Genomic DNA, 144,179 nt, shown 5'->3' on the forward strand with positions numbered 1-144,179 from the left:
GAGTCATCGGCATACAGGAGGATGGGTATCGGGCGGCGTGCTATCTGTGGAAGGTCCTGGCTCCCTTCCAGCATGGCCTGTTCAATCCCGTTGGTATATAGATTGAACAGGAAGGGAGCCAGTACACACCCTTGCCTTACTCCTCGTGATATTTTGAAGGGGCGTGATAGTTCGCCGCCGGTGCCATAGCGAACTCGGCCTTCCGCGTTGGTATATAGTTCCCTAAGGAAGGCTAGTAACGATGGATCCACTCCAAGGCTAGTCAGGGTCTGCCACAGCTTTGCATGCTGAACGCAGTCGAAAGCCGCGCTCAGGTCTACGTAGACCAAGTAGATGTTACCTCCTTTCGCGCGTGTGTATTTTCCGGCCAGGAGGATCAGGTTTAGGGCCTGTTCCACCGTCCCGAGCCCCTTCTGGAAACCATATTGCAGGTCTGTGATGGTGTTGTTTTCCTGGGCCCAAGATTGTAAACGGTCCAGGAGTAGTCGACCTGCAATCTTGCCCGTGGAGTCCAGAAGGGAGATTGGACGGTAGCACGGGTCATTACGGTCCCCTTTCTTAAATATTGGCAGAAGGGTAGATGTTGACCATGATGGAAGAAGTCCGATTTCGGTGACTGCAGACATTACCCGGGTGATTAATTCGGGGGATGCCTCTGCGGACAGACAATTCGTTAACCATGGCTGCGTTTTTGCGAGTATCTTTTGCGTTGTCTCTTCTGGATCGATCTTTGACCATTTGATAGTGTAGCCATTTTTCTTCTTTATGGCCAGTGATTGTTGGTCAAGAGAGCTGACTTTTGTTGGAAATGAACCCACTTTTCCCGTAAGGAGTTCCATACTCAGGGGGTAATGGTCGCTAATTGGACTGGATCCTACTTTGTAGTTTTTTAGTAAGCCTTTACAGGTGTTTGATGCTAGGATAAAGTCAATGGTTGTCATGCAGCCTCGTCCGTGGAAGGTGGGTAAAAATTCCTGCGCCGGGTTAACTAGTTCGTTGGCAAAGTCTAGGTCCAAGGTGAAGAGGATTTCGTTAAGCTTATTTCCGCCCGGAGTATGTACAAAATGAGGGATGGGATTTCCTGATTCGTTCTGTAGTCCACAGATCCCACTTTTGTGGTTTGGACATAAGGTTTGATTAAAATCGCCTCCCCATATATAGTTGAGTGTTATATTGAGGTTTGCGCTTTGTAGTGAAGAAATAAATGTCAGCATTTCGTCTAGATGGGAACAGCATTCTAGGGTGCCTGCATTGTTGTAATAGTTTATAAGTATGAATACATTTTTCGTTGCTGCTGTCTGATGAGTAAATTGAATGATTTGAAATATAGATGTTTCCTTTAATAATTTCACTGTGAGTGGGACGGTGTTAGAGAAGTAGGTCGGGAGTCCACCTTTTGGCCTTCCCATAGCGCTAGGCATTGCTTTGGTAAAGAAGGTCTTATAGCCCACTAGATGGAGAGGGGTTGTACGCCAGGTCTCTTGTAGGCACAGGATTTGGTAGCTCCTTGCAGTATTCAGCCATAAGGGGCATGTTATTTTTGCGGTTAGGCCTGCGATGTTCCAATAGGCTATACCTACTCTTGTGGCCTCTTTATCTTTCGCGTTTGTGGATATTGTCAAGTTGTTGGTATTGACTTCGCTAGCTGTGTCTAGCTCGATGTTTAATCCTTGGCTGGTATCTGCTTCTGCTGAGGGGGTACTAATCCGGAGGTTGTTTAGGTGGGACGATGGTGTCTCAAGTGTAAGGGGCAACTCTGGCCGTGCTGTATGTTGATTATCAGACACAAAGTGTTGTGTGGTGTCAGCTTTGTGGTGGTGAGGTTTGTCCAGAAAGGGTCAGTCGACCATTTCGAGGCAATCGAAACGATTTTGGGTTGGGAAGCCCTGCCATCCTTCATATGCTTGATAGGGTCTATCCTGCCAGTAAGGAATTTGGCGTTCTATGTACCTTTCTCTTGGTCCACCTCCAGCTACGTAGTCATACGGGTATTCCTTCTGGTTCCATGGTACTTGGTGCCATGGGTCCTGATTTCGTGGATCTTTGGGATGATGGTGCCATACCCAGGGTGGAGGGTTGCGATGTTTCGCTGGGGGGTAGAAGAATCAAAGGTGACGGGCATCTATTCCCCCTTTCTTATCGAGTTGAGGCCAAGCGCAGATGTGGTCTACAGTTGCGGGGTCTCTACAGGTTACGATGATACAGTCACCGCGTATTGTTTTTTTCGTTTTGCCTATCCAGGCTACCCTTCGGGCTGCGGTGATCCCTCCCGAGAGATGGGATTCGAGGGGTCTGTTGATACTAAGCCACTGCATGGCCTTATTTTTAAGTGACCATGCAGTTTCTGGTGTATCATCTGTTAACTCAGGTACTCCTGTTAGAACTATTGTATAGGGAGTAGCTTCCGGGGGCATATGGGCAGGGCGTCTAACTATAGAAGGTTTTTTTGGTGTGTTTTTGGGTGTATTTTTAAATGTTTTTTGAGGTGGCAGGGGATTCGATGTGTGGAGTTCGGACTTTTCTGGACAGGTTCTGCTGGAATCTATATTTGCTGCTAGGCATGAAGTGCCTACCGTAGTTATATCTGTGGGTACTGTTTGCTGTGCTACTTTAGGAGGGGGTTTCTCCTTCTGAGGGTGAGGAGTGTTGACATTAGGTTTGGGTATTGTAGTGGTTTGTTTTGGATTCTTCTGCGCTATTGATGTTGGGTTTGAGTGATTGACTATTTTCTGCGTGTGTGGTTGGTTTGGCTTTTTAGGTGGGTGCGAGATATTGCGCTGCCCCTTTATGTCTATCCGGGTATTTGAATCTAGGAGGGTGGCCGAGATTATCGTTAGTTGGGCTTCGAGGTTTCTGATACTTAGCTGAATTGGCTTTAAGTATTGATATAGTAGGTCTTTGGTTGTTGTAAGGACTTGCGAGGTGATTCTGCAGGTCTTACATTGGTTAGAGGTGTTATCATCTGAGATTGCCTTGTGTGGAAGGGTTGTTTCGGAGATATGTGGTATGCTATTAGACGTTGAGGAGTTTGAATGAGTCGTTGTGTGTTCCTGACACACTGGACTGCGTGTTTCCCCACTGTTTGTTAGTCGGGTTTTCGGTATTGCTCCTTCTCTCTCACCTTGCTGGGGCAGATTGTCAGTGGGTTGGATATCTCCCTGAGTTTGGCAACCAGCTAGGTCAGGAGTAGCTTCCAGGTCGTCCGATGTTATGGAGAGATCCGACTCAGAATGCGTGACCGACAGGTCGACTACCGATGGTACAGTGTTTAGGTCTGGAGCTGTTAGAATCACAGGAAGGGAGCTATTTTGGGTATTGAGGTTGATTGGAGAGGCGGCGTTTGCTATAGCGCCTAATGAAGATCGCTTTGCGTTTGCGCTCATGAGATCTAATGATACTCTTTTCTCCATTAGAGCTATGCTTTGATTTATAGTCTCGTTGACCCGTGATATAAATAGGTCAATGGGGCCTGTTACTTGTGCTACCTCCTGCGCATGTTTGGATTTGGGTTTGGATTTGGAGGCACTTCTTGTTTTGGGCGGCATGTTTATTTGTTGCTGGGTCGTTGTTGAAAGGGGGATGGCCCGGTCCGGTCTCTATCGGGCAACAACGGGCCCGCCCTTGGCCCGGGCTTCGCAACAGAACTCCATCACCGCTGCATGGGGGTTACCACCACTGATCGGACATTACAGATGTCAATCCTGTGTTGTTTGTGACCTCACAACCAATACCAGAGAATATTAGGGCAAACAACAAAACCTACACACTCAAAACACTCACCAACTGCCGGTCCAAAAACGTGATCTACGTAATCAGATGCCAGTGTGATCTTGTTTACATTGGCCAGACTACCCAAATGGTCCAACAGAGAATAATACAACACAAAGGCAGGATTCACAGCAAAGTCTTGACTGTCCCCTTGGTGACACAGTTCCTTGGAAAAAAAACCATAGTGAATTCGATATAACCTGGCAAGTGATCGATCAACCATCACTACCCATCGGGGGGGGGCAACCTCTAAACCTTACTAAATAGAAGTGAATGTAAATGGATTACACTCTGCAATTCAGTGAACCATGGTTTGAACACCAATAATGAATGGAATAGTACAGTACAAATATGATATCCCGCTCCGGTCTTCTAACACCACCCACACCTCTGCTTGTGGGGTAGAAAAACTGCCTGTTGTCCCTGCTACACCTATACACCCTGTCCCTGATACCCCAGAGACTTTTGACCCCTTTTTTAACGTGTCAACTTCATTATGGCTTTGTACATAATACACTATTCCTAAACCATTTTATTCTTTCTTCTGAACCTTAGTTTTAATTTGTTAAATTGTGTGTGTTCTATAGGTCTCTACTGTATGTCCCACATACTCTTCTACACTGAACTCCATACCAGTGAATTGCCTTCACTGCACTATATCCCGATGCTTTGATTCCCCTTTGTTCCAGCCTAATTTTGTCTAAATCAGGTCTACATTTTATTTATTTATTGTGTGTCCAATATGACCTCTGACACTGAAATCTATGCCAGTGGTTATAAACCGTTTATTGTCTTTAATTCATATCAACTACTTGATATTTCTTCACTGTACTAATTCATCTGTTCACTTCTGATAGTATCCATTACTCAGTCTGAGCCTATCATTCCTTGTCATGCCCACCTTTAAATCAACAAGATCTGTCTCTAAACCCTCCTAGAGTCAGCTTATTTTTCTTCTCATTGTCCGAATTACCCTACACACCTCTCCCTTGTGCACTTCACTACGCCCAGGCGCCCCTAACACCCCTCACCCTAGGGACATCACGCGGAAACACAACATTTACTTTACCCGCATACAGCCGGCTTCATTCTGAGAAACTGGCTGACACCGCACATGCCCGTGGCGGTCCGGATTCAAACGGCACCCTTCCAGCCTTTCGATTTACTCGAACTAAAAACTGATTTTAAAAAAACACGGTAAGCCTGTGCCTCCCACATCGGTTAAGACACCCTTCGCTCCATTTACCAGTAATTCCTCCAGTGGCCGCCAAACATTTCCACATGACCCCTCCCTCCGCTTTCGACCTAGGTACCCCTGATTGGACCCTTGCGGTGGATTCGGGATCCAACCCTGCTTATGAGGCTATCAAGGACCACTCCGATAGCCAATTGACTAATTCCAGTTTCAATTAGGCAGACGCCTCTCACGCTGCACCGTACGCAGGTTTCCTTTCATCCATGGTTATACCTGGTTCTACCGTAGGGGAGTCTGCCTTCTCACGTGTGCTCCCCCTGCTGGTACAGATTGCTCATGCCTTCATCCAGATCCTTAACAGTCTCATCAACCCCATGGCTTGCAGCCCCGCTGAAGAACCCACTCAGCTCTTTTGCGATGAAATCTCCAATCACTTCTCCCATAAAAATCGATGAAATATATAAGAAAATATCTATTTCGCATGCAAATCTCGACCTGAACATAGTTACTGACCCTACTCTCAATCTACCCAGCCTTAACATCCTGGACAAATTCCCCTCTCTGACTATCAAGGAAACTGAATCCCTACTCATCACAGCCAAATCAGGCTCTCCTAACGATCTTCTCCCAGCCAAAACGGCAAAAAAAATTGCTGCCGATCTGGCTGCTCCCCTTTGTGCTGTCTTGAACAGTTCCATCAGCGAAGGCAAGTTACCGGCTGAATGGAAAGCGGTTCAAATAATGCCCATCAGGAAAAACAACAAATTGCCCCCTGACATCACCAATTATCGGCCAATCTCTCTGCTCCCCCTCTACAGCAAATTAGTAGATCAACGCACACCTCACCAATTTTCTAGAATCCTCCAACTGTCTTGATCCCACACAATCGGGATTCTGCCCCAAGTATAGAACCAAAGCCGCCCTGGTCAAAGCGATCAATGACATTCGCATGCAGACGGACGCAGGTCGAGCGGTCATTCTTGTACTGCTCGACCTCTCCGCCGCATTCGACACCATCTCACACCAAATCCTGCTGGACAGACTGGTAACAGCTGGGATCCAGGGCACTGCACTTGACTGATTAAGGGACTTCCTTAATGGAAGAACACAAACTGTTCAACTTGGCCCCTTTAGCTCTCAAACCACCCCAGTGACTAAGGGAGTACCGCAGGGCTCATGTCTCAGCCCGTCACTATTTAACCTTTATGTCGCCCCACTCGCTGCCCTTCTCAGAGTTGGTACAAATGGGGGTGGGCTAAAGAACGGTGATGGATTAAACCCAGATCTTTTGACTGGGTGTGAGTGTTTGATTTTTTTCAGATGCTCCGTCCATCACCACCCCTTTTTGTACCGCTTTCGGCCACCATAAGTGTGGCAGGATATGCTCAGACGTGAGTCCCTTGCTCACTTTGCCACTGGATTCAAGCAAGCCGGGCTGAAGACGGCTGGAATGCCAGAAACCGGTCCTCTGAAGCTTGTTTCCGGTCCAGGGAAGACATGGCTTGGCAGTTCGGGCTGGACTGTTCCCATGAGGCACAGGGTCAGACGGATTTGCATATGGCCATGTCTGAACTGGGGGGGGGGGCAGAGTGGGCTAAAGAACGGTGATGGATTAAACCCAGATCTTTCGACTGGGTGTGAGGGTTTGATTTTTTCAGATGCTCCGTCCATCACCACCCCCTTTTGTACCGCTTCTCAGAGACAGCGGATTCTCCCCCCTCACTTACGCTGATGACTCACAGCTCCTCCTCACCTTCGACAAAGATACCCCGAATACTAAAAACATCTTCTTAGAAGGTATGAGGACGATAACAACATGGATGAGAAGGAATTTTCTCCAGCTTAATGCTGGTAAAACGGAGATAATGCTCTTCAGAGATGCAGTATTCACCTGGTCCCTAGCTGGTGGCCGGAAGAATTTGGCCAGGCACCTCCCCCCCAGACCAACGGTCAAAAATCTAGGAGTCCTAATCAATAATAAACTCAACATCAGTGAACACATAGCCACCACAAAACGTGCCTGCTTTAACACACGGAGTCTCCTCCGTAGAGTCTTTCACTTCCTTCCCTTGTCCACCTGGAAAACTCTAGTTCATGCCCTGGTTCTCAGTCGCTTGGACTTTAGCAATGCTCTGTTGATCGCGGCCAAGGAATCTGACCTGGATGGCCTTCAGGTGGTACAGAATACAGCATCCCGCCTGGTAACCAGCTCCCCCTACTGCACCCCCTCTCTGCCTTTATTGCACAAACTCCACTGGTTGCCAATCCGCTCGAGGATCAAATTTAAAATCTGCTGCCTGGTGTTCAAAAATCTTAACCAATTAGGCCCCGAGTACCTTTCAAATAAACTGACCAGACACTCTCCCATGCGGACTCTCTGCTCTAGGAGGAAGGTCTACTCGTCGTCCCACGAATCAAACAAACCTGATTGGGAGGTAAATCATTCTCCCATCTAGCACCCCAATACTGGAACCAGCTCCCACTGGATATCCCCCTCTGCACCAACTACCTTAGCTTCCGGAAAAAACTAAAGACCGCACTCTTCTGCTAATAACTGCCCAGATTCCTTACTGGCTGCATCTATTGCGCGGAGATACCCCATGTGGGGTGATTCAGGCGCTTTATAAATTATACAAATAAATATGTTCTCTAGGTATCATCCCTTACCTTGCATAGATGGTATCCACAATACGCCATACCCTTGTCTCATCTTCCACACACCGGCACTAGTTGATTCACCTTTAATTGGCTCGTTTGCTCCCTTGATCTACAGGTAGGCCATACTCCTACCACCCTTCCCTTATTTAACCTCAGCCTCTGGGCCCCCATACCCCTGGTTCTCTCCCTGAACGTCTTTTTCCTCCCCTTTACAGCACTCCCGATGATGGTCCTGAATAAATAGGACCGAAACGCTATCGACCTACCTCTCAGCCCAACTCACAGCACACATTTCACTCTGGTTCTTCAAAATCAAAAACCTTGCAGTCATTGTATATAATTATCCATGCTGAACCATTGATCACTCTATATAACTTTTTGCCAGTCATTTTGCGCCTTCCGTGGTTTTTTGCACTAGTCACTTGCACCGTCACCCCCCTTGTCACAGGCACAACATGCACCAAGCTCCTTTGGGTTGCCATCACAATTTATGCTCGCAGTGCTGTTATAACTGTTCTGTATAAACTGTGTTTCTACATATATGATGTCAGGAGCACTTTTGAACTAACAACCAGGAGTCTCCCTCTCTTCTTATAATGTCGTGTACATACCAATGTATTTGCCTTCCTCATTGAATCCAATTGAGACATTGTTGCTAGTCTTTACTTACTCACCCAGATCTCAACCTGGTCTATGGGTTATTCTCCTGTTGGTATTTACCCTCTTGATCTGTGACACATCACAACTTATCTCTCTGACGACCTCTGTGGCTCACTAGGGTCCCACTGCTTACACAGGTCTCTCAATCGTCCAGCGGTGAAGCAGAAGATATGGGAGTGATGTGCTCTCCCGGCCTGCCTAACCCTCTGCCAATTCTTCTTGCTCACTGAAGGAGTTAGAGGCCTGGCCTGCGTCTTCTCTCGGACACTAAATCACTTTCCTACTTTAAACAACAGAAAAAGGCACCATAAACATTGGTTTTTACTTGTTGCCTCTGCAGGTTTGTTTATTAAGTTGATTTGTAGCGCCCTGTCTTGAACTCGCCAGCAAGCCAAAAAAAAAGGTGCATATAACCAAATGTGGTGGTTTTTCCCAGGGCCCCTTGAACAGTTCCACTGTAGTCTTTTAATATATAATAGATAATATATCCCCTGTCGTACATTATAAGGATGCTGCAAGTCACCGAAAGGTTCCAAAACCTTACAGAGGAACAAGGTAGAGTTCCTTTATAAGGTTATGGGACTCCAAGCTGACTTGCAATATCCTTATTATGTTGGTTAGGGGGTCCTTAACTCATAATATATGGTCACACCATCATTTTCCCTCAAACCATTTAAATCCTTGGTTTGTAACTCTTTCATACAAAAGAGCAAGCATATTTGCGAACATGAAGATTAAAACCTTTGGTGCAAAACTAAACACATCAAAAACCGGTTAGATACTTGTTGCAAACAGATATCACAAGCAGTTCAATACAAATCAGTTTTTAAAAATAAAAAGCTGCACTAGCTCAGAATGTGTAAAAACAAGCACAAAGATTCTCACTTTTCTCTGAGTGCAATAAATAAACATGTTCTCACTGCTTGTCATAATAAGCTATTAAGATGAAGAAGAGAAAAGCAATGTTGCGTTTTCCTTGCTTTATTAAAAAAAACTCCATTATGTTTCCTTACTTTCACCTCAGCCGCTGGCAGCAGGTATTGTGACCTCAGAACTCAACTGTATATTACCTTAGAAGTAAGGATCTCTGTTTTCCGTTTTTACTGATTTAAGGATACAGACAGAAAAACGTTTATTTTCCAGTCTGTATTTATTTTTAAATGTGGAAAAACCGGAAATTGGGTTGCTTTTTGAGTGATTCTAAATGCCATCAAGGAAGACTGTTGGGCCATGAAGACTCTGGCCTCCCTCTCCTTAACCCCTTGGCTGCGGGGCTCATTCCCCTGCCGTGCTGGAGGGAGGGGGGGGGGGGCACGCACAGCACCCCGGTGCACATGACGAGCCACGGTTCTCGTGTGCTCATGACGAGCTGAGCTCGTCATGACCACGCCCATTCCTTAGAACACTCAGCACAGGGGAATTAGCCCCGCGTGTGAGCGTTCTGTCATGATGAGCTCAAGTCATCATGAGCACACAAGAACCTTTGCTCATGACGAGCTGAGCTCGTCATGAGGGTGGGAGGGGTTAAGCACCCTAGCGTTCATTCCCAGGCATAAGTCACAAGATTTTCATTCCACAACCCCAGGCAACAGAGACAGCGGTCATGGGGTCCATGATCAACATCAGACCGTTGCAATTGCAACAGGGCTTACATTCAGATTTCTTTGGTGAGGACATGTCCCCAATAGCAATGCCTTAAAAAACAAGCATTTACAATGCAATGGTCTCGGCATCATTAAAGGTAGAGCTATTGGCATTGCTTATGACATTTTTTTTTTAAATCATAAATAAATAGCATTGTCATTTACATTGCCAATAGTTTCATCGTTAAATGGCAGTGCAATAGCTTAATCGCTCACATGTGCATGACCTATTGCATTTACACCCACACAGAGCCGCACTACTGAATGCTGTGTTGGGCAGCAGAAAAATCAGAATGACAATAACAGACCAATGGATGAAGAAGGCTGGCTGAAAGCCCCCTATAAGTATACTACACAATTTAGAAAAATTAAAAGGCCTTGACTAATACCAGACCTAAAAAGTCGATGCCATTTTACACTTCAGTTTGTGGGGGCACTGCTAATGGTAAAGGTATGAGACTGAATTTACAAATGTGAGATACAAGAAAGGTTGCATCCCATTCTTTTATTCCAGCGCACGGGTGATGAATCAGAAATACTGGATGTGGAAAAAGTGCAGTCACGGGGCACAAAAGAACCTAAATACAAGGAGCAAGTCAGTGAATAAACAGAATTGAACTAAATTACCTTGAACTATTTGTATCCACTCCACAGGCACATTTGGAGTTAATTAATGACTGAATCAGAAGGTGTAGTAGACAGTCAAGTTACCCCTCTAGAGTACGAGAAAATGTTGCGTTGTCAGTTTTAAAAACACAATTAAACTGACTGAACTATTCCTTTTCCCAAAAGCGGCGAAACTTTAACAGCGTTACGTCACAAAAACAGCCACAAATACCTCGAAGAAGTAGCACAAATGTCAAGTAGGATTCAATGAAAATACGACAGGGCAGACGAATATCTCTAAATCGAATTAAAAACGCTCAAGCTCCAGGTTCCCTGGGTTACGGAGGCTAACTCAAACAGGGGGGGTTCAGGGGGTCCTCGTAGGCTGCTGGCTAAGTTAGAGGCAACAAGATAGGGGCTGAAATAAGCCAACAATTCCGCCAGTGTGAATTTCTAGTCACAGCGTTCGGCAGTGCGGGGCTGGTTTGCTTTATTTTTAGCCGACCCTGGGCGCAGCAATAAGGTTGTAGCGGAGTTTGGCTGTGTAGTAAAGCACAATAAATACGTCATGCTGCTCAAGAAATATGGGTGTATTGACGAATGATTAAAAAGCGAGGTTTTTTTCCGGTGTCCAGCAGGTGCCTTTCTTTAAAGGCCACAAGCGCGAGCGAGCAAGTCGGATGAAATAGTGACTTTGAAAATGTAAATGTTTGCAGAACTGGAAACTCAGGGTTAGTTTTCTGCACACCTAAATTATGGCGTGAAACAGAAAAAAATAGTAACAACTCGGCACAAGAGGTGCAAATGAGTCTAAATCCGAATAGTTTCCCTTTACAAACGTAATGTTCGGTAAACGGTCATTTAGGAGTCCGAATCATAGACGTCAGAACCGGGAAATCCCGCTAATTATATATGTGTCCTGTTTTATTTCCACAGAGTTTTGAAACAGTATTCACTATAGTATAGTATATATATATAAGGCTTCTGCATCGATCCCTCTCGCAGATGGTGGCGGCATGGCTCTTTAAAAACAGTGTGACGGGTGCTGGGGTACACCAGAGAAACGCAGACCTCAAGTCTCACACATTAAGAGTGATACTCGAGTATTTGGAGTGTGGGTTCAGCTCTCAATTCCACCGGGTTCACCGCAACACACGCTCAGAATGGTTCGACCCTACATTTTAAACGCGCCTCTATTCGGGGTTCTGCAGTGCAGCTCCCGGGTGCTCTATGCCATGGAAACAATCCCACCCCAGGGGAGACGTCCAGCAGGGCTCTTTATTCATGCCCTCTGGATACTTCAATGTGCTGCTCCACTGCTTGTGGAAGCTATGCGTTTACTTTTTGGAAGTTTGTGTCGGTTTTTTCAAATGTGCTATCTTTTCTCTGATGTTTTTTCCATGTTGCCATTGGTGTCGCAGTCTGAAGTGATGCGCATTAGCTCGGACTAATACAAGTTTTCTAAACTTGAAGTCTCTCTGGCTCGTCCTATTGCGCAGGGTCGGTGGTGAGCATGCTGCACCCCCAAGCAGGCCATTTACCTTCCAGGGGTGATAATACATTATAAATGTGCATTTAATGCTCTTGTGTTATTTACCACACAAGCTCCCATGTTAGAACATTAGTCTCCTTCACCCGTTTCTGTTAACGAGTGGACTTCTGTGGACTGCGATCACTGCTTATGTCTAGTCCTACCTCTAGGATTATGGTCTGTCCCAGATTTCCATTTCGGGAATCTCTGCGCTGTTGGTCACGCCTGTGGAAGCCCGGGCACATCTAGTCAGGTGGGTACATACACGGAGGTGGAACCTGAAGATACAACTTCCAATTCAGCACAACAGGTATATAAAATACAACTTACCAAAAGTCTCTGGGGTTTTTTTCTTTTCCGAAACTGAATGTCCCTAGCTTTTACGTCTAGTGTTGCATGGTGCACCCAACATGCTTCAGTGATACGGAGAACAGAGCCGCTGCACCTTCATGGCTTCTTAGCCTGCGAAAGCTGTGCTGCTGTGTAATCACACCGTAGTTCCGGGCGCTTCAAGTGGAAGGCACCAACGGCTGCTATTTCCTCCTGTGGACGCTACTATTATCCAATGGCGCTGCGAATGGCAGAGGTTACGGATGTAAGACCTTGAGGGATTTTTCGAATGTGCCTCTCTCTGCGATTGGCTGCAGTGACATGGAGAGCCGAAGGAGGTTTCGGAGGTGGGGGTATGGATTGCTATATTGACTCTTACGGTAGAAACGCAGCAGCTTTGTAATCTCCTTCATAGAGAAGGGAGCTGTACTATACGGAAGCAATAATTCCGCACTCTGGCCCTTTCCTAATCGTGCGCCCCAGCGAGGATACGCTGATCCGGGTTCAATGCGAGCCAGGAGTGGGCTGGGAAACACCGCAGACACTGGTGGTGAAGGAGAAAAGAAACGTGAATTATAACAAGAAATACGGTACAATCAGAGAGCATCTTGCTCCGGTCCGTGCAACTGTGCCCTGCCTACCTCTGGAGAGCTTACCCGAGTCAGACTCCACACGACTTTTGGGCCGCAATGCTGTAGGGGGTCGTCCTCATTTGATCCTGCTTGAGCAGCAGAAAAAAAAAATGGCTGCCTAAGCTCCGAAAATTTTTTCTGATTCGGGGGCGTGTTTTGGCCATTCTGAATGACGGATGACGTCACAGGCGAAAGAAGGCAAAAAAACACGCCCCCGAATCCGAAAGAGACGGGGCTTTATTGGAATGACGCCTGTCTCCTCCAATGGCTGGCCTTCGTTTAGGAAGCCAGCCAATAGAGGAGAGAGGCGGGTTCAAGCCTCCTTACTGAAACTGACTCAAAATCATTAAATCTCCTCCCGGAGACTGCGCAAGCGCAGCCTTCGGTCCTCGACCTAAAAAAGTAGAACAATGGACAGAGAACTTCACCTTAAGAGGGTAAGAGAAGCTCCTGACCCATGTAGAAAGGGGTAGGAACATTTTTACTGAAGTTAGGGCGACAGGGTGGGCATTGTATGGCTCCAGTTATAATCCTCAACTCCGCTTCAGGAATCAGGACGGCGCCAGTGCCCCCTACCGGCAGCAAAGAGTTATGTCAGAAGTTTCTGGATGCAGTCTGGGGCTTACCATATTCAGGAGGTGAGGAACCTGCAGCTAGATGTATATATCAGAATGTGAAGCATCCGATGTGTGGAGTCATGATAGGAGATTAGGATGGGCAAACATGAAGGGTGGTGTTCTTGTTTCAAATGAATTTTATTTGCTTTGATTGAAAGAAAAAAACATCAATCACTGCAGCTGGGTGTTAGTGCAGCAAAGTTAGCCCAGCAAACACTGCATACCTGGGAATTGCTGCTTCCTGGTTTAGTAATAACAGTGGTTATGCCAGTCTTATTAAGTGGCATATGGAAAACTTTGAAGTTATGGGACATTAGCACCTGAACGAAGCCAACAAGCCCGACTTTCTCAGGTGATACTTCCCTTAAGAAAAGGAAATATGGACCCAAAATGGAGTACTTCACTGTTCAATTGCCACCACAACCTGATAAAAATATTTTGAAGGGACATTTATTTGTGTATCGCAATGTTACCCAAAGGTTTTTGGCGCAACAAAACAAAAATGTAGAAACCGGTTAACCAGACTATGCTTCGTTACCAACAGGAAACAACCAGGTTTCCAAGGCCTCCTATACTTTATAGGGAGATGCACTGCTCTTCAAGGCAACAGAAGGCTTTGCAGCAGCTACCAAAAGGGTCCGATACCACTGGTTGCTTGCTTAAGTTTGGGTACAATAACTTAAAAGGGGTTTGCAAAGCTGCCATTTGGGGTGATGCAATTGAAAGCGTTGGGTTAGAGAGATAGCTTGGGAGTCCAAAAGAGTCTTGTGGACAAACCAAATGGATTTAAAAAGATCACATTGGCTCACTGGTCAACAGAGGGAACGGCCAAAGATATTGAATCTGATTTCCTTAGTTTCACAATCAATCTGGCAGCCGCATTCTGGAAGTGTGATATAATGTGATGTGCTCTATTTTTTTCATGGTGTGGAAGGTTATTGCAACCCTCCCTATTGGGTTTGTTGAAAGGAACACTCTACAAGAAACATTTCTACTAACCCTCCCTGAGGAACAGCACAACATTTCTTTCTTGACTTCCTGCTAATGATGAGAACCTGAGGAAGCAGGCGAGAACCTTCCTGCTCACTCCCATGGTGTTACTTCCGTGAGCAGCACCAACCCCCTCTCACATTTTTTCCTCATTTTCACAGCTGCTTTTTGCATCTGTAGCATGATCACATCACATGAGGGGATGGGGATGACTGTGGGAGAGATTGGTCGAAACTAACGCACCAGATAAATTCTTTTAAAACCTCTTTTTTTTTTTAGAAAGATGGTGAACCATATCCTAATAGCATAGACGTATATGACTAACCCCTGGCCCAACAGATTGTCTGAGATACCACAATGGATTGGTTAGGACTTGAGCAGTAGATACAACCCATGAACAGGACCCGTGTTGTGAATGACTTAGGATATGGGATACTGTGCATAGTTGAGGGTAAATAGCTAGGCAGTCAAAAGGTCTCAGACAATACCTTCAACTGTGTTATTGCCCTGCCCTGGGAATCTCATGTATTAGCAGGGAGTCCTTGTTATTCTCTTTAGATTATGCGATACTGTGCTGCCATTTAAAGGATTATTTTCTACCTTTGGATTACTCGATTTAATTTCAACAGGTATCTTTGAAGAAATAGCTTTCTGGTTAGCACAAAGCCAGACATGGATCCAAAATGAGAGGTAAATTCAGAATATTGTCTAAGAAAAACATGGATATAGCACAAGGTCAGAAGACTTAGTCCAACATTTGAAAGTCACATAGGCATGTCCAATAGCGGCACGCATGAGAGAGCAAGGACCAAATAGTTACAAAACCAAGAAGCATAGGTTCTTTCAAACATGTACACCCCAATTACAAGTACATTGTTAGATTTTAATCACTTACATGAATCCCTTGCTAATGCGGAATAATGCTCACACAGCATTCTAAAATAGCATTTCTCTACTAGAGATTCAGGAACAATTTATTTTACCCATAGAGCCCAAAGATAATTTTGTTATTATGATTGCAGGGTTACTTCCCAAATAGAATCGATCTACTCGCTTTCAGTACAGATTTCCTACTATAATTTTGCCGAATAGCTACACTTGGGGGTGGTGATGGACGGAGCATCTGAATCAAACACTCACACCCAGTCAAAAGATCTGGGTTTAATCCATCACCGTTCTTTAGCCCACTCTGCCACCCCAGTTCAGACATGGCTATATGCAAATCAGTCTGGCCCTGTGCCTCTTGGGAACAGTCCAGCCCGAACTGCCAAGCCATGTCTTCCCTGGACCGGAAATAAGCTTCCGAGGACCGGTTTCTGGCATTCCAGCCGTCTTCAGCCCGGCTTGCTTGAATCCAGTGGCAAAGTGAGCAAGGGACTCACATCTGAGCATACCCTGCCACACTTATGGCGGGACACCCAATATGAGTTATACACAAACAAGCCACCCCCTTTTGTACCGAATAGCTACACTTGGCATTAAGGTATTACATTTATCTAAATAGTGTGCAAGCAATTTAGAAAATCTGTTTTCTGGTTTGGTAGTCTCCAATAGGAACACTGTAGCTAATTGATCACATTCATGATATTTTATACTAGGAAAAACACTATGACTGTACTTTTCACAATGAATCCCAAAATCAAAAAACTATTTACAACCATAATACTTGAAGTATACCCGATTGGAGATCTTTCTTTATAATCAAAATTACAAGGAAAACCGATCCCATCTAAGAGAATGATCCTATTGCCAGGAAGCATCACCAGTAGGAAAGGAATATATCCGTAAAAAAAAAATAATGCTTATTAAAGAGCAACAAGCCATCAGACAGATTTCAGCATTTCAACATCATAAAGATTAGCCCACAAATCCCATTTAATATGATGATAATTGCATCTTCAATTGCCTAGCCATGAGCAGATGGGACAAATGCAAGAATCCACTAGAAAGTCCAACATATTTTTGCTTCTTTTTCACCTGTAGAGAGAATTGTCAGTGGATTAATCCTCCGTCGCAATCATTATCCTCCCTTTACTTAAGGCAGATTCTTGTAAAACTCATCATTGGGCACAAAGCCGCTCATGGCCCATCTTCCCCATACTTCCTTATAGCTGGCTGTAGGTCTTTCCTTCAGATGTACTTCACGTCTATCATTTAAATTGACCAAAATGCTGTTTCCTTAATCTAATTTTTAATTTCATTATTATGAACCCTTATCGTAAAAGGAGAATATTTTACCTACTTCCAACATAAACCTCAAAATATGAATTATGTTATAATTAATTCTAACCTAATTGAATATATTTAATTAAAATAACTCAACCCCATACAGTAACCCTACAAATAATTTCAACTAAATGTGAAGCAAATTAAAATAACATTGCAGTAAATGATTTCTTATATGCTCTCCAAATTAAATTATAACCCTTATTCAGATCCTAATCTTAACATTATTAAGTACATTTTAAACATAATTCTTTCTATTAATACTCACCCAAATTGTAAACGTTGTTGAGTTAATAAAAAAAATAAACCTGAATAAATGGTCTTCCAAACCCACCCTTTAAATATTATATTTTAAAATCAATATTATACTTACATTAAAAGTAAATCTCGAGACACCCAATATGAGTTATACACAAACAAGCCTTTATTTCTTCCATTTCAGTGATCTACATGAAAGTACCAAGGGTGCGGGCCGCGCTTCTGAAGGTGGAGGTTGGGGGGGGGTCTGTAGAGCCTGACAAATAGGAGAATCGCTGTTTAATGTCGCCTTTGAGTCACGTGGTAAATAGGCTACTTGGACATCCCCACAGGGATTTTTGATGCACATATGATTCCTGTAGTTTTCCGGGGGCTGTAGTCCTACAGTGTGCCCATGTGGGATCTCTTTATCACGGTGGGCGACAATATCAGGGGGGCAGTGGGGGCGACTAAGTTACTTATTGAGGGTGGCCAGAAAATGCAAATTTGTTGGGGTGATGGGGTGGGGGAGGTGGGGGGAGATTCTGGTATTTCAACTAGTACAGTCAGAGTGTGCTTGCAGGTTACTTCTCCACGGTGACCTGCAAATCAGAGTTACTTTTCGTAGGAGTTAAAGGAGGGGGCAGCGTGGAGAGGAATTTTCAGTCTTGGTGTGTACCACCATTGGAGGGCTGCTGGGCACACAGAGAGGGTTTCTCAGAGGATCTGAGGTCTCAGCCTGGGTGGAGGGATAACTTCTCAAGGAGGTTACAAGGGATCTGCTGATTAATTCTCCAAATTTGGCTGCAGCCCCAAAGGCATGAAGTTACAGCTGCAGAGTAGGCTACAGTAGTGGAGCGGAGCTTGGGGATAAAGCGCTTCCACAGGTGCTAGGGGTTACTTCTGAAAAGTGAACTCCTCCATAGCACCTTGGATTTGGATTACTTCTCCAGGGGGGCGTAGTTCAGTAACTTCTCAATGAGGTCCACATGCGACAAGAGCATCCGACGGCAGCAATACCGCTTCAAGCCCAAAGCATCCAGGGCATCTCTGAGGAGAAAATAAAACAAGCATTAGAAATGCAATCGGGCTCGGATTTATTTGAGTTTGAGCTAAAGGCATTGTAAATGGTAATGTATTTTTGCTAAGTGTTATGGAGTGTGTTAATGTGGTGGTGGGGGTAGTGTTAGTACTGGTGGTGGTGGTACTAGTAGTACTGGCGGTGGTGGTAGTACTGTTGGTGATGGTATTGGTAGTACTGTTGGTGGTGGTAGTGGTAGTACTGGTGGCTGTAGTAGTGGTAGTAGACACCACCGCTGCAGTAGCATTGGTGGTGGTACTGCTGGCTGTAATACTGGTAGTGGTAGTACTGGTGGTGGTGGTAGTGGTACTGATTATGGTAGAACTGGTATTGGTAGTACTGTTGGTGGTGGTAGTGGTAGTACTGTTGGCTGTAGTAGTGGTAGTACTGGTGGCTGTAGTAGTGGTAGTACTGGTAGTGGTAGTACTGGTACTGGTAGTACTGGTGGTGGTACTGGTACTGATTATGGTAGAACTGGTATTGGTAGTACTGTTGGTGGTGGTGGTGGTAGTACTGGTGGCTGTAGTAGTGGTGGTACTGGTAGTGGTGGTACTGGTAGTGGTGGTACTGGTAGTGGTAGTGGTACTGATTATGGTAGAACTGGTATTGGTAGTACTGTTGGTGGTGGTGGTAGTGGTAGTACTGTTGGTGGTGGTAGTAGTGGTAGTACTGGTGGCTGTAGTAGTGGTAGTACTGATGGCTGTAGTAGTGGTACTGTTGGCTGTAGTGGTGGTACTGGTAGTACTGGTAGTACTGGTGGCTGTAGTGGTGGTACTGGTACTGGTGGTAGTACTGGTGGCTGTAGTAGTGGTACTGGTGGCTGTAGTGGTGGTACTGGTAGTACTGGTGGCTGTAGTGGTGGTACTGGTACTGGTAGTACTGGTGGGCCCATTTGCACTCTGCACTACTGTTCACGTATTAGGTGTTACTAATATGAAAAGACATTTAAATAAAAAGATACTCCGGTAGCATGGCGAGAGCAAGCATGAAAAACGGGGACAACACAGAGAGGCAAGTGAGCTCAAGCTACCAAGACAGCTGCAGCTCTAAGTAGATAATACATTTGAGTAAAGAGCATCAATACAAGAAAACAAAATTCAAAAGCCTAGCAATGGAAGTCTAAGCTGAATGAAAAAAATTGACCCGTTTAGGCTCCGGTATTTGGTGCAACCAAAAATGCCATATTTTCGATAAGGAGTGTTACGTGCACGGTTACTGCTGAAAGTGTCTCATTACCAAAGTCAAAAATGGGAGTGTTACAGATACGGCTAACTTTTAAACTATCCTTATTCGTTTTTGCTTTCTCTGACCAAGGCGTTATAATCGCGTAGACCAGGTCAGATTGAAAGTTGCTCTGCAAGCGTCTTATTTTAAACAAAAACAATGAGACACACAAAGTAATGGCTGCTCTGTAAGCGTGTTGTTTTAGCAAAAACGAGAACACCATAGGGCAGGACTGAGTTAAAAGCGAGCTTGATTACAGGCACAAATAAAAGCTAGATTCTATGGCACTTACTTGGAGTTAAATCTCCGGGAAAGGCAGAGCATTCCTGCAAAGCCGCCAAACGGCGGAAAAGTCCCGTTACTAATGACTCATACTCCAGTGCGTGTTTATTTAGGTTAAGTGACCCGGAAGTTTATCCGTGAGAGTATAGACACCAGACACGGCGATAAAGATTACATACGAAAAACAAACAGCACAGAAAGCGATCACTTTCGCGATCGCAATTGTTTAAAAAAAAAACAGATCTGATGCATGTGAGTCTCTACATTGCTGGCCGGCTGTTCATGCGCGCACACAGAACTGAAGGAAAAAAAAAACAGCAGTGCACAATGGTGAACGCGCCCACAGCATCTGGATTCCATTACAGCACCTCCCTGACAGCTCCTAATTAAGATTAAAGGACGGCCTTGCGCGTAACCACTGAGAAAATGCCACAAATCGCGAACGGAAATTACAGATAGCCTATCGCGTCAAGGATACTACAAACAGCACAGCAAAGACGAATCACTATGCAGATGCCATAAAACACTAAGGAATGTGTCTGGCCAGAGCCCTAAAGAAACTTTTTTTTTTTCTTTAACATTAGGAGCTCGAAGCTCCGCCCCCACTTCGTGGTGACGTAGGCCGAGCCCTAAAAATGTAATCAGCACCTCCTGCGGAAAAGCCTAATATTCAAGCAGTTAGGATATTTAATCTGCCAGGTGGTGCCAGTTTGCAGACAGGTGCCATTTAGCTTCAACATTACAGAATTCAGTTTCTAGTAACAAAAACAGTGTCCAAATTTTGCCTAAGTAAACAAAATATGACAATTCATGTTTTTACTGTCACAAATCACCAATGACTGCCTGAAAAATGTTAAAACAAGAGACCCTTACATCAAATGTCTGGACATAAAACTGAACAAGTTACCACATCACAGAAGCCGTTCTCATGCGCATCCTCTGGCAGCTCATGGGTGGGAGCAGACATTAGAACGTCCGTGTGTGCAAACTAGAACCATCTACTCACTAGCGTTGCTTACAATTGTTAAGTCTGCATGCATATTTAACTTGGAAAGCCTTCAGAAATCGGTGTTGTAATTTATTAGCAATATTGGGATTCAGTCCAGACCCTGTGAATTTGTAATAGGAGGTTAAAAGGTCAAAAATACCTTACACATAAAGGGACAGCCTCCACTTGCATTAGAAAGTCCAAACTGCTGCAAATATTAAGAGTTTTTGGAATGTGATATAGGTGATGCTTTTTACATGGCAGCTCCTTGAGCTGCCCATCACCCTTCAGATCTAAAGGTAGGTTCTCTGCCTGGTCACAATGCCTCTGCGCCGTGTCGTGGCCAATGTAGGTTGTAGGATTATTCATACACATTTTGCCATGTCTGTTCAGCATCACTATTCTCTATTTAGTCATAACAGCTCTGACATCCAAGATGGGCCATGCTGATGCTGTATAACTTACAGTCTGCATTAAAAAAGCAACAAATGACTCATCTATTACCATCCCAAGTTGTGGATTTATAAAAAGGTGCCTGGAATGCAGGGTTAGGGGGGGTCGTAAGGTGAGGAGACGCCTGGACTAGATGCCAGTGGCTGAATAGGATCCGGTTGCACCTTACTGCCTCTGAAGTCATAGGGGTAGAGCTTGTATTTTGAAAAGGAGATCTTTCTTCGAGATGGTGTTTGTGATGTGTATGAAGCAGCAACAACCTTATGGGTGAAAGCCATTTCATGCACATACATTTATTCAATCCCGGAGACCTCCTTAGAATGCAGGTTTTTCAAGGTAAAGTAATGGATTGCCCTTCCGAATCTATCTTCCGGGCCAGACTCAAAACCTGGCTCTTTTCTAGACTCTGATTTATTACGCCACTTCCCCTCTCTGTTCCTTCTCTCCCCTCTAAGACTCAGGTTCTAGCGCCGGGACACCCCTCCGGGGGTAGCTGTGCGCTTTATAAGCTACATAAAATAAATAAAAAATAAAATTGTGGAGGAAGTGATGACCCCCTGCATAGGCTCGCCATTGACTCTCACTCTTTTGAGGCCCTTGCCACCTTTCTGGCTCTCATAGGACTGAGCAGGGTCATTCCACACCCGGGCATTGGCAAAGTAATAGGTTCCGCCTACGCAAGATCTACTGGTTGTTAATGTGTATTTAATTATTTTTTTCCTTAGCTGCTAAGTTGAGGAAAAAAGAAAAAGCAATGACACAGCCAGCGTTGACCACACCATATCACTTTTTTTTTAAACCATGTTGTACAGCAGCTTGTGCCTTTGCCATGTAAAAAAAAGTATGAGGGGTCAAGCTACACAAGGGAGGTGCGAGGGAGGACAGTGGGGGGCAGCTTAAACAGACAGTGGGTGGTGGGAAATGTGTTACAAGCAACACAAAGGAGGTGCAGGGAGGGAATAACAACATGAGAGAGGAGTGGGGAAGGGAGACGGACTGCAGGCACATGCACTAAGAGTCCTTACATTAAAAAGTACCTACTGGTGTGTGCAACCAGTGGAGGGACTTTGGCTGCAGACTGAAAGCTGTACTAAGTCAGTGCTCCACGGCAGGGACACACTTGTAGCGCTTGGAGGAAGCAGAAGGTGCTGACTAATCAGAAGTAAGGAAACAAGAGCTACGTGGAAGCCACACAATGGTACGTAATTGGGGCGGGGGCTCAATACCGGTTATAAGCTTTTTTTGTTTTATCAATAGATTTTACCAACAGTGCACACATGCTGCTCAGAAAAACCTAAAACAGAAGGGTTGTTGTGATCAATGGGCATTATTTGGAACCGATTGAGGTCAGTTAAGTGAGGCCCCGTCAAGAGATGGGACTAATAGAAAAAGTCAGACTACTGGGGTATGGCCAGAGTCATTTTTGCTGTGACAATGTGGAACATTTTTAATTTTTTACTTGCATAAGCTGCAGCCATTTTGGCTGTGGTATCCATTTAGGTTTCCTCCATAATTCTTTTGTCCTTTCACTCTGCTTGTGCTATCTATGTTAGTTGTGCTATCTAAGTTAGTTGACTTACTGAGTCAGCTAAAAGCAATGTATGTTCTGAGAGTTATAGCTGCCAGGTCATCGGTTAACTGTCAATCATCTATTGCTGCCATCTGCATTTCTGTTCCCCCCTCCCACTTTGCTGACCATGTGGTTTTTATCTGCCCATGTTTGTTGGTAACTATTTCTAAAACTGTTCTTTCCATTTCTGTTCACATGCTTACAATGCACCAAACCTGTATTTAAAGGGCACTGGTTTGTGAAGCCAGTGTACTACTTCAGGCAGCACTTGAGAGTGCTGTGAGAATGTGGTCCCACTCATGAGTGATTAATAATCTTGTTATTTATTTCCTACTCCAGTGCTGATCGCTACTTTCTTGGTTTTTGAACCCTTGGACAAAATGGTGACCCTGTCCCAGTGTACCCCTAAAAAGGTACATTTCCACAATATCATGATGAAGGCTGTGCTTCCCTTCTAATCAATCTGGTCCTCAGATGTCCCAAGCAGCAAGGTGCCACCTCTCACCGCCCTCGGTGCAGTAGATTAGCCTGCATCCAGTGGGCAGCCCATGATAGTACTGTGCCATATTGTAATAAATCCAGGGGAAACCATGTTCTGACCCTTCAGCGCCATTAGCCGCTACCCAGTGCTGTGTAAAAGATTCAAATTCACTGTGCAATCCTTGACCTAGGTAAGGCGGTGCAAACAAGCACACTCCATTCTAGACTGTAGACAAAATCCACCCAGTCATCACTTGAGACAGACATGCAGTGTCCCATGCAATGACGTACTAACCCACACTACAGTCTGGGGTGCTCATTATGCCCCAGTAGTCAAAGCCAGAGCAAGCCGCTGTGGGACTCTGTGGGACTCTGACCCACATGAATGCATGGTCTTGCTAGCCACCAAGGGTCTTTCTGTGCATGGAGGGTGGGCTGTGTGTAGAGACAAACACATGTCAAGCTGTACTTACCCCTCAGTGTACTCTGCCTGCAGGAGGCCCAGGTAAGCTTCCCATTTGTTACCGACCACCTTTCCACAGGTGAAGCATCTCACAGGAATTATCATAGCGCTGCCACTGTGAAGAGAGGAGATATGAGCCACAGGAGAACAGGGTGTGGCTGAGCTAGTCAGCCGCACAGCGGACCACCAAAATGTCCATCCCAGAACAGATAAAACACTTTCAATAAAAATAATGATAATAGCAGACAAAGTAATATGATGTGCAGTGATATTTATACAACCAAAGGCATACCCTAAATCAGTGGTTCCTAACCTGAGATCCGGGGACCCCTGGGATGCGCAAAGCCTCCTCAGGGAGTTAGCAACTACTTAGAAAATCAGATATTAACAGATTGATAGAGCGTATATATTAATAAAGAAGCCAAATGTAAAATTTAAATTTTTTAAATGTACTGAATGTGTGCAGGAGTTTGAAATTGGAGACTAAAAAAATAAATAGAGTATCCTTAGATTGATTTGTGGGAGCACTAAACCAGTGCATCAAACAGATTATAGTATGGATGAAGAGTGGCCTGAATTGAATTTAGAAAAGCTCCAACCTTCCTATTAAAATGTTAATTTTTTTTATGTGTTTGTGAATAAAAAACAACATTTGTGCTTTTATTTGAATGTTTTTTTCTGTATTTTGTTGTGTATCGTTTTCGTAGTTCAATTAATCTACAGTACTTAAGCTGGGGCCCTTGGCTAGCAGTCATGACTAGGGAAGTGGGGGGATCCCCAGATTCAGATAATAAATCGGGGGGAGTTCAGTATTGATTAATTGGGGTCCCCAGAAGTCACAACGATAAGAACCACTGCCCTAAAGCTCAGCAGCTCAGACAAAGACACAGAATCAGGTTTATCAAGTCAGATGCAGCACCTCAAAATGCAATGCAGAACAGTTTCCCTTATAATCACAAGAGGGCCCACCTGAAAGCGCACAGAAAAGCAGAATAACCTTCTCTGCCACCACAGTGGGTACAGGTGAGTGCTGCGATGCCCTGGCACACTCCTTGGCTCAAAGGCTAATTTTACTCCTCAGGTAATACCCAATGAACAAGCCTGGAGGAGAGTTTACTTACCCGAGTATTACAGTCCTCTATTAGCTGGAGGGGGTGAGAAGGGCATGGCCTAGGCTTGGTTGCTAATGCCCCACGCTGTGGGTTCAGTCAAAGTAGTGTCATCTTGTACTTGCACAGCTGCGGGATCTCCAATCACACCACTCCTTCTGCAGAACCCTCATCAGGATCAAGACATGAAGTCCTTACCACCTTCAGAGGGAAAGGGGCCCTTTCTTCAGGGGATGAGCCCAGGAGCAGAGGGGAATAAGAAGGAAAGCTATTCCTCCCACATGCTCAAGGATTACCGTGACCACTCACATAGTCCATTTGTTTCAGGGTGGTAACATGATCTGGTGGACCTACACTCCACCAATGTCACAAAGCCATATACCAATGTCCTCATAAATTGTGTTCCTCCATCTAAAATGAACTCCTTACGGAAGCCCTCCCTCCTCCCCCAGCAAACAGCTGCATTACATCCAAGAATTGACTTATTTGTGGCTTTGCCTAAAACCACAGCTTCGGGGTCACTGCATGGTGTAAACCATGTCCATCAGTATGCACCGCTTGCCATTAAGGCCATAGGAATTTAGGTGATCATCAATGTGAATGGCTATTAACCAGTGATTAATTTGAGCCGGTGGGGCAACCAGCACTCATTTTGGGGACCGGAACTCGATTTCTGGAGTAGACAATATTGAGTGCAAGAGACAAGAATAAAACAAAGCGTAAAGACAGGAAGAGAAAGGGAAAACCCAATATAAAGGGAGAAAGCAGGAACCTGCTAGTGTGAAATAAAGATGCAGGAGTGTCCTGTATCCGATTAAAGGGGAATGAGACGAATTCGGAACTATAGAGCCTTTGTATTGGGTGCGCCGACATTTAACTGTACCGGCCGCGGGGTTCCAAGCAGAGCTTTGGACACCAGCACTCCTTTAAAAAAATTAACTACTGCTACTGATTGAAAGGATCCCTCTCCATTCCACAACCACTGAAAGGGAACTTGATGGAAGATTTGGGATGGCCTCCAGTGTGTAGCCAGCAGGGCATGTTCGGAGGTAAATCTCCAGATCAGTAATAAATATTGGACACAAAACTGTTCAGCAAACAAGGTCTGAATTTAGCAAGGCCTAGGTCTCCAGCAAGAATGTATTTGCCAGCCTCATTTCCCGTTCATTAATGGACTTGTAGCCGCCAAACAATGTAGGCTTTCCACCCAGGGGTGATTTACAGGGATAACTAAAGAGAAGTCTCCTCTACCAGTATTGTATGCACTGCAACCCAACCCAGAGATTGTCAGGGTTAAGCTCCAGAATCCAAACCATGGGGAGACAAAGCACGTCAAGGACCTATAGGGGAAACAGAAGTGTGGAAGTGGGGGGAGAAAGCAGCCAGGAACTTTGAAGGACCCATGAACCTAATACAAATCAAATCAGGGGCATTTATTAGGCGCACAATTCACCCGTAAGTCTCATGGTGCTAGCAGACAACTCAAATAGAATCAGCTAAGAAAAGAAAGTCGGTTAGTTATCAAACGGCCATGTTTTTAGATCCCTCCGAAAACAATTGTGGTCAGGGATAGCGCAAAAGTGTAAAGGCAGTTTGTACGGGAGTTCCTTCTGATCCTTCTCCAATATTATCAAACTGCACATAAGAGACAATGGAGTTTCCACTGTGGCTGAGACAACGAGAGGGCAGACATGATGGGAAAGGACAGTTCTTCATGTCGCCAGCATGATTGTATCGGTCACCAAACTCAGCCCCCAGATCCAGCGCCCTCTACAATGGTCTGGACGATCAAGGTTGCTGTGCAGCACCTCCTCTGAAAGGACCCAGTGATCGAGGCCATACTCTAGGGAGTCTGATTCCAGAAATTCTCAGGAATATAACCAAGGATGTGGGGTCCATCGTTCCAGGTCACTAAGGAGCTCACCTACACTTAGGGAGACATGTGAAGGTAAAATAGGTGTAGTTCCGTTTCGGATATACGGGCTTCCAGGCATTGGTTCAGGATGCTGGACTAAGTGAGCTTCAGGATTTCTCCCTCCTGCCCCCTGTGGAGCTCCAGATTTGCAGCTTCTTCCAATTACACTACTACTGGAGACCTACCTTTGGGAATGGAGAGGCTTACATCACCCATATGCAGGTGGGCAGAATGGCAAAGGAAGCGTTTTAACAAGCTCCACCTTCCAGTGTGCAAAGGCCTCGGCTGCCAACAGCACTCAAGGGCCTGGTCACTACCACCCACCATCCCCTCTCGTCAAGCCTCACCTACAGGCTCCCTTGGAGTTCCTCTGAGATTGTCTAAGGATCCACCCTGATCTGATTAGTTCAATGTGTGATAATATAACTACAACTTTGTCCAAGTTCAGTTGTCAAGACCGTCCCACCTGCTGAGCAGTTGCGATGCAGGTGCTCAGTCGAGACAGGCCTCTTTCGTTGGCGCTCTACTCTATTTTAAGATTCTAAAAACACATTTTCCAAAGGTTTTGCATTTATCAGTGTATGGGGGCTATAAGGATTTCAGAGAATGGACACATTATGAAGAATGGGCTTTGTAGTATGACATTTTGAAATACTTGCCTGCACGGAAAGGGATTCCTTCAACTAGAGCTTCTAAAGGATTTCAAAAATCCAGGTGATCAAGTCATATGCAGTACCCAGGAATACACTGTACAACAGTCTCCGTTAGACCTCAGTGCAGCGTACGTCACACGCCTACGTCACATCAGCTTTCTCTAAGAACATGGGCAGATAGGAAGGAGCCTCCTCAGATCATCTACACTGGAACTTTTACATCCTCAAAAATAGCCCCACATCTTGCCCTCCAGGGAGGCTTGATAACCCTCGCCCGTCCCGGGTCCGTTTCCTGCATACATTGCCAAGCCCACCATCATCATTGAGTACCATGAGCCAGCGGCATAGACAGGATCTCGGCACTCTCCTACCCTTCCCAGCATGCTGCATCAGAGGTCACACACACCGCTTTTGCATACTATGAACGCTAGTTTGTAGCGTAGGAGGGGAGCAGAGTCAGACTGAAATGCCAGTGAGCGGGCAGAGGGTATACATGGAAGACTGAGAACAGGACAGACCCAGTCACATGAAAAGGAGGCGGCAGCTGTTCCCCTTAACCATGCAAGGCAGTTACCAGTTGTGCCATGTTTCACTTGTGTACAGTCTTGACATGGCCAATATACTTATACCCTGGCCACCATGAATCACCAACATCTCTAGTGCACAGTTCTGAGGCAGCTGTTTGAAGAAGCATCGTGCCTGTTGGCGTTCTTCGGTGCAAGGATTAACCCTCTTCTCGCTCCAGCATTTACTCTCCAGCATCCAGGTAGAGTAAGACAAGCAGGAGTCCTCAGGAATGGAGGAGGGTGGAGGTGAGAAGGGTACAGCGTTTTTTCGGAGTGAATCAGATGAATGGTTTCAGCTTTGAGCTGGCACAAAGGAGGTTGTTGCCCAGATATAGGATTTGCACTTTGGGGGAGGAAGACCAAGGAGAGAATTTGGGAAGTTTAAATGAGGGCAGGGATACGTATGTGGAATGAGACTGGTCATAAGTTGAGGCGATACATTTATATTGTTGCAGAAATGAGAGATCAGACATTTAAAAAGAAGCGGAGTAGAACATTTGGGGACCACTTGGAATGGCAAATTATGGTAAAAACGAGTGAGGAGAGAAGGAACTGGGAGTGAGAGTTGTAAAAATAAATTATATTTTTCGAATGGTTGGTATTGGTTGTCATTTTGTTAGGTTCTAGCGAGAGTGCAGCTGTTGCCCTACAGTTATGCGTGCACCACCAGAGGGACCTTGTCTCCGCCCACATGTTGGGAATCAGGAGTATGGGCAGAAATTGAGTGCTTTCACTAAAAAGTGCTCAGTCTCCAGCAGCTGTGATCATTGTTTATTTATCAAGCTGCCTGAACTTGAACTTTCAAGGGCACACACGTGGCACTGGAGTGCTATTAAAGGGTCTTAGGTAACTAGATAATGTATGTTGGATTTCAACAGCAGCACAGATGGAAAGTACGGGGTAATTAATCTATATGGAGTTTTCGATCTGGCGTGACAGTGCAACTGTCGCATGACCTTTAATCCAAACCAATATTATTCTACAGGTCTTTGCTTCCACACAAATGCATAACTATTCCCATGCTGTTTACTTCTAATGCTTCACTTGATCATACAACATTCTTTTAAAGCCAGACCCATTAGCATTGCCAAAGCTTGTTAGATGCTTTGAGCAGGGAGTTTGGTCAGCTGGCAGACTTCATGGGAAGATTTCCTTTTGTGCAGAAGTTCAGAACCAGAACCTCAATGTTAGTCAAGGTTGTTTAGGTTAAAGTATCGCAGGAGGATTGGTTGAGTTCCTGTGTAAACAGGCCAGTTTGGGGAGGAAGCAGGTTTATTTTTCTCATGTAATACGATTTTCTATAGCACAAAATTCACCCAAAGATGCCAGCCAGCTATTCAAAAGGACCAGTTAAATAATATCAGGACTTCAGAGTACATGAGTGATATTAAAGATACAAACAGAAAAACTAAATTCACACAAGAATGGTAGTAAGTACATCAGTCTACTACAGATACTAGTGGTTAGAGTTACATATATACAAGCCTCTTCGCCACGATCCACTCAACAGCCGCCGTGCCACTCTGGGTTCCCCGGGCATCTGCCACTACGGTGGATCGAGGAAGGCGGACATCACCGGAGGTCAGAAAGCACCTTTTCCACCATGATCTGCCTCTGGCAGCACTCCTAAGTTGCCAACAGGCAGTCCCAGCCCAGTCGGCTCGGTCCTTTAACACTCAAGTGGGCCTTTAATGGCCAGTAGAGCACACTACATCTTTCTCTAAGGCCATAATAAAAAACCATTTGAAATGAAAAACCTCCCATCACGTAAAGTACTGTTGGCTAAAACAGCATAACTAACCGAAGAGGTCTTATTACCAGCAACGTCTCCTCCATGAAGGCAGAGGAGCAACGCCCACCTCCACCAACAGCAAATAAAATGAGTTTCTAACCTGTTTTATTTTAATCCCCCCTGGACCCGCCCCCAGGACTCTGAGTCTTGGGGGTAGGTCCAGGGGAATTACACTGTTGGGGGGGGGGGGGGGTGGAAGAATTAGAGGGGTAGTGCTAGTGTGACCTTGTCCCTTCACTGCCCATGAGGTGTTTGGCTGTCGTTTCAGGCCAGCCAAACATCTCATGCGCAGTGAAGCATTCTCCAGCCCCAGCAACGCAGGCACAGGCTCCCAGTCTGCCTGGGAGAGCAAAGTCACAGCACTCAGGCCAGTCCTGGCAGCATCATGATTGGCTAGAGTGAAGTCTGGGAACCTGTCCCAGGAGCAGGAAGAGCGCAATGGAGCACACGGCAGAGGTGGCGATCAGGTAAGTTTATTTATTTGTTTAATTTTGTACACCCTATGCACCCCTACCCCCAGCTCTTTCCTCTACCGGCCTGCACCGCCACTTTGGCAGGGGGCAGGCTAACTTAGGAGCTATGAAAGTTTAAGACTTACGTAGGCAACCCCTTAGCTAGGCTTTCCTAGATGTAGGAAAGATAATGGAAAGGTGAAGCAGTACCAAGAAAAGTACGACTATAGGCACACGAATGCAAAGAAATGACAGATAAAAAGCCAGAACCAGTTAAAGATCTTACCTAGCATGGGACAATTTGCGGACTATCTAGAAAGAAGTCCATTTTCTCTTGCTCAAATGCGCGTTTGAGTAATGAGATTATATTTCACTGCAAGGATTTCAGGCCCTTTCCCGTGATACCACTTGCCATTAAACACCCAGCACTCTACCTGTGTAGAGAAATCTGTACCTTATGGTTTAAACCGGTCGTGAAACAGGTATTCTCAAGTTCTTCCCTTCCAGACACTACTGTCAGCGAGTGGAAATGGCATTAAGCACTTATGCCATAGATTCGACTTGTGAGAGCCAACACACGTGAACACAGGCAATTACAGATGCTAGGTTCTCGGATTGCATGTGGGAAGTGGCTTCTTGGATGAAAAATAACGGTCTCCAACTTAATAGCGGGAAGACAAATTCTATTATTTGGCAAAGCAAAGCAGATTTGGTTGAAAGATGCATGGCCTCCTGAGTTGCGAACCGGTTCATGGCCAAAAAAAAGGTAGTAAAAAAATCTGGCCATTCTTTTCGAATGCTAAGCTTTCTACAGCTTACCAGGTTAAGTCAATTTATAGCTCTTGTTTTCGCATTTTTCACCCTCTTAGGAAATGTTTTACCTTGGGTTCCCCTCAACTGTAGAAAGTCCATTAGACAAGCCCCAATACCTAGTTGTATAGACGGTGGCAATGCTCTCCTTATTGCCACTGAGTCCCTTCTGTCAAGATTGCAGGTGATTCAGAAGGGGGAGGCCGGGCAGGTCTTCTGTCTTCCTTCTTGCTGCCCCTCGGTCCATTCCCAAGATCTTTACATTGGCCCCCCATTAGAAAGCACAGTATTTTTAGGCTTCTGTCTCATGCCCACAGAGCTTTGAAAGGGGGAAGGCTTGGACTGTCTTCGTTCAATAATAAGGTTCTACTATCGGGTCAGGAGCCTTAGAACTTCCAATACAGCAGTGGCTCGTCCAGTCATGGCGTCACATTTGGACGACTCAGAATAGGAGCCATTCTTTCTCCCGTCTGGCCCCGCATCATTAAAATTCGCTGCGACTCAAATTAGCACTTGTCAAAATTTGACAACTTTTTAAAAACCTGGTTATTTTCAGGTCTTAGTCAGCCTTAGGCACCCTTTTTGGGTGAAGCCTCAGGGCCGGGATCCTCCTGTGGGAGCAAAAGATGACAGGACATTGCTATTTAAATGCAGAGACGGCATTTATCACATTCTAGCCATATTCAGAGGTAAAATAGTCCCTCATGCATTCCAGTGGAAGCACTTCCTATAAAGCAGAATTGATACACCAAGTAGTCAATAACATGAGGTGTGAAAATGATACTTCTCTGGGTGGAGCCAGAATCTAATCTATGTACAAGTTAAAGAATTGGTGACAATAGGCTCTAATATCTAAGACCTCAAAATGGTTCTTTTTTGTGTTTTTTTGTTACACGCACGCGAGAGGGCAAGCATGGGAGCATTCCACATGTAGAGAATTACTAAGGAGACAGGCAGGTGAGATTGGTGAGGAATTGTGGCAAATCCGAGGTCCAAACAGCCCAGTTCTATGCGCATCCCTGGCAGTCAGCCTCACCTTTTAGCCAAAGGACTTCTGTATGCGGAGAACTGAAGGCTCGTCCTTAGCATGTGATGTGTACAACTACTGCCTCCATAAAGCAACATTCTCACTGGCTGAAGGCCTCGCTGCTGGCCCAGCGCCACTTGTCATCTACAAGTTAGGCCTGTTGCTAGTCAGAGCTTACGTCAGAGTAGTAATGGGGTCCAGCTACTGAGAGTGAACAGCAAGAAAGATATCAGGCGGACGCTTCTGACAAGAATTACCACCCAGCTTCGAAGAAGCACAGCTGCCAGGCTGCCTCAAGGTCACATGAGACACCCTGAGACGGGCACTGCTTAGCAGCCAACAGGACTTCTTTGTATGCTGGATTTTTGAACCCAGTATAAGAAGGGAAACTACAAGTCCCAGAAACCAAACTGGTGTAAGCTGAAATGACATGATTTCGTAAAGTAGCCACAACTGGCACAGGGCAGGCATGTCAGAGCTTATACCCCAAAGTAGTAGCTTCCATAGCAAATAAAGCCACTTTGGTGAAGAAAAGTCTCTGCCCCGCGGTACAACTCTGAAAATGGAGGATTTCCTTCTGCCACTACAGCGCTGGAACAAAGTCTGCCAAAACTGCAGCTAAACGGGCAGGGATTTTAAGACTAAGAGGCAGATTTACAATTACTGGCGCATCCCTGCATATCGGCAAGTATGCGCCAGTAATTGTGCGCTGCAGCTCCGCGACCCATGATAAATGCGGCGCACCATGGGGCAAAAACGGCACAGATGCGTCACGCATCTGTGCCGTAAAAGCAGCGCATTGCTGGAGTTACGTCGCAAGCGCGACGCAGCTCCAGCAATGATCAGGGGGGCCCTATGTGTACAATGCTGTGTCAATCCTTACGCCTGCTTCAAGCAGGCGCAGGGTTTTGACGCAGCATGGTCCCAAAAGTGACCGAGTGAAATCTTGTAGATTTCACTCAGCCACTTTTGGGAGGCGTTCCTGCGCAGGAACGCCTCCCCCTACGATCGTACGTCTCTTCTGGCGCAGGGCTTTACAACGTGACGCATCTGGGAGATGCGTCACATTGTAAATACCCCGCACCATGGTGCATTTTTTGCGCCGCCGCTGCGTCACAAAAGTGACGCAACAGTGGCGTAAAAGCAGCGCAAGGGGCTTGTAAATCTGCCCCGAAATGTGCTGCAGAAGAGGCATGAATCGAAAGCTGAGGCTGTAATTAGAGTGTACAGGATTGCTGCACGAGTAGCTAAGCCAGCATGTATTTTTCTTTTCATTCCGATACTTGCATTCACTTTTTTTATTAATAGGATAAACACAAGTACCAGAATGGAAAGTAACAAAATCTGGATTTAATGTGTTACACTTGGAACCGGGAAACGTCAGAGCTCAGAAAAATGTGAAGGGATTAAAGGCTGTGGAAGATGCTAAAAAGCAGACAGCGTTTCAACGCTAAAGGCGCTCCAGAGCAGGCAGAGAGGGGTTCATGTATCAAATAAAAGGATAACAGATGGCTCCATGTCACTAAAAACACAATGCGCCAATCCTAAGGTTTTCTATAGCGGGCGTCTTGGTTTAATAGGATCAGTTGAGATAACCAGCCCCTCAACTCCCAGAAAGCACAAGAATGTCAAACAGAAATTCTAGACCTGGAGCATAGAGCTGCATTGTAATCTTGTCAGTTTATTGGGAGGGTGCTAATGTATGGGTACACTCAAAGCAAAGTGACATTTGGGGAAATGCTTTGGATACTTCAAAGCAGGGAAACATTTAGAGATGAGGTCCTTAGAGTAACCAGATGGCTCCAGGTCACAGGGACACTCACCACTTATCTATTCCTGGACTTTTCCTCTAGATCCTGGTCAGCAGTTGTGTTGGTCCAATTAAAACTAACCAAGACTACAACTCCCAGAATGCACTTTGTTAAAGCATAACCGAAAAAGTTGTGACCCAGTGACAAGGAAGGGGTCATCTGATCACCCCAGGGTGCCTTGAAGCAGGAATGGGTTGTTCTTGGGACACTTCAAAGCAATGAAAAGGTTACATTTGCTTGATGTTTCCAGGTAGCTCCATGCGCATCACAACACCATGTTCCAGTCCTGGTTTTCCATTTTACCAAACACTGTACAGGGAGAGCTAACATCAAGTGAGTCCTGACGACTTAACTAAGACCTCAACTCTCACAATACACTATCATGTTATATGAAAGCTCAAACGCGATGTCCTCTGTCACACGTAAGGTCACCTCATACACAGGGTTCAGGAAACACACCAGGTTACAGTTAAAAAAAAAAAAAAAGACGGGGCTCAGTTTTACCGGTTTTATGAAGCGGAAGTTCACACAGGATCTAATTCCCATGCAGTGATCAGCCATGAGCTGCGGGTTCTCCAACAATTCACAACGCGATCTGTTTGAAGAACACCGGTGTCAGCGTTCACGGGGTTTATGGGTTCAGGCACTGGCCGACAACTGACCTGTGAGAGCCAATGGCGTGCTAGCAATGGCTCGGCCGGCCCCTGCCTGTGAGCGCCAATGGAGTGCCAGCAATGGCTTGGCCGGCCCCTGCCCTGTGAGAGCCAATGGTGAGCCATCAATGGCTCTCGTCACAGGAGGGAGTAGTCCACTGACCTCCGCACGGGCTGTTCCTGGAACCACGAGATGCCTGCTTTGGACCAGGACTCCGTGAGTTAAAAAAAAGGGATGTTAGGGCCCCGAGGGCCTCCTACGTGAAGCGATTTGTAATATTGTCTCCAACAATATGTAGACAGGTGTGTGTAGGGTGAAGGTGGCCACATTTACTCCTCGCACCCATGAGTGTTTCCATGCCGTTACCTCCCAGTGGAGTCATTTAAAGGGGAAACTACACCAGGTGTAATAGTGTACACAAAAATCAAAAATGGTAACAAAAATGTTTTTACATATTAATCCACGTAATTTACTGCAAAAGCCATAATCGGGCACAAAAGCAGGCGCAGCAATGTGCACAAACGGTGCTTTTGTTTTTGTTATTGCTGTGCAGCTTGGTCATCCTCCTAACAAGTGTGTTGAAAGGTCTTCAAAAACTCATATTAAGTAGTGGTTTCCAGTTTAACTCAATTAAGACTCAATTAAGACTCCACATCATCGGACATTCTAAGAATTGTATCTTTGGTTCCAATCATCTGAACGTATTTGACTGACACACTTGTAGTGAGATGTTTTCACTAGAGACTGGAGCGCGACTGAGCAGGGGGGGGCTACTATTGGTGCAGCAGGTGCTGTGGCACCGAAGTCCAGACTCCTGAGGGGCCCATTGAACCCTGACAATTACTGTATTTACAAACAGCAATCAGAGGGGCCTTTCTCCTTGCTTGCACCCGCGCCAATGGCATCCTTGCTAAGCGACATAGATGGCAGTTTTGACCCCGTATCTCAAGGAATATCACATCAGCTGATACTAAGGTTTTCATCTGGACAATTTCTATTTACTGGTCTGTATTTTTAAGTTCAAGAAAATAAAAAATATTTGGAAAAGCAATGAAACACGATATTTTTCTCTTCTGAAACATTAACCTAAAAGAGAAACCCCATACAGAAATTAGTTAAAAAGTATTTGAGAGCTTTCTAAATCTTTTCAGGATTTTTACTAGTGCATACAATAATAATTGTCATGTTACAAAAGAATGCTGAGAATTCTACACTTATCCTTTTTCACCCATCAGCTCTTAACTTTTCAAAATAGCAAAATGTAAACAAATGGCTGGTGATTTTTTCCCCCTAAAAAATGGCAACCCTAGCTGAAACAGAGAGCATCATTTGCATACGTATTGTTTTGTTAATACAATTTACAAAGGAGGTTCCGGATTTTCTACTCAACATGTTACTTCCTTATATATCTATTTACTAAAGGACTCTGTTCCCCAATGCAACTGTTCATTGAATTAATCAGCATCAGCCCTTTTTTTTTTACCAGTTCCTCATTACAAGTAGCCCGATAATTGGTGTGATATTTATTGCACCTGATTAAATCAAACTCCATTGATGCTAAAAAACCACCCAGGTACAAGTTTTGGGGGAATAATCAATCAATCAATCAATACATTTGTAGAGCGTGCTACTCACCCGCGAGGGTCTCAAGGCGCTGAAGGGAAGGGGGGGAAGGGGCGCTACTGCTCGAATAGCCAGGTCTTGAGGTGTTTCCTGAAGGTGAGATGGTCCTGGGTCAGTCGTAGTGTGCGGGGAGGGAGTTCCATGTCTTGGCGGCCAGGTAGGAGAACGACCTTCCTCCGGTGGTGGCTCTGCGGATCTGTGGGACGGTTGCGAGGGCGAGGCTGGCGGAGCGGAGCTGGTGGGTAGGAGAGTAGAACGAGAGGCGGTTGTTGAGGTATTCGGGGCCCATGTCGTGGAGTGCTTTGTGTGCGTGGGTGAGGAGCCTGAACGTGATCCTCTTGCTGACGGAGAGCCAGTGCAGGTTTCTCAGGTGGGCCGATTTGTGGCTGTGGCGAGGGATGTTGAGGATGAGTCGTGCGGAGGCGTTCTGTATGCGCTGAAGTAGTTTCTGAAGTTTGGCTGTGGTTCCTGCGTAAAGGGCGTTCCCGTAGTCCAGTCAGCTGGTGACGAGGGCCTGCGTGACCGTCTTTCTGGTTTCTTGCCTTACCAAAATATGCATGTTCGGGTAAATACCAGGCATTTTTCACTTGATACATATTGGCTAGTTTGACCTGCTGATATTTAGCTCAAAACTCATATTTAAAATATGATTCTGTGGTATCTCTAGATAAGAGAGCTTTAGGACGCTTTTCACTTCCTCCTACCATTGGCATAAGGAACCAGAACTTTTTCTCCTTTTCGGTGTTTGCATTATTTACTCTGTATATTCTATGATCATGAGGTTACTGCTCCCTTTGAATTCAGCCAGAAGCTCTTGATACTTTCCTATGTATGAGCTCAGCCATTAACATACACTTCCAGCCTTGGAGCTGATTAGCTGTCCTTGCTGAAGCTGTGATCTAGTTGTAGCCTAGCAGCAAATAAACCGTTCCCCACCTTAGGGCCTATCAAAGAAACGATCTCCCATGCAAATAATGTTGCTTCTTTCTATCGTTTTGCAACTTCAGATTGCATGCTGCCTCCAAGAGCTTTCCCTGTATTGCCAAAAACCCGCATGAAAAACTCTCTTCTCCTTTTCTTACGAGTGACCCTCCCCTTACTTTCCATCCTCTGCATGCCTGCTCTTTCTCAGCACAGCCCCCTTTAAGTGACATGCATACCTTAATCTTTATTATTGTATTTCAGCCAACTGCCATCATTTCATTCCCCAAATTTAAAAAATCACAACTTCTCCTTGTATGAAAGTCACATCTGCCACTGAACAATACCAGTTCTCTTTTATTCTATCTGCAATCCCACCAACCACCTGCATAAACTCACTTACCATCCCCAGACTAACCATTACATCTAACTCCTGTTAATTTAAACCGCCACAAAGAAAGTGGAGTAAATGCATGGCATGGTTTTCCCAGGAGCATACAACTCATCCCAATAGCCACTGGATAAACCACTGGCCTTGGATTCCAGAATATCGTGCTGCCCAACGTAAAACATTTTAACGCCTTGTCCGGGGAAGTAAGCAGTAGATTAATGCAATTGCAATACAATACCTGTAAACAAGCAATTTAGTCATCTGGTAACTCAGAACTGAAACACTGCAAGCATGGCAAATATTCCATGGAGGATTAAGGATGGCTCTTTCATTGCAAATCTACAAACCAAGGGGCATATTAGCAAGAACCTCCTTAAAATTATCGCTGTTTTAGCGGCAGGAAACTGCTGCTAAAACGGCGATAATGGGCTTGCTAATAGGCTTTATAGAATTCCAATAGAAGCCCGGTTAGATGTGCATGACATCTAACCTGGGCTTCTATTGGAATTCTATAACGCATATTAGCAAGCCCATTATCGCCGTTTTAGCAGCAGTTTCCTGCCGCTACAACGGCGATAATTTTAACGAGGTTCTTGCTAATATGCCCCTAAGTTTGTGTTGTGTTATCATAAAATATATCCAGATTGTGAACTCGAAAGTATTGTGCATTAGCTAACAAGTCTAAGACGTTTTCAAGATGGAGGCGATATCCTCGAACACAATGTCCCAGCAACTGATGCTCTGGTCTGTTACGCTGCATTTTCTGAGATTAACATTTCAAACAGGACAATAGTCTTTGTCAATTTCATGAATACTTTTTCCAATTGCACTTCCTAACAGACATTACTATTGCATAGTTTAATAGGTTCTATATAATGACCCTGGAAGGATGGAAGCCTGAGTCAATGTCTCCCCATCTGTGACCTTCTGAACACCCCCCAGGTCAGCCATGAGCATTACCTCTCTGAGCCACTTTGATAGTCATCTCTCAGTATCCGGTTTTCGCATGCATAGAGTGGTAAACCCTATTGCATTTTAGAAACTATAGTGAAGCAGCCGCTTGAATCCTCCACCTTGTCACAGCCTTGCACTACTCTCAACGACCCTTAGCAGCAGTGAAACTGATCTGCCTCAATTTCCAGAGTCACCAAGTATGTATCAAACATTATCCAATACATTATCCACTCCTAGTTTTCCATTCAAGTTAGGTTGTTGATGTTCATTTGTTTTTAATGGTGTCTGATTTTTGAGAGAGAAGTCGTGTAACACAAGCGCAAATTAGTTAAAGTGAAAATACCTCACGGCAGCTTGTATCATGGCTCATCTTATCATGATGCAGAGTTAAATAAAAGCATTGCATTATTAGGGCCAGACCCTGCCTGAAAAGAGTCCATCAGGCCATTTTCCTCAGCCAAGTTTTGTAACTGGCTTAAGACAAGTATGTCTAGATTTGGCCAGTGGGAAATAGGATTGAAGTTGTTCAAATCCTGGTGTTTACAATCCTTAAAAAAAAAACCATAATACCGATCATTTAGGAGCCCAAGGGAATTTAACGACCAAACTACGACACATTCCCTACTTAACTCAACTACCACCGAGTATCACAGGGTCTACAATAAATGTGTGTATACAAGGAACTGGACAGGGCACCTATCACTCCCCACTGGTGTGTCTGTATCTGATAACTACCCTCCAAATAAACTAGTTCCATAGGTCCTGAAGAAAGCAAGGATATAATGTGTCTTAGAATTGCTGAAACATGTTGACCTCGTACTTCATCTGAGCAGTTATTTGTTTAAAACTGTCTCTGCCTACTTTTTAACATTGGAAGAGTGAGTAGTAACAGAATAAAATAATTTTCAGTACTCTCTCATCCAATTTTATATTCACACTCTTTTTTTCATTTTACACTTTATTGACACTGCAGCATCAGTCACTCTGTTCCACTACATTCTCACAACAGAGTAGCAAGACCATTTTGAGACCTGTATGAGCGGAAGAGGGATGACTGATGGGTATCCCCAATTGACCATTCAGTAGGTTTATTTGGAGGGTAGTTATCAGATACAGACACACCAGTGGGGAGTTTACAATCCTTACCTTGCTTTTTTATCACTGTGGTTTGGGTCATCCCATAAGACACATCAAGAACTTGATGGCAGTGGAGAGTACTTTATGTGGAATAGTTCCAAGGGCCTGAGAAGGATATGAGTTTGGGGCCAGGGTGGGGGAAATGTTCACATAGAATCCCTTGTGTTTTGAACCAGCCAGCATGGACATTTTTCACTTAGTCTAGAGTAACCTATAAGCAGGGGAAGGTGTGCCATGTACAACAACTAAAGGCGTGAACAAGGTAAGAGGAAGCAAGATCCGTTTAGAGTAACTCAACACTCAGTAGGACCCAGGCAGCTTTAACTCTGAAGAGGTTAAGACTTGATAGGAACAAGGTAGAAGGGAAGTTGCTTCAAACAGAACAACTTATGGTTCAGGAGGGTCCTGAGAGCAGGATCAGGAGTAACAAATAAAATCCTTGAAGTACCTTAGAGCAGTTGGGCGTATTGCACAAGGAACAGCATATAACTTGGCAGTGATGTAGAGGAGTTGCAAGCAGATTCCGTCATGTTACCAGAGACGCATGAGCAGCAGGGGAGCATATTTCACATGGAACAACTCAGCAGTCACCAAAGAGCCTCCGCATATAACAGATCAATACTTTGATAAAGATCCAAGAGGAAGAGACGGTGTTCAAGCTAGTATACCTGCTCACTGTCTTGGTGGGAATTGAGAGTAAGTTGAAGGTTTGGGAAGGACTAGCCCAAATCTGGCTAAACATGAACATAGAAGAGTCAATCCCCAACTTTCGCCCAATGCCAAGTCTCTCAAATTCAACGTGGGCACTGATCTCAACCTCAAGGAACACATCGCCAAGAAAGATAAGACAGCCTGGTATCAGCTCTTGCTACCAAAGAAAATGAAACAGTTCCTTCCAGAAAGTTACTTTAGAACTTCTGTTCAAGTACTCGTGGTCCTGCATCTGGATGGTGACTACGCTCTGCTTCAAGGCCTCCCGGAGAGTTCATTGGCATCCTCATGCATCAGCACACCTCATTAAGGGCATGAAGAAATATGATTACATCACCAACACACTGACAGAACCCCATTGGCTGCCCTTACCAACCCACAACATCTTTAAAACTAGTTGGATCGTCTACAAAGCCATCACAGCCAGCACTACTGCATACCTGGCTAGCAAAGCAAGCTAACCAGCTTGGTGGCTGTAGGTGCACCTGCAGCCTCTACATCCCCAGACTAGTGACAAAGAACCTCAAAAAAGAAAACCAAGGCAACAGGCTTCCTCTCTCTTTGCACCAAAGATCTGGAAAGACAACCTCTTATGCATCAGGACTGCTCCAACCCTGCTCCAATTTAGAAAGGAACTGGAGACACGCCTCTTTAAAGAACTGTATATCTCAATTTTTAGAGCAGACATCGTCTTCTGGTCACAGTACCTAACACCACAGTACCAAATCTCAGTTGCACATGCACAGGTTCCAGTCTTGTGGTGGTGATAGATACTGCTTCCAATTCATAAGTAAGGCAAGACCAAGAATCCGGTAAACTGCAGGTTGATAGCCTTATTATATGTGGAGGTTAGAGTATATGCAAAAATAATGCTAAAGGAGCTAAAAGAATGGGCCGATAAAGAAAACATAATACCCTAATACTAGACCAGATTCAGGCAAAATGCATCAACCATAGATAACATTGTTGCGTTCTCGCACCTGGCCCCATCATTTGACGTGCCTCTTTCAGCCAGCAACTGATGCTTGCTTCGGAGAATTCTCTGCCGCTTTTGACAGAAACGACAGACAAATACTATGGAAAAAGCTAGCAGTCTGGAACATAACTCAAATAGTTCTGAAAGCGATAATCACACTGTACTCAGACTCGTGGGTACAAGTTAACACCTTCAGCCCGGCGCGAATTTTTGCGCTGTGCTGAAGGTTCTAAGAAACGGGCGTGGCCGTGACGGAACGGTTCCGTCATAAGCACAGCCCAACCGGCGCTCGTGACGGAACCGTTCCTTCGCAAGCATCGAAGGGGTTAAATTGGGACAAGGAGGTAATGGATTTAAAAAGATCATAACAAACAGGGGCCTTAAACAAGGCTGCGGCCTGGCTCAGCTACTGTTAAACTTGTACACCGCCGATTTGGGGAGGGAAAACGCAAAATCATTTACTCCAAGGATTGCATCACATAAAGTACTCACTTAAAAATGTGGACAATTTAGTAATCCGGGATCAAACTAAAGTAGGACTACAACCAGTGGCGTAACAAAACTTGAGGGGGGTCTGCCGCAAAGTACATGGAGGGGGCCTCTTCTCAGGACCACCACTTACCACTTTTGCTGAGGAGGGCCCTGTCGCTCAAGAAATAGGCACCCTTGAAAATAGGCATGGTCCCTGGGCCCGTCTGGCGCAATCTTCGTGGATGGAGGTGACTGGTGGTGGAGGACCCACCATGGGGCGCACTAAAGGAAACAAGGATGCTGTGTGGGTGAGCACCCCGGGGCTTCTGGGACGACGTGGGAGGTGGAGCTCCGTCTGAACACAGGGCCCACAGATAAGCTGGACCTAATTCTGAATTTAGGGAATGCCTCATGAGAAGTGTTGGAAGGGAAAATTGACAAAGTGTTTAATGACCTGTGTATACTTCAAGATGAGCACCATTAGCTAGGAGATAGAATAACAAGCAACATAAACACTCTAGCGGAGGTGGGCAGACCTCGGTGGCTATCTTTTCAGACTACACTATGCATGTCAAGCAGAGACGTGCCTCATTCATTGCTGTCAAAAAAGAGATGAAAGACGCTGGACTTAAGTACATGTTTTTGTTACTTACCTGCCCGTCTTAAAGTCATGCTTCATGGTAAATCATTGTTTTTTAACGAGCGGCAGATGCCCTGGGACTGGCGGGAAATGTATAAAGCAGGACTAAACGAAGAACACGGCGGGAGCACACCGCGACTGAGACGCCGCCTCTGGGGACACCATGAGGCCACTGGGGACACATGCCCAAACCAAGTCGGGTAGGCGAGAGTGGCCCATTCGAGGTGGTCTCTTGCTGATTGAATCACCGACAAGGTCCACAGATGACACCACGGCCTCCTCTGACCATCTAGAACTGGACAGTGCACTGGAGGAACTCACTGAGGGCCCCACATCAAGCCTAGGATGACAGATGATCTCTAGCGTGAAGGCGGTCTCCCTTGTGTGGGCTGCTCCTGACACATGTGTTTAAGAATGTCTTGGGGGTTCGCAGCACAGGAAGAGTTCCTGTGCTGCTGCCTGGTAGTGGCTGCGGTGGGAGTCAACTCAAGATCTGCAAGACTGCACTGGCTCCTGGTACCACTGTCCATACATGGCATGAACATGAAAAATTCCAGTCAGTGGTATTGAGTTTAGGTATAATGGCGCCACATAGAATAATCGCACACCATATCGTGAAAGAACCAATTACTTAACGGTGCTAAAATGTGAGGAGAACAACCAAACTCCCCAGGACAAGCCTCAGCCGTCAAGATCATATAACACTCCTTAGCACACGTATATCAAATTTTGGAGTAACACATGTACGTAACGTGTTTTAGTAAGTACAAACATAAATAATAGGCAAGAAATTCTTCTTCTTTCTTCTTTGTCATTCAATTTAATATGTGCAAATCTTCACAAAATGTTCTCTACAGCCAACACATGTTTCGTCGCAACCGGGAGGTCGTCCCGCAACTTTCTCAAGGCTATTTCTTGTGTAAGAACTTTTTTTCTATGTGGTGATATTTCCAACTGACAATGTGTTTCCGGTGTGGTGGAGTCAGTGTTCAATATATTTTGCTGGTATCTAATCCTTCAAATCAAAACTCTTCTCAGAGCTCGCTCCAATGTAGAAAATTTCCTCCGCGATGCCACTGTGTCATTAAGATGCCGAGTACCCTCCAAAAAGCGTACTCGGCATCTTAATAACGCAATTCGTGAAGATTTGCACATATTAAATTGAACGACAAAGAAGAAAGAAGAAGAATTTCTTGCCTATTATTTATGTTTGTACTTACTAACACTCCGAAAATTGATATACGCGTGCTAAGGAGTGTTATACAGCATGAACATGAGGCAAGAATCACAGATGCCACAAATAAACAGAAAGAAAACCTTCAGAAGCCAGAAATCAGTTCAGAAATCCATACCCAAGCCGGCAGTCAGTAACAAGTTTCAGGCCTTCTTCCTTAAAAAAGTCAAGGACCTTTTAGAAGATATGGGCAACATTTGAACCCACCAGTGCCCCCTTGAATGGGATCTAGCCCCGCATCCATGGCAAGCAACTCAACTCTTTTCCTAGCTTAGACCTAGCCTCCCAATCACTCTTGAAGACCCATGTTAAATCAGGCTCTCCGGCAGACCCCTGTCCCCCAAGGGTATTTCGAATGACCCTTCCCGGGATCGAGAGGGAGATCCTTTATAAGCTCAATCGCTCCCTGGTGACAGGCTGTATGCCCACCAGCTCGAAGGAAGCCAGGGTCATCTACCTAAAAAAAAAACAGGGCAGATGTAAAGAACTACAGGCCCATCTCCCAGCTCCCTTTCCTAGCGAAAGTAGTGAAACAACATGTCTTCAAAACACTCTCGTTGGTTTTTGAGGAACAACTGCTACTGCAGGTACGGCTAGCCGGCTTTAGGGCACATCACAGCTCAGAACTGGTGATGCTGTCAGTTCTGGATGAACTTAGGCTCAGGGCCGATAATAGAAAGCCGAGTGCCCTGTTCCTATTGGATCTGTCAGTGGCGTTCAACACGGTCAGTCACCCACAGCTTCTGGCATGACTCTTCGTTCTGGGCATCCGTGGGCTGGCACACCAATGGCTTGAATCATTTCTATCAGTTCGCTCTCAAAGGGTCCAACTGGGTGAGCAGGTGTCGAAAAATGGTGCACTCACCTGTGGTGTCCCCCAGGGATCAGCACTGTCGTCTCTCCTGTTCAACATCTACCTCCAGCCACTTGTGGTCGCACTGATGCGCATGGACTACCAAGTATTTAACTATGCCGAAGACACACAACTGATTCTCCAGATCGATAACTCCCCTCAAGCCCACACCCGTGTGCAAAACATACTCAGACACACGGTCAATTAGATGACAGCCAACTTGCTAAAAATTAACACTGATAAAACTGAGGTCCTCGTCATTTCCTCTAAAAATAATCCCTGGAGTGACCTCTTCTGGCCACAAGAGCTGGGCACCACCCCTACGCCAGTTCCGGTTGTAAAAAGCTTAGGCATCAAAATTGATGCCAACCTCTCTATGGCTAATCAAGTCTCTGCTGTGGTCGGAATATGTGCGGGCTTATTGAGACAGCTGCAGAAACTTACCCCGCCCCTCTCATCAGCCACCCTACAAATGGTCGTGTCAGCTATAATCGTGTCCAGACTGGAATATGGCAATGCCATATATATTGGTCTCCCAGAGAAACTTATCAAAAAGCTGGAGGTGACCATGAATGATGCAGCTAGGCTGATATTCAGGCTTCCCAGACGAGCTCGCGCTACACCCCTGTTGCAACAGATGCACTGGCTCCCCATTAAACAGAGAGCTAAGTTCAAATGCCTCTGCATCACCCACAAAGCTGTTCACGGCCAGGCTCCAGTTCACATCAAGGAACGCCTAGGGCACTACGTGCAAGGACGTACACTTTGGTTGTCCGAGGCAGGCCTCCTGGTCTATCCCCGGTTTGAAATCACATCTAAAGGTGCTAGAGCCTTTTTTGTTTTAATTCCCCAACTATGGATTCGTCTGCCTGCAAATCTCCACAAGAAACCCACACTCCTCCCTTTCAGGAAACAACTCAAGACTCTGCTGTTTAGGTAGACCCTGGACTCAGCATAAAAGCCCTCCAAGTGTTGCGTTTGCAACTGCTGATGGGTTGGCTACCTTCTCAAAGTGCTAAGTCAAGTCAAGTCAAGTCAATAAATTTATATAGCGCGCTACATACCCAGAGGGTCTCAAGGCGCTAGGAGAAAGGTGGGGGATTAATTGTCAAATATCCACGTTTTAAGTTGCTTTCTGAATGCTAGGTGGTTCTGAGTAAGGCGAAGGTGAGTGGGAAGTGAGTTCCAGGTTTTAGCCGCCAGGTAGGAGAAAGATCTACCTCCCATGGTGGTTTTGTTGATGCGAGGTACAATGGCAAGGGCTTGGTTGGAGGATCGTAGCTGGCGGGGGGGAGTGTAGAAGGACAATCGTGTGTTGAGGCATTCGGGTCCGATTTCGTAGAGTGCTTTGTGTGCGTGGGTTAGGAGGCGGAAAGTAATCCTCTTGTTGATGGGGAGCCAGTGGAGGTTTTTCAGGTGACCAGAGATGTGTTCTTTACGCGGGATGTCTAATATGAGCCTGGCTGAAGCGTTCTGGATGCGTTGGAGTTTTTTCTGGAGTTTGGCGGTGGTACCGGCGTAGAGGGTGTTACCGTAGTCCAGTCGGCTCGTGACCAGAGCGTGGGTGACTGTTTTTCTAGTTTCGGTGGGGATCCAGCGAAATGTTTTTTTGAGCATGCGAAGAATGTTGAAGCAAGATGAAGAAACAGCGTTGACTTGTCTGTTCAACGAGAGTGAGGAATCCAGGATGATGCCCAGGTTCCGTGCGTGGTCCGTTGGGTTGGGTGCTTTTCCAAGGGCCTATGGCCACCAAGAGTCATCCCAGGCGGAGGGGGAGGTGCCTAGGATGAGGACTTCTGTTTTGTCTGAGTTCAGTTTCAGACGGCTGTGCTTCATCCATTCGGCTACTTCTTTCATTCCTTCATGCAGGTTAGTTTTGGCAGTGTTAGGGTCTCTGGTGAGTGATAGGATCAGTTGAGTGTCGTCGGCGTAGGAGATGATGTTGAGGTTGTGTTGGCGTGCGATGACCGCGAGGGGGCTCATGTATATGTTGAAGAGGGTGGGGCTGAGTGAAGATCCTTGTGGTACGCCGCAGATGACTTCAGTGGCTTCTGACTTGAATGGTGGAAGGCGGACTCTCTGGGTTCTTCCAGTGAGGAACGAGGTGATCCATTCCAGTGCTTTTCCTTGGATTCCGACGTTTCTGAGGCGTTGTAAAAGGGTGCTATGACAGACCGTGTCGAAGGCTGCGGAGAGGTCGAGGAGGATGAGGGCGACTGTGTCTCCATTGTCCAGTAGAGTTCGAATGTCGTCTGTTGCTGCGATGAGGGCGGTTTCGGTGCTGTGCTTGGCTCGGAAGCTGGATTGTGAGGAGTCGAGGGATTTGTTGGTTTTCGAGGAATGCGGCGAGCTGGTTGTTGACTGCTTTCTCGATGACTTTGGCCGGGAATGGAAGGAGTGAAATAGGGCGGTAGTTTTTGAGTTCAGTGGGGTCAGCTGAGGGTTTCTTCAGGAGGGCGCTGAGTTCGGCATGTTTCCAGCTTTCCGGGAAGGTTGCGGAGTTGAGGGAGCAGTTGATGACGTCTCGGAGGTGCGGTGCTATAATGGAGTCTGCTTTGTTAAAGATGTGGTCAGGGCATGGGTCTGTGGGGGATCCTGAGTGGATAGAGTTCATCAGACGGATGGTGTCCTCAGTGGAGATTGGCTTCCAGTCATTGAGGATGTTCAGGGGAGGTGGGGGTCCTGCAGGGGGTTGGGTGGGTTGGTCTTTGGGTCGGTTGTCGAAGCTGTTGTGGATGTCTGCAATTTTGTTGTGGAAGAATGAGGCTAGGGAGTCGCAGAGGGCTTGAGAGGGGGTGATGTCGTTGGAGTTGGCTGAGGGGTTGGTAAATTCCTTGACGATGATGAATAATTCCTTGCTGTTGTGGGCGTTGTTATCTAGTCGGTCCTTGAAAGCGGCTTTCTTGGCATTCCGGATTAGTTGGTGGTGTATGCGTGTGGCGTTTTTGAAGGCGTCCTTGGTGCTGGTGGTTGGGTCTTTTTTCCAGGTCTTCTCAAGGGAGCGACAGAGTTTCTTGGATTTCTTAAGATCATCGTTGAACCAGGAGGCCTTCTTGCTGCCTAGTTTGATTTGTCGTTTTTTCAGTGGTGCTAGGATGTCGGCGCTGTTGGATAACCATTGGGTGAGGTTGGTGGCTGCTTGGTCTGGGTTAGAGGAGTGGGCTGGGGGGTTTTGAAGAAGCGATGAGGAGATCTGGTCGATGGTGATTTTGTTCCAGTTTCTTTGCAGAGTGGGTTGGGGGTGGTTGTTGGATGTGGGCTTGTTGTAGGTAAAGTGAACGCAGCTGTGGTCAGTCCAAAGGAGAGCTGTGGTGTGGCTGAAGGAGACATGTTTGCTGGAGGTGAAGATAGGGTCGAGTGTGTGACCTGCGATGTGGGTGGGGGTAGTGACAAGTTGTTTAAGTCCGAGGTTGGTGAGGTTGTCCACGAGGGTGGTGGTGTTGCGGTCGTTGTTCTTTTCAAGGTGAAAGTTGAGGTCTCCCAAAAGGATGTAATCCTCGGAGGGGAGCGCGTGTGGAGTGATGAAGTCCGTGATAATCACTGCCGGTGATTATGCGCTATACAAATCCAAGCTAACATAACATAACAGTCGGTGGTGGTTTATCACCTATATCAGCCGCAAGTACGACCTCCCCAAGCTGGAAACCTCCTTACAGCAGACTGGTTTTCGGGATTTGGTATTCATACCTTTGGCTGGAATGCCATTGCTACTCTGACCTAGGGGGGGAAGAGTTGGTGAATGTTTTACTCTTATAGCCCAGTGTGTACGAATGGTTGCATGATTGCATCCTATAGAGGGGGATGGGTGTGGCAGACAAGATCAAAACACTTGAATCCAGTATGATTGAGAAGTCAATGCACTATTCGTTTCTCACATGGAATGTTCGGAGGATGGCTCCGTCCACAAACTATATTAAATTCTTTCTTTCCTGAAGCATAGAAATGTCGATGTGGCCCTTCTCAAGGAAACTCACTTGGCAGAGCCTGAGATACTCAGGTTGTAGAGAAGGTGGAGGGGCATTTTGGTGGCAACAGGGTATTCTGCTTTCTCTAGAGGAGCAATGGTTTGGTCAGGCCGGAAATCCTCATAGAGATTGAACAGATATATGATGACGGGGAGGGACGTTATGCGATCTTGGTGGGGAGGTTCCAGCTATTGGTGGACAGCATATACGACCCAAATGTGGGACAAATGCAATACTTTGCAGAGCTTTCCAGGGTCCTCTCATGTCATCGAGCTTTACCGAAGCTACTGGGGAGGACTACAATGGGGATGTAGATACTGCACTAGACAGATCCACTTCCCTCTTTGCAGACTCACCAGTGGTGGGACTTGCCCAAGATATCTGTCACTGGCAAGATAACTGGGCCCTCAGGGATGTATGGATGAATCACAACCCAGGGTGGCAGGAACACTACTTTTACTCCCACGTGCATGACCTGCACATGCGATTAGATACTGTACTGTGCACCGTGGAACTTGCTGTCCAGATTGGCCGAGCTGAATGCTTGGGGCATACACTATCGGACCAAAATCCCCTGCAGGTTGGACTGGACTGGGGGAAACACTTGTCACCTATACCCACCTAGTGACTCAACCCTATTTGAGTGAGTCCACTTTCAGAGACCCTCTGGCCGATTTAATGGCGGATTACTTTTCTAACAATGCACATACAGCCATGGATGTCAACTTTGAATGGGATGACTTTAAGGCAGTTGTATGGGGGTACTCCCTTGGTCAGCCGGAGGTGCTAGATTGCTCTCTCCAAGCAGAGCTCACCCTTCAGGTGGGGAACATTTGGTCCCTTGAAAATGAGTTTGTATGCCATCCTGAGACTCTCCAGCATCTGAGAGAAGCGCACTGGAGGCACTCGGCAGTGCAGACAGGGGTGACTCCTCCACGCGGGCGTCGAAGCGTGGGAGAAGCAGGCACGTATATTGGTATAAATATCATTTTACGTTTCTGCTTCTTGCACTGCGAGAAAGCAGAAGAATGGTATGCCTGGTTGGGGGTGGGGCGGGTGGGCATCAGTGAGGAGTGGCTAGCCCAATGTTATGGACGCTGACTGTTTGGTCAGCCCCAGGGCCTACCAAACCAGTCATAGCACTCTCCGTTTTCTTCATGTAGGCTGGTGCGCAGCCTGCATGAAGAAAACAGCCTCCCCATAGACGCCTGTAAGGACGGCGTCCTAGCCAATCACAACGCTGCCATTGCAGCATTGTGATTGGCTTTGGGGAAGAGAGAGAGGCTGCCTGTCTCTGCTTCCTGTGAGCAGAGAGCAGGAGGCACGATGCAGAAGACCGGCACCGGAGGTGAAGGCAAGTTAAAAAAAATGTTTTTTATTAAATTAACCCCCCACACACTCCCTGGGCGAATCCCCCCCCGCCTCCCTCCACCCGCGATTCATGCCAGCTGCTACTGAGTGCAGGGGGGGCAGCTCTCTAAAAGAGACAGAGTATCTTACCACAGCAGATGCAGAGGTGAAACAAGCTAGGTGGCTGCTGGCGTGGCTCAAAAAGAGAAGAGGCAGGGGGAAGCCTATTACATGGCTGACCGCCGACAGGAGAACTGGTATAATTCTCAAACAGATATACATGTCCCATTATAGGAAACTGTACAGAGCAGACAATCCGGTAGCAAGGGAAATGTTCGACAAATTCTTAAACTGGGTGACTCTTCTGCAGGTGGCGCTTGAGGAACAGGGAGTGGGTGCCCCTCTTGGGGACCGGGGGACCGCCATAAAGAACCTACCAGGTGGTAAGACACCAGGGACAGATGGCCTACCAGCCGAATTTTATTAGGAGTACGTTAGCCACTTGGCCCCACGGTTGATTGAGTTGTACGCTGAGGCACTGGATTGTGCTCATCTGCTGGAGACAACCAGGGAGGTGCTCATAGTCTCTAACCCTAAACATGCAGAGGATGCCCTGGATGCAATGGCATATCTCCCTTGTTGATGCTTAACCTGTAATATAAAATCCTAAGTAAGGTCCTGGCAAACAGGCACCAGCCTCATCTGGTGGCCCTGGTGCATGAGGATCACAATTCTTACATAACTGCTACACATCGCATAACATTATTCCATTCTACAGGGTGCTAGATGAGGCTGATGTTGAACAATTGCCAGAGGTGCTAGTGTTCTCGGTGGACATAAGGAAGGCATTTGATGCTTTGCAATGGAACTACCTTCAGGCAGGCATGACCTGGAAGGCCCTAGGAGATGGATGGGCTTGATGGGTCGCACTATTGTACATGGAGGTGACTGCACTGGTGCATACTGGTAGGTGTATCTCGCTCACCTTTGGGGTCCACCATGGTACACAGCAGGGCTGTCCTCTCTCCTCCATGCTGTTTGCACTGGTGTCGAGCCATTTGCATGCTTGATGTAGGAGTGGGGTCAGGAGAAAGGAAATCTCATTGTGTGACAGGGAGTTTTTAGTTTCACTGTACGCGGACGATATGCTCCTTCTTTTGAGAGACACGAGCATGGGTATTCCATGGGGAGCACTCCTGAGCAATCCTTTTGGAGGAGTTCGGCCATGTCTCTGGTCTTCAACCAACTGTAGGAAATCATGCTCTTTCCCTGTATCCCCTGGCTTGATGGAGCCCCCAGAAGCAGTGTTAAATATTGCCCTCAAGTGGGAACCGAGAACGCTCAAATATCTAGGAGTACAGATCTATCACATGAATAATGACATCCAAGAGAGCAACCTTGGGAGAGCACTCAGTGCTCTCTGAAATATGGTAGCATTCTGGAGGATGCTGAAGATTCCCAACAAGGCAGAGTCCTCTATTACTTTGCAAACCTACCGATCCGAGTGCCACAGGAATGGTTTAAAGCCACTGGCGGCTGCTCCAGGAGCTGATATGGGACAGACAATGTAACTGGGGGTCCCTGCATACGCTCAGAGGCCGACAGCTAGGAGAGGCTGGGAGTCCCGGACTTTGAACTGTATTACTTTATGCAGCTACTGCAATAGGTCACCCACTGGATGGTGGGACTAACTATGAATAAGCCAAGAGATTTATGAAACAGCCCACAACGAAGGAGCATTGCTGGAAATGCTATTGGGGCTCAAAGTGGTCCTAACCACTGGGCCCCGGCTTCTGAGTATACCGCTTAGATGTTCGGGTGGTGCTTGCAGGCTGGTGAGATCAGCTCAACTCTACACCACAGCGATACCACTGGTGGGGTTCTCAGAGGCCAGGGGAGAATACATTACAGCCCAAAGATTAAAAGGGTGGACAGTGGTTGGTGTGGAAACTCTTGGCGACTATTACTCTGATAGCTTCTTTTGAACTATGGAGGAGCTGGAGACAGTGGCCTCCCGGGCGCACAGTTTCGGACATATGGTGAACTGGTTGCAGCAGTACAGCAATTGTAAAATGCTCTGGCTTGGAACCCCCCTGTCCACAAGTTACTGCAGACTTTGCTGACCTTTGGCAGGGAAGTCCCTTTGTCCCCTGGTTGTATAAAATGGCAATCACCATGGGTTGCATGAGTTACCAGCTCAAAGGGATAAATGGGAGAACATACTTGGTAGTGCCTTTGTGGGGAAGGAACGGGACCACATTTTAGAATGCTCAGATAAGTTCACCTGCAAAACAAAAGGTTCAAATTTACCCAATTCTACTACCTGCATTGTACATAACTAACACCACACAGGCGGAACTTCATGTTCCAGGGCACCGACATGAGCTGCCTTTAGTGGGTTCTGGTAGATGCAAACCTTTCATACATGGTATGGAGTTGCCTAGTCATAGAGCGCTTCTTGACACAGGCGGTGACAGACCTGGAGTGTACTCTTGGTCGCATGTTGCCGTACACAGCAGAGATATGCTTGTGTTTATATGGAAATCGATGAATATTAAATTAAAGTCCTTATCAAAAGAATCGTCCATTGTGATCTCCACATCAACCTTGAGTCGCAAATATGTAGTCAACCAGGCCCTGAGGCCAAGGCCCAGGAGTGATGATTGATAGGTCACAGGTGGGAGGGTACATAGCTAGCAGATAAATGCTTGGGCAGGAAACTCTAGATCAATCCCACGGATAGGTGCAGTAACATTGAAATGGTCACAGGTGAGTGGCCTAATGAAGCACACATGGCCGTAGGGGGTACGCACACTCCTAAAACACCATAAAAAGTCAGATGCCACATAAGTTAGGAAGAATTAGCCAATCAGGACCTAGCGCAAGCAGTGATCATGCGCTCCCCATGCCAGACATTTGGACATGTTATCCACTGGCCGCATTGTGTCTACATTAGATCGAGACCCACCTGTGGTAATTATTAGACAATTAATTTACGACTCCAAAGAGACCAATATTCTTCACCGTATATGGTACGTCGGAAAACTTTTAAAACCCATCATGTTTGGTATAAAAGAAGGACAGACTGATTGAAAATTAAGACAGTCCTCAGACCTTGATCCTTTAAATGTTCTCCAGGCCGTAATACTTGATTAAACAAACTGTTCCTGTTTTGCCAACGCCTCTTGTCTTCTGTTATATAAGGGATTTCGCACTCAAGTAAGACCTGCTTATTCTATACAAATGGAAGCCAGAGATCAAAGTAGGGGATAGGCTCCTAGACTTGACTCTAGGAATAGCTCATAAAGATATAGCACGCCATTGGAAATCACCACAAGGCCCGCCTATAGTAGATGGAGGAGAGAGGTAGGTACATGGCTGAAGCGGAAGGGGCTGCACTGCAGACAGAAGTGTCAAGGGGTCTGCGCAGAAATCCTGTAGCTCTGGCAGGAGGTGGTTACTGGCTTCTTCTCCTGCAACACTCGGGATGAGACAAACATGGGCAGGGAGGGAGTGTGATTGCGCATGTGAATGATGATCGGCACTCTGCCCCCTTGGAGTCCCCTGGTATCCCCGCAATTCATGTGCCCAACTGTACCAATACAGGGCAGTATGATATTTTTGCGCCTGATAGAGTCCTCTGTGGCCATGGCAACACTCACTGAACAAGTTTTCTTTCTTACAATGTCATACTTTTTGTTAAATGAAAGAATGCCTTAAGTTGGCAAAACGAGGAGAAATGTTCTCTTTGTTTGTTCTTTTTCCATGTGTGATGCCTTGTGCAGCACACATGGAAAAATCAAAATGCCATGGATTGTTTATGTACAGGAAGGTGTCTCTAATGTTGACCCTAGAATCGGAATAAGTTGCTTAAACAAGAGACAATTTTTAAAAAAAGAGACAGAATCGTTCCTTTTAAAGTGTTCTTTTTCATTTTAACTTTTTGTCCTTTTGTGACGCTGAGACCTGAGTGTAGGATGAAACTTAAAACACTGAGGGACATATGTACAAGCCCCTATCACCACCACAACAGCACTTATATGGACGTTGTGGTGGCGACAGGGGCTGCACCATATTTACAAGGCAGCGTTAAGGCTGGGCAGTGGGTGTTGCGGTGGGTTTTCCACTGCAACACCCATTCATTGTGACGCTGCCCCCTATGTACAAGGGTTGCATACATAGGAAGCAGTGTCAAAATTAAGACCAGGTAAAACCTGACCTTAAGTTGGTAAAACGAGGAGAAATGTTCTTGTTTGTTCTTTTTCCATGTGTTCTGCCTTTTGCAGCACACATGGAAAAAGCAAAATGCCATGGATTGTTTATGTACAGGAAGGTGTCCCATCCTGTACATAAACAATCCTTTAAAAAAAATGCAATTTTGTGACTTTCATGTGTGCTGCATGAAGCAGCACGCATAAAAGTGACAGAATGGCATTTTAGGATTGTTTATGTGCAGGAAGGGACACCTTCCTACACATAAACAATCTTCCCCTGCAGGCAGACACCCTTGCACTATGGTGCAAGGGTACCTGCGTTGGCGCTAAGTTGCTAATCTTAGCGCCATCGCAGGGGGAAACGCAAGGCACCACCACATTCTTGTAAATATGGTGCAGCCCTGCATTTCCGAAGTAGAGAAGAGAGGTGTTAAGCCCAGGAGGCTAACGACACGCTCCGCCACTTTTTTGCAGATATCCCCCTGAATGTTTATCTCCCAGTCATTAAAATCGAGCTTCACAGAACTGGTTCGCATTTGAAGATCTAGCATATCTCTGTCTTCTCCATGCTTGTGCTGTGCTACGTTAGTACACGCCTGATGTATTCAGCCCAGCAAGACAGAAAGGAAATCAAATAGGATCTTTTTTAAATACATTTGGATTCACTATATGATTGCCATTTATTTTGAAAATGTGCAGCTTTGTTTTACATTGTTAACACTTTGAGTTCTATGCTAACTTGTGTTGTGGTTTAAGATTATATTATTGTAACAAACTGTGGTCCTCCCTAGATGTGTCATCCTCCCACTTTGAACCTCCATGATGCACACTTCAACGGACTGTTTGTCTATATAGAATTTAGTATGTCTTACTGTCTATGCTTTACTGTGTAATTACTGTTGCCTACACCGCGACCCAGGCTTCTGTAAACCGAATGCTATTGATATATTGATACAGCTGTCCTCTATCTCTCTCTTCTTTCTCTTTTTCCTCCTTTTCTCTTTCCTCCTTTTCTTATTTCTTTGATTTTGATTATTGTAAGAGTCATTGTGCCGACACTATATCCATCTATACATTGGAAGATTTATTGTGTTGTCTTTATTTTCAATTTTATCCAATCTTCAATAAAAAGATTTGAATTAAAAAAATATATATATTATTGTACCAAGAATGTCCTTGCTTTACTGAATAACTTAAAACGAAGGCCCTTAAGCTTGTTCGTTATTGCCATTCAGTGACCTCAACCCGTCGTGACTCTTTTCAGTTGGGTCCCCCATGTTGCAAGTTGGGAAATCTCAGACTCACACACCCTAACGTTTTTGACTAAGCAACGCCTCTGGCTGTAAGATTCTATCCACCCCTCCAATCACGCACTGACAATGTCTTTGCCTTGGACCTTGTACAGACCTGCAGTGCCTTTCAGCTAGGGTTGCCATATATAATAAATACTATACAGAGACATATGCATGCACAGAGGAGGTGTTCAGCATTCCTTACAGAATAACTCAATGTTTAAGAACATGAGGGAGGGCATGTCATAGAAACAAACCAATTGTAATCTTCAGAGAAACATTAAAGCAGAGAGAGGGTGCAGCATGAAAAACTGAAGGCGCGAGAGCGACTGAAGAACAGAAAGTGTTGTATCACATGGAATTTAAGGCATGGAACTGTGAACAGAAAAGCCTGAAAGAGCAACTTCCACAATGCCGGCCCCTGGGGAAGCAAGGGTTGTAGACCAGTCTTCCCCCGGGTCACTTCGTGCAGGCCGGAAGAACAAGGTGGGAGGGGGGTTTCAAAGGAGGGAGTTTGAGGCGGGCCAGGGGTGGTCTATAAATGTGTCAGGAAGAGAGGTTCCAGCCTCTTTCCTGAAACCTCGCACCACCGAGTTAGGGGAAAGAAAGTTAGTTATAGCAGTTAGTTCAGGTAGTAGTTAGTTAGGCCCCTTCCTTTAGAGGCAGCACAAAGTGGGGGGTCAGTAAGACTGCCTACCTTGCCAATCGGCGTCGAGATGGCCGGACCAGACAGCGACGCGGTGCATGAGGCGCTGCGGGTGCTGGGACAGGCAGGCCAAGCGGCCCTCCTCCGACCCGGCGTGCTGGAACAGGTGTGGGCCGGCATGGTCCGACCCCCGCGGTACGTGTCAGTGGGTGTGGCGGCAGCAGCATGCTGCAACGAGCCGCCAACCGCAAACAAGTCGTCTGGGCCCAGTTGGCGGGGCCAAAGCAAGACGCTGCAGCCGAAGCGCGGAGGCAGGAGACATAGCCTGTCTCTCAACGAAGAGGGACTAAAGGGCTGTTTTTACAGCCCATCGTTAAGAAAACCCCCTCATATGTACGGGACACTACCAACATATTGTGTATCATAGAGGAGATACAAGACACAACTGAAATCAATCTCCTGCTCACCCTTGACGTAGAAGCACTCTACACAAATATCCCCCAACTAGAGACCCTCAGTGAAGTAGAGATGTGGCTTAGGAAGGAAGACTGGAGCTCCCCTACACCCACCTCCTTCATGAATTGTGCCACAATGGCCTTCACTGAGAACTATTTTGAGTACCAGATACAGCTGTACCACCAGTTGCAAGGCACTTCAATAGGGAGTACCTTTGCTCCGAGTGTGGCCTGCCTCTACATGCCAGATTCGAAGAGAACACCATCAGAAATGCCAATAACCCATACATCAATAACCTTTCCTTATGGAAGAGGTTTATTGATGATATTCTGGTGTTCTGGAAGGCCAACCGTACCACCTACGAGGAATTCTGTGAGTGGGTTAATACACAAAATCAATATCTCAGGTTCACCCACACCATTTCTGAAACAAATATCCCCTTTTTAGATCTCAATTTACAGCTGACACCAACGGGTCTGAACACCAACCTGTGCAAAAAACCCACCGACAGGAACAGGTTACTGCTATACCAAAGCCACCACCCGAGGGCCCTTAGAGATAACCTCCCCTTTGGGCAGTTTCTCCGCCTCAGACGCAACTGTAGCACAATCAGTGGTTATAAGGCTGAGGTGAAGGCACTTGAAAACAGCCTAAAACAGAGAGGATACCCTGCCAAACTGGTTAAGGATGCCGCCAAGATGGCACTGAACAACCCCAGAGAAACACTCTTGCAGAACATACACAAGGAACCCACACGGAGTCAATAACATGTGTTACATAATACACACCCCACTCCACATACATAAAAGGAATCCTAAAAAAGCACTGGGACATCCCGAATACAGGCGAACTAGAATTCACACCCCCTAGATTCGCATTCAAGAGAACGAGCAACCTGAAAGATATGATTGTGCACACCAGACCCTGAACCAGACAGAATGACACCCAAAGAACACTCTGAGACCGCCCCGCCGTCACGGAGCATACACGTGTGGCAACTGTGTGGTCTGTGATCTAACGAGGGTGGTGAAAACGATAGACCTGACTGACACCTTCTCATGGACTATGAGGAGACATACCAACTGCAACACACCCAGATGCATTTACTTGATTACCTGCCCTTGTGGCAAAATGTATATGGGCAAGACAATGAGAGCCGTTAAGATTTGCATAGCAGAACACAAAAGCAACATCAGATGCCAAACGGTCACAACTAAAATGTACACACACTACCGAGAACAGGGACATAACCCAGACTCACATGTCAAGGGTGGAACAGGGAGTTTTGAGTTTTGTGTTACGTTGCATAGATAAAGGTTTGTCACAGATGACAATAGCAGGGAAGTTAGCTGGGATATCATTTTACAGTAAGCTATATCATGGTTTTGATCCCGCCAAGGATGAAATTCTGAGTAGAATGCTGAAAGGTTGGGGGCTGGAGCAGGGGGCAGGGGAGGAAGCTTTGAGAGCAGCCATCACATTTGACTTGTTGAGGGAGTTGTTGGGGGTTTTACCAGATTGTTGTTATGACACAGATGAAGTGTCCATATTCAGATTATGCATGATCTGGATATTTTTTGGGGCTTTTAGCGTCTCAGAATTGTTGGGATAACCACGGCAGGCGAGGCTGTCGTATGGTGAGGTGCGTTTGGACCAAAGAAGACTGGGAATTTGGTTGAGCCACTCCAAGACGGATCAGGCGGGTGGGGGAAGATGGGTGTGGTTGAAGGAGAGTGGGTGCAGAGAGGTGCGGCCGGTGTGGGAATGGCAGGAAATTGGGGACAGCCCAAAAAGGAGGTTTTCTGTCATGCTTCCGGGGAGCGAGTGACGGCTTTTCAGTTCCTGGCGGTATTACGCTGGGCACTACGCATGATGGGTAGGGAGCCAGCTGACTATAAGACACATTCCTTCGCTTAGGCACATCCACATCGGCGGCACGTTTAGGTTGGTAATGGGGCAAAATTCGGCAAATAGGACGATGGCGTTCCAGATGTTGTGAGAAATATAGGGTGGAGCTGCAGGTAGAACAACGGGGGATGAGAGGACGGGTGGGTGATGAAGAGGTTTGTTTTCTGGAGGCTAATTACCATCTCTTTATACTACAGGCTACGTGAGAGGACCAGGAACCAAGGCGGTTAACTGGATTGTGGGACACTCTTTCGTGCACTGGGCAGTCAAGTATTCATACCAGAAGGTGTATGGGTGTACCCTGGGTTTGAGGAGCAGCCATCATGAAATTTGTTGGTGGGGTAAAGGGGGAATGTGCTGGGGTGCTTTACGGCGATGGTTGACAACGATGTTACCTCAGAGAGGCTTCCCAGATATGCTTGTTTTACACCTAGGAGAAAATTACTTCATGAGAGTGTCAGGACTGGCACTGTTGCAGCCATTGCAGAGGGATCTGGAGCTGTTGAAGAATAATTTTGGCTGGAAAATGCTTAATACGGACTGAGCTGGTGCCTCGTAGAGTGTGGAGGGGGATCATCAGTCATGCGGCCATTGACAAAGCACGCAGAAAATTGAACTGAGCTATGAGGGTTTTCTGCCATACAAAGGATGTAAAGGTGATTGCCCATGGGGGGTTTAGGCTGGAGGAGTCAGTCCTGTTAAAGGATTATGGGGTGCACCTTTCGGGATGGGGAACGCATACTACATGATGAAGCTACGGGATGTGATTAGCAAAATATGGAACAAGTCCATATGGTGTCACAGGAAATTCTGAGGGATACGAAAGGTGAACGGGATAGATTGAAATGGGCAGGTAACCGCCCTACGGGGGCAAGTCACATACAGGTGGAGCCACTTCTCGGTGGGGGGAGGGGTACACAGGTGACTGATGGCGGAGCACAGGATGCAAGGAGCAACGGAAGAAAGTCAAGAGAGGATGTTTTAGAGGGCAGTGAAGGTGAGAATGGATGTGTGGAGGAGGTTACAGTTAGAAAGGGGAGGAGCAAAACAGGTGAGATGGTTTGGGAATGGATTGGGAGAATGAGTTATTGTTATGATAAAAGTTATAGAGTTGCATTTGTGTTTTGTTAATCGAATTGGACTTATGGCAACCTTGTCCTAATAAAATGGCCTTTTACACTTCAAAAAACAGCGTGGAGTGTAGTTGTTGCGCGAGGTGAAATGAAACCCCAAACCAAGGACTTCCACGACTCCATGCCAAACAGGGCAGCACTTTGGCAGAGACCTGAGAGCAAGACAAAGGCGTTCAATACGGTCTACGTCTTGTGTGTTGCGTAACTGCAAGAGCGTAACTGGTGCACCAGGGTACACAAAGAGTCTGTGGCCATTATTTCTAAGGCGAAGTGGGCTGATGGGAAGCGGAAGCAAGCCGCAAGTGTTTATTGTCATCGACTGAGCGAACGTCAGCTCAAGTTTGTTTCTGCTCTGAGCCAGTGGGGCCTACCTTCCATTTTCACTCTCCTGCGCTGCGCATCTAAAAGCCATGCAGTTGCCTACTTAGGTTTGTGATTTCAGCATTCAAACAGTTCCTTGGGTTTTGATTGATTGGAACACTGTTGCCAACCTGTACATTAGATGTTCCTTTGTTTTTTCCTTTAGACAAATATTTTAATGAGTGCCAGTCAGTGAGTGCATCTGTAATGTCGCTGTGGCTTACGTTTCAGAATTTCTTTGTAGTTTGTACTGTTTTTTTATGCTCAGTTTATTAGTGTGTGTTCTTGTTGGCAGAAAATGTAGCTTCCTTTTGAGTATAGCAGAGGTCTGGTATTAGTACTGCTACTTTTTGGGTCAAAGCCTTTTAGACAGCTGCAATATCTTGGGGACCTTCTGAAAGCTTCCCTGGGAATGCATCTGCCCATTGTTCACCATTGACTTTGTGGTTTCTATCTGCTGGCTTTATTTGTTTTAGGCTCTCCAGCTTGAGTGTGTCCCTTCCCTTGCCCAAACATTATTTTATGTATTCTTCCACCAGTCCTGGATTTCTGTAAACAGGCCTCTAAATCTTCTTCTTATCTGCTCACTTTTTCTGTACGAAGACAGAGGTCAAATGTCAGGCTCTGTCTTCTATGGCGATTGTTTTTTACTTTTCTTTCTCTGACTTCAAAGTGACACAATTTATGTAACAATCATGCTGGCCACTGAGGGTGTGCTGTCCGCTGGTATGTTTATTTTCCACCACGCAACAAAATTTAAATGTCCGTAAATAAACTGTATAGATATTTCAGAATATCAGAGTTAAGCTAGAAATAATGAAGCACATTTTTGGGTAATTCTGAAGGGTGGTGGAAACTAATATTAACCCCTTAAGCGCTGCCGTCGGCCAACGGTCGTCGCGAGCACTACCTTGCCAGTGCTGCGTACAACCGTTGGCCGACGGGCCATTGCTCGTTATTCGAACGTTCAGCACTGGGTGCTGAACGTTCGACGCAGCTAAGAGGTTATTACGATGATAACAAAGCAATACACTAGGTGATGACATTTCCACACATTGCTTGTGCGCTGTATACCTTCATCAGTAAAACTGTGTCTGTGCAAATGTAATGGTCATTTCAATTGAAGATGTGTTGTCTTTAATGGCAGTACGCTACCACACCATGCATTCTACTTTATCCTAATTCACACCACTATATGCCACTGCTTTCTACTCTACATGACTTCACACTATGCAAATGCACTCTATCCCACACTATCTACTACGCACCACTGCACTCTTTACCACTGCAGTCTAAACCACTCTGCAACACCCTACTCTATGCCACTCTACTCTGCACGCAATGCTAATGCACTTTATTCTGTACCACTTCACTCTATGCCCGTGCACTCTTTGCTAGTTCACTCTACGCCACTCTAATATACTCTGCAGCACTGCACTCTATTCCACTGCACTCTACCGTGCACAACTCCACTCTAATCTGAAACAATCTACTGTACGTACTTGTATAGCACGAATCACCCCCAAAGATTAAGGGAGCTGTTACCCAGAGTCGCATGGTGCTGGGCAGATCCCTGCGGCCGGAGCCGGGGATCGAACTGTGATCCCCAGTGTCAGTCATCCTGGCCGCAGCGCCACACCTACACAACTGCTCTCAGGGCCATTGTACTCTGTGTCACATCATTCTGTTCCACAGCTCTCTACTCTGCTCCACTCTACTCTATGCCACTGTACTCTACTCTAAAACACTGTAAACCACTGCACTCTATGACATTATACTGAATTATCAATCAACTCTAATCTACTCTGCACCACTGCACAATACGACACTGCACTCTACAACACTCTAACCTATGCCAGTGCACTCTACACCACTCTATTCCACTCCACGCCATTACATTCTACGCCATTGCAGTCTACACTGCGGCACCCCAGTCCACTCCATGCCACTCTATTCTACGCCGCTGCACTCTACACCATTTACCCTTCTGCCAATGCACTCTTTACCACGTTACTCCAAATCAATGCAGTCTACACCACTGCACTCTACGCCAATCTACTCTGTACCACTTCACTGTATGGCACTATTCTCTACTCTGCTACACTAAATGCCACTACACTCTATTCCAATGCACTCTATGCCACTCTGCTCTACACTACTGCATTCTAAGACACTCTACTCTGCAACACTGCACTCTCTGACACTGAACTCAATGCCACTATAACCTGTGAAACTCTACTCCGTGCCACTGCACTCTATGCCACCTTACTGAACTCTATACCATTCTACTGAATCCACTCTACCCCATACTAATCTACTGTGCACCACTGCACTCTGTAATACTGCACTATACGTCTCTCTAAACTACTCTGCACCACTCTGCTCTATGCCAGTGCGCTCTACCCTATTCTACTTTGCAACACTTCACTCTTCCCCACTGCACTGTACACCACTCTAGTCTAGGCCACTCGACTCCACTCTACACAACTCCACTCCACTCTGTGCCATTATACTCTGGAACACTTCACCCCATGTCACTGCACTTTACACCAATGTACTCTATGCCACTACTCTATTGCACTGCACTCTACCCTGCAACACTCCACTTTACACCACTTCACTACTCTGAAACAATCTACTTTACGCCACCATAATCTATGCCACTGTACTCTACGCCACTCTACTCCACTCTGAGCCACTCCACTCTAAGCCACTCCACTCTATGCTGCGCCACTGTACACACTCTATTCTACACTTTACTCAAAATAAATGCACTGTACTCCAACTACTCTGCACCACTGTACTCTGCACCACTTTACTCTACTCTGCAGCTCTCTGCACCACTGCAATCTATGCCATTGCATGCAACACCACTCTACACCATTGCACTCTATGCCACTGCACTCTACAAACTCTACTCTGGACCACTGTCCTCTACACCACTCCACTCTGCACCAATCTACTCTGCACCACTCTTCTGTGCACCACTGTGCTCTGTTCTCCGCACCACTGTACTCTATGCCACTGCACTCTACACCACTGCACTCCGTGACACTTTCAACCGCAATACTGGACTCTCTGCCACTGAACTCAACAGCACTCTACCCTGCAAGTCTGCGCTCTACGCCACTGCACTCTACTCTGCATCGCTCAACTCTATGCCACTCTACTGCACTCTATGTCACTCCACTCTACGCCACTCTGATCTATTCTGTACCACTGCATTCCATGCCACTACACTCTACACCACTCTGCTTTATGCCACTGCACACTACTCTGCACCTCTACATTCAACCCTGCGACACCCCAGTTTACCCTGCACCACTCCACTCTATGCCACTTCACTCTACTCTGAAACAATCTATTCTATGCCACTTCACTCTACACCACTGCTCTATGCCACTCTACTCCACTCTGCGACACCCCACTCTATGCCAATCCACTCTATGTCTTTGAACTGTATGCTACTGCAATCTACTCTGCACCACTCTACTTTACATCACTACACTCTATGCCAATGCAATCTACACCACTCTACTCAAAACCAATGCAGTCTACGCTGCTTCACTCTATGCCAATCTACTCTGCACCACTGCACTTTACGCCACTTCACGCTAGGCCACTCTTCTCCACTCTAGGACCCTCCACTATGACACTACACTCTATCACACTCTACTCTATTAAACTGTACTCCACTTTGTGCCACTCCCCACTACATCATTCTACTCCACTCTATGCAGCTCTACAAAGCTACTCCACTCTATGACGCTCTGCACAACTCCCTCTATGCCACTCCAAGCTACTTTGCTCCACTCCACTACTCTACTCTACGACACTTGACTCTGACACTCTATGCACTCCACTCTACGATACTCAACACTCTACTCCACTCTGAGCCACTCCACTCTAAGCCACTCCACTCTATGCTGCGCCACTGTACACACTCTATTCTACACTTTACTCAAAATAAATGCACTGTACTCCAACTACTCTGCACCACTGTACTCTGCACCACTTTACTCTACTCTGCAGCTCTCTGCACCACTGCAATCTATGCCATTGCATGCAACACCACTCTACACCATTGCACTCTATGCCACTGCACTCTACAAACTCTACTCTGGACCACTGTCCTCTACACCACTCCACTCTGCACCAATCTACTCTGCACCACTCTTCTGTGCACCACTGTGCTCTGTTCTCCGCACCACTGTACTCTATGCCACTGCACTCTACACCACTGCACTCCGTGACACTTTCAACCGCAATACTGGACTCTCTGCCACTGAACTCAACAGCACTCTACCCTGCAAGTCTGCGCTCTACGCCACTGCACTCTACTCTGCATCACTCAACTCTATGCCACTCTACTGCACTCTATGTCACTCCACTCTACGCCACTCTGATCTATTCTGTACCACTGCATTCCATGCCACTACACTCTACACCACTCTGCTTTATGCCACTGCACACTACTCTGCACCTCTACATTCAACCCTGCGACACCCCAGTTTACCCTGCACCACTCCACTCTATGCCACTTCACTCTACTCTGAAACAATCTATTCTATGCCACTTCACTCTACACCACTGCTCTATGCCACTCTACTCCACTCTGCGACACCCCACTCTATGCCAATCCACTCTATGTCTTTGAACTGTATGCTACTGCAATCTACTCTGCACCACTCTACTTTACATCACTACACTCTATGCCAATGCAATCTACACCACTCTACTCAAAACCAATGCAGTCTACGCTGCTTCACTCTATGCCAATCTACTCTGCACCACTGCACTTTACGCCACTTCACGCTAGGCCACTCTTCTCCACTCTAGGACCCTCCACTATGACACTACACTCTATCACACTCTACTCTATTAAACTGTACTCCACTTTGTGCCACTCCCCACTACATCATTCTACTCCACTCTATGCAGCTCTACAAAGCTACTCCACTTTATGACGCTCTGCACAACTCCCTCTATGCCACTCCAAGCTACTTTGCTCCACTCCACTACTCTACTCTACGACACTTGACTCTGACACTCTATGCACTCCACTCTACGATACTCAACACTCTACTCCACACTGTGCCCTTCCACTCTCCTGCACCATTCCAATCTATGACACTCCACTCCGCTCTAAGCCACTCCACTCTACAGCACTCTACTCCACTCTATGCAACACCCTCTACCCCACTCCACTCTGTTCTACACCACTCCACAACACTTTAACCCCTTCCATTCTACCACATTCTACTCCCTTCACAGCACTTCACACCACTCCAGTCTACGCCACACCATGATATCCGCTTGGCTCCACTCTATGCTACTCAACTATACTCTACTCCACTTCATAACACTGCGCTCTACTACACTTTATTGCACTCCACCCCACTCTCCTTTGCCCCGCTGACTTTTAGCAATGTTGAACAGCAGCCAAACTAAAGGTCTTGCACAGATGAGACCTATTGGCTTTGATAATGCTTGTTTTTTAATGTGAGTGTGATTTTGTAGGAAATATAATAGAATGGTTCTTACAATTGAAAAAGAGAGTGACAGAAAATAAGTTGGACTTTTAGCAATGCTGCTGGAACAGTTTTCAGAGTAGGGTGCTGCGCAATGTTACATCACTGAAGACAAAGGGATCGTGAAAAATCCAAGGAGCATGTAAATAACAAGGTAGCAAATTATTCAAAACAATTAAGCAGGAGAGTAGTAAAGGTGTGGTATGTAGCCAGGGGTGCATTTTAGAGCACACCATTGCAAATATATTACCAATGCATGGCGTGGTAGTGCACTGTCATTTATAGACAGCACATGTTTCATTGAAATGGCTTCTACATTTGCCCACACAGGCAGTTTTACTGATAAAACTATAAAGGATACACATAATAGATAATATGTGGAGTGTCATCAAATATTAATCATGTGTACATCAGCAAGTGAAGTGTCTTGATTTATCTGATCATATTAAAACCTTTGTTTCAATCACATTTCAGAACTACAAATAAAAGTGCTTCACTTGTGATGATCTAAATGCTGATAAAGTTTGAAATATCTTGAGAGTTATTCTACTGTTTTTTTATAAATCTTTTTATTTAACAATCATCGACATACAATCAATCATAGAATGAGGTCAGTATTGGCATAGGCATGACAAATTAAGGCACTAATCGTTCACATTGTACACAGAAGGACATATTATGGAGTGAGCAGGCCATCCAATTCAATAACACATATGTCTCCATGATACGAGTTCCACGGGGACCATATTCGGGGCCACTTTTTAGAGCAACCTCGGGCAACATATACTGTCTTTCCCCTGAACATGCACCACTCCAGGCTTTCCTCCTATGCCTCAAGTGTGGGCGGTGTTGCTGCTCCCCAGGCCTGAGCAATGTTTCTTTTGGCTAACATAAATCCAGGAGTGGCCCATTGTGTTTGATGTGTATTCAAATCCGTAGGTTCCCATATGTTCAGGAGACATCTACGTGCTTCCGGGTGAATAGTTACTGCGAGCACGACCCCCATTACTTCACTTATCTCCCTCTAGTATGGCTGAATATGTACACACTCCCATATGATGTGCATAAAGGTGCCTATTTGCCCACACCTTCTGTGGTATTCCCCTGCTCCCGCTCTTCCCATCTGCACCAATCGTTTCCGGTAATATACACCCTATGCAGGATTTTAAGCTGCACCAGCCTAAGCCTTGCTGGAATTGCCACCACCCTAGGGGAGGACACTGCCTCTTGCCAATCCTCATCATCCATTTCTATACCATCTGTTACCCATTTATTCCGCAGTACTGGAAGAGGATCCTCCATGTTATATATTAATTTGTTATAAATTAGTGATATGGTTTTCTTGGGGAGGTGGCCATCCACTATCCTACTTTCCAGCGGGGAGGACTCTGGAGGGGAGAAACCCTTTGGGAGGACTGAGTGCAGTGCATGGCGAACTTGTGTATAGCGAAAATGCTCAGTGTCAGCTAGCTCGTGTTGGCTTTGGAGAGTAGCAAATGTTTTCACTCCTCCCTTTTCCCACATATCTTTAATCTGTGAGAAACCGATCAGGTCCCATTTGTCAAACTCCTTTGAATTCCACAGATTACCCAATTGCGCAGAGTCCCACAGGGGGGTAGCCAACGTCAGTTTATGCTCCCATCCGAGGGATCTGTTTGCGGCGTGCCACACAGTTACCGAGTGACCAGTAGGGCCGTTAAGCAAGACCGTCACGTTTTGAGTAGAGTGACCTATTATAATTCCCTCCCAGAAGAAGCCACCTACCCATAAGGTAGCCTGGGTTGTCAGGGTTACCGTAGGTGCCATGATTGATAGCTGCCAGATACGCAGCCCAGTAATATTTCTTTATATCAGGGAGGCTGATGCCATCATACCATTTTAATGTGAGTTTGCCTAGGGCTATACGTGGCGTTCCATTCCACAATAAATCTCTCTGGAGGCGTTCAATTTCCTTAAAATATGTCTGAGGGACAGGGTCGAGTGAGTTTTGCAGGGCATAGAGGAAACAGGGGAGGGACATCATTTTAAAAAGGGCAGCCTTACCCAGGAGAGGGGGAGAGATTTCCAACTGGCTATGTCTTGTTTTAACCGCAGTATTGGGGGAAGTAAGTTTTTTTCCTATCGGAGTGCAGGGTCTAAGGAGAGAAATATCCCCAAATACTTGATTCCAGTGGCACTGATCTGGATCGGACAGTTGAAGGTAAAGTAGGTGGGCCTCCCTGGAGGACATATAGGTGGGACTTGGGCCAATTGATCGTGAATCCAGAATATCTGCCGAATATTGCCAATATATCTACGATCGCAATCAGGCATTTCCTAGGGGATGAGAAATAGAGCAACATATCGTCTGCATAAAGCGAGATGTGGTCCTACCATTCAGGGGACCAACGCAAATGTCGTATAACTGAATCCCCTCGGATCACGCCGCCAGTGGTTCCAATGCTAAAGCAAACAGGAGGGGGGAAAGCGGGCATCCCTGTGCAAATGTGCCTGACTGTTTATTATGAACCACAACCTGGGCCAGCGGCATCGAGTACAGGAGGCATACCCACTGAATAAATTCCGGACCAGACCCCAATTTTCGTAGCACAGCTAGGAGATAAGGCCATTCAATAGTATCAAACGCCATGGTTGCGTCCAAGGATACTAGGATAGCTGGTTCCAGTATTGTGTCTGCTCTACCTGGAACACCTTGGACTCGGCGCAAGTTTAGCGCCGTGTTCCAGTGTGGTATAAAACCGGATTGGTCTGGGTGTACAAGGCTCGTTATTATTTTAACTAGGTGGTTGGCCAGAACCTTAGCAAGAATCTTGGGCTCAGCATTAAGGAGTGAGATCGGTCGATATGAAGTACAGTCTGTTTTGGGTTTGCCTTCCTTGTGAATAGTTACAATGTTGGCTATTCGTTGGTCCATTGGTAGCTCCCCTCTCTCCCTGCTTTTTTCAAACATGGCTTTAAGGTAGGTGGCTAATTTGACCGTTTAAGTTTATATAATTCAATTGGAATGCCGTTAGGACCAAGGGCCTTCCCTGCGTTTAGTGATCTGATGGCCTGCGCTATTTCGTCAACTGTCAAGGCGCTATCTAATATCTGCTGTAGAGGGTGGGAAGTGCTATGTCCCTCAACAGTTCGGAGAAGTCTTCTTCAGTGTAGGGTGCCACAGCAGTGTACACCTCAGCAAAATGCCTAGCAAAGCGATTTGCAATTACTTGGCGGTCAGGTATACAAATATTGTTAGCGTCTCGGAGAACTGGGACCAGTCTACTTGCCCACTCCCATTTATCAAGCCAAGCTACCTATTTTCCCACCTTATCTCCTAGATCGTAAAGTCTACCAAGCTTCTCTCTCCCCGTTGTCTTCGCTTTCTCTGTAACTAGTGCCCTATATTCATCTTGTTTAAGACGTAACATGTGGAGCGACTCTGGTGTGGTCAGTGTTTCTAATTCCCTCTCTAGTCGATAGATCTCATCCTCTATGTTAGATATCTCTTTTTGTTGCTCCTTCTTCTGTCCAGATAATAGGGACAAAGCCTCCCCTCTTATTACTGTTTTAAAGGCTTCCCAGAGTGTCTGGGAGGAGTCCACTGTGCCCTCATTCTCAGTGAAATAAGCATCCATTGTGTTGAAAAGATCTTTATGGATTTTGGGATTACGAAGATACCAGGGATTGATTGGGACGATTCTGCCCACCCTTACCTGATCCAGGAGTATATGTACCCATAACGGCGAGTGATCGGATATGCCCCTTGCTAAGTGTCTGATTTCGTGAATGTGTGAGATTTGGGGTCTAGGGACCAATATATAGTCAATCTGGAAAGGCTGTGGTGGGCTCCAGAGTGGAAGGTATGTTGTATTTTCTCAGGGTTGTAAGTACGCCAGCCATCCACTAACCCAATGGCCTCAAGGAAGTCTGGAAGCCATCTAGCGGTGGTTCCCAATTCACGCGGGGGTGGTAGTCCAATCTACCGAGCCTACTAAATTAAAATCACCTACCAGTAACAAAAGTCCATCCGGTAATGAGAGGAGAGTAGTGCGCAGGTCCTGGAATGTAGTAGCCTGGAGGCCAGTTAGGACATAAACAGACACTAAAGTAATAGTCCGCCCCTCCCAAGACCCAGTAATACCTACGTAACGACCCCTGTTGTCAGCCCTAACAGAATCCACACTAAGAGGAAATTTATTTTTCAACATAATACCCACCCCCCTCGAACTCGTTAAGAACCCCGCATGCACCACAAGTTTATATCCCCATCTGCACATCGCTTTACATGAATGTCCTATCAAGTGCGTCTCCTGAAGGAGGACAACGTCAGGGGCTTGTTTCATGATATATTGGAGAACTATACTGCATTCCCCCTTGATACCAGCTGTGGCAGCTCTTCGTGCAGCGGACCTTAGCGCTGCCGAGGCTTGAGAATACACCCGCCGCCATTCCCCACAGGCCACGCCCACTGCTGCAAGGCCGCGCCCCCTTTCTCATCGCAGTTTACTTAAGACGTGCTGATTGCTAGCGCGCGACAGAGGTAATCTTGCTCCTGAGGCGGAAAGCCAGGAGAAAACGCTTGTGATTTCTTTTAAAATTGAAAACTGTATTGTCGTTTTTAACTTACTTGCACCCTTCCTTCTGGGCATTCCCCCTTGATACCAGCTGTGACAGCTCTTCATGCAGCGGACCTTAGCGCTGCCGAGGCTTGAGAATACACCCGCCGCCATTCTCCACTGGCCCACAGGCCACGCCCACGGCCGCGAGGTCACGTCCCCCTCTTCCTTTTAATTATGTGCATCCCTCATACGCGCAGCGGACAAGCACAGCGGGCGCGCCGTCAGCGCGCCTGAGGCAAGCCCGTCTGCGCCCGTCCGCGGCCGACCGGGGCAAGGGGCACACCACTATGCGCGATTTTTAACCTATACTCCCGAACAACTGTGCTCCCTCAATAAAGATTGGCCTCTCAACTCTGCAACATTGTCTTATGTCCAAGACCTTGGCATTGCCTCGCACAAATCCATCACGCTCAGCCCCCCCCTCCCCACTGCTGCCCTCCTTCTGAACACAAGGTCAGCTGTCAAGCACCAGACCGAAATATTTGATCTCTTAGACTCTAACTCCCCAGACCTATTGTTTTTAACCGAAACATGGTATCGACTTGACTCCCTACCGAGCGTCCTGGCGGCCCTCCCGCCCCACTACTCTATGCTCCGTGCAGATCGACTGGAGGAGAGAGCGGGTGGCGGGGTAGCCTTGATTGCCCGCAAGGGACTCCACTTTCAGACACTCGCTTCGCCCACGATACCAGCAGCTGATTGCCTCGTAGTACGTTCTACTTCCTTTAAGATCCCAATTACCTGTGTTTTAACATATCGGCCACCCCAGCCATCCCCCGGTTTTCTCTCTGCCTTCCAGGACTTACTGGGCACTTTAGCAGTCAATAGTGCCTCTGTCCTCGTTCTGGGAGATTTTAATTTCTGGCCTAATGACCCCGCCGAGGATACCATATCCAAAGATTTTACTCAATTGCTCCTCAGCCTCAACTTTACTCAGCACGTTCATGGTCCTACCCACATCTGGGGCCACATCCTCGATCAGATATGGACACTAAACATCTCGACTTCCGTTCCAACTATTTTGCCCTGTCCATGGTCTGACCACTCCATGCTCGCTTTCTCCTTGGATTTGAGCCAAAAAATAACACCTTCTTTCCCCAATAACACCTGGGCAAGGAATTGGAATCGAGTTGACATTCCATCCTTGTGCAACTCGCTAACTGCCACCTGCCCGGATCTACCGGGCTCGGCTCCACACCTCCAGGCTACCATTCTAGACCGCTGGCTTGCCAAAGCCTGCGACCTTGTGGCCCCTCTGAAGCGGATTACCATCAACCGCACCCACAATGCCAACAAGTGGTTCAGCCCTGGCCTTAAAGCCTAGAAACTGGAGTTACGGCAGGCTGAACGAGCTTGGAGAAGAGCATACTGCCCGACCCGGAGGCTACACTATATTACTACACTCAGTGAATATAAACAAGCCATCTTGGTAGCCAAGACAGAATATTTCTCGGGACGCATTCTAGCTGCAGAAAGCCAGCCACGTGAGATTTTTGCCACCGTCCACAAGCTGGCATCATCGGACAGAACTCTGCCCAAGATCCCCCCCCTCTCAGGCCCTATGCGACTCGCTCAACGAGTTTTTCATTGAAAAAAAAGTTTGTATTAAAGCCAACATTCCCTCCCCTTCGTCTACTTTCACCCACCCCCAACCACCTGGTAATAATTTGTCCCTCACCTCTATTCCCGCACTGACTAGAGAAACCATGTCCCCCTTACTTAGGCATGTCAAGTCAGGCTCTCCAGCTGACATCTGCCCGGCACGCATTCCCCGTCAGATTTTTGCCGAGTGCCCATCTCCTGTTCTCACCCTCCTGAATGATTGCCTCACACATGGCCTTGTCCCTGCCCCTTTCAAGACTGCCATAATCCTCCCCATACTAAAAAAACCCGATGCGGACCCTGCCTCCCCGGCAAACTACCGCCCTATATCCCTTCTCCCTTATCTGGGAAAGGTAGCTGAGTCCCATGTCACCCAGGCGCTCAGCTCCTTCATAGAGGACAGCAACTAACTTGCACCCTGCCAGGCGGGCTTTCGTCCCCGCCACACCACTGAGAAGGTGATAATTTCGGTCATGGACCAACTCAGGGAGGGGCTCGATACTAACACCCCTCAGGCCCTTGTCCTCCTGGATTTGTCCGCCGCTTTTGACACAGTGAACCACCCCATCCTCTTGTCCCGTGTCAGGGCGGCGGGCATAGGGGGACAAGTATTGGCCTGGATAGGCTCCTTCCTGGCTGACCGCACCCAGGCTGTCCACCTGGCCGAATTTTCTGCCCCGCCTCGTAGGGTGCAATGTGGCGTCCCTCAGGGCTCCTCTCTTTCCCCCCTCTTATTTAACCTTTACATTTTCCGTCTTATTTTTGCACTGCAACAAATGGAGGTCACAGTTTACAACTATGCTGATGACCTCCAACTTATTTTTAATTTCTCCTCCCCCTCATTAGGTATCACTAGCTTCTAGTCCGTCATGCTGTTTATCCGGGATTGGATGAATGCGAACCATCTTAAACTCAACCCAGATAAAACAGAGCTGGTCCTGACTGGCGGCAGTGGTAATCCTTGGTCTCCCTCAATTTGGCCCCCCTCTCTTGGTTTACCCCCCACCCCCTCTCTTTCAGTCAAGACCCTCGGTATCACACTCAATCATCATTTGACACTTCACTCCCACATTAGCTCTGTTGTTTCTTCTTGTTTCTTTACCCTGCGTATTATTAGGAAAGTATCCCGGTTCTTCTCTCCCTCTGCACTCAAACTGATTGTAATGGCCATGGTCTTATCTAAGATCGACTACGGAAACATTATTTATAATGGTGTTCCCGCCTATGCACTTCAACGCCTTCAGCTGGTGCAGAACCATGCAGCTCGCCTGGTACATGGCCTATCTAAATCTCACCACTCCTCACCCCTCCTCACTGCTCTTCATTGGCTTCCCATCAAACAACGGGCCCTCTTCAAACTTGGTTGCCTTACTTTTCAAGCCCGGGCGGGCACGGCTCCTGCTTTCATCAACTCTGCCATCACCAATTACTGCCCTCCTAGAGATCTATGCTCATCCACTAAAGCCTTACTAGTCACTCCCCGTTTCGAGAAACAAAGATCGGGTGGCCAGAAATTCTCGGTCCTTGCGCCCACCTTCTGGAACACTCTCCCGCTCCCTATCCGACTCTCCCCCTCTTATATGGAGTTCCGCAAGGCCCTTAAAATCCTATTGTTCCAGCAAGCCTTTAGTCTCTAGTCTCCTGTGTCTTTCCCCGCCCAGTATTCCCTCTAGCGCCAAGAAACTGCATAGTGAACGAGCGCTCTATAAATTTTTAAAAATTCAAATTCAAATTAACTTTGCCCCCAAGCCCATTGACATTACAGCTCCTAATTCTGGCACTCTTATCCCACTGCGTATGCATTAAGAATGGTGAAAATCCTCATAGTCTCAGTCACGCCTTTCACATAGCTCGTCGATGAAATAACTTCAACAAAAAACAAATACAAACCTCCCCTCCAACAGCCCCCCTCCCTGCTTCCCTGCCCTCTGGACTTGAAACTCCCCACAGTAAACTGGCAGAGTGCCTGTTGCCCAACTTCTCTACTAAGTGAAAAAAATGAGGGTGCATGGTGCCCCGGCTCTACAGTTTTTTTAACTTTTGTTGTGTGTCAGGAAAAAGTAGCCATCCTTCTCCCTTCCTTTCACACCCCATGTACTTTAGCACGGTTATCACGTAGTTTACTTTACAAAATGGTCTCACTTTGTATCAGAGAAAGAGAAGTAAACATCATTCTCAATGTTAAAAAAGATAAGCAGCAATTAGTCAGAAGGCACAGTCTGACATTTGACCTCTGTCTTTCAACCACAGCAAATGTGACAAGATAAAATCAAAATGTAAATGCATCTTTATTGCTCATTTACCTCCTGAACCTCAGCGTGGTTATTCTGGGGGTGCTCGCAGCACACCCAGCCCCCCCAACTTTTAACGCCCATGTCTTTTTTGAAACAAATAACTGACTTGTGACTGACTATGCCTAGGTTTAGTGGCGTTTTCAGTCACATGCCTGGCTTGTGACTGAGGCTTCTTCTTGCTATCCTGCCAACTCTTTTGAAGCATACACCTGACGTGATTAACTCCACAGCAGCCTCACAAGCATTTCAGAACCACAAGCCTGACCTGTGATCACACAGCGCTCGGTGCAACAATCTTTTTGGGCACCCTTCCCTCCCCCCCTCATATCCCCCCCCCCCCCCCCCCCCCCCCCATCCGCCTCCATGGCCTCCTCCTCGGATTCCCTCATTACCACTCAGCAAAAGCGCACTTCAATTCTCCATAGCCTCTCTCACACACATTTCATTTGTTTTAAAGTGCTGGTAAAGGCTGGCTTCACTAATCCACTCAGCTATCCACATAAAATACAGATCTGTTATTTGCAGCAAGCATATTAACCCTCTGCACTACTTTATGGGAGTGAAAACTGCCATCAGGCAAGACTCAGATCTCTCACTTTAGCAGGAACATTCGTTAATCACAAGAGTTACCTTGACATTTTTATTGCTGCCTGAAAGCTGAATGCACAAGGAACTGGCAGCAGGTGCTTTTTATTTTATGTTATTGCTAAACACAGCACCCCCTCTGAGGTCGGTGCCCCCCCTCCAGGTCAGCACCCAGTGCGGCTGCACCAGTAGCACTATCCTAAAGCAGGCCCTCCCAGTGTGTTACTATTTGCCAACAATACCTGCCTTTTAGATCCTTCCACATTCACAGGTCACTCATGTCTGACCGACACTGATGGAGTCTGAGACATAGCTACATGCCTCCTTATATAGCTGTCCATACCTGGGCCTGATTGCTGCAACCCTATCATGCTTTTAGAGGCTGCCGGTGTGCAAGCCCACCCTGTTGCAGGCAGAGAGCTGACTTAAAACTTAATGCCAAAGCTCGGCCTGGAGAACAGGCACAGGCGGCCATATCCTGTCCTGGCCCTGTGAACCTATGAGACGCACAGGCCTAAAAACCAGGGCCACTAGAATTATGCGTCAGTTAAGAACCAAATCATGCTGCAGGGATGATGAACCAATGATGCAGCTAGAAGAGGCAAATTAAGGGGCCAATTCTGTGTTGTTATTCTCCCTCTATGTTGACATTTTACGTTAGAGTTGTAGGTGGAACTAAGCTGTCACTCAAGTTAATTCCTCATTGCAGCAAGAAACAGCTAAAAGGTGGCCAGTTCATTTGTGTACCGGCCAGCACAATCTTGGACCATATATTAGAGCTAGAAAAAAACTTTTTTTTTTAAATCTGAAAATTAAGCAGCACATGTTGGAATATGTGTTAATATCATCTGTTTCCTATTTAGGTAGAACACGTTTTGGCGGCACCATTGTGTTTCTGCTGTAACCCTGCTTGTTACGTCCAAGCCGAGCCTTTTGGAGACCCGCCTTACATTTGACTGACCAATGACTTCTTACGGTTGTAGCCTTGCTGGTTTAACTTGGTTACGTGAGAGGGTTCTGAGATTGTTTGCTATTGAAGCTCCAAGTTTTGACCCCTGCTTGTATAATGGATTGTTGGCTGTACTTCAGCCAGGCCTGTCAGATACACCATCTATGCAGCTTATCTTAATGAATATGTTTTACTTTCACCCCTGGACTCTTGTAATACTACATATTTTGTTGACAAGTTGGCCTGGGGCCCGGATGAGCAGTGGAACTCATACATGCCAGCATTTTAGAAGAGGAAAGTGGGAGATTTAAAAAAAATAATCGGGAGAATGTATTTCTCACATTGACTTCTATTGCTGTCTATTGGCATGTCTGGGACTTGCAAGTCCGAAATTCAAATATACGTTTTTTTTCCATACCTGTCAGGAGCACCAAAAAATCTCTATGGCAGGCAGACAAAGCATGACAAAAATGTTGTGCACTTGCTTGCAGGATCAGGTTACTGGCAGTACATAATCCGCGTCACACAAGCCCAGCCCCACGCAGGTTGGTTCAATGATCAGACCTACCCTAAACTCATCTCTCTCAAGCTTTGAAACCCAGGCGCAAGCCAGCTGAGAGTCCCTCGAGTGCAGCGGAGCGTACTCTAGCAAGTACAGCCGTGGAGAGCACCAATAGTGGGTTCAGCACTCCACTTTTCAGAAGAACGGTGGACTCGAAGTGACTGTTCCATGTTGGTGTTGACCCATTTGGAGCCCTAGGCAACACTCAGGGGGAGCCATAAATAGGTCTGCATCCTCACAGGACAGGGAGGGACGTGCTCTACTGTGTTGCATTCCAGTCAGCCGCTGGAGGTATTCGATGCAGCTGTTTATCGCGGTGGCATGCAAAACTCTGAATCGTGTTGGCAATATATAGTGAGTGAAAACATAATAGTAAATGTAATTATATAGCACTTGACGAGGCTTTGAAGCGCTTTTCGGTGAATAGCACGCTACTCCATAACCCAAAATTTGTTTAGGGAAATATAAATTAATTTGTGTGATGGATAGGAAGTCTGTTAGTTGGATTGAAAAGGATAATGGAGGGATAGAAGAGGGAAGAGTCTAGAAAGTGTTTATTGGGAGATCATAGAAGTAAGATGAGGTTTGGGATGAGTATATGGAGAGATGGAGGAGCGACGAGTCTCTAGAAGTGGATTAGGGAAGTCCTACTAGTAAAATGGGGTCTCAGATGAGTCTAAGGAGGGATACGTAAGGGAAGAATCTAGAAAGGGTTGTTTTGGAGATCATAGTAGTAGAATGGGTTACTTTGGAGATCATAGTAGTAGATCGAGGTTAAGGATGAGTCAGAGAGTGGAAGTAGAGGATGTATTACTAGAGGAATAAGGTGAAACATATGACAGTGCATTGGAGAGACGCAAAAGTGTTTTTTTAACAGTAGGAGTAAAGTAATAAATATATAGATACATAAGTACATGGAAGGTATGCATGTAAAATAAAGTAATATATCAAGATGTAAGTTGTAATTAATAAACTCAGGCTTTCAAGTGTTGATGTACTTTAAGTAAATTTATTTGTGTGCTTTCTTTTTTCTTTTTAATAATTCAATAGTGAAGCAATTGTACGTAGTTATGATAAAATGTACATATTGTGATAAATAAACGTATATGAAAACTATGCAATGACCTATATAGATGTGCAGCATATAAAAAAATAACCTTAAGTAATATGTACATTTGTTAAGCAGACCTAAAGAATTTCTCTATATATTCAAACATAATTGTTATACATATTTATACAAAGACATACAAATATCTAGACACATAAATATTTTCAAATTAAATGCTTATATATAAAGGGATTTTCTGTACATTTCTATTTGAGTATGTTGGTTGAGTAGGGACGAGCCAACTCTTGAGTAGTCTTCTGAAGGTAAGATAGTTATCTGTGGATCTTATGTTTGAGGGTAAAGAGTTCCCTAGTTTGGTGCTTGAACACAGAAGGATATGCTACCTATGTAGTTTTGCTTGTTTGGTGGGATTTTGAGGCGAGGTACAAATCTGGAGCACACGTTCCTTTGTTGAATGTATTTGGTGATTTATTTTCTGACGAAGAGCTCTCTTGTTCCATGTATTACTTTGTAGGTGATACAAAGAAGCTTGAATGTGGATCTTCTGGCAACCGGTAACTAATGTAGGGCTTTCAAGGCAGGAGAAATGTGGGCTTGTGGCTTTACATGTGATAGTAACTTGGAAGCACAGTTCTGAATCTATTGCAATCTTTCATAGTTGATAAAGATGATCCGTGGTAGAGGCCATTGGCGTAGAATGTACAAGAGAGATAGTAGCCTGGACCTTGCGTGGAAATCCTAGGTGAGAGAAGATACATCGCAGAGTTTTCATAGTAATAAAGCTTGATCTTGCTAACTTGTCCACTTGGGCATTCATTGATAGCTTGGCGACCATGGTAAATCCAAGGTTTCTTAATTCCTTAGATACTTTAGGAGCTGTTTCCACATCATTAGACCAAGCAGCGAGTGGGTCATATTTTTTTCAATTGCTACATATGAATATTTCAGTTTTGGAAGCATTCAATTTGAGATGGCTCTGTGTCATCCACTGCTCAACGGCTCTGAGGCAACAGAAAATGTGTGAGTTTCCAAAATGTTTGGGGCTTTCCAGTTTAAGGAGTACTTGTGTGTCATCTGCATAGTTATAGCATGTGAGGTAAAATTCATTGATCATTACTGGTAATGACTTCATGTTGATGTTGCAAATCATGGATGAGATGATAGAGCCTTGAGGGACTCCTGTTTTTGTGAAGTAAAGTTTGGAGGAGAAAGGGAAAGAATGGATGACATTTGTTCTCTTTTGCAGATAGAATGTGATCCATTTAAGAGCAGTCCCTTCTATGCCTGCTTTGTAGACTCTTTGTATTAGAGTATCATGGTCAACAGTGTCATATGCAGCTGGGATGTCCAAGAGAAGTTCTGCAGCAATCCGGTTCCGGTCTACGGTGTTCTTGAGGTCATCCCAGATGGAGATGAGGGCAAAATTCTGTGCCTCTTTCTAGACGGAATCCTGTTTGGAAGTCTGAAAGTATGGAGTTATCTTCAACGAATTGTGATATCTGGGCGAACAGTGCAGTCAGTCATATCATCCAAGGTGAAACACTCAAGCATGTCTAAAGGTTGTTGTCAACTTACCGTAGCAAAACCGGACCTGTGGTGGTGTCAGATGCCCCAATCTGGATTGTTTCAAACTGTCAGTAAAAAACAAAGACAAAAAGTTCTACCCTGATAACTCAACCAATTAGTATGGATTCCCCAGGCATCATTCAATCCTCTTTCTTTTTGGACAGTCAAGTTCAACACCAATGTTCTGGGAAGAATGGGTGGAACTATTCAAAAACTATTTAGTTTCCTTGGATGGGAAGAACCTCGGGTCCAAAAGGAAGAAGTCTTTGTTAATCAGTGCTCTAGGTAAAGAGGAGCAACATGTAGTTAAGTACTTATCCATGGCTAAAGACCAACAAATGCAAAAGAAACAATTGATAAACGGAATGCTGGATAATGCAAATATTCACCCCCAGTCACAAGTATCTGGGTTTAATCCATCATTCTTTTGCTCACCACAGCACCCCAGCTTGGACCCAGCCATATGCAAATCAGACTTGACCCTGTTCCTTGTGGGAACAGTCCAGTCTGAACTGCCAATCCAGGTCCTCCCTGGACCAGAAACAAGCATCCTGGGACCGGTTGCAGGGCATCAACCTTCATCAGTCAGGCTAGCTTGTATCCTGTGGTGTAGTGAGCACAGGCCCCACGTCTGGGCATAGCCTTCCCGTGCTCACTACATCACTGATTCAAGCTAGCCTGGCTGATGAAGGGTGATCCCCTGAAACCAGTCCCAGGATGCTTGCTTCAGATCTGGGGTGAATGTTCGCCTTGTCCAGCATTCCATCCATCAATTGTTTCTTTTGCATAAAGACCAACAAAGCCATGACAATGTCGGATGTGGACCAGGAGGCTCAGTCGGGATTTGCCAACAGGTTTGCTGAATCAGTCAACCTGGCTAAGAACAGACATAAGTGACATGCCCAGCCACAAAGAATGCAATGAAAGCACAGAGGAATCTGTGGCTAGACTACTGGAGCTGGCAATCAAATGTCAAATTTTCAACATAATAGATATAACGACTAACTCATCGTTCAATGCTACCGCAAAAAAAAAATGCATGCTCGGTTGTGGGTTGCAAGGAACCCCCTTCTTAAAAGAAGCCTCTGATATTGCAAAAATTGTTGAGGAATCTAATTGTGGCATGAGAGCCATGGAAAACCTACAAGACAGAAAGAGAATGGAGATAGTGGTGGTAAGGGGTGGTGAGGGTGAAGTTTGTGTATCAATAAAAAGAGAGTTAGCAAACAAGGGAAAAGTAAAGCAGGAAGACATAATCTGGAAAAAAGTGGAAGTCAAAAAAGGTTCACTAGGTGCAGGATTGAATAGCAAAGTTTGTAATCTAAGTCGTATTTTGCGCTCAACAAGGAATATAGGTAAAGTGGTAGAAGGAGACACTTCGCCAGAATGTGAGGACCAATAGTGGCAAAGGGAAGTGTTACAGTATTTAGTGAGTAGATGGTAGAAGCCAATAGGATTTTGAGTGCATGTGAGGCTGAGGAACAATCAGGTAGGAATTTTTGCCTGAAAGCTGGCTTTAAAATAAATGGCAAGGTGGTGCACTTATGGTTATTCTGGAAGCGTTGGTGCAAACAGTGTGGGGTAACGTTAAACTTGAGTCCAAATATATCAATATGAAGGCGTTTCAGGGAAATACCATAGAGGTGGAGGGGTACTTTCAGGCAGATATTGAATTCAGGCATGAGTATACTTCATTAAAGGTTTACATGTCAAAATGAAGTCTACCCATCCTCAGAAAGGGTGCATCAATTTGACCTTCTTAGTACCATAAACCCCAGAGGGGGGACAGTCAGGTGTTGGTGGTAGAAGACAGTAATATTGATAGGATTTTTAGATGCTCGCCCTTGCATTTGAGAGATAATCTCTGCCCTCTTACTCACTGAGATCTTAAATCTACTATCCCCTACAAGAAAACAAGGCAGAAAGTCAGGAAATAATTTTCAAATGGCACTGCAACATATACCATCACTTTTCCTCGCTTTTCAGCCAACAACATGTTCCATTGTGGGCTTGTATTTTTGCTTTTAACAGTTTCATTATGGACAGAAAACCTCAACATGTAAAGTCCTGTTTGTTAAAATGCCATAATTGGCCAAAGGTATTATATATGACATGGAGCCATGTTGTATTCTTATAATGTCTATGTGGCCTTTCCCTTTAAAGATTGGTTCTATTTAGATCTCTTGTATTGCGGTGTTCAATGTCAGGGCTTCTGGTCAGTTACCCGATAGCCTTGATGTGGACACCAGCATTTCTCTGTGTCGCTTAATAAATTATAGATGAGATATCCACGAATTCCATTGTTGAAAGGATGAAAGATTTATTTAAAGAAGAAATTGGGGAACTTAAAGGGTATGTGCACAAAATCATGCTCAGAAAGGATGCTGTTCCCGTGCAGCACAAAGTCAGGAGAGTCCCATAATAGCCAGAAGTGAGGTGAAGAAAATGTTGTGCGAGATGCTAGAGCAAGGAGTGATTGAGCAAATTGAGACTTCAAATTGGATTTCGCCCGTTGTTATCACGACGAAATTGGATGGAAAAACAGGTTTTGTGTGGATTTGCGCTCGCTAAATCAGAATATAGTGGTAGATAGTTTCCCCTTACCTAATATTAATGAGTTGATCTTATTATTAAAGGGAGGAAGATTTTTCTCGAAGTTAGATTTACGTAGCGCGTACCATCAGATTAGTTTGCATGAAGTGTCGAAGCCGTTGACAGCGTTTATAATATCGGAGGGGGTTTTCCAATTCACTCGTATGCCGTTCGGGCTAGCATCTGCTGCTGCAGTGTTTCAGTGGATGATGGGATCAGTTCTAGCAGGGATAAAAAACGTGTATTTTCAAGACGATGTTTTGTTATTTGGGGAGACGATTGAGGAGCACAATTGAGGATTAACGTTAAAAAAGGAGAAGTGTAAGTTTGCTGTGGAGGAGGTAGAGTATTTGGGTTATACGTTGTCAGCAGAGGGTGTAAGACCAAAACGGGATTTGATGGAAGGAGGTGGATCAGTTGGGAGTGGAGTCGTTATCGAGTGAGGGATCAGTTGCAACTGTTGAAGATGTTCTGGATTTGTGTTCTGGTGCAATAGGGAGGTTGCAGTGGAATGAGAGTATGGTGAAGGATGCCGTGATGCGTAGCGTCAAGAAACTTATTGTAAAAGGTAACAGACGTGAAAGCACCCTAGAGATGGTGGTTAGGCTGTATGCAAAGGTGTTGGATGAGTTGTCCATTTATGATAAGGAGGGGAATGTTGTGATGAAGGATGATAAGTTCATTCCACCGCATGATCTAAGATTTTTGTTATTCAGGTTGGTGCATGAGGGTCATCTGGGTCAGTCACTTACCAAGAAGAGATTGAGGGAATATTTTTGGTGGCCAGCAATGGACCTACAGGTTTCAGAATGGGTTGAGAGGTGTGTGGATTGTTAGGAGTGTGAGAAGAGGTTAAAAGTGGGTAGCAATGTGAATCATGGTATAATTGAGGATCCTGCGTCACCTTGGCATACGGTTTGTATGGCTTTCATTGGACCGTTTAGTGGTCTTAAAGCAGATTTAAAGTTTGCTTTAGTGTTGAGAGATGTTACATCTAAATGGCTGATTGTTAAGTTCTGTAGTGAAATAACTACTAAATCTACCATTAGTCTGATGAACAATATTTTTCGGGAAGAAGGTTTTCCAGTGAAATTGATTACAGATAATGGTACACAATTGACGTCTGAGGAGATGGTGAAGTTTTTGAAAAATTGTGGCATTGTACATTGTAGGACGTCATTATATAATCCTCAAGGGAATGGTATCATAGAGAGGGCGAACAGAATGGTTAAGGGGGCAATCCAGATGGCTTGTTCAAGTGGTGGTGAAGTGAAAGATATGGTTGAGGATTTAGTGTGGGCTTATCGCACAACAGAAAATTATTCTTCAGGGAAGATTCCTTTTAATATGATGAGGGGACGTGTGGCTGGGACCAAACTAATTCCAGCTTGGATGAAGGATTGCATTGGACTGGCAAATTTGAGTGGGGCAAACACGAGAGGAAGTGTAGTCCTGTGTGGAAGGAGCAACATTTCGGTGAATGACTTGGTGAAAGTTAAACCAGGACGTGTTGGTGGTGGACTTACAAAATTTAGAGGACCATTTAAGGTGAAATCTGTCCATGATAGATTTGTAACTTTGTGTGATGGGGAGCATTGGAATCTAAGGAGGGTGGCTTTGTATAAGAAACATGAAGGGAATGAGAGAAAGGGGACTGATATAAGGGGAAAGGATGTTGTACGTGTTGATCTTGATGATGTTGGTGTAAACGATTCTAATCAAAGAGACAGGAGACCTCCAGCATATTTGAAAGATTATTTCTGTGATGATGCATGATTTCTTTGCTTACCTTCAGTTTCAAGTTTCTCATTACTTTTGTAATTCTTCTGTTGTAGGTGTGTTAGATTTGCGAAGGGAAGAGGATATGCTGTATTCTTATAATGTCTATGTGGCCTTTCCCTTTAAAGATTGGTTCTATTTAGATCTCTTGTATGGCGGTGTTCTATGTCAGGGCTTTTGGTCAGTTACCCGCTAGCCGTGATGTGGACACCAGCATTTCTCTGTGTCTCTTAATAAATTATATATTACATTTTGTAATATACTTTGTGGACAGAGATTCTTCCCCTACAACAAGCCACTTATCAGGTATGTTTTAATGTTTATCAGTGTTCTCTAGTCCATTTCAAAAACTGCTTGTTTCACAGGCAAAATCAAAAGTAAACTCAACTCACATATTTTGTGAGTTTTCGCTCTTTCTTTCACATCATGCATTAAATCCGGCATTGACAAAGCAAACTGTTTTGTTTTTTGCATAGTTTTATACCAAGCTTCACAACTGTTGGGACAGAAAAGTCCTCTGCATGGTAAGAGGCGTGTACCCCTGCCTTGAATGCTCAACTGTATTGTTTCCCGGATCCCAAATGCTGACTTTTTGTCATAGACTAACATGGATCAAGCATTTGTGCCATGACATAGGCCTGACTCACGGTTTGCGGTCTTGTTGCACCGGATGAGGCACCCAAAGCGCTGCTCTCATGGTGGTGGAATGCTACCACCTTCATCAGGAGTTCAGTAGCAAAAGTGCAGTGGTGGTAGTAGATAGTTTCATGCTCAGTAGTAGTGAACATGATCTTTTTACCATGTGTCACTGAAGTGAGGCCTACAGGCTCACCACTCTTTTTAAAAGTCAAGCTGTTGTGTGTTTAACTCACCCCTGGCCTAAATCGGGTAGATGTGGAATGATGTGTGTGATGGAAACATGTGGTAGGTGCATGTGTGCTCGCAAGAATTACACACTACACAAGGGGTGAAGTGTGGTACGGTGCACTCATGGTAAGTGTGTGAATGCTGGCAGTGTGTGCTTTTTAAATAACACATTCTTGTATAATACAGAAAGGCTGCAGTACTGAACAGTGTATGCAGACTGAATGCGTCTACGGCATGTACTTATGCTTGTAGTGGCATACTTCATGAGAATAATAGTGCTGTGCAGGAAGTGTGCTGTGGACGTAAACTGAGTGCAAGTGTGCTTGCACTGGTACGTTCCATGGAGGACCTTCGGTTCCATTTAAGAAGCCCAGGCCTGCCTGGTGGATAACATGAGTAGAGTAATCCCCCCAGACTGATTAGTGTATTGCTGCATTCCTATTAGCTGGGAGGGCATGGCCTGAAGGATGGGAGATACACTCTCTCTGTGCATTTAAAATGTTTTTTTGATTCAATGATAGATCACAAGGAAGAGGCGAGGGCACATCTCGGACAAGGAGATGGGGCTGATAAGGGAATCATACAGGGTAGTGCTGGGAGCCCAGGATTAACCTCTTGATGCACAAATCTCTGTGGCTGACATCCAGGTGTGAACTCTGGTCACTTCCATGAATCTTGTTGTGGGTAATCAGCTTCAGAGTCCTACTTGCTGTGACAGACATCCTTCAGAAGAAAGGGGAAGGATGTCCATTTCAAATAAACAGAACCCCAACATAAACCTTCAAAGATTCAAACACTAAATTACATTGTGCCTGGAAAAGGACTAGGAGAGTAGGGAGTAGTAGAGTTGAGACTCCAATCTCCTCTACGGCCAAGCAGCCAGATGGGCTGTGTGGGAAGGGGAACTGCCGCAAGACTTCTGCCTGTGACCAGGACTGGGGGCCCAGGGCTGCTAGTCTCCCCGCTGGACATTGATTTATTGTTTACGTTGCTTGCACGTTGAGTTATGAGTCGCGTTCACTGATTTGTATCTGTGCTACCCTCGCCCCCTCCGAAGGAGTGCTTGTACGACGCTACCTAAGTGTGATCCCAACCCCCATTCTGTTTAAAAGGCTCCCTTGAGCCAGCAAGCTGACGAGCTTTGGAGATGCACCTGTGGTACTGTAGTACTGTGACCTGGAAGGAAATTGGCAGCATTTCCAGCAACCCCAGGTGATTTTTCTTTGCTCTCTAAAACTGCTGCTATCTACTGATGAAGGACTCAACCCAGAAACATGTGTCTAGAGATATACAGCAATGTCTGCACTAACTTTGGTGAAAAACTCCAGCTAATTTTGAAGTAGGTTTGAACTATGTACTGCATTTACCAGGATGCAAAGGGGCGAACTGTGCTGGGACTGTGAGGCAGTGTGCTCCCAACCCCCATGCTACCTAACTGAGACTCGGGGGCAGATGGGGTGCTTCACCCAAATGAGCAGGATCCATAGTAGGTCGGGCCCCGGGACATCGGGATTAAAGGCCTCAGCCCACCACAGCGGGGACCAGTAACTCCTGCTTTCCACGTGATCCACTGAAAGGAATTCTGACAGCACAAAATATAGGTATAACATCGGCAGCAGCAGCGCAACCACCCTAACACAAAGAATAAGTAAAGGAACAGGTAGAAGTAGCAGAAGTAACATCACACGATTCTCACACATAAAGAACAGGTACAATATAGGTAGCTGACACACTAAAGGAGTGAGACGAGTTAAAGGACTTGTACGCTCTCTGTTAACAGACATAAACATATAAGACATGTCAAACTACTGGAAGAAAAAGTAGAAACCCTTATGGAATTACATACATCTATGTCATCATATAGTATAATGAACCCTCACCTACCTAGTGTGGCATACCTCACCAGTGGGTTCCACATCCAGCACTGGGAAGCATATGAGACCCTACTATCCACTGGCCCTGCTGGCTCCAGCTATGGGCTGCCTAGCTTTGGTGGGGTTATGTCACTTAATGTCTACATTTATTCCCTTCTTTTCCTAAACTGAGACCTATATTTATATACTGCTGCTCAATGATTTCCGCAGACTCTTGCCTTCGGACTATGGGTATCTCAGATGAAATATTGCGAAAGGGTCCGTGGTTCACAGGGTATGCTCTTCTAGTGCTTTTTATATAGCCTCTGGTTGTGCGAAAGATGGAGCACTGGACACGCCCCTTCTTCATAGAACTGGTACACCTTGGACCTATTTGCGCAACCCGGGGGCACTTTGGTATTACAGAAGTGACAGCAGATGCTTGTGTGTCCCCGAGAGCGCTGGCACACATAAAGCGCCATCACTATGATCAGAAAATGCGCTGTATCTGTGATACGGCCCCTGGGGCAGAACCAGTGAAGCTCCCCACTTTAGAGGGCAGAGTACACCTACGGCAGTGGCAGCACAGGCCTCCCTATCCCAGTACAGGGACAAACTGAGCAGAAACAGAGCGAGTTTGGTTTTTCACAGACCAGGTATAGCATGGCAGTAGCAAAGCATGCTTCCGTGCCCCACAGAAGGCAGCAGGTGTAGTCAATCGGACCCGGCAGGGCAGACCCGCACAAACTATCATGACTCCCAGAACGTGCATGGTTAAGGCAGGAGTGACATGTGATTACAGACAGATCTCTGGAGCAGGAGCTGAAGTCACAGAGAGGAGAGCGTAAGTAGATGAGTGAGTAACCGTGCGAGCTCTGGAGTGTGGGCTGAAGTCACTGAGAGGAGTGAATAGGTGGATGAGTGAGTGACCGTGCAAGCGCTGGAGCGGGAACTTAAGTCACTGAGAGGAGTGAATAGGTGGATGAGTGAGTGACCGTGCGAGCTCTGGGGTGTGGGCTGAAGTCACTGAGAGGAGTGAATAGGTGGATGAGTGAGTGACCGTGCGAGCTCTGGGGTGTGGGCTGAAGTCACTGAGAGGAGTGAATAGGTGGATGAGTGAGTGACCGTGCAAGCTCTGGAGTGTGGGCTGAAGTCACTGAGAGGAGTGAATAGGTGGATGAGTGAGTGACCGTGGGAGCTCTGGAGTGGGAGCTGAAGTCACAGAGAGGAGAGAGTAGGTGGATGAGTGAGTGACCGTGCGAGCTCTGGAGTGTGGGCTGAAGTCACTGAGAGGAGTGAATAGGTGGATGAGTGAGTGACCATGCGAGCTGTGGAGTGTGGGCTGAAGTCACTGAGAGGAGTGTGTAGGTGGATGAGTGAGTGAGTGACCGTGCGAGCTCTGGAGTGTGGGCTGAAGTCACTGAGAGGAATGAATAGGTGGATGAGTAAGTGACCGTGGGAGCTCTGGAGCGGGAGCTGAAGTCACAGAGAGGAGAGCGTAGGTGGATGAGTGAGTGACCGTGCAAGCTCTGTAGTGTGGGCTGAAGTCACTGAGAGGAGTGAATAGGTGGATGAGTGAGTGACCATGCAAGCTCTGGAGTGTGGGCTGAAGTCACTGAGAGGAGTGTGTAGGTGGATGAGTGAGTGAGTGACTGTGCGAGCTCTGGAGTGTGGGCTGAAGTCACTGAGAGGAGTGAATAGGTGGATGGGTATACACCCGTTACAACGCATCTTTTACTCCGCACTACCATTACAACGCGACTTTTACAACGCATACCATTACAACGCATTGCGCTGGGGGGCGCTCTAGGATAGGGAATAAGTATAATTTACTATCCAACACCTTCCCTAGGGTCCACGGGGACTGGAGTTAGAATAGTAAATTATACTTACCACTATCCAGCACCTCAAAGCGCTATGCCTTGTAATGGTATGCGTTGGCATGGTCACGCTGTAATAGTAGGTAGTTGTAACGGTATGCGTTGTAACATGGTACATCCGGTGGATGAGTGAGTGACCGTGCAAGCGCTGGAGCGGGAACTTAAGTCACTGAGAGGAGTGAATAGGTGGATGAGTGAGTGACCATGCGAGCTCTGGAGTGTGGGCTGAAGTCACTGAGAGTAGTGTGTAGGTGGATGAGTGAGTGACCGTGCGAGCTCTGGAGTGTGGGCTGAAGTCACTGAGAGGAGTGAATAGGTGGATGAGTGAGTGACCATGCGAGCTCTAGAGCAGGAGCTGAAGTCACAGAGAGGAGAGCGTAGGTGGATGAGTGAGTGACTATGCGAGCTCTGGAGTGGGAGCTGAAGTCACAGAGAGGAGGGCATAGGTGGATGAGTGAGTGACCGTGCAAGATCTGGAGCAGGAACTTAAGTCACTGAGAGGACTGAATAGGTGGATGAGTGGGTGACCATGCGAGCTCTGGAGTGTGGGCTGAAGTCACTGAGAGGAGTGAATAGGTGGATGAGGGAGTGACCGTGGGAGCTCTGGAGCGGGAGCTGAAGTCACTGAAGGGAGTGAATAGGTGGATGAGTGAGTGACCATGCGAGCTCTGGAGCGGGAGCTGAAGACACTGAGAGGAGTGAATAGATGGATGAGTGAGTGACCATGCGAGCTCTGGAGCGGGAGCTGAAGTAACTGAGGGGAGTGAATAGGTGGATGAGTGAGTGACCGTGTGAGCTGTGGAGCGGGAGCTGAAGTCACAGAGAGGAGAGCGTAGGTGGATGAATGAGGGACTGTGCGAGCTCTGGAGCTGAAGTCACAGAGAGGAGTGAATAGGTGGATGAGTGAGGGACCATGCGAGCTCTGATATCATCACTTTAGGAATATTCCACGTCAGCACCCTTCAGGTCCTGCTGCTGTCGCTCTGAGGCCTGCTGTGTGTCCTGCTTCTTGGGGTTTCCATGTAGTAAAGGTAGCTGCTACCTAGCAGGCCACTGTTCTTTGCAGCAGACCAGCCACGGCCTAAGTAAATGTGCTCTACATGGGAACACAGGTGCCACCCCCTCCGAAAGGGTTAGAATGTGACACCCCAGGCGCCGTGCTATCCAAGCCTCGGTGCTGCACCTGTTCACAATGAAGAGCGCCGACACTGCATGATGTCACCAAGAGAAGAGAGCGTGCAAGCGATTAGCGGCCGGCCTAGGTCACGTTATTTTGTTTACTGTGCTTGGCTTTGAGAAAAGACTTACATGAGAGGTTGCTGGCAAACTGGGCAGACGCCTGAGAAATACGACCCAAATGTATCGTTTGGGCGCACTTCCCAGCAGTCCCGGCGTCTTCCTCTCTGGGCGCAGAAACGTGTGACCTGCTCTCTTTTTTTTCATTTCCACCAGTGTCAGCGTCTTATCTTCGTCCCCAGTGGCACAGAGCCTCACCAGCGAGACACCCCTTCCTGCCAGTATTGGCTTTTTACTCTGCCCTTCTTTATACTGCTCACTAGTGCGAGCTCCTCACACTGTCAACGTCTCACGCTGCCCACCAGCGCGAGCTTCCCACACTCCCTCTGTTCACCAGTACCACTCAAAAACAAGAGCTAAGTTTCAGTGCCCATTCAACACTTGGCCTCTCCGCTGAAGGTGCGATTCTGTGTGAACTGTCATTTGCTTACCTCGATTGAAGTCGGTATAAGCACGCTTGGCTGTTTTGCTGGGAACGGGACAGACCCTATGACTTCGGAGGGGTCCTAAAATCACCCACCCGTCCTCTAGGCTCTTTCTCTGGAGCAGGACTCGCGCTGGATGTCACGCACCGGCTCTACGCGCGGTCTCAGTGGCCCTTTTCGAATGCGACAGCTGTCACAAGGCCCGGGTTATTTTTAGCTCCAGGGCGCCTGCTGTAAACATTTCTGCGGGGCACAAGCCCGCTTGGTGCGACGGTGGTCTGCGGCCGTCGTCGAGCACAGAAAGAGCCTGCGTGGGTGTGTGTCTGCAGGAGAGGGAAACGTACCTGTTTGATGCAAAGGGTCTCTACTCGGGGGCCTGGTGTGACTGCCTGGAACGCGCTGACGCAGATGTGCCAGCGACGGTGCCAGCCGTGTGTTTGTTTGTGCGGTTTTCAGACTAGGCACTTGGGGCACAGCGCCAAACCCCTCCCTGCTGGGATCCGCTGACTCACCCGGATCCTGCTTGCTGATACCTTCCGCTCTCACAGGGCGGCTGGGATCGGCCTGGGATCGGCCAGAGACGCGACAGACGTTTCCTAGCCCTTCGGTGCCACTGCATCACTTTCACTTACTGCAGGGAGTGAACAACACAAGCCTCCGACATATAGGTCTGTCTACCTGTAATTTCACCCTGAACAACAAGCAGTGCAGGAACTGGAAACACTCTTTACTCTGACAGTATATGGCCAGAGCCACTGGAATTATGCGGCTCGAGAGGGCCAAATTATGTTGCAGAGTTGAGTGAATTATGCGGCAAGAAAAGCCAAATTATGCGGCAAGTTTTGGGATCATATTACTGCATTATTTTAATATTTTTAAACTTGTTAACACTGTCTGGGCATTTGTTGTACCCCATTAGTACCAGTTTAACACCCAAAATATAACCATGAGCTACAGAAAGGTGACCAGTCAACCTTTGAAAAGGGCCTACCACTGCGCAGCCGCACGTGCCACTGTGTTCTTAGTAACTTTTGAGCTGTTTAAGCTAGAAACAATTTGTTTGTTAAAATCAGCAGATTATGCAGCAGATGATGGATTATGTGGCTAAAGAGACAAATCTATAATTATGCGAAAATCACTGTAGCCGCACAATCGCATAATTCTAGTGGCCCTGGATATGGCTTAACGGTCAGAGCTGCCAACTTTGGATCGTGGGAACCAGATTCGAGTATCGGCGTTGGCTCAACATCCTGTGAAAAAATGTAATGTGTTCTTGTATAACTCTGGCAGTGGTAGGAGGGAAGCCTTGAGGTTCCTAATTATCTCCTGAAGGCGCTTTCCCATCCTTTGTTCACTTATTTTTAATCCTGGTAGAGGTGCCAAGAAAAGTCTAATAAAGTTTGTATTCTGGTTGACACCTTTAATCAGTTTTAAATCACTCCTCATACTGCACAATTCCTTTGTCGCACTTTTCGGTTGGAAACACTTGGTGTTTGCACTATTTTCACCTCATTGGATGTGTTAAGTGTTGTTTTTGTTCAGTCTGTCTTGACTATATGTTGTGTTAAGAGAAATTTATTATTTTTTTCTCCCTCCCTTATGCTCTGCCCTGTGTGGGGTACACCAGGGCGTATTGTAAGCAGGCCCAATGATGAAGCATGTCACATACCTTGGTATGTGAGTGAGGGCAGTTTTCTCAAATAGAATAGAGTATGGGGGCTTGCTCTATTCTTTACTGTATGAGTATATATGGTTTTGTTATTTACTCTACCCACCCCTTTTGTGTGTGCAAATATAGGTCTCCGGGGGTTCGGGGTGGCAGAGTTTAAACTTATTTGACCCTCGCCCCTCTTTTGTGAGTGTATTCTTGTATAAAGTAACTGGTGCTCATGTAAAGTGCTCCAATACCTTCGGCCCAGTTCGCCCAATATAAAAATGCAAAAAAAAACAGATATTGAAGTTTAAGGAGTGACAACAAAAAGGATTGGAGTCATTAAAAGCAGTCTGCCAGTCAATTAATACAGCTGTGTATTTTTTTCTTAACTCTGCCACAGAGAAATTGCCAGCAAGGAAGAGTGTCACAGAAAGTCCATTTTGATTTAATTAATTACAAAGGCTGCATTTTATAATATTTTATGTCGTTAAGGCACCTGCTGGCGAGAGCTTTGTGTGCCCAGAAAATCTGAGGGAATCATAATAATGGTAAGATAACTTTGGTGGTTTGTCCAGTCACTGTTGTGACTCATAATGTAGCATAGAGGGCTGATGTGTCTCCAGCAAAGCAGACTGCCTAACATGCAGTCAGACATGAACTGGCAACAAGGACCTCTATGCAAACTGCAAGGCATGGCTTAGAACCATATTGTTTTTTCTCAATCTGTTATTATTCTAAGGCTGCTACAAAGGGTTTCTTAGCATAGTGATAAAGTCTTATTAGAACAGACCACCCCAAGCACTGCGATACGTTTGAATTCCTGACTTTGGGTTTCTCCTGGCCATGAACTCTTGACACTTTGGGGCATATTATCAAGGACCGGTGTTAAAATTATCGCTGTTTAATCGGCAGGAAACTGCCGATAAAACGGCGATAATAGGCTTGATAATACGCCCTTGTTAATTCCCATAGAAGCCCATGTTAACATCAGAACATAGGCTTCTATGGGAATTAACAAGGGCGTATTATCAAGCCCATTATCGCCGTTTTATCGGCAGTTTCCTGCCGTTATAAAACGGCGATAATTTTAACACCGGTCCTTGATAATATGCCCCATAATTCCTACCAGTAAAGACGATGTGCAACCCCTACACCTTTAAACCCGCTTTGTCTTATGTAACATCCTGTACATTAATTTACATTATTGTATGATTTATTGTCAATGTATAATTTGTGTGATGTAAAGCGCTCTGACAGCCTACATTGGAATGAGAAGCGATATTAAAGAATTTAAAAAAATGACTGCTATTTAAATTGTTATATTCGTAAATATTCATACAGACCAATACATCTAACATACTCACAATACATGCTTATCTCTTATATAAAGGGATTGAAAAAAGTCAAAAACTTGCCTCCAAACAGTAGTTTCTCGTAAGTACTAACTTATGTGCTTGAGAAGTGATTACACACTGTGCTTTTGTTTCCCTCCATTTCATTGGCTCCTGGTGTTTAAAGTCCAGATAGCTCCCAGCCAGAATTATTTTCTGACAAAAGAAGGGATGATGGCCTCTTAAATTCAGCCTTTCCTTTGAGCCCAGCTGAAATTGAAAATAAGAAAGTTCCTTTACTGCTTGCACGTTTCTGCTCTGAACAGAAAGCAGAAAACGTTTGGGCGCTGTGGAAGTGTGTCCCGGTGTTGGCAAATGACAGTGGGACAAATTCAGCATATTTCTCTGGGGACCGACGGATCTCTAGTTCAGCTCAATAATAGCTGCTAGATCCAGGATCCAGCTGGATCCCCCTTCATTCCAGCACTGACCACACAAACCAAAGAAATCTCCAGGTATATATCTATATGTGAATTGCGTGTCACCATTGATGCAAATTGTGTGAGGTTAGGCTCACCTTAGCTGGAAAATGTCATTGTTTTTTAGGTTTTGTATCATACCCATAAATTCTATACACATTAAGTTCTTTAGGGAAAGATTTCTTATAAGTATGTTATCTGATATAGATTTGTATGTCGCAATTTATCACCTGTGAGGGTGTCCAGGCGTTGGAGCACGAAAGTAGGCCAGGCGGAGCTCCTAGTAGGACAGCAAGGTCTTCAGTTTCTTGCGGAAATCGAGAAGTAGCGAGGCAGTTCTGATGTATTGAGGAAGTTCGTTCCAGTTCTTGGTGGTGATGAAGGAGAAGGCACCCCCTCCTGACTTGCTTCTGCGATGTTGGGGACTAGTGCAAAGGAGAGAGAGGCGGAGTGTAGCTGTCTTGAAGGTTGAAGTCCTCATTGAGACATGCTGGTCTGATGCTGAGAAGGACTTTCTAGGCGTGGATGAGCAGCCTGACTTTGCAACGTTTCTGGATGGCTATCCAATGTAGTTCAGTAAGACAGGGAGTGATATGAGCGCTTCTGGGGAAGTCTAGGGTGAGTCTGGTGGTGGTGTTTTGGATGGTATGGAGTCTGCGTGAGCAGGTTGGAGATGCCAACGTGGAGTGCAATGCCTTTGTCTGGTCTGCTGGGTATGAGGGCCTTGGTGACAGTGCGCCTTGTGTGCGTGGGAAGCCATCTGAAAATCTTGCGAAGCATTCTGAGAAGGCAGCAGAATGCGTTCACAGTGTTGTCCTGTTTTTTCATAGTGAGTTTGTCACAAATGATAATGCAGAGGTTTCTGACATGGTCTGCGGGGGTGGGTATAGAGGCCACCAGGAGGAGTACCAGGGGGAGCTCTTGTTACCAACATTCAGGATCTCCATTTTGTCTGTGTTGAGTTTAACACAGTTTTCTTGGCACCGTTGGACATAGAGGAGGTGAAGTTGGCTTTGGTGGTGTGGTCTGTGTCGGCAGGGAAGAGGATGAGCTGAGTGTTGTCGACATGGGAGACAATGTTAATGCTGTAGGCTCTTATGATTCAGGCAAGGGGTGCCATGTGCACGATAAAAAGGGTCGGGCTGAGTTTGGAGCCTGGGGAACTCCGCAGACAAGCATCCTGTGTTTGGAGGTGGCAGTAGAGAATCTGACTTGTTGAGTCCTGTTGGGAAGGAGGGAGGTGATCCAACTCAGGGCGGGCCCTTGAATTCCTGAGTCCTGGAGTTTGGCATGAGGGTGCCATGGGAGACGGTGTCTAAGGCGAAGAGGTTGAGCAGAATGAGAGCACAGGATTCTCTTCTTTCCATGATGTACCAGATGTCATCTGTTGCTGCCAGGAGGGCGGTTTATGTGCTGTGGTTGCTGCGGCAACCTCGAGGAAGTTTAGCTGTTCAAGATGGGCGGAGAGTTGCCTGTTGATCTCTTTCTCCAGGACTTTGGCTGAGTATTTCTACAGGAGAGCTGTGACTTCTGCGTGTTTCCAGCTATCTGGGTAGTTTCCACTGAGGATGGAGGAGTTGATGTTGGTGGTGAGGTTGGCCCTGATTAGTGTACTTCCCGGGTGGTACAGGGGTCAGTGGGAATGGTCTGCATGATTCTGGCAGTGGTGTCTGTGGTGAGTGGGCTTTTGTTTGTTAGAGGGTGGGTGCTCCTGTTGGGCGTGAAGGGTTGCGTGATGATGTGTACTACAGTGGGCTGGAGTGTAAAGTTGGTGTAGATCTTGAGTGTTTTGTTGTGGAAAAAGTCAGAGAGGTTGTTGCACATGTGAGGGTGATGATGGTATTGAAGGCTGCAGAATTTTATCTGAGCATGTAGTCAGCTTTCCTGGCTTCTTTGATTTGTTTGTGGTCTTTCTGAGAATGGATTTACAGGTTTCTCTAGAGGTGTTTTCTCAACTGGTTCTCCATCTTATTTTTAGTTGTTTGCAATATCACTTGGAGTCTCTTAGGTCTTCCATGGTGTAGCATGCTGAGGGCAAGATTTTGTATGCCTAATCTTCTTCATGGGAGCCAAGGTGTTGACACAATCTGAGATCCAGTTGTGAAAAGTGGATAGGTTGTTCTGTAAGTCGCCTGTGAGGATAGGCTGATTGGATCTAAGGGTGCAGGTCCAGTCTGCTTCTGTTATGTTGATTCAGTTGCAGCTAAAGTTGATGGCTGGTTTTGCTTTGCTTGAGTTTGGTGCATTGATGAAGAAGTGTACGATGGAGTGGTCCATCCATGTGAGTGGGGTGAGGTGGCTGAAGGTAATCTTGTTGCTGGCTGTGAAGACTGGGTCGAGTGTATGTCCAGCGATGTGAGTCGGGCCTTGTAAGAGCTGTGTAAGTCCAATGTTGTTGAGGCTCTCTAGAAGGTAGGTGGCATTGCAAAACGTCGGGTTATCGAGATTTTGAAGTTGCCAAGCAGTAGGAAGTTGTTGGGTCTAATATTGATGGGAGTGATGAAGTCGGTGAGAAGGTTGCTGAAGGTGGTGTGGGGTCCTGGCGCTCAATAGGCGTGGGTGCCTGAGATGGTCGTGGAGAGACTGATGTGAAGTTGGAAGTGCATGAGTTCCATGAGCGCGGTTGGTTCATCAGTTGCAGTTGTGCAGGTGAGGACGTCTTTGTGGATGATCACAGGAGCTCCTCCAAGTTAGTAGAGCCTGTCACTGCGGATGATCTTGAAGTCAGGAGGGATGGCCTCTGCGATAGCAGAGGTGGTTGATCGGCTGATCCATGGTTTGGTGAAAAGAGGATTTCCGGGGAGTGTAAGTCGATGAGGTCCCATACCTCAGTGGTTTGACTGCAGAGATATCTGGTGTTGAGAAGCATGCAGGCGAAGTGAGCTGAGGTGAGGTGTGGGCAGATAGTGACATGGGGAGGCTGCTGGAGCAAGTGCAGCAATCATAATTGTGATTGGTGTTGAGTGCTAGCAAGATGGAGGAAGTGTAGTGGTGGCGGTCGTATGAACCACGGTCTGTAGTGCTGGGGGCAGTCCAGGTGTGGACGGGCACAGTCGGGCTTGCCTTTGGTGTGCCAGCGGCACCCATTAGTAGGTCCTAGGAGGGGGTGGAGCAAGAGTTGTTTGGCTAGGGATGGGCAGGAAACCGCAGTGGAAGAAGGCATGTATAGAACCTAAAATTTAATTTCCTTTAACGCAGCTTTTTCTGTTAAGATCTGGAGCTTTTTAATGATATATTTGTTGATTGTCGTGGTAAAGTAAAATCAGTTAACCCATGGATTTCAATTCCACAGGGCATGAACCTGAGTATGGGGGTGGCCTCTTGCTTTGATCTCCAATCTGCCCAGCGACTCCATGAGTGAGCCAGGATGCTGTCCAGCTAGAACCCATTAGCCACTGTTCCTCCGGAATGCACAGTGCGTGCCTTTTAGAATTGCTGAGCAGACTATCAGAAAAGGATGTGGCTTCCGGACACACCATGCATGGTGATCCTAGAATTCACAGCCTGTGGTATGTGGTTGTGCCTGGCAAGGTCTTTGTGCAGGTGTGCAGTGGCCTCAAACTACATCCTGTGCCCAGCATGGGCATCCTGAAACTCTACTCCACACCTTCCCAGATTGCAATGTTCTTGGCTTCTGCAAACTTACAGCAGTCTCTGGTAACACCCTGCAGAAGTCCTTGTGCCATCCACCGCTCAGCCACACATTGCACTCATTTGCGATTGGCCCGGAGGCTGTGGCAATGCTCAACGCCTATTGGCCATGTGCAGAGTTGTGCAGTCAATGTGGCTCAGAGCATTCCAAAGCCACTTTCTGGAAGGAATGGTTTCACTTTCTTTAGTAGGCAAAGCTGGCACCAGGCCATCTTAGTTTTCATTTAAGGTGAGATTGGTGTCCAGGATGATTATGAAAGATTTGGCTTTGAGTGACACTTTGGGTTTTAATTAATTCAGGTTCATGTCGTTTAGCTATGTGTGGATTAGTTGTTGCTTGTTCTTGGTGAACAATAGGAAGTCTCCTTCAGGGAGGCTAAGCTGCACATAGATGCTGGACATCCAGATCTGGAAGAGGTGCAGGCAGTGTTTGAGGTGTCGGATGTCCGGAGAGGAGGAGGCTTTCAAGCAGAGTTGTATATCATCAACAAATTGGTGAATGTTGGGGCTCCTCATTCCTCACGCCTCATCCCTACTTCCACACTTCTCACCCATCATCCTTACTTCTCATCAATCACACCTACTTTTCAGACCCATTTCTCATCCATAATCCATACTACTCATCCATCATCCTTACTTCTCATCTCTCATCCCTACTTCTCATCCATCATTCCTACTTCTCATCCATCAACCCTAATTCTCATCCCTACTTCTCATCCATCACCCCTAATTCTCATATCTATTCCTCATACATCATTCCAACTTCTCATCCATAATTCCTAATTCTCAACCGTCATCCCTATTTCTCATCCATCAACCCTACTTCTCACCCTACTTTTATCCATCACCCCTACTTCTCATCCATCAACCCTACTTCTCACCCTACTTTTATCCATCACCTCTACTTCTCATCCATCACCCCTAATTCTCATCACTACTCCTCATACGTCATTCCTACTTCTCATCCATAATTCCTACTTCTCATCCGTCATCCCTACTTCTCATCCATGCTTCTCATCCACCATTCCTACATCTCACTCATCATACATTATCCCTACTTCTCATCCATCATTCATCATCCCTACATCTCAACCATAAGCCTTGCTTCTCATCCTTACTTCTCATCCATCATCCTTACTTCTCCATCCATCGTCCCTACTTCCCATCCATCATCCATAATTTTCATCACTATTCCTCATACCTCATTCTTTCTTCTCATCCATCATACATTATCCCTACTTCTCATCCTTCATACATTATCCCTACTTCTCATCCATCATTCATCATCCCTACATCTCATCCATAAGACCTACCTCTCATCCTCACTTCTGATCCATCATCTTTACTCCTTCCTCCATCATTCTTACTTCTCATCCATAGTCCCTACCTCTGATCCATCATCCTTACTTCTGATCCAACATCCCTACTTCTCATCAATCATCCATCGTCCCTATTTCTCATCCTCAGTCATACTGATACACTAGTGATGTGAAAGACCCCATCCGCATTGATTGGCTGGCTACAGCCAATCAAAGTTAAGAGGGAGGGCTGCATTCTATTGATATAGCGACTGAAAAAAAAGTCTTCGCCATTGGAGTGAGGTCTCCCAATGGTAAAGTATAGGGAAAAATAAAAGAGCTTATTAAACTTAAAAATAGTAAAATATATTTATGTTAAGTATTATTATAAATGACTATGTAGATGAAAAAAGAATGATATAGCACTTCATTTCTGTTTAAATTAAATATTTATTTAATTAATTTAAATATATTAAATGAAAATAATTTTTTGAAGATTCATTTTTAAGCGATCCCAACTAAAATAAAATGGAATTGAAGACATACATTTGTAATGTGTTGATGCCATTTCATGATACAGGCACATATTGTAGCCCCTAGTATGGAGTTATTCTGTCACAAATATTTGTTTGCATATTCTAAGCATTTTGCCAGATTTCCTGCAACAATAAAAATCATTTAAGAATTACATCGTTTTATCATCCATAGAGGGGCACCAGTAACTCATTGTGCCCGAGACTGCGAGAGCATGCACCAGCATTTGTCGCGCTTGCGAGACACTGTTGTTACCAAAAAGGGCTTGGAGTACGCCAGTTGCTTACTATTTGTTGGGTTGCTTGGCACTCTTCTTTACAGCCTCGTAATTCATCATGGCAGGCATAACATAATTTCTGTTCCTCTCTGTGGAGCAGTGACCAAGCACTGATTGATTCTACTTAATCAGTACCAGTCTGCTGCTCCCAACGTGATTGATGTACTATTTTTTTCTGTTGAACTTTTAGTGCCCTGCAAACAAAAGGCATGCGATTGGGAAAACCTTGCTGAGCAGGACAAACACAATTTCAAAGACTTATCTTTTATGGCTTAACTTTCTTTTATTTTGCCAATTCTTCTTTTCCCACTTTCCACTCATATTTTCTTTTTGTTTTCGCTTGTGGGCGTGGATCCCAAAAGATGAGGATTATTTTATTGCAAAGTGACATTGTTTCTTTCTTATAAGTATTGTCTGAAATTATGCTTTGTTTAACACATAATCGTGAAGTACACCCCAATCCACCCACTCCAATTTGCCCCACACCAATCCACCCCAAATCAATCCAGCCCATCACGCTCCTATCCAAACCACTCACCCCAATCCACCAAACTCTAATCCTCACAACCCACCTCACTCCAATCTGCTCCACTACAATTCGCCCCACTCCAATCCAAGACAATCAGCCCAACTGAAATGAAATGAAATGAAATGAAATTTGATTTGTAGAGCGCATGGCTGCCCGGAAGCGTCCCCGCGCTTGCTTAGGGAACCCGTCCTGGTATTCCCCTGTGAGATAACCCATTACTGGGCATCCCCAAGGTGAAAGCTAGGCATCCCGCTGCGAGGGGCCGTTGTGGAGATTAAGCAAGCTATTGCCCAGAGTTGCAGAGTGGGACTCCATGATTGGAATAGGCACCGAGGCGAGAATTGTCAGGTCCAGGGAAATTTGAGCCCAAGACCCGCCGAGCCGGGGAATTGAACCCTGGTCTGGGCCAGACCTCTGCATCAGGGTCTGCCGCTCCAACCACTTGAGCCACACTTCTCCAACTCCAATCCAAAACAATATTCCCCACTCCAATCCAAAACAATCTTCCTCACTCCAATCCAAAACAATCTGCCCCACTCCCATCAGCCCCACTCCAATTAGTCCCACTCCTATCTGCCCCACTCCAGTTAGTCCCACTCCAATCTGCCTCACTGCCGTCCCCAAAAATCAGCTCCAATCCACCTCACTCCTTTCAACCCACTCTAATCCAATTCACCTCAATTCACCCCAGTCCAATCCACCTCACTCCAGTTCAATCCACCACACCCCAGTCCAATCCAATATTCCCCACTCTAATCCATCCCACCCGAACCCACTCCAATCCACTCCACCCCACTCCAATCCAGTTCACTCTACCACAATCCAATCCACTGGAATCCAATACAATCCACCCTATTCAATCTAATCCACTTTACTCCAATCTAATCCACCCCACCGCAATCCAATGTACTCCACACAAATCCACCTCTCCTCTTGCCAATCCAATACACCCCACTCCATTCCACCTCACTCCATTCTATCCCACTCCAGTCCACCCCACTCCAATATACCCCAACCCACTTCAATCTACCCCACACTAATGTAATTCATGGCATCCAGTCCACCCCACTTCAATCCACCCCATTCCACTACAGTCCAATCCACCCCACTCTACTCCAATCCTCCCACTCGACTCCAATCCAATCCAACCCACTCCAGTTCAGTCCATCGCGCTCAATCCAATCTATCCGTCTACCACTCTCAAATTCACAGCATTCCGATCCAATCCATTCCATTCCAATCTAACCCAGCCAGCTTTAGTCTATTATACCCCATTCCAATACCCCCTTCAGACTAGTTCAATGCACCCCCTCCACTCCACTCTAATTCACCTTACTCCAAACCACCCTAGTCTAATCCAATCCACCCCACCCCACGCAATCCAATCCACCCCACCCCAAAAAAATCTAATCCATGCCACTCCAATCAACCCCAATCCAATCTACCTCATCCCATTTAAATCCACCCCACTCCCTCCCTAAACCCCCCTCCAACTCAAAACAATCGTCCCACTCCATTCTGCCCCACACCACACCAATGTGCCCTACTCCGATCCAAAACAATCAGCCCCACTCAATCCAAAACAATCTGCCTCACTCCAATCCAAAACAATCTGCGCCACTTCAATCCAAAACAATCTGCCCCACTTCAATCCAAAACAATTCTACCACTCTAATCTGCCCCACTCCAGTCCAAAACCATATGCCCCACTGCAATCCAAAACAATCTGCCCTCCTCCAATCCGCCTCACTTCAATCCAAAACAATCTCCCCTCTCCAATCAGCCCTACTATGATCTGCCCCAAAACAATCTGTCCCACTACAATCCACCCACCTCACTCCACTCCAGCCCACCTCACCCCAATCCAACCCATCCCACCCAGTCCAATCCACCCCAAACCAGCCAAATCCAATCTACCCCAATCCATCCCACACCACCCTCCTCCAATCCACTCCCACCCCAACCTATTCCAATCCACTCCACTCCACCCCAATCCAATCTACCTCAATCCAATCCACCCCACTCCAATCTAGTTCACCCACCCCACCCCAATCCAATCCACTTCAATCCAACCCACCCCACTCAATCCAATCCATCCCACTCAATTAAATCCACCTCATTTAATCAGCCCACCTCACTCCAATACAATCCATCCCACTGCAATCCAATCCACTCCACTCCAACCCACCCCTCTCCATTCCAATTCTCACACTGCATTCAAATCCACCCAAATCCAATCCAACTCACCCCACTCCAATTCACCTCCTCCAGTCCATTCCAGTCCACTCCCTCCCCTCCACTTCCACTCAATGCACTGCGCACCAAACCACCCTACTCTAATCAAATCCACCCTGCCCTAATCCAATCCACCCCAGACCAATCTATTCCACCCCCCCTCAATCAACCCCAATTCAAACCAATTCAACCCATTTTAATCTACCCATTCCGAATCCAACCCACCCCATCCAGGCCACCCCTCCAATCATCTCACTCCACTAAATTCAACCTACTCTACCCCAATCTACTCCAGTCAATCCACCCACTACATCAATCCCCTCTATTCCACCCCTTTCTAGGCCACTCCCCTCTATGACACTGCGCTCTATGACATTGCGCTCTACAACACTCTCTGCCACTGAACAACTAAACACTACTTCCCTCTATGACACTCTACTACCCCAACTCCTTTCTAGGAAACCTACTCCATCAATTCCAGACAACAACACTCTACTCCCCCACTCCACTCTAGGACACTCCACGCCACTAACTTTCATCCATGTTGAACAGCAGCCACACTGCTGTACAACATGGTAAAAATACATTGCCAAAGCCAATAATTCTTTTATAGGTGAAACCTATTGGCTTTGCCAATGCTTGTTTATACTTTTCTTTACCATGTGCCCTTTAAGTGTGGTACAAATAATTCTCTTCCTATTCAAGCTCGGTAGAATAAATATGTCACCGTGCAGGATGTCATCACCTGCAACAAACAATACCTCCTAAACAACCCACAAACCTTAGAAGAACACCATTCCTCTAATCCACTGTTCTTGACCAAAATGTTTCACTTCCTGCAGCAACTTATCCTTGAATATTTCACTCTTCCTAACGTTTATAACTTTTTTACCAATCTGTATCAGAAATATCCTCACCTTCTTCCAACATCTCCCTACACTTGTGTTTTGTGTGACGAGTAAGGAAACATGGATAAGCATAGTATTCTAACAACCATGGATTAGGGGTCCAAGGGAAAGGGTTTAGAGACCTATGAGGTGAAGATTCCCCAATATTGAATTTAACAAACACACAAACTCACCTCGAGTCTTATCCAAAGCATTAATAAGGAAATATGGTTGGTGTCCTCTCAAAGGGAAGCAGATACATAAAGAAAGTGACTGTATTAATCAGTAAGGGGAATTCATCCCTTAAGGATTAGACCCCTCACTCACCCGAAGGTGACATGCTTCATCATATGGGTCCTCCTTACCAGTGAAGAAATCCTAGTCTACACTGGGAGCTGCGACTTCATCGCTGTTATGAAGGAGCTCAGAGATGTTTTTTTATATATAAGGATGGGTACTAATTCCCATATGTGAGATTGATGGGTGTCGTGAACTAAAAAATAAGTAAAATAAATCAGCATTCCATAGTTTACATAATTAAAAATCAATGAATTAACATTTAATAATACATTGTCAATTATTACTTAATTACCTTCCCAGCCCACACCCCTACAAAGCTAGCAGCCTACAACTAAAATATAAGTAAAATAAATAGGTAATCCATAAATTACATAATCGAAATCATATTACATAATTATTGAACAATTAATAATTAATTGTTAAATAAATATCACTCAATTTACTTCCGACACTATACATAACAGCACACAAATAGCATTTAATGAAAATGAAATCAGTATCACATAAATTACATAATAAATATCAGTCATATAATTACATATAGTGTATTTCATAATTCCTAATTATTACATAATTAACTCCCCACCCAATCTCCCTACAAACCCACAACAAAACTAATAAATTGCTGTTAATACATATTACATATAATGAAAACGATATTAAAGTAGGGAAAATACTTCACTTCAAACAGATTACATAAATGAGCAACCCCATGAACGTAGAAAATGATTAAACTCTTAATGAAAAAAATATGAATTAACATATGTATCTATATATATGTGTGTATCAAAAAACGAAATATATTTAATCAACTTACATAATTATTATTCCACAATTTATTATGACTGTATACACAATTATTATTCAATTATTAATTAACTTCCCACCCTGTACCCCTACAAACCTAGCATCCCACAACTAAAATATAATGACATTAAATAAGTATTCCACAATATAAATATTTAAAATACAATTAAATAATTAAGTTACAAATGACAATTAATATTTACTTAATTATTATTTAAATACATTCCCACCCTATACTCTTATAAACCTAGCATCCCTCCACTAAAATAAAATTTAATAATTATTCCATAATCTACATATTAAAAACTTGATTCAAATTAATTTGCAAATGATAATAGAATCCCTCAACTAAAAATAAGTAAAATAAATCAGCCTTCCATAGTTTACATAATTAAAAATCAATTAATTAACATTTAAAAATACATTGTTAATTATTACTTAATTATCTTCCCATCCCACACCCCTACAAAGCTAGCAGCCTACAACTAAAATATAAGTAAAATAAATAAGTAATCCATAAATTTCATAATCAAAAAATATTACATAATTATTGAACAATTAATAATTAATTGTTAAACAAATATCACTCAATTAACTTCCGACACTATACAGAACAGCACACAAATAGCATTTAATGAAAATGAAATCAGTATCACATAAATTACATAATAAAAATCAGTCATATAATTACATATAATGTATTACATAATTCCTAAATATTACATAATTAACTCCCCACCCAATCTCCCTACAAACCCACTACAAAACTAATACATTGCTGTTAAAAAAGAATAAAAAATTTGAAATACCTTAAAATGACAAGCTATATTTTAAAAATAATGAATTAGATTTATATAAACAATAGTAACACATACAATTAACATATCAGCTAAAATACATTAAAATAATTACAAAACAATGTTTTTCACCAGTATATAAGTGAAAATGATATTAAAAACATATATTTTTTCAACAATATTATTCACCTCTAAAAATGATATTCTTGTCAATGATATTTGTGTATCACAATATTTGTGTGTGACAATATTTAATTTCTGTCTCATTATATTTTTAAAGTGATATTTTGACCAAACACCAATAATAACACTGATTATGTGCAACACTTGAAAGAACTGTTACATAGCTAACTTATAATTTGTATCCTTTGTGCTTTTTAGCCATCAGCAAAGTTTCATGGAGTTGTATGAAGGAATGCATGGCATTGCAACACGTACCGTTACCACTTATGCCTTTACTACACAGTCTTTACCACGCATGCCTTTACTACACACAGACATAGAGTAACATTGAAAATGTCTTTACCGGGCACATGTTTATCACGCATACCTTTGCCACACATACTTTTGCAAAGCATTTTCGTTTTTAATAGAAAAAATAGTTTTTTAAATAAAAAAAATATTTTGAAAGAAATTACTCCAATACATATCACCCAAAAAATGAGCTTAGCTATGTAAGGATTAAAAAAAACACACACAAATGTGCTTGCATAGTTCAAGTACCTAAAATATTAATATAAGTGTGTCACGCAACGCCACGCGAAGGAGCGCAAAGCAAACAAATGGTACAAAACTGTTTATAAAGCCACGCAAAGGTGAAATTGAGAAAACTTTATAAAACTCACATAATAAAACTGTACTTCTTTCCCCAACCTAGATGGCAGACATACATATTATAGAAGGTCAAAAACTCATCAAGATTAACTTTTAATTAAAGTATTTGTTTATTCACATATTTCTTAAGAATAAAATTAGGATCTCAACGGATATTTTACTGAAAATTGTAGTAAACCCTTAAAATCATAAAAAAAGTGGACATCAACCATTTTGGGTTTAGTGTGAGACTCTCTTGTTAGCTGACCAGACGCACTGCTGACAGGAGATGACTGTGCCACTGACTCTATTTACAATACTGCTCTATACCTATCAATGTGAGTATGTCTAATTTTTAAAAAATGTTTGTTAAACAAATAAATATTTAAACCAATAATTATAATCATTTTGTTTACTATGTTTTCTGTTTCACACAGCTTTAAAAAAAAACTTTTTCCTAAGTACATTGTACTGAGAGACTTCTAAATACTTATGGCCTTATTACAAGTATGGCGGTCCTGGGACCACCGTACTAGCGATGATGGACTAACTGCCTCCACCCTGGCAGTTCGACCACAGTATTATGAGTGTGGCAGTGGGACCGCCACAAGACCGCCACTTCCACCGGTTCAAGGATCCCTCTGTGGCGGCAGTCTGCAAATGGCCTGAATATGCTGGTGTACCAGCACCACTGAGCATATTACGACCTGCATATACCCAGCCCTTTTCGTGACAGAGACCCTGCCATAAAATGGGTGGCGGACATGCAGGTAGGGCCCCTGGCGGAATCTAGGCATGTGGGTGGTATGTGAGTGTGGTAAGACATTGGATTTGTTTCGTAGGTCTGTGTCAGCTGGAGTATGTGTGTCAGGGGTTTCTTCTTCTTTCTCAAAAAATACTTTTAATTAAAATTTTCAGAAAAAGGCGGCCAGTTACTGGATGAAAAGACTATGGTATTTCTTGACCTAGTCATAACCAAAGAGGATGGGAGTCTGGAAACGAGGACTCACCACAAGCCCACTGCTAAGAACAACTCCCTTAGATATGAAAGCTTTCACCTGAGGGCATTAAAAGAGAACCTTCCATATGGTCAATTTCTTCGATTACGAAGAAATTGCAGCAAACTACTGGACTAGCGTATCCAGGCCACTGACCTTACCAACAAACTCTCCGACAGGGGCTACCCTGACCACATCCTGAGGAAATGTCAGAAACGGGCCAGGAACCAACAGAAGGAAGCGCTACTAGAGGGAAAAGTGACGGAAGAAACAAAACCCTAAACAGTGCGTAACTACATACAACACACTATCCAATCAAATGACAAAATCCATAAACAAACACTGGAACATCCTAAACACCGGAAATCTACACTGGGAAAAAACCCTTTTCTCCTTTAAAAGAGCCAGAAGCATCAAGGATACACTGGTCAACACTCGCCCGAAACGTAATGATCCTGAGGAACCCACAACAGTTCTTAGCGCGTGGGGATTACCAAAAATCACCGGACACTACCCATGTGGGAATTGCAGCGTGTCATTTGACCACGGCTACAAAAACCCTAAATCCAGAGAAGGACAGAATCTGGACACAAAGAGCCCACACGAACTGTAACAGCCAAAATGTGGTGCACCTGATAACATGTCCGTGCGGTTTACGATGCGTCGGCATGACAGGGAGAAAGGTGAAACAACGCATCTGCGAGCACAGAAGTACAATTAGGTGCAAAAAAGTAACCACTGAACTGACCGAACATTTCCTCACCAAGAATCACACCACCAACGACATGCGATGGACTGTGATAGAGTTGATAAAACCAGGGGAAAAGACGACACAGCGGTTATTTGAAAAAGAGCAACGCTGGGTATACAGACTTTCCACCAATATATATGGCCTAAATGATTACATACAATGGAACACTGTGAGACAAAGATAAAAGGGATACTCACTGCCCTTATATATGAAAATACCAACTCCTCTTTCACGATCATGAGTAGTTTGGACTGGAATGATACTGAGTAATAATTATCTCGTGATGATGAATCCCTCCAATCTACCATCTATGTAGAGGACCAACACCACCCTCTCTCTTTGCCTTTATTCTTTGTTTGCTAACTTCTCAAAACAACAGGGTCCCAAATACCTACATTTGTCTACTCTGGCCTTATGATTATTTTTATTTTTGTTATATCCTATCCCTTTCACTACTAAGACAGTAGATCCCGATTTACCCACAGTGTCATACTTTGTGTAAATGCAAAGTAGAGTAGTTATTCAATAAAGCTTCCTCTTTATTGACACATATGCAAGGTAACTTGCCCGAGAATCCTAATACGTACACAAACACCGTGATTTTCACTAGGTCCCTTGACCGGCACACAAAGCCGACTCGTCGCGGTCAGTTGACCGTGACGCAAGCACTGTGATTGGATGCCGTCTACCCGGGGATCTGACACGATGTCACGTCCCTCAGTATCCTCGGGACTCCTTGTGGACAAGAGGCAGGTTTCCGGCGGGCCGCTATACTTTGAAAAGTAAGTGACAATACAACTATGCGAGTGGGCTCCGCTCTCCAAACGGCGGTCACATTTAGGGGCTGGCACCATTTCCCAAAAGTCTCGTTGTGCTAAGCCTAACTATGACTAAATACTTTACATTCTTTTTTAGGTTTCGCCTGTCGAAAGCTGCGCAAGCAGCCTTTCGCGCAGGCGAAATCTAATGAGAACAGTATGTGGCTTGGTCACCGCCTCTCTGTTCCATTGGCTAGCTCCATAAATGGAGGCTAGCCATTGGAACAGAGATCTGTCCGTCATAGCCGGAGCAGATTCGTGGACGTTCCGGCGATTTTTAGGCTTTTCGCAACGTCATGAAGACGTGTCCACTGCGTGTACTTTTTTTTTTTTTTAGGTTTAAAGCATTTTTATTAAAACGAAAGAAACATGGGGAAGGGAAGTAGGAGGTCAAGGTTACGTACAGTACAATGAAGAGAAAAAGAGACATGGTGCAGCAGTTCTGGTCGAAAGGGGGGAGGTCGGTGGTCCAGGAGGGGAAGGGGAGGCATCAGCTGTAAGGCAGCAAGGCAGTGCGTACAACCCTCCTATATTCCCCGACCTCCCAACCAAAGCTAAGAGCAAGCAACTTCCTGCAACACAGCAAAACACAACGCAGTCCCTCCAAGCCCCCCGCCCCCAGAAAAAGAAAAAGAAGAAAACAATACCCCAACATTCCCGTCCAATAGCCCTTAATAGAAGCATCCGCCCCAAACAGCCTACCCCCAACCCCTAATCCCCCCAGCCCCATCCCTCCTAATCTGCCGGGGCCGCCGGTGGCGTCAGCCTAAGAAGGCGCAGGTACCTCGGACATGTGAGCTCCCGGAATTCTGTGGACAGCAGTGCCAGGAAGGGGTGCCAGAGCTCCTCGTACTGATCTACATTGCCAGCCACTGTAAGCGACATCTTCTCCATACCCAGTACCTGCCAGAGTCTATGTAGCCAGTCAGTCAAAATGCTTTATTCGGTTTGTACAAGTACAACCATATAGCAACACATAAATACAGTTTCAGGTTTATATTCACGTGAATTAAAAAAAAAAATAAAAAAAAAATAACAACAATATCCATACCACACTTTTTGGTTCAATTGTAGTACAACAGAATCACATTAGGGAGCTAAGTTAAGATTAATTACTCTATATATTCCGGCAGCAAATATTATACAGTTGGTAAGTGTAAAGGAAATGCAGATGTTAGTACAAAAATTCAAAGAACCTATTATATACATAAAGTGCTATTGCTATAAACATGTCAATAACTATAAATATAAAGTGCAAAGGGTTATTTTATCAATATAGTCATTATAGCAGCAATCTTATTTACAATAGATATCTGTGCAAAAAACGCTTGTTATTACACAGTAGGTAAGTACAAAAAAGAGTGCCGATGTAAGGTGCTAAATTTGAGAGATGTACTGTGTACAAAGTGCTATTGACGTATCAAATAAATATAAAGTGCAGTAGAATATTTTATCACTATAAACGTTATAGCAGCAGTTAAATGTAAAGTGCAGTAAAATATTTTATCACCATAGACGTTATAGCAACAATTAGTTTTCAGCAGGGATATGTGCAAAAACGCTAGTGCAAAATAATCATATTATTATAGATTTTCTTTGCCACATACATTTTAGGATATAGGTGGCCACACGATAACATACATCCGGGGAACCCAAATAAAACATCAGTTGCATTGCGGCTCTTGTATTGCACATGTTATAATTTAAAAATAATTGTTTCAAGTAAAACTTCCTAAAACCAGTATAAAACTTGCAAAAGAGTAGAAAATGGCAGGTGCTCTGTTTGGATTTCCCATCGCATGGGCACAGGCATGTTCCAGGTTTTTTTACAGTGGGAAATGCCACTAGATGGTGAACTATTCCCAGCCTAAAACGGGCTAGAACAAAGCGATGGGAATTGATACTAACAAATGTGAGATAGGGGGAAAAACCTACGCCAAGATTGTGTTCCATGTATAATTTGAACGTACTTTGTGTGGCATACTTCGCTATTCTAATCCCCTTTACGTGGTCCAGGTAAATGGATTTAAGATCGCGCTTTGTTAAAGTTGATTCTGATAATAGGTCTTTAAAAATATCCTGGCCAAAAAGGATCTTATACCAAGATTGAATATGTTTTAGCCAGGGGATTTTTGAGTGACCATCTAATTTAATACAATCCATAATTACTTCCTGGGTAAACCTGGTTTCTTCTTTGGCCCATATGGACCGCCACAATGACAGGGGGCGCAATGCAATCAAATCTATAACATGATTTATGCCTAGTTCTCTATGTGTGATCTCATTTGAAGCCGAAGCAGGAAGGCATAATAGTCGTTTTAGATACTTGTTTTCCTCCTGCTGGATAGACAGGGCAATCTGGTGGTTGTATCCCCATATCCCTGCTCCATATAGGGCAGAGGACATACACCTGGAATTGTAAATGGAGATCATCTCTCGGATTCTACGACCCCCTAATTTTGAGGCAAATCTGAAAATACAGTTTACATTTCTGGTCATTTTTAAATCAACATTAGATTGTTCATTTACCCATCTCCCATCTCCGGAAAATGTGATACCTAGGTAACAGAAATGTTGCACAGCCTCAAGTTTATCCCCATCTATAAAAAATGTTTTATTTTTCTTCGTTTTCTTCCCACAGGTCATAGTCATTGTTTTCCCCTTGTTAATTTTAAGCATCCTGCCATGAATAAAATTATAAAATTTGTCGATTAGCTTTTGTAACCCATTCGCGGTCCTAGAAATCAGGACCGCGTCGTCCGCGTATAAAAGGATGGGTATTTGCTTTCCGTTAATAATAGGGGCATCAGCGTGGGATTCTTGTAAAAATTGGTCAACCTGATTAATAAAGAGGGAAAATAAAAGAGGGGCTAGCACGCACCCTTGTCGTATCCCTCTGCCAATTTTAAAAAAGGGGGTACATTCGCCATCTGTTCCAAATCTAACCTTACTTGAGAGGCTACTATACATTCTAGCCAAGAGGTGAATAATTTCTAGCGGGGCGCCCATGGCCAATAGTGTGGGCCAGAGCAGTGCGTGTTCCACCAAGTCAAATGCGGAACTTAAATCGGCAAAGCACATAAACAAGTTCCCTTCCTTGGCCTTCGTGTACTTGCCGATAATAAGTTCCAGGTTCACGCACTGCTCCATAGTTCCTAAACCCCTTCGAAACCCGTATTGGGTAGGTGAGAGAATGTTGTTATCTTCAACCCAGGACTCTAGTCTTGCCAAGAGTACACGACTCAAAATTTTTAAAGACGAGTCCAAAAGTGATATTGGGCGGTAGTTACGTGCTTCTGCCCTAGAACCCTTTTTAAAAAGTGGCACAATAATTGATTGACCCCATGAAATTGGCAACTCATCTTCAATAGCAGCATTAAAATAGCGAGTCAGGATGGGGGCCCATAGGTTAATCTCAGATTTATAAAAGTCCACAGGGACCCCGTCCGGTCCCGGGGCTTTCCCCCCCTTACTCTTCTCAGTTGCTTCAATCACCTCGCTTAATGTCACAGAAAACAATATTTTCTCCCATTTAAAATAGGTTAAAGTATCAATTAAAACATTAGGATTAAAATCAGAAATAAAATCAGTAAATTCTGAATTAAAAATCCCTGTAAAATGTGCTATCCAGGCCTGACAACTGACATGTGAAGTTAACTCGGGAATGTTATCATTCTTCAGAAATGGGCTGTTTACAGTGTCCCAGAAAAGTTTATGGTCTTTTGTTTCAGCAGCCAAGTCTAATTCAGCCCATGCCTCATCCTGTAATTCCTTCTTCCTAGTGGAGAGTGCGATTTTATAATAGTGACGCTCTTCCTTGATCTTGCAGACATCTCTTGGGATAGCATCAAGTGAAATTTTCAGCCTTTTTAGTGATTGTGCACAATTGTCGTCAAACCACACCGCCTTGACCTTCCTTACTTTTCGGGCTTTGCGTGTCAAGGATTTCTCGATCTCTTTTGTTATATTTAGGAAGTTGGATAGCAAGGTGCGTGGACATGGATTAGAGGACAGACAATATTCCACATCTCTGCAACAACTTGTGATCACATTGGCTACAAATTGGTTGGGGTCAACTTTTATCCATTTCACCCTCATCCCGTTAGGTCTTTCTGCCGCGATGTCCTGGATTGGTTGGCCATAGGTGTTCCTTTTGGTTCCCCAGCCCAGTAGTTCCACGGTTACACTATTGTGATCACTAACAGTTTGTTCAATTACCCAAACATTAGTATATACTACAGAGCAGGATATCATAATATGGTCGATGAAAGACCGACTGTTTCTCCCATGAAATGTTGGACATTTGTCATTATTTGCGTTCTTGTTGCATTCTAAGAGGTCCAGATCATATTTGGCTAGTAATTTATTCAAAGCACCACCATAGTTATTATGCGGGAAATGATTATATACGTTAGTTTCCCTTCCCGTGTACTCCTCCCTATGGCCACAGGCCCCCTTGAGTGCATAATTGCAGGTTTTAATATTAAAATCTCCAGCCCACAGGATTGCAGCTGGTTTTATTGTACCTGATAGGGTCATATCAATGGCCTGCTCAATTTCGGGAATAACCAATCCCCGTTTACACCCCACAATGTTATTGTAATAGTTCACTACTATTAGGTCTCTACATCTACTGTGGGCCATGCGCAGTACAGAAGCGTGTGCACCCAGTACAATGTGATTGCTAACACGAAATTCAGTCAGTACAGTAGATATCAATGTCACAAGACCACCTTTGGCTCTACCAGCCTGGGAAGCCACGGCATTCACACTAAAAGATGTATATCCCTCAACGTGTACATCTTCTCTGTCCCAGGTTTCTTGCAGGCATGTGATGTCATACCCCTGTTTGATGAAATCAGCCCACATGGGGGTATTGACCTTAGAGGCTAACCCCGCTATGTTCCATGTGATGACCCTCAAGTTCTCCTCTGCAACTACGTATGGTGAGTTAGATGTGATTAATGGTGTTATCTGATTTTCCAGTTCATTCTCACCATTACATATAATTGGATCTATAAGGGGTGGATCATCAAAATTCACTGCAGCAGTATCTATTGGGGGTTCCTTAACCGTGTTGACATCCATCAGTCTAAGTTCTTCAGTTACCGATGGTCTGGCAACGGGGTTATCCCCCAGTCAATCGTTTTCATCTAGTGAATTAAATATCTGGAACCTGTTAGATGTTGGGACTGCATATTGGCCATAAGCACCAGTACCCAACACAGGAACATTGGAATTATTAAGATAGTTTGGATTTAATATTCTGAATAGGTTCGGTGGTTCCTGTGGTACATACTGGTTACCTTGGCCATGGGGAAACATTGAATGCATGACTGATTGCACTGGTGCCTGTTGTACAGGTGGGTGTGGCATATTTATTATTCTGGGGTGTTTGAAGTTCTGCACTGGGACTTTAAAACCCACCTGATTCCTATAGAAGTAGTCCAGTGGGAACAGAGTAGTATTGTATTCAGTATCCGATGGGATCGGTGCATTCAAGATGGAATCTCTGGCCCATTCTGTGGTTTTATAGTTTATAATTACACAGTCCCCGCTTATTTCCTTTTTGCTTGGGCCCACCCACCCTACCCGTTGAGTTGAAAGAATCTCACTTGCCCCTCTTAAGGGAAATCCACAATTGTGGGCAAGCCAGTATAAAATTTTATTTTTGAGAGTCTCATTGTTTTCATATTGGGAGGGTTTAAGTTTCGGGACATTGGCAAGGATGGCCACATATGGTCTACTTTCCGGCGGGAGGTTGATCACTGCAGGAATGATGTTATTATATTGGCTATGTGCCAGTGAATTACCGTTTACTGAGGCGTAGGCCATTGCCTCTCTACCTCTAGCCTCAGATGGCCCACTTATCGTGTTGCTTATGGTAGGAATATGCAGGTTACTGGACTTGGCAGTAGTTGCCGTGGGGACGACATTTCTTGCAGGGGGAACCTGCGTGTTAGATGTGTTAGTTACAATCACATTATCCTTGTTTGTATGGAATGCGTGCGAGATGGTTGAAATAACTTGTGTGCCCAGATGTTCAAGAATATCTAATTTAGCTAGCCCTAGTTTCTCCAAATTTTCCACCCTTTTACAAATCTGGTCAAGTTTGTCAGTTAGGGGGGAAATGAGAAGCTTTATAGCATCTGTTATTTTGTGCGTTAGAGATTCCTCGTTGAATGTAGTGGGGTTAGTATTCAATCTTAGCCCAGGATCTAAACTTGGCTGCGGGGATAGCGGCTCTCCTCTATTAGACTGCTCAGGTAATGACAAAGTTGCCTTCTTTTTCCTACCCTTTTGTTTCGTGCACATCCTACTCGGGATCACTAGTTTTCTTTTGCGTGTGCGTCTAGATGTACGGTGGACAGGGCCATAATCAGGCGTGCTATCTGCACAGCTATTGATAGGTGAATTAGTTATGGGGATAAGATCTTCATTATCACAGGAAATCAAAACTGCACTGGAGTTGGACACATTACTAATAGGACCCGGTACCTCAGGTGATGTAACATCAATCTGTAAATTTGGCGTTGTAGACAGACGACTTTCCCTATCTTGAAATAATGCGGGAACATTAGGATCTTTTCCCACGTGCGTTGGCTCGGCCCCAGGAAGACCCGTGTAGGATTGCATTAAAATGGAATCGTTTGATAGTGAGGTCACATTGATGTTATTAATGTTGTTTATGCTGCAATCATTAGGTTGTGGTATATGCTGAATTAAACAGGCACTAGGTGGTAGGGATAAACGTCTTTCAGTATTTTCAATAGCGTTCGCTACCACCACAATCGTCTGTTGTAACATACGATCAATTGCAGTTAAAGTTGGTAGCGGCGTTTTTACAGACGCAGTGTTCCTTGTGACAGAACGAGTATGGATAGGCGTCTTTTTTACCAAGTTCTTGGTGTTCACCTTAGGCTCCATAGGTGCCATATAAGTAACAGAAATTAGGCGCAAATTTAAATACCTTATGGATGATGGTAATTATTTGGCCAGGGGGTAGCGCCCAGCCCAGTCTCCTCAGGCCTCTGAGGGCCACAGAGGGCCCGCCCTTTGCCCGGGCTTAGCCCCGGGCACGGCCCCGCGCGCGGTCCCGCGACGCGGGAAGGCCAGCCCCTTAAGCAGCGCCTCCGGGCGCCAAGCCTCTACGCGACTTCCGCTCGTGTCGCGGAGGCTGCTGGGAGTTGAAGTCTCTACTCCCCCTGCTCGGCTGCAGACCCGGTGGTGGAGGGTTGCAGCGGGGGGAGGAGACAGCAGGCAGCAGGCGCGGTGTAGGAGGCACTGAATCCCCGGTTCCGTGGGGCAGGAGAAGCACCTGGGTCCCTGGACGCTCACAGGCAGGCAGGCTGATGGACAATCCGATGAGCAGGTAGCCAACCAGTGATGGAGGGGGCAGTGGAGGTGCGCCAGTGGATAAGGATATTTTGGACCGCTGAGCCTAGCGCAATAGCAATCTGCCTACCCCTGCGGGACTTCAGCGGGTACATTAAGTCATTGGGCAGGCCTAGCAAGACATACGCCGGGAAGCGCGGCAGCTCAATCTCAAAGTGTCTATCCACCTCATCCAAGACCTCTTTCCAGTAAGCAGTCAGTACCGGGCAATCCCACAGAATGTGCGATAGAGTACCCTCCTGTCCGCAGCCCCGCCAACATCCCTTGTCGGTGAGTTTGTGCATCCCATAGAGCCTCTCCGGGGTGTAATACCAGTAGGTGGACACCTTAGTAAAGGTCTCCGTCAGCCCAGTGTGGTATGCAGAGTGCCTCGCCCGATATGCGATCTTGTCCCACTCCTTGTGGCTCAGGGTCCTGCCCAACTCTCTGGGCCAGCGCTCCCTCCCTGGATTATGGAAATGAAACGTCAGGGGTTGGAGAAACTTATATAAGTCGGAAATAAGCTTGGCCTCCGAGGTCCGGGTCACTAGCCACCGTTCGTAAGGAGTGATCTGACGGGCTGCAACGTCGCGCACCTGGGGTTGGAGAGCCCAGTGGCGGACCTGCATGTAGCGCAATCTGTCTACCTCCGTCAGGCCAAATTCCTGTCGAAGTTGCTGGAAAGGAAGCACGCCCTCCGGCCCGTAAATCTGAAAAAGTGCCCTGCAACCCGCGCTCACCCAGTGGGAAAAGGCTCCCGGCTCTAAGCCCGGAGTAAAGTCCGGGTTACCAACTATAGGTGTAAACGGTGATGGGAAGGTAGTTAGCTCGCGGAGCTCGCAAACCGCATCCCACACCCGCAGGGGAACCCGGGTGACAAAGGAGGCGTAGAGGTTAGCCGGGCGATGTGCGCGCCGCAGGAATGGAACCTCCTGAAGGGTACGTCCCGCTACCGCCTGATCCTGAAAGAGCCAGTGCTTGTCAGATTCCCACCTGCTCCATTCCACCAAATATTGAAGTTGCGCCGCCTGAAAATACTTCCGGAGATCCGGGATACCAAGACCCCCCGCCTCCGGAGCAAGCGTGGAGAGAACTCTCTTCATCCGAGGCCTGCGGCCTTGCCACACGAAACGGGAGATGTCAGCCTGTGCTTGCTGTATCCAACCCACAGGGGGCTGGAGAGGTAGAGCGCGAAAAAGGTACAAGATCTGAGGCAGCACCGTCACCTTCACCGCTGCGATACGGCCCAGCCACGAGAGCAGGCCCTTGTTCCATCGGCCGAGTTCCTCCTTAATCTTCTTGCTAAGGGAAGAGTAATTTTCTTTAACCATTTCAGGCAGCGAAGGCGCCAGCAGGATCCCTAGGTATGGCACCGTGGAAGAGGACCACTGCATGGGGAAGAGACGCTGAAGGTCTCTCCTGGTGTCCGCGGCAAGCGACACGTCCAGGGCAGCCGATTTAGCCATATTCATTTTAAAGCCGGCCACGCGTGCAAAGGCGTTCAGTTCCTGGACGCACGCAGGGAGTGACCTCCTTGGGTCATCCAGGGTCAACAGGACATCGTCCGCATAAAGGCTAACAGTATGGGTATATTGACCCATCTTAACCCCAATAGCGTCCGGATTATCGCGTATCCTCTGGGCAAACGGCACCATGTAGAGGGCGAACAAAAGCGGCGAGAGGGGGCAGCCCTGTCTCGTACCGCGCTCAATGTCAAAACTACTAGAGCTGTGCCCATTGACCCGTACCGATGCTGATGGTCTTTTATAGCAATTGAAGATCATGGTGCGGAACTTCTCGCCGATTCCCAGTTTCCCGAGAACCAGCTCAAGGTACGGCCAATGAACTCTATCAAAGGCCTTCTCCGCGTCGACCGACAGCAACATCCGCTCCCCCGGGACGCGCGAGGCCTTTTCTAATATGTGTGTTACCCTCTTGGTGTTGTCCACTGTCTGCCTACCGGGTACAAAGCCAGCCTGGTCCGCCTCCACCAGGCCCGGTAGGTGTAGTCCAAGTCTGGCCGCTAGGATCCCTGTGTAGAGCTTAAGGTCAACATTCAGAAGCGAAATAGGCCTATAAGAACCACACAGTGTCCGGTCCTTCCCGGGTTTCGGAATAACCAACACAGTCGCGGAAAGAAGGTCCGGCGGAATAGCCCCCGGTTCGGAGAAGGAGTTGAACAGGCGAGCCAGGATAGGCGCCACTGTTGAACAGAAGGTCTTGTAAAACAAGGCCGTGTAGCCATCCGGGCCCGGGGCTTTACCGTGTTTCAATCGTGCTATGGCGGAGATGACCTCCTCCACATGGATGTCCCGCTCTAAGTGGTTCGCTTGGGCAGGCTCTAGCACCGGGAGGGTCACCGACTCCAAATAATCCTCAGCGTCCCTCGGCGAGGAGGGTTCCGAGGCATATAACGCCTCGTAGAAGCTACGAAAGGAGTCCGCCACCTCCGCGTCACCGGAAACAGAAACCCCGTCTGCACCCACTAGATCCTTCACCACATTGCGTTGCTGCGCAGCCCTGAGCCGATGGGCCAGGAGCTTACCGCATCTGTCCCCGCCCGTGTAAAAGGCATGCTTCAGACGTAACGCCGCATATTCCGCTCGATCTAGGTCCAGCGCAGAAAGGAGTTTCCTCGCCGCTTTCAGCTGCCTCCAGACTCGAGGAGCCCCCGTGCGGCGGTGAACCTGCTCAAGTTCCCTGACCTGCGCAGTCAGTTCGTCCCTCTTACATTGCCGCTCCCTGTTCTCGGCCGAGGAGATGGAGATAAATTCCCCCCGTAGGACCGCCTTCAAGGCCGCCCACTGCGTCGCTTGAGATGTGTCAGAGTTGCCATTGTGGACCAAATAGTCCTGAATGACCTCCTCCACTCGCTTCACGACCGACTTCTTATGTAGAAGAGTATCCCGAAGCCGCCACAACCCTCTGGAGGGGGAGGCCGCCGGCCATGTAAAGACGCCGGAAACCGGTGCATGATCGGACAGGGACAAGACCCCGATGTACGCCGCCGTGGCGGCCGTGCGCAGCGGTCCACTCACCAGGAGGTAGTCCAACCGCGAATAAGTGCGGTGCGCGTGGGAGAAATAGGAATAGTCCCTATCGGTGGGGTGCATAGCGCGCCAAAGGTCATGCAGATCCAGCTCTGCAATCCGGTCTTGCACCACGCGGGAAAGCTCCCCCGTCTGTGGGGAGCGCTGGGCAGACCTATCCATAGCCGAGTTGAAGACAATATTCAGGTCTCCCCCCAAGACAACATGGCGATCGGGCGAGGCAGTAACGTCCACCAACACTGATTCCAGGAAACGATCCTGGTGATCATTCGGGCTGTAAACGGAGCCAACCATGAAGGCAATACCCCCAAGCCGCATGCGATACGCTAGGAGCCTCCCCTTTTGTTCGGCATATTTGTACAATACCTCGCCCCTGAAAGAGCTAGCTAAAAGAATGGCTACGCCTGCAGTCTTGGTCGCCGCCGAAGAGAAGAATTGGGTGGGGAACTTGGCAGAGCGCAGCCTATGGCAATCTTTGGGTAGCTGATGAGTTTCCTGCAAAAGGCATATGTCCGCTTGCGTCCCTTCTAGTAGGGATAGGATCGCTCTGCGCTTCACGGGATTGTTCAGACCCTTAACATTAAGGGTCACCACTTTCAAGGATGGCATCTCCCCCAGGGAATCGAAGCGCTGTGCAGCAGGCGAGGGATCAGCGGAGGGGGCGCGCGGGGCAGGCGCGCAGGGAAGGCCAGGACCGGCCTCACGCGTGTTTGGGCATTATCGGACGGGACCCCACCAACAACAAAACAACTCTTAAGCCCTCCCAAAACCAACCCATGGCAACTAGCCAAAACCACAAACAAGTAAAAACACCCCATTGTCTCAGTCCAGCCCGGACGGGCAAGTCTGTAGAAAACAATCAAGTGGACGTTCAGCCACTCACCTCCAACCGTTCCCTCCCAACCCCCAGCCCCAACCCAGCATCGTAGAAGCTAAGCATCTCTCCCCCCGGAGTGAAGTTAGGCCGTCAAGGCCACGCCGTTGGAGTCAGGCAAGTTCCTGGCCGCCGTTCTCAGGGCTTCCTCCATATCTGCCCTGATGGTAGGGGAATCAGGGCGACTCACAGTCGCCGACGATCGCCTCCTCGTCGATCTCCGCCGGCTCCGTCTCTCCGAGCGCCTCCATGTGGGCGTCGCTCCGTCTTCCTCCGTGGCCGTGAGTCCCAACACCCCACAGATGTCTTGGAGGGAGCGCAGCTGGTGTAACACTCCGTTCCATCGAAAGATGAGGCGGAAGGGGTGACCCCAGGAGTAGGGCGTCTCGTGCTCCCGCAGAAAGTCTGTAGCAATCCGGAAGGACCTGCGCTTCTGCAGCGTGATGGCGGACAGGTCCTGATAGAGCGCCACAGGCCGCTCTCTGAAAGTGAAAGGCTGCTTCCTGCGGGCCTCTGCCATGATGCGCTCCTTCAAGGGGAAATCAGGCAGGAACGCCAGAATGTCCGGTGGGGGTGCTGAAGACTGGCGCTGTCGGCCCACTCTGTGCGCTCTATCTATGCGGATCGGGAATTCTGCGTCCTCTCCCAAAATCTCCCGGAACAAGTCCTGTAGATAGGCCACCAGATCCGTCCCCTCGTCCGCGGATGGGACACCCCGCACCCGGATGTTGTTCCGTCTGGACCTGTTCTCGAGGTCCTCAGAGTGGGCCTGGAGCTCGACACACTGCTCTCGGAGACGGAGAACGTCCTGCTGGAGATGAACTATCTCCTCATCACGGCGCTGGGCCGCCGTTTCCACCGTGTCAACACGCTCGCCAAGGCCCTCCACCTCCTTGCGCACTTCTCGCACCTCGCTGGCCACTTCCTTCTTTAGCGTCTGGAAGTCGTCCTTGAGGGAGCTAAATAAGTCCTCCATAAAGGACCTTGTGACCGGCGGTTCGCCTCCAGTTGCGTCTGCCGAGGCCCGGGAGGACCCCGGCGTCCTGTCCCTTAGCTGCTGGGCCCTGCTGAGCATGTCCGGCAGAGTGCGGTCACCCCTTTTCGAGCCTCCTCTCCCAGTCATCGTGGCCACTGCAGTGGGCAAGGTCCAGGGCCGGCCGCTGTAGATGCGCTCAGTCGCCCGCGGGCACCAGATGCGAGACCCCGCCGAAGACAAGGGTGCTGCGTCACAAGCGACAAAATGGCGGCTCAGGCCGGGGCGAGACAATCGTTGTACCGACCAGGGTGGCAATCGGGGGGCCAAAGTCAGGATCTTTCAGAAGCGCACCCCTTGGGCGATTAGGACATGAGCCAGTGCGAAAGTAGGCACCCGCCCGCCAAAGGCACGGGCGGAGGTCGCCAGCTCCAGCTCCTCAGGGAGAAGATGGCGGCAGGGCGGGCCCGAGAGAGCGGCCCGTGCTGGCGAGACCATCGGCGACCCCCGGGGCACAATAAGCAAGGAAAGTCCACAGCTAGTGTCTCACAGTTGCGCCAGTGGGTCCGCCCAGGTCGGCTGCCGCGTAGATGCCTCCGTCCCTCGCCACTAGGTCCGGGGCCCACGCCGCGCCATGCACCGTTGTCGGTAGCGAGGGGCCAAAGTGCCAGCGAAGGTCCAGGGTCCACTGCGTGTCGGTGGCACCGGTCACGTAGGGCGCTGGTATTCTCCGGAGCACGTCGGGTCTGAATACTCGGGATCACCAGCTTTCAGCACCAGGCCCAGCCGAGGCGCCTGGACAGCACTGCAATACGCTCCGCCTCTTAGGCTCTCCTCCGTGCTCCGAACTTTGAGCAAACTTTCGGGGTACTTCCCCCGGGGCGATAGGAGTCAAAGTAGTATCAATAGGTGCTCCAGGAACTCCGGCACATTCCTCTCACCCGCAAAGCAGCTGCGGGGGGAGAGAAGCGCAGAAATCGGGGCTCGAGCTGAGCCGGGCCGGAGGAACTACGGGAGGAAGCGTCCGCTCACCCCGCCATCTTGGCCACGCCCCCTTTTTTTTTTTTTTTACATGGCTGTTTTTCATCATTTGTTCGATCGTCCTGGTCCCGCATGGTTGTATCCCGCTGTCCGTCCCCCCTCCCGCTGTCCGTGTCTTTGTTCGCCCCCCCGACCCCCCTTGTGGCTCCGTTGTTCCGAATTGTGTGCTTTTCCCGCTCTTGCTCCTGGTAAATATATTTTGCGAAAAAATAAGTGCTGGTGCTCAAAAATTACTTCCGATGCTCCCCACCGGCAACCACCTTCAAAGGAAGCACGGACGTCATTCACCTCCAAATTACGTCCATGAAAGAGCACTGTGACTGCATGCTGCATGGGGGAAACATGGGGGGAGTGAGTACGTGCGGGCGCTTCATTTTGCGATACGTCCCTGAGCTTCTCGGTGGGGTTTCGTCAAAACATCCTATTCCTAAACGCACGCTGAACTAAATTTTGACGTAACCGGTAACCACAATTAATCTTTTGTAATGTCTCACCCAACCCCTCTCTGAAAAGCTATTCATTTCCGTAACTTAACTGCCTTATCAGGTGAGTTTAAGGGTGGTGATCGATCAGTGAAAGGGCCGATAATGCTCGACATTATTGGACTGAAGACTCCTGCAGCCTAGCACAGTATCCCGGGAGGCACAGTCTGCAGGCGGCCCCTGCCACTCAGCAGGTTTCTGACACTTTTTCAGACACAGAGTCCTAGGGCAACCCCCCCACCCCCTCCTCCTCCCTCCTCCCTCCCACCGCCAACAAAGAAACCAGGTGAAGGGATTCCCAGAGTTTCAATGTCCGCTTGAAAAGCACTTACCTGCACAGGGGGCGGGGCTTCCAATACTGGTGGACGCAGTGTGTCACGGACCCTGCCCGATGCAAGGAAGGAAAGACACCCCCCCCGGCCACTGTATGAACTGTTACTTGCAAAAAATATCAGGGATCTGTGGGCCACTCATGCCTCTGGGCCCCGGTGCCACTGCACCCGCTGCACCGATGGAAGCTCCGCCCCATATGTGGTGGCTTAGGGTATAGACGGCCTGGTCTCTGTTACTCACCCGAGCTCCTCGGTGACTCTCGTGACCCGGCGGACATAGATTGGCTCCCGCCTGGGGTGAGTGGTCCCGTCTGCCGCCTTCTTGTAATGATGCACCGGGGGTCGCTGCTCCCCTCCTGATGAGCATCGAGGGAGCCGGGTCAGACTGACCGCTAAGAGCGGCCCAGAGTCCGTGAATCACACTCTGCAATTCAGGAGCAAGGACTTTTCTTTCTGGTAACGGACCCTAGAGTGGCAGCCAGGCTGATCCCAGAGACCCCCCCAGTCTCCCACCCCCTCAAACACCGGTCATCAGCACAGTGTTTACATCTTGCAAGTACAAGGTTCACGCAGAGCCGCCCCTCAGCTCTGTGCTGTGAGCACAGCCTCATCCATATATAAGGGATCCCAGCGCACCCTCTGCTGCTGGTGTGATCTCGGATCCTGGGAGCCTGTCCCCAGGGGGCCCTCGAGTCTCAGTCGCTTTGTGTGATTCTTGGCACCGAGGGGCCCTGTTTACACTTAACGATGGGGCACGTGGAGCCATCATAATGATTAGGCGTCCTGCGCACATTGCACTGAGAGAGGGCACGTATTCACTCAGACCTCCCTGAGCCCATCACAGAGCGCCTCCTTCACCTTTGACACCTATTGTGATTTGTGACACAAAGTAAGTGCTCTCCATAGTGCCAGGCATAAATGGCTTCACTAGTTGACTCATTCTGGGCTGTGCAGAGTTCAGTTTTCAGTGCTTCACGCGTCATTAGGCAGATGACCCTCGTGCACCACCTAGGGAGGGTTGGGTGGTTTCACAAAGACAGATGTGTAGGGTCGGAAAAAAAAAACTCTGCATGCTGAAAGATGTGCAGACCTGCCTGAATTCCCAACTATACTGTTGTCTAATGATGATTTGTGTTTTCATAAGCAAACATGGATCGCGCGTGAGTACTATGAGATAGTCCTGTCTCGAGGATTGCCCTGTTGTTGGAGCCGGAGAGGCGCCCTGAGCATTATTCTCTTAGTGGAAGGCTAGCACCTTCCCCAAGCAGCACACGCATTCTATGTGGTGAATACCATGTGTATTCCATGTGGTCCTTTTTTAGGTTTCGCCTGGCATTTATAATGCCAATAGCTCTAACTTTTTCACAGGCGAAACCGTTGCATTGTAAACATGACTCCGTGCAATAAAAAAAAAGTCCTTGGGTCGTTACCTAAAGTGACGCGTGTAACGCAATGATACCATGACGCATCTTGAGTGCGCGGCAACGGTGCAGCTGCTCCAGGAGATGGCGGACTCTGCTGTATCTCGCGGTAGAGAGATACATTGGTAAAGAGTTCAAAGAGGTTATTCGGCGACAGACCTGAGCGATTCACGGAGGAGAAGTGAAAGTAAAAGTATCGTTTTGAGCCGTGTCTTGAAGACACCGGGGCCAGGAAGCAGATTCCGTTAAGGCCTGTCCCTGGAGAGCGGCCTGCTTCCACCCAGGGCGCCTAGGTAAGCGTAATACGGGAGTAACGCTGAACCTCCTCCGCAACTGAGACTTTCTTTAGCAGGGTTCTCTTTATCAGTTAGCTACGAGTCATCTCACCTACGCTCCTACTTAAGCGACAACGTCAACCACATCCACAATAATCAGTGCGGTGTGTTCGCATTTCCTCAAATGTCCTGTATTGCGGCTAATGAAGCTCCAGTCTCCTTTTTCAGCAGGCCATAAGCCACTGTCCAAGTTACCATTCACCCCTGCCTAATACAGTTCTGCCTTTTGGTTTTGTAGGAGTAAATGGCTGTCCGACCTTTTCTTCCATTCGAAGTATTCATCTGTATAAATGAGGCGGTGGTGGTTTACTGTTAATTAGGGGAGATGAGGTTCTTGCAGTTTCAAAAGTTCTTATGATACATGGTCACCCATACCCATTACTTTTTTCCAGAGCTCAAGTCCTAAGCAAGCATTTGCAATGGAGTAGGTCTCGCATTTTCGAGGGTGTAAGTTATTGGCATTGTAAATGACAATGTCATCTGTTTTGAAAATTAACGCATAAATGAAAGGCATTGTCATTTACAATGTCAATAGATCAAACTCTTTTAAATGCAAGGCATATTTCATTTTAAAGAAGCCAACGCCATTTTCCTGTGCTGCTTGGAAAGTGAAAGTATGCACGGTTCGCTGAATGTTGCAGGAAAGCATGTCGTGCCTGCAGTATGAGAAATTCAATAAAATAGTGCTTACAGGGGGGTACTCTCCAAGTTAGGCAGAAGCGTGACATTCAGCATGTGACATTGAATGTGACTTCAAAGGAAGTGACATCAGATCTTAAGACCTCACCTATGTTTCAGGTCTATCATGAGTACATTACAACATTTAAAAAATTAGAGTTTGCATTGGGGCTGTGCCAAAATATTGATTTAACCCCAACACAAATTCTGGGCTTCAACTCATGCATTTATTTATTTAAAAACCTGCCACCAAAAAATTGGTAACAAGGAGAAACATGGCAGTAAATCCGTCCTGCTTAATGGGTTTCAATGTCTGTGTTTAAGAATTTCGTTTGGGGTTAAGGCACCTGCTGCAAAGATCTTTGTGTGCCAGCTAAATCTCAAGGAGTAATAATAATGGTAAAATAACTCTGGAGGCGAACCTTTAGTTACTGTATCCGGTATCCCGGCACCTCTGTAGTACACATTCACTCGCCACCAGTCTGAGCCAGGAAGCATGCACTGAGCAGGCCCAAGGATTACAGCCAGCACTCACTCCAATAAACCCCCTCCTCCATTGCTACAGGTAATATCTCCCGCCTCTTTGCTCCATTTGCCCCTCCCCATTGCTGTCTGCGCTCTGATGCTAGGATGCATGCAATTTAGTCTCTCCAGTGATGGGTGCATTAGTGCTCAGAATATGTAAGTCTCTGGGCTGAAAATCTTGCGGTTTCTGTCCGGTTGTCCAGTGTGAGGTCACATGGAGTGCTAATGCTGCTCCTTGCCTTCTGTGTCGCTTGCTATTCTGCCCTTCATCCTGAACCCCAGCCTGGGCTCCTTTCTTCCACCCCTGACAACTTTCATTCTCACTCTGCAGATCCCACCCATTCCTTACAACCCACTCAGCCTTTTTACCTCATAACCTGTTGTCAGACCTCTTCACGTGCCACATACCTTTTCAATCTCTACTATTCATATTCCTGTACCTCCTTTATATTACCCAATTACTTGTTATCTTCTTTGCAGCCTTGGCTGGCTCTGTGTGTGTGTGTGTGTGTGTGCGGCTGGCTTTGTGCGTGTGTGTGTGCAGCTGGCTATGTGTGTGTGTGTGTGCGGCTGGCTCTGTGTGTGTGTGTGTGTGCGGCTGGCTCTGTGTGTGTGTGTGTGTGTGTGCGGCTGGCTCTGTGTGTGTGTCTGCAGCTGGCTCTGTGTCTGTGTGTGCGGCTGGCTCTGTGTGTGTGCGGCTGGCTCTGTGTGTGTTTGTGCGGCTGGCTCTGTGTGTGTGTGTGTGTGTGTGCGGCTGGCTCTGTGTGTGTGTGTGTGTGTGCGGCTGGCTCTGTGTGTGTGTGTGCGGCTGGCTGGCTCTGTGTGTGTGTGTGCGGCTGGCTGGCTCTGTGTGCGGCTGGCTGTGTGTGTGTGTGTGCGGCTGGCTGTGTGTGTGTGTGCGGCTGGCTGTGTGTTTGTGTGCGGCTGGCTGTGTGTGTGTGTGTGCGGCTGGCTGGCTCTGTGTGTGTGTGTGTGTGTGTGGCTGGCTGGCTGTGTGTGCGGCTGGCTGTGTGTGTGTGTGTGTGTGTGCGGCTGGCTGTGTGTGTGTGTGCGGCTGGCTATGTGTGTGTGTGTGCGGCTGGCTGTGTGTGTGTGCGTGGCTGGCTCTGTGTGTGTGCGGCTGGCTCTGTGTGTGTGTGTGTGTGTGTGCGGCTGGCTCTGTGTGTGCGGCTGGCTGTGTGTGTGTGTGTGTGCCTTTGTGTGTGTGTGTGTGTGTGTGGCTCTGTGTGTATGTGTGGGTGCAAATGCAATAGGTCTCACATTTGCGAGAGATTAAGCTAATGGCATTGTAAATGACAATGCCATTTATTTATCTGTTTTCAAAACCAACACATAAATACAAATTTTGTCATTTACAATGCCAATAGCTCTAACTTTTCCAAAGGCGAGACCATTGCATTGTAAATGCTTGTTTCTCTCGCCAACAGAATGCTCATTTGAAAGGCCCTCTCCACGGTATTCATGGGGAACAACTTAATTTAGTTACGAGTAAGTCCTTTGTTGAGTGTATTTTTTTTCCTTCACTTAAGCATTTTTTAACATTGGCTCTCTCACCCATATCAGTTAATACCTAAGTGTATTATCACGACTTGCCTGATTATAGGGCACTGAATGCATTGAAACCATGACTAGTCATATGGCGCTCCATGAAATTTAAGGAACGCATGACACCCACTTCTGAAATGATGAATGTCGAGTGGGAATGAAATGAAAATGGTAGCACACATAAAGTTCAGACAAAGTAAGCACTTGGTATAGTGATGTATTACTGCATGCATGTCTGAAAAGTGCTGCCGCACACCACAAAATTCTGAGTTCAGTATGTAGTAATACTTACAACTACATTTCACGGAGAATGAATGCAATTGTTTTTGAGCAACTCGCTAAAAAAGAGGAAAACGTGTATCAATTTGGAACCATTTTTTGCTCAGTTGTTTCAGATTTCTCTTACACAGAAAGGCTGTACGTATGCCGAACCGAAAGTACACGGTCTGGCATCCAGCTGAGTCTGGGACGGGTGCACCTTAGCGTGCGCAGACCTCTCGACTCATCACACTTTGGTCCTGACGAAAACCTAACAATTTATTAAAAAGGTTGAAACATGTTGACCATATTCACACAACAACACTGATACTTTCTGGTCATACTACGCCAGTAGAAGTATCCCACTTGTTTTTTAACTGTGTCACATGATCTAGAATAAAGCTGGCAAGGAGTAAATGTTGAACACTTTTTTAAACTCCCTTATTTCCTAATTACACTTTTCACAACTCACAAAAAAAAACAGCTCAGCTGTAATTACAGGCGTTGAAGCACACCTGAGTGGCACTCGGTCACTCAGGTGGTTACAGATGATGAAGCATGTCACCAACCAGGTTGGTGAGTGAGGGGTTTCTAAAAAAAGAAAGAATTCTTTCTTTATCTGCATTTTTCTCCCCCTGGTTTGATCACTAGGACACTGTGTCCTGGGGATACTCCTCTTTTTGTTTTTGAAAATATATAACCTTCAGGGGATTAGGAGTATTACCCAACAAAACAATACCCTCTCTCTCCCTTTGTTTATTACACACATGGAGAAAAGCCACAGGACTCAGCCAATCTGCAAAATAAAAGGGGCAGGAATGGTGGTTAAGGCTCTAATCAATGCAAGAGCATCCGTAATACGCCCACCTGCGACCCAAGCCCATTCTGTCACCTACCTCCACAAAAATATACACTTCCAAGGAGAGGCAGAAACTCTTGTGGTGTGTCACATGACTGACGATCTCAAACTTGTGTTTTTTGCCCAAAACCTCTAAGCACATCTAGTGGACCACATACTGCATGACTTCCCCCATCTATTTCGAGGACTTGCGTACCTAAAAAGAGCCCCCGTACAGCTACACAGCTATACAACAGTGAAGCCAGTAGCTCTGCGCCACCACAGAATACCATTCCACCTACGGTCCCTGGTTGAAGACAAACTGGACAAGCTTGAGTGACAGTGTCATCGAGGTGTCAGGCCCCACCCCGTGGGTATCACGGCCACAATAGGTTGCCATTCCTAGGAAGCTGCACACCTTGGCATTTGTTGGAGAAGGCGCTTGTCTGATTGCCTGAGACTTGCGCAGGTCAACCTAGATGCTGTCTTATGTGAACACATACCGAAAGAATTCAATTTTCTTTTGAAGAATGAACACTTCTTGTCGTGGAGGGTCGGTCTGCAGTCACTGAGGCGTTTTAATTTTTTTTAGTTTTTGTAAAATCTTTTTATTGGCATTTCGTTATTTTACAAGGTTCACATTTTATGAAATCAACATTGCAGATGGTTAGTACATTAACCATAAGCCTTTATTGTTCTCGGATTGAATAACATTAACTATAAGCATGAGTCATTGGTCAACATTCTTCTAGTATCTAGGGGCGATGTACACATACAGCCTGTGCGAACATATGTTGTCCTCTGTAGGATGTGCTATTACTCATGTGTGGACCTTTTATACTGGTGCTGGGTAACATCGACTATTGTATTTTCTCATAATATAAATATGACTCTTCAACATGGGTAATTTGAACTGGGATTCACTGTATAGAGGTGCTCGTGTGTTTATGAGGGCTGGGTAATCCAATGTGCAGCGTTGGTCGCTCGGTTCTATATGGCAGGGAGCGGGTTGTGCAAGACTATGTGGAAGGCGGCGGCCGCCTCCTATTGTCAAATTGAGGGTCGCATTAAAATGAGGGACAAATTGCAGGGGGTGGTATCTTGTGTGTCCTCCTGGTGTGCCCCCTGTGCCGGGGTATAGTGGCCTGCGTGGGTGGCTCAGCAGTTCCAACTTGTGTGAAGGCATGGAGCAGTGTCACCCATTTCATGGAAATGTGAAATGTGATGCTTGCGTGTGCCTTGGATTTCTTCCGACCTAAGCACCTCTTCCTGAGAAGCCCCCCACTTTTTAGGTCTCGCCTCTCAATGCGCATGCGCATTGAGCAGAGCGAGACTATAGGGATTTAAACAGACTTTACCCAACTGGCGATTTGGTGCTGTGCCCGTGCGGTTTTAGGTCAATGCGCAAGCGCATTGACCTAAAATGCGCATGCACATCATCAAATCGCCATCAGTTCCCTCAGCCGCACTCCTCCCACACCTTTGAAGTGAAGCTTGGCTTCACTTCAAAGGCCCCTGCTGCTTCACACCCTCATCGCCGCTCTCCCCGCTCCGCCCCCTCCCCTGCCCTCCGTGTCGCATTTCTCCTCCCCCCTCCCCACAGCAATGCCCTCCGTCTTGTTTTATTGTAGCTTGTTTGTTGTTGTATTTGGTGCATGTAAAGAGTACGTATGTTAAAGCGGTGGTACCAACCTTTTTGTGAGTATTTCTTTCATGTTCTGACTGTGCTTAAAACGGAATTACCATGTTATGTAGCAGTCTCTCACTAGCATGCGCATATCACACATTCCTAATATTCCGTACATGCAGCAGCATTTTTTCCATGTGGTTACAGCGCCAGAGACCTCAATTTGAACTACATTTTCCTGGATTGCTATGACAAAAATATTTTTATGTAAAGCGAGATGGTTTAAGCCACGAATACCGATTCTCATGACCTACAGCGCCGGAAATGTGTGTGCTCACTAGCCAAGCAGATGTAGATCTTTTACGTGCCATTACTGTACACTTCTAGATGTTATTTTTGAGAAATGGCCGTACTGGTCCATTAAAGACATAATCGCCATGCCTATGTATCTGTTCTTTAAAGGACGATTGTTAAAAGGTCGTCAAATTGGTGTATTAAAGACTGACGTTATTGGTAATAAGTGCCAGCGCTGCACCATTGAGATGAATGACCTTACATTGTGCCAATGCAGGTTCATTGAAGAGTGACTCTGCTAATGTGATACGACTGCTGGTTTGCTAAATTATTGCTCAGAATAGTCTGACTTGTTGACATTTGCCAGTACACACTTTGGAAAAGCGGGCATGCACATAATCGCATCCAGTCATTTGCTGTCCATTGGATACTACTCTGCAGTACAGTTACCCTCTTCTGGGACAGGGTCATGTAAAATGCTTTTAACTGGTATGCTGTCACTACGGCACGTGTGTTCATTATTGGGAGTATATGCATGTACTTGATATCTTGTGATTCACGTTTGTCATTTGCTGAAGTGTTTACACATTACGTTTCTTTGTCCTGCTACCTTTGCGGTGTCGTCATTGACGCACGTGTCCTGTCTGTCCATTTGTATGTGTGAATTTGAAGAATTATAAGGACAGTTTGACAGCTGTCTTAGACCATTATCCGTTGTTTCTAAAAATGCTATGTGGGCTCTCAGTTGCAGAGCCGAATATGCATCCAAGTTGAAAGAAAAGCTATATGGTTTTTGGTCTGTCTTATGCTGCAAGTGGGTGTTTATTATCTTTGTGTCAATTTAGCTTACAAGCTGTAAGCATCGCATCAATGTGTCTCCAGTAAAATATGCTTTTTGAGCACGAATGTTCCAAGGAGTAGAAACAGCACAACTCTCTTCGCTGTGCGCTCCGTGCTGCAAAGCCCACGGCCCCCCTCCCCTCCGACAAACTTTAAGAAATCCAGGAATGCTGCTGATTTCATCTCAGTCGTTAAGAGCCCGCAGCGTCTCAGAACTAAGCATGGGCGAATTTTGCGAATCTCGCGTTCGCGAATTTTGCGGATTTGCGAATTTGCAATCCGCAAAATCCGCGAATTCTCGCGAATTTGCGGATTTTTTTTTTGTGTTCGCAAGTGTTTCTGCCAGTTCGCGAGGATTTGGCACTAGTTCGCAATTGCGAACTTACTTGTCGGCTCGCAACGGTCGCGACTATGTTGTTTCTACGTCTGGTTCATCATCACAGCCTCCCAGCACCCTCTGTTTCACCACTGGCACCCTCTCTTTGACCCATGCCACCCTCTGTTACATCAATGCCACCCTCTGGTTCATCATCACTGTAGAAGATGGGGGGGAAAAGCAAGCCCACCTGCCCTGCTTGAACTGACATGAATTAATTTGGGGTTAGTTTATTAACAACACCTGCCCTGCCCCAACTGACAATAATGAATTAGGGGCTAATTAATGTGTCACTGAAAGAATTTCAAGTTCCAGCCTGGCACCTGCTTGTCTGCTCCTTTAGCTGTATATCAGGACCTTTGTGGCATACAGTTAAGGTCAGAGCAGGGTCACACAATAGTTGCAAGCAGGCAACCGACTTCTGGAGGGCCCCCTCAGGAAGCACTACAGAGAATCGTTACAAATCATGAGGTTGACCTTTTGCACCTGCTCATTGCTTTTGCTTTTGCTAAAATCGTTTTTCGTTTTTTTCGCGCTATTCGCGGGGCGTGGCGTCGTGCGAAACCGACCGCGGAAGCCGCCAATTCGTGCGAATGAGCATTTTATTTTTTTGCGGCTTGTTGTTTCGCGAGTTTTTTTGCAGTATTCGCGAGCCGCTTGCAGTGCAACACGCGAATTTACCCCAAGGTCGAGTACGGGCGTGGCCATTTTGTTTGCGTGACGTATTTCCGTTTCCGCCCGCTATGTATAATCTCGCGCAGTAAGCGAATTGCGAGTAGAGGTTCGCACGAGATCGCGCGGGAAATCTAGAGGTTCGCACGAGATCGCGAGGAAAATCTCGCGCGAACTTACTTTCGCGCTCGTGAACGGGCGCCGGCCATCTTGTTTTTCATTCATTTCCTGTGTCTGGGCATGGTGTTTAATCCTCTTGGTATCTTTGCCATCCTTTGCTTGTTTTCAGTTTTTTTTTTACGATTTTGCTTCTTATCTATCCCTCTCTTTTCCTAGCTGTATATTTTTGTCTTTTCTGCTATTTTTCTTTACTTTTAAACTACTTTTTTTAACTCTTTTCTTTTCTTCTTCCCTATCCTATTCTTTCTTAATTTTCTACTTCTTCCTACCTTACCTGCCCAGACCATGGTCAAGCCAGGCGCCGTGAAGCTGCCCAGGCACTTGAGGGCCGCAGCGGCGGCGGGGAGTAGTGCTGGACCCAGTGCCAGGACAGCATGCGGGAGATTGAGGGGGGAGCAGGTGACGCGACGGGAGATATTCAGCCCGGAGGAAGTGGGCGCGCTGGTCTACTTCGTCCAGCGCCGCCTGCCCAGGACCATCGCGGGAGGCGGCAGGATTGCGGCCGGCGGCTACAACATGCGGGAGCGCCGGAAGCGGTGGGAGAAGGTGTGCTGGGCCATATCCCACCTCTACGGTGTCCAGCGCACCTACAGCCAGGTCACCCATCGCTGGACGGACCTCCTGGACCGCGAGCGCGACCTGCTGGACCAGCTCGGCTTGGAGATCCCCGGGCTTGGTGAGTAGTAGTAGCCATTTAATCACTCACTACTATGATGTTTTCTCCTGCTCTGTGTTGTTGTATTGCAAATATTTGTTTTTTACATGGAGCAAGCCAATAATGCCGCTGATGACGATTACATTGTAGTTAAATTATATTTCAAAATCTTCTGTGCATTTCAGGTGCACTGCTCTCCTTCTCAGTGGCGTTGCTACTATGCTTATTTGTTTTCTATTTCGTGGTCTCATTGGCCTGAGTAACTATTATGTATGAGTGTACTTTACAGAACTGCGTAATGCTAGACACTAGGGGGCAGATTACATTTACAAGCCCCTTGCGCCACGTTTACGTTGCCTTGCGTGACGCAACAGCGGCGTAAACGTGCCGCATCCCTGCGAGTCATTTACAGCATGACGCATCTAGGGAGATGCGTCACGTTATAAAGCCATGGGCCTGCACCACAATGGGTGCGTTCCTTGTACGCAGGGTGGGCGGTCCGGCGGCTGTGCGCCTCGCAAAATTGCCTGCATGAAATCTACAAGATTTAACGCAGGCACTTCTGCGACGCTGCTACGTCAATTCAATTCCTTATGTCTGCTCGAAGCAGGCGAAAGGACTGACACAGCATGTTAAGTATTGGGTGGCCCTGAGCATTACTGTAGTTGCATTGCGTTGGCGACGTGACTCCAGCGATGCGCCGCTCTTATGTGACGAGATGCGTCACGCAAGTGCCTACCCTTGCGCCAGGGCGCGCCGCATTGTAAATGAGGCGCATCTGCTGTGTCGCAAGGGTAGTTTTGCGTGACGCATTTGATCTGGCGCATCTCTGGAGATGCGCCAGAACGCGTAAGTAAGTATGCCCCTAAGGGGCAGAATTGCAATTACCGTCGCATCCCTGCAAAGTAGCAGGGATGCGCCATTAATTGTGCGGCCCGCTACCACCACCAAACATGGTGCGCCGTATTTGCAATGCGGCGCACCATGGGCCCAAAACGTCACCGAAGCTTTACTGCTGGAGTTGCGTCGCAACGATGGCGCAGCTCCAGCAATGCTCTGGGGTACCCTATCTCCCCAATGCTGGGTCAAGCCGTACGTCTGCTTCAAGCAGGTGCAGGGTTTGTGTGACGCATCATTGTCCTAAAGGTGACTGATTGAAATTTTGTAGATTTCCCTCAGCCACTTTTAGGATGTGTTCCAGAGCAGGAATGCCCTCCCTTGCGCCGGAACGCCCCCTGATGGCGCAGGGCTTTATAACGGGATGCATCTCCCAAATGCGTCACGTTGTTATAATATTATACGCCGCACCATGGCGCCCTTTTTTGTTTAGCTGCTGCGTCACAAAAGTCACGCAAGAACGGCGCAAAAGAGCCGCAAGGGGCTTAAATCTGCCCCTTCCTTTGTACCCCTGACAATAAGAAAAATAGTGGCGGTGGATTGATAGTTTGACTATTTAAATGACTGGTAATGTAGCAGGCAACTGTTAGTGTTGTCACTGATCTGACTGAAATCACAATGGAGTTTGTCTGTCACTTTGCGTCTTGCCTGCGGACTGCTGCCTGCCAGTCCTAGGTGAACGTTTCAGTACTTTGTTTAGTGAGTTACGTGACTTTCGAAGTCACAGGTCCGCAAATAAATGAAAACTAACCCTAATCAATATAATTTCACGGTAATATTTTGTTATTGTTCTTTTGAAATGTTTGATTTGGTTGACATTGACAGGCAACAATCATCCATGTTTTCTGTTCTTTCTTTCATGTTGTACGTCAGCTCCCCCCAGGGGCGAGAGGAGGACACAGGAGCAGCAGGCGGCGGATGCTGTTCAACAGGGCCAGGATCGGGCAGGCGAGAGCTCCTCTGCTGGCCCCAGTAAGTTTTCATTTTAGACTAGTACCTATTTTTCCTAGCGTTCCTCATTTGACTTTTTTCAAAATTGTCTTTGATCTTCTTGTAGACTGTATCTAAATTCTTATCCTGCCTCTACTATGACTCCCTGTGGTATTACTAGATTATTCTTATTAGTCTGTCTGTGTAGCTAACTAAGATTGCACGGTTGGCGAAACTCCCATGATTCTAGTCAGCAATAGCTCTATCAACTTAGTGCAGTCCTCTGGGATTGTCCATAATGTCTTTTGAAGTGTTCTATCTGGACTCATGCTTGCAAAAATTGCAAAACCTTTCGCTCAGTCACTCTAGTCTGGACCAAAAAACACAGATTGTATTTAAGTTTAAAAGCTTTATTAAAAGTAAACACATTTATTAAAATGAAGTCATAATAAAACTAAACGTTTAACTGATAATGGAAATGTGGTTAGTGCTGACGATTAATTGAAGACATTTCTTGTGGTCGAGCCGAGCTCTCACCTGGTTTCAACTTGATCTTGTTGTTAGAAGTCCATCTTCTGTCTGTGTGGAGAAAAATGGTGCGTGTTAAAAAAACAGCCTTCATCAGTTGTGCCAAAAAGTGCAGCAAGACAACCTTCCCTGGAAAAAGGGACATTTTTTTTTAACTTTAAAGTAGACAGTCACAAATTACATTGTTTTCACATGTCTTCATTCCTAGACCAAAGACTAGTGAGTGCTTTATTCTAACATTCTTAAATGTACTTTGTAGGTGGAACATCTGGTGGCGGGGCCAGTGTGGAGGTGGTGGTGCTCGACACTGAGGCGGAGGGCGATTCTTCAGGGGAGGAGGCGGCGGCTGTGAGAGTTGAGACGGTGGTGGTGGCGGCCAGAGGTAAGCTCTTATATATTCCTTACTTATTGAGATTGAAGACTAGCTGGGAAGGCAATAATATGAGATGCATGGCTGGGTGAATGATGAAGCAATGATGGGTGGAAGGACAACAGCCTGGGTGGGTGACACAGAAACTGTATGTGTCCATATACCTGGATCATGCTACTATCTGACTCTTAGATAGCATATGTGTATCTAGAGCAGGGGTACTCATAGTACGGCCCGCGGGCCGGTGGTGGCCCGGCAAGCCTTCCTTGGTGGTGCGCAGACCTTGCAGACAATCGCTGCTCCCCCGGCCCCCACAGAGCAGAGGCTTTTTTGTATTTCACCTGTTAGCGCCCCTGCATCTCCACTCTGACAATCACTGCTCCCCCGGCCCCCACAGAGCAGAGTGGAGATGCAAGGCCACAAAGAGGTGAAATAGAACAAAGCCTCTGCTCTGTGGGGCCGGGCAAGCAGTGATTGTCAGGGTGGAGAAGCAGGGGCGCTACAACAAACAAAGCCTCAATAATATGTTAATGGTCTTTTAAAGACCTGTTAAGTACTTTGGTGTTGTTGTCTGTGTGTGCGCGTTGAGGAAGCGGTCTCAACCCGGGCTGAAGGCTGACACAGATAGACACACACACAGTGAGATGACAGAGGTGGAGGGAGAGGGAGGGCAGTAGGGAGAGAGAGATGGAGAGGGAGGGCAGGAGGGAGAGCAGGAGGGAGAAAATGCTGGGTCTGGTGGCTCAGTGGATGAGGGCATCTTCTGCAGGGACCTGTGTGCAACCTCATGGTCACAAGTTATCGTTTTGCTTTAGCCCCGCCCCCTCTGACTCCGCCCCCACCAGTGCGGCCCTCGGCCACAAACTACACTGTAAATTTAGCCCCTGAGAGAAAGTTTGTGAGTACCCATGATCTAGAGGGAGTAGACGGTCAGTGGATGAACTAAGTGTAACTTTGAAGAGCATGTAACACTGCACCCGCACGTCCGTTCCAGTGTAGGAAAGGCAAGGAAAAGAAGTTTTAATTTTGTCCAAATACTACCATCAATAGTAGCAGTAGTTTGTATTGCAAGCACAGCATAGATCCGGTTATTACGGTGGCCACTCCCTACCTCTCTTAATAAGTTTAGTAGTACTCAGTCATTCATGTGTGGATGTATCACTGGTCACTCAATAAAAAGCAAAGCACCTAAAGTCATCCCATATATAAGCAAAAACATCCCATGTGAAGTGATAGATAATCAGATTATTTATCTTCTTCAATTTTCCATTTCTAGTACTCATTTCCACTGTAGGGTGAAAGTTAAATTAATTAATCAGTAGCCCTTGAGTTGTAACAGAGTATTCTCAGTGCCACCCGTAATAGAAAAGTAAGAGCTTCACCACCTGCATGTACTGGACGGGTACAGTAACGCAACGCAAGTCTAGGTCACTCCTCATGGCGTGCGTCTCTTTTTCTCGGGTGCAAGTTTACTGCGCTGGCATTATGCCGGCTTGCAGAAGATAACGTACCAATTTTCCTAAACAAGAGACAAGAAGAAGAATAAGACTGGTGTACTTTCATAGTCGACTCCAATGGAAGTCCATAGTGCTCGTAGAATTTGTTCCTTAAACTCCCACTAATGTTAGAGCAAGGATGAAGAAGTGTGAGGTTAGATAGATACTGGCCTCAATAGTTATGTAATGCGCTTGCAAGTTGCTAGTTGTAGTGCAACACAAATTTCTGCTGAATGATTGAGTTAATCTTAAAGAGCATTGGTTACAGACTATGTCTTTCTTTCTTCATATAGGTTCTCCTTCCAAACGAACAAGGAGGAAGGAGCTGGCTAGAGCGGCCCGGCAACGGAGGATCGATGCCACTGTGGCCGAATATCGGCGGCTGGTGGCCCTGGAGGACGAAGAAAGTGTGCAGTCGACCACAACAACTACGTCGTCTGCATCGGCCTCCGTTCCCCCACGGGCTGCCAGTGCCACCCAGTACAGTGGTCCACCCAGACTGAGCCGGGCTGCCAAAGCCAAACGCCACCGCCGAGTAGCAAGGACAACAGCTTCCTCTCACAGCCGTTGCACCTACAAGGCATTGAAGGCACGCCTGCGCCGCAGTACCCTGATGGTGTCCCGCCTCCAGCAGGAGCTCCACCACTTTTCAAAGGAGTTGGAGGGGCTCCGCGTAGAGCACGCCTTGCTCCGCCAGGAGCATGATGCCCTGGCCCAAAAAGTTGACAGCATCCACCCATAGTGTCCCTTGCCCCTTTTTTAGAGACTTTTGGGGGGTGGGAATTGGGAGTTGGGTTTTTGGGGACTTTTGAAGGACAATCGTTGGGGTTAGGGAGGGTCTTGCGGGAGATTATTTTGTTAGGGATATAAATATACTTTTTCAAACTTTATCTGAGCATACCCGTTTCTTACTGCTTGCCTGGTGGGTGGGGGTTTAACAGTGACTTTGTTTTCCTGAAAGTTTAGTTCCATTTTCTTCCTTTAAGTGTAAATGCCCAAATGTTTTCAACACTAAGTGCCTCTCACAGACTAAGTGAAGTGAATCCAAGAGTCCTAGGACTTTAGTAGTACTACCTTCAGTCTCTCGTCTCTCCTACTAATACTCCATTATACCCCCAAACCACCAAACGCTTATCTTACCTGTAATTTGTGTTTGAAAGTAGGGCTAGACCCAGGGCTGGCTCCACGGGAAACAGCGAATAAGGTTGGCAATCTTGGTCGGATAAAATTTCCTCATAGCGGTGGTACTAGTGGTGTGACACAGTGGCAGTTGCATGCCTATGAAAAAAAAGAAAATGAAATCTGGTTTGTCCTCCTGAGCAATTCAACGGTACAACTGAGAATATAGCAGGTGACAGAATTACAGTAGAACAGTGCCACATTGTAGCCTAACAAATGGTAAAGTATAACTACTAATTCGGTTGAAGTTCTTTCACATTAGCAATGGTCCTTTGTCAAGCAGAGTAAGAATATATCCTCGGATTTCTTCACCAGCCTGTTGCTATCACCTTATCCTCCCCAGCAAGTGTGTGGATTTATTGCTGTAATTTAGTCACACATCAATCAAAACCACACAGCCCGGGGGAAGAGGGTTAGGGTTTGAAAAATGGATGGGTACGGGGTTTTTTGGGAAAGGTTTTGGGAGACAAGAAAAAATAGCACAGCATAGACAAACAATTGTGAACATAAACCAAATCTTTGGGTACAAACCTATCCATCAATCTTTGAAAGTGCATGCACTACTGCATGCATGTCAGTGAAAAGTAAGTAGTACATTCGACAACTGTGGAAGAAAGAATGCGACAGTACAGGGCCTGTGTGGAATTATTGATAACGATATTCAACATAAGGTCTCTGTAGCCAGATACCCGAGAGCCTTGCTGGTCACTATAAATCCATTCACAACAACACTCAATGGGGTTGGTCTGGAAGGTATAGTAGATAGAAAAGGAGAAATTGCTTTTTTTCTAGGTGTCCCCTCACTCACCAGGGTTGCCCCTTGGTGACATGCTTCATCATTGGGGCCATCCCAGTCCTCTACGGCCTGGGGCGTGCTGCGACTTGCGAATTACGTAGGAGCACTTACAAATGACTATGTGTGGTGCAGATGTGATAGTGGAGTGGACTAAGTGATGTGTTAAGGGATCAATTTAGAAGCAGAGAGAGATACAAGAAATGCAGTCACAGTCAGAGAAAAAGGCAAGGGATACTGTATCTATGTGGTTGTAGTGGTCCTGTTGGAAGTGGTAAGTAAGTTGCCTGCAGAAAAAAAATCCTCCTATTAGCGGCACTCCTCCATTGCAGCCGACGCTTCGTCCATCGATGTTGGTCACCAGAAGACACCCTGTAAAAAAAAGCACAGCATAGACAAACAATTGAACATAAACAATTCTTTGGGTACAAACCTATCCATCAATCTTTGAAAGTGCATGCACTACTGCATGCATGTCAGTGAAAAGTAAGTAGTACATTCGACAACTGTGGAAGAAAGAATGCGACAGTACAGGGCCTGTGTGGAATTATTGATAACGATATTCAAAATAAGGTCTCTGTAGCCAGATACCCGAGAGCCTTGCTGGTCACTATAAATCCATTCACAACAACACTCAATGGGGTTGGTCTGGAAGGTATAGTAGATAGAAAAGGAGAAATTGCTTTTTTTCTAGGTGTCCCCTCACTCACCAGGGTTGCCCCTTGGTGACATGCTTCATCATTGGGGCCATCCCAGTCCTCTACGGCCTGGGGCGTGCTGCGACTTGCGAATTACGTAGGAGCACTTACAAATGACTATGTGTGGTGCAGATGTGATAGTGGAGTGGACTAAGTGATGTGTTAAGGGATCAATTTAGAAGCAGAGAGAGATCCAAGAAATGCAGTCACAGTCAGTGAAAAAGGCAAGGGATACTGTATCTATGTGGTTGTAGTGGTCCTGTTGGAAGTGGTAAGTAAGTTGCCTGCAGAAAAAAAATCCTCTTATTAGCAGCACTCCTCCATTGCAGTCGACGCTTCGTCCATCGATGTTGGTCACCAGAAGACACCCTGTCCACTGCCTGCCTGATGCTGAATTGTGGCTCGCTACTGTGAAGCCTGACTCCATCCTTTTTTCCCCATTGCAGAGACTGAAACCCGGCCTGTAATTATTCAACGAAAAACAGGAAGTGATATATTATTACAACACCACTGATAAATAAATATAAGGTATGTAGGCTGTGGAGTGCAAAAAGTCACAATTTGATTTTCCTAGTAGACAGTACAATATTTTTGAAAGTGCGTACTCTGTCTGAGTCACCTTTTGAAGGATAAATAAGTATGGGCAAATTAATGTAGCGGATCTTTCCCCTTAAGCTAGGTGTACTGTAAACTGTGTTTTAGAACAAAATTAGATCTTCCTAGCAGTGCTCCCACCCAGACCCTTACTAAAGCCAGTCGCAAAAATGTAGAAGACCCCCAATCAAATCTCAAAAAACGAGGCCTAGCAGAAAACTGGTGACAAAACTTACTTTGAAAGTAAAAGTAGGCCGAAGTACCCCCTTCCTAATTACCCCTTACCCACCGTGGATTGCATTCAAACCACTTGCAAGCAACCAAGCAAAATTACCCATAGCCAGCATCGCTCCAAGACTCGAAATCCCCCCCACTCAAACACATGCAATAGAAATACTGCTAACCCTAACGAACCCTAAGTTAAGAATAGTGGCAAAGGCTTTCTTTAACTATGCCAAATCCCCCCTTTCCCACCATGGATTTTCTTCAAATGACTTGCAACCAAAATTACACATTCTCACGAGTGCTCTAAGACCCCAGAACTCAATTGCAAAAATCTAGAACACCCCGAAACACATGCAATCCTGCTGCTAGGGCTAACCCTAACCCTAATGAACCCTAAGTTACAAAAAGTGCCAAAAGGCTTTTCCGCGAGGATTTTGTCCCAACCACTTCTACCCGGTATTAGACCTTCCCAGGAATGCCCCAAGACCCGCCAACCCACCCGCCAAGAAGCATAACACCCCCAAACAGGCCAAAAGCAAAATCTCATACTTGCAATATTTCTCGGCCTTCGGTCCAAACGCGCTGCGTAGCTAGGCCATAAGTCGGGGTTGCCACGACGGATTTCCTGAAAAGCAAATGCAATCAAGATTAGAGTGTCCCAGCAGTGCTCCCAGACCACGAATCTCACCCACAAACAGACGGAACCCCCCCTAAGAGCACCTCAAAGGCAAGCAAGTCATCAAAAACACAAAAAAATTTCCGCCTGGGATTTGGTCCAAAACACTTTTATCCGGTATTAGAGCTTCCCAGCAATGGCCCCAGAGCCGTCAACCCAGGAGAAAACGAGTAGAAGACCCCCAAACAGCCAAAGAGCAAAAGTACAAAAATGGGGACTTAGTCAATTTTTCACAAATTTCCCAAATCACTCCGCGCGGGCTCTGCAGCTAGGCCCTAACTCCCCTCTGCCACCATGGATTTGCTTCAAACCTCTTGCAAAGTAAAGTATATATAGCCAGCAGTGCGCCCAGACCCCGAAACCCACCCACAAACACCAGGAAGCCCCCCAAACAGGCCCCCGAAAACGCTACATTGAGCAAAATGTCAGAAATAGCCAAAAAAAAATCGGCCTGGATTTTGTCCCAACCACTTCTACCCGGTATTAGACCTTCCCAGGAATGCCCCAAGACCCGCCAACCCACCCGCCAAGAAGCATAACACCCCCAAACAGGCCAAAAGCAAAATCTCATACTTGCAATATTTCTCGGCCTTCGGTCCAAACGCGCTGCGAAGCTAGGCCATAAGTCGGGGTTGCCACGACGGATTTCCTGAAAAGCAAATGCAATCAAGATTAGAGTGTCCCAGCAGTGCTCCCAGACCCCGAAACTCACCCACAAACACCAGGAAGCCCCCCAAACAGGCCCCCGAAAACGCTACATTGAGCAAAATGTCAGAAATGTCAGAAATAGCCCAAAAAAAATCGGCCTGGATTTTGTCCCAACCACTTCTACCCGGTATTAGACCTTCCCAGGAATGCCCCAAGACCCGCCAACCCACCCGCCAAGAAGCATAACACCCCCAAACAGGCCAAAAGCAAAATCTCATACTTGCAATATTTCTCGGCCTTCGGTCCAAACGCGCTGCGTAGCTAGGCCATAAGTCTGGGTTGCCACGACGGATTTCCTGAAAAGCAAATGCAATCAAGATTAGAGTGTCCCAGCAATGCTCCCAGACCACGAAACTCACCCACAAACAGACGGAGCACCTAAAAGGCAAGCAAGTCATCAAAAACACAAAAAAAATTATTCCTGGGATTTGGTCCAAACCACTTTTATCCAGTATTAGAGCTTCCCAACAATGGTCCCAGAGCCGTCAACTCACCTGCAAAGAGGTACAACAACACCCCCACAAGTGCTGAGTCTTTCTTCATTGGGCGTAAACCAGCCCTCTGGTTTGATGGAAATAGGAGTCTGGAGGAGGAGGATAGAGGAGCATGTTCTTCTGAACTTGTGAACCTGAGGAATGCAGACTGCGGCAACTTCAAATCAATTAGCAAACCAGTGAAGACAGTTCTGCTGATGGGCTTGATTTTGTGATTATCTGATTAAAGTTTGAAATATATTAACTGTGCACAACAAAGAAAGACAGACACACAGGAATAAAAGTGAATAGGGACGAAAAAGAAAGTTATTGATTCGTTGTCTCATTTTCAGGGCTCGGTATCACGGTCCAGGAATAAGAATAAGGCTTCGTCATCATACTCTGCGAATTCAGGCAGGGTGAGCTCAGTGTCACCTGACAGAGTAGAAATTACCTCATCTATGTTGCTGGCCACCTCCTCTTCATCCGGCACGCTCTCTCGTACTCTGAAATCTGGTGGTATGAGGTGCTGATTCATCTTGATCATTGTTAACCTCTCCACATTTTTGGGCGAGAGGCGGTTCCGTTTGGGAGTTACAATGCCAACAGCAGCACTGAAAACCCGTTCAGAAGACACGCTTGCGAGTGGGCAAGACAAGTAGTTTAAAGCCAGGTTGGTGAGCTGTGGCCACAATTATTTTTTCCCATGCCAATACGCCAATGGGTCAGAATTAACATAGACCTCTGTTGAGTCATTCAGATAGTCCTTCACCATCGACTCAAGGTCCTCATCCAAGGTTCCTCCACTTTGCTTAGCTCTTGCTGTGCCTCTGACCTTTTGAGAACCAAACCCCCGCAGAGCTAGCCAATCCTCTTCAGCCTCCAATGTTTCTGTTGTGTTTCGTGCAGATGATCCGGTTGCCGGTGTCTTTAACGGCTGAGAGGTCACTTGTGCCACAGCCACAGGTGCAGAAGTGGATTGTTTTGACTGGGGATGGCCTGCTGATGTACTGCCATTTCCTTCAATTTCCAACCGTTCTCTTTCAAACCTCTTGGCTGACAAGGCTAGCCAACGTTTGTACTTTGGAACATGTTCATCATCAAAAGGAAAGAATGCTTGGCCTGCCAGCGCCTTTTTGTAGCGTGGATCCAGAATAGTAGCACAAATGTAATGCTCTTCTGAGTGGATCTTTTTAAGACGTTCATCACCTTGTAGGAGCTCTAATAATTTCTCAGCCAGAAGCAAAGAGTCTTGGTTTTTGTCATCGTCTGCAAACACAGAACACACCTCCTTCAGTTGGTCCTCCAGCATGTACAACAATGGGATAGCTTTTCCCAAATTAGAGTCCTCCTTGCTGACTGCACGCGTGAAGAACTCAAAAGGACGAAGCATGCGTGTCAGGCTTTGAACTATGTTCCATTGCGCCGCACCCATCCTCAGCTCCTCTGTACCCTCTGTAAGGAAATATTGATCGAGTTCCGTATACTGCTCATACAGACGCTCAAGCATGTAGAAGGTTGAGTTCCAACGTGTTACCACCTCCTGGATGAGTGCTTTCACTGGCATTTGATGTTGATATAGCAGGCTCCTCAGCTGCTTCCGGTCCTTAAAAGAATGGCTGAAATGCTTGCACATTTTTCGGCAGGTGTCCAATACACTGTACGCTGCACTGCCTTTATTACCCAAGAATTTTTGGACAACCAGGTTTATACAGTGCGCCAAACACGGCACTCTGAAATAGTCACCCAGCCTCATGGCCTTAACTATATTGGCACCGTTGTCCGTGGAAACATAACCAACCTGGCGTTTTAGTGGGGACAGCCACTTAAGGACCTTTGTGTTAAAGACATCCAAAATGTTTTCTGCTGTGTGACGTTTCTCCAAACCAAACATGGCTAGTGTTGCATGTTTCCGAGCAGCTTTAAAAACAATGTCCGTGTCAACACCTGTGTTTAGCTTTGCTTTAGCCCCTGAAAAAGAGACCCAGTGTGCAGTGATGCACATGTAATCAGCGCCTGCGCCACTGGTCCACATGTCTGTTGTCAGATGTATAGTGTGAACAGCCCTCTTCTGCAAAGCTGCCCCAATCACCTTCAGAACATCTTCATGTAGTGCTGGAACCGCAACTCGGGCAAAATAGAACCGGCTAGGAACCTTCCATTTAGGGCAGAGCGCTGCCACTAATTCTAGAAAACCAACCCCTTCTACAAAAGAAAAAGGGAGAAGGTCCAGAGCAAGCATTTTAGCCAGCTTAGTGTTATACAGATGCGTCAGTGGCTGGTTGCGTTCATATTGCGCTTCTGTAAACAACATCTTTTTAATGTTGCCCTGGACCAAGGATTTACGGGATGATGATGATATCTTCGACCCAGTTACGCTCGCTGATGAACTTTTCCGCATTGATGTCTCAGACTCTCCCACACTCTTAGTGTGCCTCACATGGGGTGTGCTGCTGACAGGGGTACTGGTTGTAAGTGAAGTGTTTGAATCGTCTTCTTCCTCCTCGTCATCATCAGATGAAAAATCAACGTTTTCATTACGTGCAATTCTGGCTTGCTTAGATGCCTCTAGGTGCGGAAACCATTGGACAGCGTGCGCTCTCTCAAGATGACCTCTCTGGCCTCCGGTACCATAGTTAGAACCAAGCTTACCACGACCAACTCGAACCTTACAAATGCTACAAATGGCTACGTTTTCCATTTTTGGGCAAACACTAAAGAAGTCCCAAACTGGAGACTTGAAATGTCTTTGGGGGCCGGAGGAGGCGGCGATACTGGTGGTGGTGGTCCTGCTGCTAATGCCAGATGAAGTGGAGGATGTGGATTGCCGAACTTCAGTACGTTTTGCACTTTCACCACCACGAATTGAGGTCGAGGATGAGGTGGGTACCTTCTTGCGAGGAAGAAATATGGAAGCGGTAGGTTTTGGTGTACTACTTAACTCCAAATCTAATGATTCCATTTCCATTGCCTC

At 46.3% G+C, this 144,179-nt stretch overlaps 1 protein-coding gene across 4 annotated transcripts; it reads right to left on the bottom strand.

Moving 5' to 3' along the window:
- Positions 1-17,258: 17,258 nt before the first annotated feature.
- On the bottom strand, positions 17,259-89,594 carry LOC147701464 (DNA-directed RNA polymerases I, II, and III subunit RPABC5-like). Of its 4 annotated transcripts, none has more exons than XM_086930140.1 (4): positions 89,454-89,564; positions 56,559-56,627; positions 23,645-23,749; positions 17,259-18,143 (listed from the first exon to the last, which is right to left on the bottom strand). In XM_086930140.1, the coding sequence occupies exons 3-4, from the start codon at positions 23,737-23,739 to the stop codon at positions 18,035-18,037; spliced, it is 204 nt and encodes a 67-aa protein (XP_086786266.1). In that variant the 5' UTR covers positions 23,740-23,749; positions 56,559-56,627; positions 89,454-89,564; the 3' UTR covers positions 17,259-18,034. The 4 variants fall into 4 exon arrangements, with proteins under 4 accessions (XP_086786266.1, XP_086786267.1, XP_086786264.1 ...); XM_086930141.1 differs by lacking the exon at positions 89,454-89,564 and adding an exon at positions 89,116-89,384; XM_086930138.1 differs by lacking the exon at positions 56,559-56,627 and having other exon boundaries at positions 89,454-89,594.
- Between the last annotated feature and the right edge of the window lie 54,585 nt (positions 89,595-144,179).

This window comes from Lissotriton vulgaris, chromosome 7 (genome assembly GCF_964263255.1).
Source record: "Lissotriton vulgaris chromosome 7, aLisVul1.2, whole genome shotgun sequence".
In the NCBI taxonomy this organism is placed as follows: Eukaryota; Metazoa; Chordata; class Amphibia; order Caudata; family Salamandridae; genus Lissotriton; species Lissotriton vulgaris.

Coding starts and splice junctions, on each gene's coding strand:
- LOC147701464 (XM_086930138.1), bottom strand. CDS start 23,739: ATGATAATTCCTGTGAGATGCTTCACCTGTGGAAAGGTGGTCGGTAAC. Junction 18,144..23,644: donor CAGGCAGAGTACACTGAGGG/GTAAGTACAGCT, acceptor TTTTCTCCTCAG/AGATGCCCTGGATGCTTTGG.